Source organism: Apus apus, chromosome 17, assembly GCF_020740795.1.
Source record: "Apus apus isolate bApuApu2 chromosome 17, bApuApu2.pri.cur, whole genome shotgun sequence".
In the NCBI taxonomy this organism is placed as follows: Eukaryota; Metazoa; Chordata; class Aves; order Apodiformes; family Apodidae; genus Apus; species Apus apus.
Genome location: NC_067298.1, coordinates 5,569,022 through 5,691,159, shown reverse-complemented (window position 1 = coordinate 5,691,159; position 122,138 = coordinate 5,569,022). Strand labels below are relative to the sequence as shown.

Here is a 122,138-nt window from a genome sequence, read left to right as displayed (position 1 = left end):
GTACTCTTCCCTATCCCCTAGAGTAGGGCAAGGAGAGGCCTGTGGATAGAAGCAATTTTCAAAAAACCTTGGCCAGAACTCTTGGGTTTGCAGCACGTGTACAATAACCAGCAAGGGTTTACTTTTCATTATGGGGAAGAAAGCATATGTACCATATAGTATAGCTAATCCTCCCAGCTCAATCCCATCTCTCAAGAATTCTACACTGGCCTTTTTAGTGTCTATGCAGTCCCCACTGCTGTTGGGTATGGCTGTTAGAGCTTGTACACTGCAACCAGGGTCACCAAGATGCATGGTTCAGAACTGTGAGACAGGCAATTATATCCCATAATAGTCCAACATCTGACTGAAAGCTTCCAGATACTGTCTTTCAGCCTTTAGAAAGAGGTGAGAGGACAAAACATGTAATGGAATTTCCCTGTGTCCTGTGTGCTGCTTTGTTCCTCCCTGTCACTGGCTAATGTCATCTCTGAGGTAGTTACAAATGCTCCTAACAGGAAGCTTTTTAACTTTTTCTGTTGGGTTTTCTTGCTAGAAGTTTTTTGCCTTACTCCCATTCTCCTTTCCATTCACCTTTAAGTTTTCCTTGCTCTGGTCCATTGTTTCCTTTCATTTATGCCCTTACTGTTCTCTGGTTTGGACCTTTTACCTCAGAGTGTGGAGTGACTGGGGAATCAAACCCAGGCTCTGCCATTAGCATTTCACTCAGACAAATGGGTGGAAGTTGAGTGTTGAGCCCAAGTGCTATTTTGGTTTGTCTCAAGGAGCAAGAGTTGACTCATAAAACAAGGGATATTTATGACTGCAAAGGATAGAAGTTATATTTTCCAACAGGCTGAAAGGTCAGGACTAATCCTTTGGGCACTTGTACATCCTTTATTTCCTGCCTATGATTAGAGGAAAGATACACAGTGATGATTAACACTTAGAATATAGAATCTTTCCTAAACTGCTAGCTAATTGCAGTGCATTCAGGAGGAGTCATGTGGAGATGCTGTTACATCTGCAGCACTGCTTTTGCAGTACAGTTATATATCAACAAAAATCCTGATGTAGAATCAGTTATACTGATCTGGAAATCTTTTTGCTATGGACAGCTAACATACACTATCCTCAAAGAAAAATTAATAATAAATAAATCAATCTTCTGTCACTAATTTATGCCTTCAGAAGCAATTCTGAAGTATAGACTTATGTGACAAAATTAACCTACTTAGTTTCTGCTGCCTTTTCCTGCAGAGATTATCAGTTTACTTGATTGGATTGTTGTTGTCTAATATAGTTGTTACTCTACCACTTTGTTTATTTTCTCTTTTCCCCATTAATCATTAATTCTTTTATTAATTTAGCCTTCTCTCCAGTAAGATTTTAGGAGAGCTATTCGGGGTCAGACATTATTTGCTATGAGAGCTGGTTTCCTCAAATTTTGCTATTTGGGCTGAACTGCTTTCATGACACATCAATGCTTGAGTATAATCTGTTCATTAGTGTCTCTTCTCTTGCACTGCAGAAAATGTAAAAGGTTATCCTCTGGAAAATCAGATCCTATTGAACTGTAATTGTCATATATACTTAAATTTACCGAGGACTTTTTGCTTGTTAAAAGACAGTGCTGAAATAACAGGAAGAATAATAAATGAACACAAAAAACAGGGCTTATGTTTTTGCATCCTTTTTACTAATTATATATCAGCTCAGCTTGTACAGGTTGTAGTACTGCAGTATCAATTCAGCTTGTACAGTTTGCATTAATATTTTTTTTGTTAAAAATAATTTGTGATCTTTGAAAAGATCACAAATTCTACTCAGCAGTACAGCATCAACACAGTGTTGTGTATTTTCAACCTGCAAGCCAGTGTTGCTCATATAGGACCAGCTGTGATTCTGAACAGCTAGGAGCCCGAGTAATCTCTTTACTGTGCATTCATTTGATGTAGCTTTCTTCTTGTAGCACAAAGAAGGTTATTAGGGAAGCAAAAACTGGAATTAAAAAATCATTCTTTCTTGAACTGTAAGGTGGCCAAACTTTTTTTTAACTGTGGAAAATTGTGGACATTCATTCAGTTGCCTGTACATGACTGGCCTCTGTCCTAATAAAAGTCCTAATAAAAGAAAATAACAGTGATTCATAAGAAAATAATACAGAGATTAACCTGGAATGGGACAGTCAGTTTGGCACTCCTCAGCTGCACAGGTATGGTTCTGCAAACATTGGTTTGGCTCTACAGAAATTAGGTAATAATGAGGTGGATCTGGCCTCTCTTTGTAGCTTTGTTTAACAGCAAAGTGCACAATGTTTCCTTTCACAGGTGACTTGAGATAAACCCTCACATATTTCTGAACACTGGAGAAATGCTGCGTTCCCGATCCAAGACTCGGCACAAAAAGGTTGGAAAAGATAATGTGTTGAATTGTGAGAAAAAGGCAAGTTCCCCAGGAGATTCAAAGACCCACGGTAGGAGACAGTGTGAAGGTAAGAGCAAAGGCCAGCTAAAGGGTAAAGGGTCATTGCCTGAACAAGATAACACCCTGGAAGAGGATGCCTTAAAAAAACAGAGGCTTCAGGGAAGGAAAGAAAATGGCCACAAAAAATTATTCAGGGGGAAAAGAGCCAACAAGAGAAATGATAAAAGAGAATCTGGTTTGGGGAGAAAACATGGAGAACAATTAGTGTCCAGGTTGGAGGGGAAAAAAAGAAAGGCCTGCAAGCAACAGGAAATGACAGCAGGACAAGAAAGTGAGGACAACAGCGATAAGGAGGAAACCACAAGCAGCAAGAAACACAGTTTTAAAAAGAAGGGTGGAAAGTGTCCTGGAGTTAATGAAAGAGTCACTGAGCCAGAGCCTGTAACATCAGTCATGGTGCAAAGTGTTGAAGGTTCCTTTCAGAAACAGGGCTTGCCCCAGAAAGTGCACAGTGCCAGGCCCAGGGGAAAGCACAAAGAGAATCATGGCTTTAAGGAAGCTTCTGAGCAGAAGTCAGGATCTCAATCTCAAGGCACTATGGCACAAGGAAAAGGTGGGAGAACTGGGAAAAAGAAAGTTGTAAAACATACCAGGGTTGTTTTCACTGAAAGTGCAGAAGAAAATATCCTGGACACCTCAGATAACTCCTGCTCTGACTCCAGCAATGAAGGTCACTGGACGCATAAAAAAGATGCAAAAGAGGCTGTAGTGGAGAACACTACAACCAGTGAAGAGAAGAGTAGTTCTTCAGAGGATGATGACATCAGTGAGAAAGAAGGCATGCTTGAAGATCCTCCTGTGGTTGAAGGAAAAGGCTCCAAGGCACTGCTTGATAAAAGCAGTGATGCATCTAATGAAACTGAAAGGGAGCAGGTGACCACAGGTGGAGGGAGTGAATCTGAGGATGAAGACACCGACTTTGCAGGATTGAAGGCAGAAGAGAAAACGAAGAAGCAAGATGACATGCCAAGACAACCAAGATCTATTCTAGCTGAGAGCAGTGAAGAAGATGATGATGCAAGTATTTCAGAATTCTACCTTAAAAGTCTCAGGAACAGAGAATATGGCAATAATGAAGTAGGCAAGGAAAACATGCTAGAAAATTACGAAGTTCAAGATACAGTAAAAGATGCACATGATAATTCTGACAGCAGTGGGGAGAACAGCACTGAAGAGAACACTGACCAAGGAAAAGAAAATGCAACAAAACAAGCACTGCCTAGTGCTGTTAGAACAAAGCTCCATGTTCTCCTTAGCAAAGTATTTCAAGGAACTGAACAGGAAAAGAATGTGAATGATGAAGGCAGTGCACTGGAAGGTGGCTCTTTGCTCTCTAAGCAGCAGATGACATTGAAAGAAAAATCCAGGAGGTGTGAGTTTGCAGAACAAGGTGAAGTGGTAGGAGGCATACAGAGGGATAGCTCATCAGACTACAGCAAGCAGGAGCTTGCAGCAAGGATGCTTGCAAAGAAATGCTCTTCTCAGTCCCAAATCCTTCTCAGTCTGAAAACCAAATGTAAAAATGCTGAGACCAAACTACTAAGCTGTAAACCAAATGCTGTCCAGATGGCTTTAGAAGCCAGCTCTGACCTGAAAAATGTTGAAAGTATCTGTTCAGAACCCGCAACTCTAGAAACCCTCAGTACACAGAAAGAACCCAACATAGCTCAGAGTTTTGAAGAGAAAAGATTAAATCTTTCAAATATTTCAACCTGCTCCACTGTTACCAAAAAATCATCTGAAAAGCAGCTCCTTGGCAAGAAGAAGAAAGTTAGAAAAGTTACTGGAAAAGTTACACTCAGTTCAGGCCAGAATTCAGAGGCAAAAAAAAAGAGAGCAGAAGATGATGTTGCAGAGGCACCTGCTGAAGAAGAAAATGTGTGTGATAAGAAAAGATCCAAGTACTTGCAGAACCATTCTGCTTTTAGAAAAGTCACCAGCTGGCTTGGTCAAAAACCTGCCAAGAAAGCAAGCCTGAAAGCTCGTCTACTTAGCGTGGCACATGCAATTGGTATTTCAAGATGGCTCTTGAAGAAATTTGGGAAGAGGAAGAGGAGCAGCAAGCCTTTTGGATTCAGAAGTAGAGTGGCAATCCGGATTGTAAGCACTGCGGGGTGGGCTGGTCGGTCTGGCACAGCCTTCCCTGGTGCAGACAGACAGTTGGGGATGGAGGAGTTGAGTGACAAAGAATCTTCTTCTCCATCAGTGGTGGGGAAAGGTGGTCCTAAAATGGCAGAAGTGGGACACATTGATCTGCCTCCTGGTGATTCTCCTCTTCATGGAACTAGTTCCTTTCCATACTTACTTAGCTTCGATGAGGAGAACACCAATGCTACTGATGCCAAGTTTGCTATAGTTTTTCCCAGAGTCCACAGCATGATTAAAACCAAGAGCTCCTTATCTAGAGGCTCTGGGAATGGTTATTCCCTAGAGAAACTGAAGTCTCTATCAGACAGAAAATCTGTGATGCCTGTGCAAGAGGGCTGTAGATTCAAGTGTGACCTTCCCAGATCTTTGATGGATCAAAGCCCTCCGGAAGACCGGCTCACTGTTTCTCTGCCACCTCAGGAAGAGGATCCAACATGTACATCAGCTTATTCCACTGGGATAGATGTCAAGGAGGGTTCAAGTGTTCTCCAGACTGCTGGGTCTGTAGTCACACCTTGTGTTCACTGGTCTCAGCAGCAGGCTCAGGGATGTGACCCTGCAGCATGGCTGAACTCTGAATTGCTGCTGCCACGATTAACCATTGAGAACCTAAGCAAATGGGCCATCTACAAGGACCCACATCTGGCCAACAGTCATGTGATTAAGGTCTACAAGGATCAATGGGAGGCAGAAGATGTCACTGACAATATGCTAGAGATGGAATTCGTGCAGAAACAGGTACAAGTGTTGTCTCCAGTTGTCTCCATTCTTCCAGAATGAAGCTGAACTAATGATTTTCAGTAACATTCCTGTGCATTTCAGGTGTACTTCTGTGATGATCACCGTGTAGAAGCTGAGGAGGTGGAAGATCTAACCAGACTGGAGTATGTGTTGTCAGTGGAATTCTGCAGCTAATTCAAGGTCACAGGGCCTTGCTTGTTATCCTTCAAAGATACTGCTGGCTCAGCAAGAGCACATTATAGAACTTGACCACAACAGGGGAAAATAGAATTAATGTGGTACATATCACATATCACTGAAAAATTGCTGAATTGCATGATTAAGTTCTGAACATACAGTGAATCAGATGGGGGGAGCACAACTGCAGAGGGAACTCCTGACTTTTGTGTCCCCAAGCTCTGCTGAACAGACAGTGCACATGGAATCTCTGCAGTTGCACACCAGAGAGAGGGAGAGCAGTTCATCTGAGTTAGTAGACTATTATAGATGCATGTAGGGAACTCTGCCTCTCCTGTTAAATGGTACCCAGTCTTGAAATGGGTTGTAGAAAAACTCGAAATATGCTTCATGGATAGAAAGAAGGAGGTTTAGGAGCTTTGTGACTCTTGTGGTGTTGCAGGGGGACAGAACTGGGAATTTGACATACCATTGTTGCATGAAGTGGTTGGTGAGTCAGCAAGACTTGCAGGATGAGAAGCACCTTCCTGTGTTGTTTGTCTACTCACATCTATGGCTTTAGTGACTCCCATTGCCTTCAGCTATGGCAAACTGACATCCTACGTCTTTGACAGCTCTTAAATTGTGGGTTCACAGCTGTTGTTAAAACAGGAGCACCTAACACTGCTTATCACATGTGCTGCACCCTTTACCCTTGCTATCCTGTTGAAGGAAACAACTGTAAAGGCTGTGTGCATGGAGATGAACAGGCTGGATATTTTGAGCTTTGGCTGTTCTCTCTGATGTGTTTAATCCTGGACATGTTGGAACCATGTGAAGGCAGTGAATTGTTTCAGATCTGAGCCTCCTACAAAATCCCTGGGAGGGCAGAAAGGTTATTATTAACACATGCAAGTGAAGTTTATGGCTGACAAGTCCTTTCCTCTGTTTGTAGGGAAGTCTGTGAGAGCTCAGTTCTGCTGTGTCTGAAGAAGAGGTTCCATCGCAATCTAATTTATGTATGGGTAGTGTGGTTTGTGTCTGGGGTTTTTTTCTTCAGTGCTTATTCATTCTGAACAATGAGCTTGAAGAGAAAATATTTTCTATCATTCCATCAAGCTTTAATAATGCACCAAGTAGCTCAAGAGCTCACTCATTACTGGGCACAGCAATAAGTGCTCAGAAAATCGATAAAATCTGGAAGTTCAGAGTTTCTCTTGAATTTTGGTATTTGTTATCAGCCCATGAGTATAGCTGGATTCAGTTTTAGCCTCAGCTGCTCCTAGTGGAACTCTCTGGTCTTAGCAAAGCAGTTCTGAATAAAAATTGTGAATCTTAAGAAACTTCAGAGTTTCTGCAAACATTTCACAGTGTTGCAGCCCAGACCTAGTTCTGGACAGTTAACTGTTCTCTTTTTTGTTTATTGGCTCAGGTGTTCAGGCCTGTGCCTGTAATCCCCTGGAGAATAGACAGTGATCAGTGAAGATGTCCATGGACCAGTGAGTGCACACTTATCCCAAAATATTAATGAGAGGGCTTTGAAAATGACTACTGAAGAATTGTGCTATGCTCTGAATAAGCTGGCAGTATAGTCAGAATAGACAGTATTCCTTTAAAAGTCATTTTAGTCTTTGTATTAATACATGTGTTCAGTTGCATGCCTTATTCAGAAAATTCTAGGAAGCCACCAGATCCTTTTTTCCCTCATTTTTGTCCTAGACTTACATCGGGCAAATTTTGGTTTCTGTGAATCCTTTCAAAGACCTCAATATCTACTCTGAAGATGTGGCTACCCAGTACCAGCAAGGGACACTCTCAAAAAATGCCCCGTATGTATCTCTTTCTCAAATAACTCCTTAAACTCTGTTCTGCTTGTGCTCCAGAAAGTATTTTATTTTCCTGCAGCTGCTTGACAGAGCAAGATGAATACCACAGGAAATGAGCAATCCATTTGGTAAAGTTGTGGTTGCTTGGACCTGTAATGATACAGAGTTAAAACTCTGTAGGTCAGGTTTCTTGAGTATTGCTTGAAGGTCCTGAAGTCAGTGCTTGCTGGGACTGCACCTGAGGAGTTCTGGCACTATGTGCTCCCCACTGCTAACACAGCTGCAGCCCTACCAGAGCCAGCAACACAGGTTCCTCTAGTGCAGGTCATACATTAAACTGCTCTCCCTTATATTAAACACCACGACACAGAGCAGTACTCAGGTTAGGTTGAAGAGATCCAGGAGGAACCTGAACTTTGCATTAGCTTGTAAAATGGTATTAACCTGATGTCAGGAAAGAATAAAGCTTGGATTTCCTTGATTCCTCGTATTTCTCAGCTTAAGATACTGGCCCATCTCTAATGTGGATCACTGATGAGTAATACTTTGGTGCTGTATTTGTGAGGTAGAAATGTGAGGTCAGTTAACTGGGATTTTATTTTTGAACATCTAGACACATCTTTGCCATAGCAGAAATGGCCTACACGCTCTCCCAATCATCAGAGCAAGAGCAGTGTGTCATCATCAGGTAGGAAGCAACAGTACTTTTCTGCAAGCTTGTTAATTTCTTTTTGTAAGATGTTCTTTGTATTTCACTGTTCAAGAGTTTTTCATTCTGGCTCTTGAGTGAAGGCTGTCAGTAGGGAAAAGATACAAGATGGATTTTTATTTTACTCTGCAAATACAGTTTGAATTTAGCTTCAGATAATTTTGAAGGTGTGCGAGAGAAGGTGTTTGGCATTCCAAAGTGGAATCTTACTTGGGCTTATTCTGTCAAGTTATCTCAGTGTTTCAAACAGTATGTCATCTTCATTTGTTGTAAATCAGTACAACTTCACTGATCTACTGTAAACAGGTCCTCTAATATGTCTACATTAGGTAATTCTGTTTTGATGCCAGCTTCCTTACCTTTTATTCCTCTAGTGGGCACAGTGGATCAGGTAAAACAGAAGCTGCCAAAGCTATTGTGCAATACCTGACCATGCTGTACCAGAGACCAGACAGCCACAGGATCAGAAAGGTAAGACACAACTGAGAATGGCTGATGATTCCTGTCTTAGAGACCTTATAGTGGTGTTTGGGAACTGAATTTGAACAAATACAGAGTACAAGTGAAAGATGATAGCAGTGAAGGTAAAGAGCTCATACAGCAACTCACCTGTGGCTAAGAGGTAATGATACCAATATAAATTTTAAGAGACACTTTAGCCAGGCAATAATTATTTCAGTCAAGTCCCATTTTTTTCTTTGATTACTTAAATCCGTTCTGGATTTTAGAACCTGTGATTCCTACTGAAGTGTTCTCTTCCTCTTTTTTCTAAGCCCTGTAGTGTCCTACCCATCCTGGAAAGTTTTGGGAATGCCAGAACCATCCTCAATGACAATTCAAGCCGTTTTGGAAAGCTTCTGAATGTCTATCTGCAACAGTAAGCTAAAGGAACATCCTGGGATTCTTTCCTTCTCAGCTTATGCAATAGACCTCCCTCCCCTACTCTATTGTTATCAAGAGGATAGGAAGAGGGTGAGTTTATACCCTTATTTTGCTTCTAGGTTTCCTCCACAAAATAATAGATCTTGACCTCTCAAGACGGGTGATATATTAAGAATATAAAAATGGCTGAACTGGTTTACACCAAGAAGCCATCTAATAGAATCTTGTGTCTCCAACACTGGCCACAAACATTCACACAGGCAACAGTAAAAATGCCAAATACACATAATGCCTTTCTCTAACTCTCTATAAGCTCTTAACCATTTGCAGCAGCTCAGGAGGTTTTCTGAGACTCTTGTGGTTTTCCAGTTTCTGAAGGGAAGGGGCATGGCATATTCCCTGGACTATCTTCAGGACAAACCTTGTGAGGATCATTCAAGTCCAAACTCCTTTGTCCTCTGGAGGCTGTTCAGAACCCTAATCTTGAATCTATGTTTTATAGCTGTTTTTTCTGTAACAGACTGATCCAAAACACCAGTGCTGGAAAGCTTCAAAATTCAGACCAAGTTGGTCAGGTCATACCCTTGTTTCTCAGCAACAGCCCCCTCTGCTAAACCCTCAGAGAAATGTCACTACCTTCTGACAGGATCTGTTGTTGTCTTATGCTCAGTGGCATGGTGGTGGGAACATCCATCTCCCAGTACCTGCTGGAGAAGTCTCGTGTGGTATTTCAGGTGAGGACCAATGACACCCTTCCTCCTAGAGGAGTTCTTCTCTCCCTTATTCATATTTAATCTTAAATTTATTGTTAAATAACAGGAATGGGAATAAGTATAAGAAATACCTCCCTTTTTTTTTTTTCTGTTAGCAAGAAATATGTTCCCTCTATGTAGCACAAGGTGATCACTTTATTTCAGTAAAATAGGAGGTCACTCTGTCTCAAACAGGTTGAATTAAGCCATTTATTAGGGCTTACTAAAAGTTAAATCTTTCCTCAAGTATTTTCTCTTAATGTCTTGAGTGTGGAAAGGTCAGATATGGGAGCTGTGTGAAAGGGACTGCTCTCATATGCAATGCTTTTAAGGTGTCAGTGAGAAAAAACCCTGGAAACTTCTCAAATGAAATAGTTCTTGAGTGGCTTCTGGCCTCATCTGCTTAACTTCGGAATGTCAGACTTGTGTTCTGTGGGTGTTTAGTTTGTGGCAGCATGTATTCCCGAGGGTTTTAGAACTGGTTATGAACTCTGAACTGTGTCTCCTGTCAGGCCCTTGGGGAGAGGAACTACCATGTGTTTTATGAACTACTGGCTGGGATGTCTGTGGAGCAGAAAGAGGAGTTGTACTTGCAAGAGGCAGAGTCTTACTTTTACCTGAATCAGGTGAGTGAGAGGAGGATGCTCTGCAGCAGTCGATAGTGAGAAATGGCCAAGACATCAGTTAGTTTAGTGAGACACCTGGTAACTTTACTTCCTTCCTGATGTGCCCCTCACAGGACTGTGCTAAAATCTGCTTTGCTCCTTCTCACACCCCACCTAAGAAAGACTATCTCTGTTTCTTATGTGATCTTTATCTCACTTTTCACGCCCCTTCTGCTCACAAAGGACTTTTTGAAAAGGAGTCATCGTGTATGCCCATGGCTCCACCGTGTGGTGAAGAAAACCTTTTCTCGTTTCCTTGGTTTGCCGTTTATCGTGGGACTGAAAAGAGTAGAGGATCTTTCTTTCCTAACTTTGGCTAAAAACTTACTTAATTGGCTGAGAAAGTGGGTGGAAATTTTAAACCACTGAAGTGTACTGCTGAATACAATCTATTTAAATTGGAAAATTGTTCACTAGACTTAGGGCAAGCCATCATCTTGGAGCCTAGTTTATTTTGTTTAGGAATGTTTTCTGTACTTAGCAGTTCACAGCACTAGCAAGATATCTTTCCCATTTCAGCTGTGTGGGGCAGCTTTCCCAGGTGGGCAAACCCTTTACAGCAGCTGTGGTCATGAGAGGAATCCTTGATTGCTATCATCTTTCCTTCAGGCAAGGAACGGACAAGTACCATTAATGACTCAAGGATGGAGGGCAATTAAGGGCCCAACCCTTAATGGGGTAATATTCTTAGCTGGCAGAAGATCTGTATTGTAAACTAAACTCTTCAACGTGATAGTTAACAGTGTCTCAGCCTGGTGTGGAGAAGGGAAAAATATTAGATCATGTGTAAAGAAGTTAGCAAAGACTGACAAAAATCTCTCTTGGCTTTGTCCTGGCAAGAAGAAGCCCAAGGGCTGCCTGGGCCTTACTCTTGTCCTCAGCTGAATCTGGGAAACTTTTCTCAAAGAATGCCCTTGCACACAAACAGGTTCTATAGATCCCCTTGACCCAGGATTTCCATGAAGTGTAGGGTTACAGTCAGTTGTTAGGAGTGTCCACATGCACAAGAAAAGCACAAGAAGGATAAGAGTGATGTGTCCATGTTGTAGTGAAGCTCTGTGAGAGAGGTGAGTGAGACTATAACCTAGGATGGCTCTCTAGGTGCACAGGAACCAATTTGCTTTGATACATTTGGTTCTGGTGTTATTTCACATAGCAATTCTGACATGACTGACTTGGGAGTAGATTGTGTCATCCCTTCTCTCAAGCTGCACTCTAGCTGCAGGCAAGGGGTAGCTGGAGTGCCTATACTGGAACCATAATAAAAAAGCATGTGTGGGCAAGACAGATCTTACTCCCTAAAACTCCAGAGAAAAAATCAGACTTGGCTGTCATGAATGCTGAGCCCCCACTAGTGGTGTCTTTGATCTTTTAAGAACTGGAGGAATCTTAAATAAAAACATTGAACTCTTTCTCTGAAGATTGCTGCTGGTAGCTTAGCTCCAGCATGGGGCAAAAGGGGCTGACCACGGTGTTCTCTCTCTATTCTCTCAGGGCAGAGCATGTGACATCCTGGGGAAGGAGGACAGTCAGGACTTTCTGGTCTTGGTGCAAGCTCTGGAGGGAATCAGCCTCTCAGAGGATCAGCTGGCCTCCACCTGGGCTGTCCTGGCTGCCATTCTGCAACTGGGGAATATCTGCTTTACCTCCTATGAGGTACACTAACCCTGGGCAGCTGGGGAATGGGCTGTCTGTGCTGAACACTCTTGTTATCCCATGTGGTGGGACCAGGGATGTTATTCTGGATGGAAGATATAACTGTTGAAGCCTATTCTTTTATTCTGATATTAGGCTCTAGACTGACCTAGGCAGGGACAGAAGATGGGAGGCAACCAAAGATTATTAGAGCTTGGGTGGCTGAGGAGCCAAAATGAACCTAGATGCTGGTGTTTTATTTGCAGCTGAGGTGCTGTTGAGAATATTAATAGTAGTGGAGCTTAGGATCCCATCCATAGTTGAATCTGCTGTTCTCCATTATTTAGAAAGAATCCTATGAACATGCAGCCATCGCCAGTGACACTGAGATTCAGATTGTGGCCAATTTGTTATGTGTCTCAGCAGATTTCCTGCAAAGTGCTGTCACTCACCGGGTCACTGTGAGTACCTTTTTTTGGGATTTCTCGTTCATCCTGAAGCATGAAATTCCCTAGTCCAGTGCTCTACCAGAGGAAGGGCCACCACCTTAGAAGGTCCAAAATGTGGGAGGTAACAGCAGGAGTAAAATGATTGCTGTGCTGGATCTGCTCAAGTTCACTGCCCTCAAGGCAGCTCTGTAATGATGGCAGAACTCATATGTGGGAGGGCTCTTTTCTGACTTGAGGTGGCTTCAGGCTTTGGCCAGCTGACTCCTACCCTGAAATGTGGCAGCAAAATTCCATTTTTACTTTTGCCTTTGATACCTGGGTAAATTCTCAGGCCAAATAGACAAAAAATCCACATATGAAGTGGGCCAACTTCCTTATGGATTTCTAAAAAATGTCTCTGTGAGACAATAACAGTAAATTCCAGTTCTTTATGTATCCAGGTGACATCTTATGATCGGATCTTCACTCCTTTGTCTGTAGAAGGAGCCATTGATGCCAGGTGACTTCTACTGTTGTCTTGGGTTGATGAGGTGCACCCAAGGGTGCTGTCTTTGTAGTAACTGTTTTTTACTCCCCTGTCCTACTTAGGGATTCCATTGCCAAGACTCTGTATTACCTGCTTTTTGAGTGGCTGCTGCTGAGGATCAATGAGTGGTTGGCTCCCTGGGAATCAGACTGTGCCGTGGGCATTGTGGACATACATGGTTTTGAGGTTGCTTTTCCTACTCTCTTGGTATTGTCTGGACTGCAAGTATGTGTGCTGCTTCTCCTTAGTCACTGACAGAAATGGGAGGGTGTCTGATGGGTAGGTCTTCTTTTTGGTTTTCTTTTTTTCCGCAAAGCAGAAGATAACTACCATGTAATGTATATGTCTGTGTTTGCAGAGGTATTTGTTTGGGATTTTTTTCAGAGGTAGCAGAGAAGTGCTCCTTCAGGATGTGATTTAACACTTTTACTATAGACTCTTGTTATTAATTGCTATCTTGAGGAGCCCATAGTCTTCCATGACTGCATGACCTAGGTAGAATACTGAGGTACATAGGACTGCGTGGATTGCAAGTGGATTCCTAACCATGGTAAGCAGCTAACAGCCTAGTCTCAATACATGGGTTTCTGGTGCTCTCACCATGTCAGTCTTGCATGTTTGGTATTTTTGAATGAGCTGACCAGTATGGTGCTGCATAGGTAGTGCACACAGCTTTAGTTCTATCATTTTAAGGAAGAGGAAAATGATGTGGTTTTAAATCAGAACCAAAACAGCACTTTCAACAAACTTGGCCCATTGAATTAGCTCATATGCTGTGTTAAATACAGATCAAACCTGTCTTTTCTCAAGTGCACTGGAGTTTAGAAACCAAGTTGTGTTCTAAACTGGAGTTTAGAAACCAAGGACGCATGAGGATTTCAGCTCCATGGTTTGAGTGTCACCTAAAGGTTTGACAAAACCCCCTAAGTCTCTTAGAATGTTCACTTGTACACAAATTTCTGTCAAAGCAGCTCAGAGTCCTTTCTGCACCCGCAGAGGTGGTGTTGCTTTTTGAAATTGAGGTTAGGGTAGCCTCTAGAGTTCTGGGTCATTAATGGTTACCCCTGTGGCAGGCGAACAACCGCATCTCTATCCCAGTGAGCTCCTGGGGACCTGTGAGTTTTCTACTTAGGGTTCCTGTTACAATCTGTGTGTTCTGATGAATGCTGAAAATGGTGGAGTATATACAGGTGAGGGTGTGCATCCAAAAGTAGATCTCTCCTTCACAGCTTGTTGTGCCTCTTATTGTTCAGTCTGGTCAATAAACCAGGTTGAGAGCTTGGAAACCAGACATAAGATGATTTCTCAGATTCATTCACCCTTATTGAAGCTGCCTGAGCCAGCAGCTCATTTCAGCATCATCTGGTACTGTGCATGATTCACCGAAGATGTAGCCTCCTGCGAGGGCTGTGGGTTGGACATGATGATGCCTTTTTGTCTTTGCAGGATCTAGGTGTGAACAGCTTAGAGCAACTCTGCATCAACTTTGCCAATGAGCACCTCCAGCATTTTTTCAGCCAGACTGTCATTGCCCAGGAAGAGGTAAATGGGACTCAAGCCAAGAGGTGAAAGGCAGCAAATATGGAATGAGCAGAGGCAGCCTCAGCTGGAGAGCATCCTTTAGTGGGGAAGCAGGAAGCTCAATGGACCTGCCCCTCTCAAGCCATACCCATGGAATCCTAGTCCAAAGAGCTGGCTACGTAATATTATTGACTCATTCTGTAGTAGATTAAGGGAAGGTTTGTTTCTAAGTGCCTGACTCTCTTTTATGGATTTTATGAGTTGGTCAGGATCAAGAACCTTAGATCTCTCCGGGTAATTTTAAAGCCTATTTGGTAGATTCATGGTATGATTTTATGTACCACTGATGCCCACCTGGAGATGGAATTGTATTCATCAGACTTGTTGCCTTTTACGCTTCACTTGTCACGCTGCTTAACAACCTTCTTCTTTTAAATTAGAAAAATAATTAGTGGCTTCAGAAGAAGTTTCATAAGGCAAGACCAGGTAGTTCTAGGCAAGTTTGTAACTGCAGGGAAACACCAGCTTCCTGATGAATAGCTCAAATTCCTCAATTAACTCCCTCCATTTGTTTGCGTGGCTGGGTTTGACTGGTTGCTCTTTGACATACAGGAGGAATATAGCCAAGAGCAGTTAGCTTGGATTCCTATTTCCAAGATGTACAGAGAGTCATGCCTAGACTTCATTGCTGCAAAGCCCCATGGCATCTTGAGTATCCTTGATGACCAGACTTCACTGACTCAGGTGAGAATCTCTTACATCTTATGTGGTCCCTTTCACAGGATGGTTGTGGTGAGGCAGTTATGCATATTGAACAGGGGCTGTGTTCACACAAGTATTAGATGTTTTTACCTTTGGTTTAACAGCATCTTTTCAGGCTACTGAATATGTTGCAGCAACAGAAAACATGTTTGTCATCTCCTTTGCAGGCCACCGACCACACTTTCCTCCAGAAGTGTCATTACCATCATGGAAACAGCCCTTGGTACACCAAACCCAAGTTGCCTTTGCCAGTCTTCACTGTGAAGCACTATGCAGGCCCTGTCACCTATCAGGTGAGCTGGCAGGGGGCTCTGAGCAGTTGGAGCAATAGGACAGCTTGGAAGCACACTGTGGATGTCCTGATGGACCAGCTCTGAGTGCTGTGATCCAAACCCTCTCTTTGTAACTGCACATCTCCCTAGAGCATCAGTTTATCAGAAACAAGGAGGTTCCTTTTGGGAGAGGCAACTAAGCTGCCTCCAGGAAGAAGCAAAATAGGTAACGGCCTCAGCTATACAACAGCCTACATCACTTGTCTCAGAGCCCTGGAAATCCAGGAAGGGTGTTGCTGCTGAAATAAAGTGGGGGGTCAGAGCCTGCTGGGCAATGTGAAGGAGAAACAGAGCAATCTCTCCTGAAAGCAGAAGTCATTGTCCCCTCCGCTCCTGGTGGCAGCAAGCTCCATTCTCTAGGACTTTCCCCTTGCTCCACCTCTCCAGCTGTGCTCCAGGTCAAGGTGTGTGTGAGATGAGTGTTTGTCTAGTTGGTGGTCTGAATAGTGCATTAAATCAGATTTTGCCTCTGCAGGTCCACAAGTTTCTTAATAAAAACCGTGACCGGCTGCGGCCAGAGGTGCTGGATATCTTCTCCCAGAGCCGCCTCAAGGTACTGTTCAGGATGGAGATTTCTCTTGCAACACCTAACAAACCACTTATTGCTTTCATGTGAGAAGCAGAAAGATCCTGATTAGGTGTCAGGAGAACTGAGGAGTTTTGTTCTACTGAAGGACACTTGGGAATTGAGCAAGTTATCTTTGCCCAAAATTGGTGCATTTTATATATAACATGCACAGACTGCCTGAGGGTAGAGCTGGGTTCCTGGCACTGCTAGAGGCAAAGGAGAATAGTCCCCCAGTTTCAGGTAGAAGAGATTGTTCTTTCCCAGTATTTCAGGGACCTTTGGTAATTTCTTTGTTTTTGCAGGTGGTGTCTCACATTTTCCAGAAGGCTAAAGCTGCCTATAGTCAGCAGAGGGAGCTGGGGGCCAGAGGCAAAGGGCTCAAGCCTCAGGCCTCCACACTGGTGTCCAAATTCCAGCAGTCCTTGCAGGACCTCACAGCCAAGCTGAGAAGGTGAGATACTGTTATGGTGTCACCCCTGCTCTGAGCTGATTGCTGCACCCCCAAGTGTGTGAAGTCTTCCCTGGTCAGCACAGAGAGGAGGATGATGAAGGGTTCTTCCTTTTGTTTTGCAGGAGCCATGCTCTTTTCATTCGGTGCATCACCCCTAATCCCAAAAAGGTAGGTCATCACCCTGAGCTCCTTACAGAGTCCCTCAGTTCATTGAAGCCCAGTCGTCTCCAGTAGCTATCCTTGCACTGTTGGGGTTTGGACTACTTTATTTCATTTGATAGCTTGAAATTTCTTTTCCCCTTTCTCTGTCCCTCACCCTTCCTTGTGACCTGACCACATGCTGGAGGATAAGAACCCATTGTCAGTTGGACACCAAAGGATGTGTTGTTTTGTGTTCCATTACCCATAGGCCGTGGCAAGAACTCTCAAGGACAAGACAATAAAAGGAAACCCTTTCTAAGCTCTCTGCCTTCTGCCTCCTTTCTTTTTTCTTTATTTCTTATTTACTTTTTTATTCTGCCTTATATTCACAGCTGTCAAATATCTTTGATGTGGAGTATGTCACTTGTCAGCTGCGGCATTCTGGGATACTGGAGGCTATCCACGTTAGAAAGGAGGGATACCCAGTCCGTCTTTCATTCCACAACTTCCTAGCCAGGTACAGTGGTCTACTGGTTTGGGATGCCCCAGCCACTCAAAGCCTGGATGAACTGGTCAGCACATTGTGATTTGTTCTCCTCTGAAGGCTTGTTACAGCCTTGGCTTCCATCTTACCAACACCTCACCTTCCAGATATGGCCACCTGGTTGAACGAAGGCACAGCTGCTTGGAGGAGAGAGAAGGCTGCATGGCAGTGCTGGCTAATGTGGTGGGGAACCCCTCAGATCTCTATCAGATTGGAGTAACAAAGGTGATGCCTACAGAGAATCGCATCTCAACTGCACAGGCCCAGCCATCTGTTCACTGGCTGTCAATGGACAGTGGGCAGCTTGTCTCTTGTCTCAACTATGAAGGAGGGATTTACAGCATTTTAGCTAAAGGAGCGGGAGTCTTTGGCTCCAGGCTGCTGTAGTAGCATGGCCAACTCCTTTGTCTACCCAGCATTCCTTGGTGGAGATCTGGGCTTCTGCCTACTAAGCTTTATCACTCCCTGATTCTCTGTCCTCCACAAATGAATCCATCTCTCCCCTGCGCCTCCTGCCTTCCCCAATTAAGGGTGTGCAGTTTCCTTAGCAAGGAGCCTTAAAGGCTACAAAGAGATAAACCAGCAGCTTTTATTATTCAGCAATGCTTAAGAGAAGCTGGTTGTTTTCCTTGTGGGTCAAGAGCTGTTCCCTTTGCCCAGGTCTTTCTGAAGGAGAAGGCCAGGCAGCTTCTGGAGAGGCAATGGAACCAGAGGCAGAGCTGGGCTGTTGTTACTCTGCAAAGGAAAGTCCGACGTCTCCTTCGCCGCAGACGCTTCCGTCTCCTTCAGGAGAAAGTCACAATCATCCAGGCTCACTTCCGAGGTTACCAGGCAAGGTGAGGAGTCAAAGGCCAGGCCAGGTACAGCCCTTTAGCCTTGCTTAGGACAGCATGGTGGGGATGTGTGTCTGGCCAGGCCCCTCCTCATGTAGGCTCCTGGCCCACTCTGCAGAGAGGTATCCTGTTACTGGAATGGTTGAGTTGGAAATTCCCAGCCTGGTTCCTGACACAGAGCAGATGTTCTAGGGGAAAAACAACTGCTGTCAAAACTATTTTTTAGCTGTGCTAAGGCTGATACTGTGATGTAAATGATGTAGGGAAAACATCTAAGAGAGGACTAGGCTTAATGCAGTAAGACTGAATCTGGCCTGGCTGATTGGTATTCATGTTCTCTCTGGTCCATACCCTTGAACTGAGTCCATGGTCTGCCTAAATTTTGTTGATGTTTCCCCTTATTAGCAATTTTTCTCTTTTCTCATCCCTCCAGAAAGCGTTACAGGAGGCTGAAGAAGACTTTGGTGCAATTTAATACCATGATTTTAATCTCCAGAACTTTGATTCGAAGGAGGAAGCACTGTCAGGTAACAACACTCTTCTCAGGACCAGGTGTACTACAGGAACCGTTTCTGTCCTAGGTAAAGACAGTTGGTGATTGGGTGAGGCCAGGGCAGGGACAGCTTTGGGAAGTTTATTGGAAATGATTCAGTGAGGTGTCCTTCACTCTCTGGCTGCCATAAATCTAGTTAAATGAAGGAACCACAGAGACTGGAGTCTTCTCTCTCTAGACAAAGTTCAAAATTGGCAAAGGTAGTACAAATGCAGCTGATTCGTCTGACTGTGTATGTGAGGTTCTTGAGGTTGCCTGACACAAGACATGAGCTTATTCCATTGGTGGCCTTCAGAGCTGCTGTTCTGCTCAAATCCTTCATCTTTCTTTTTCAGTAGTCCATTTCAATTGTTTGTGTTTTCCCCAATGGTGGCTGAAATGCAAGATTTTTTCAGTCTGCAGCGATCTTCCCCAGACTCCTGACAACAGCCTCAGGCTTCTGAAATCCTTGGCTTTTGGGAAATCAGCTGGGCCTGTAGTTGGGGTGAGAACAGGATGGCACGGGTTTGAGAAGATGGAAAATTATGCGCAGAAGAGAGCCATGGTGCTGTTAAAGGGGTTGAATGTATTTTGTACAAGCTATTGAAAATTGAAAACAGGAAATCAGACCACTCATTCGTAGAGTAGCAACTAACATCCCTATAGCTGATAGCTTCATGAGGGAGGAACCCAGTACAGTTGCTGGCATGACCAGCAATGGATGGGGCAGAGGGTTAAGGGTCAGTTTTGTTGGAAGACAGCAGAGGTTCCTTGTGTCATGCCATACTCACAGCAGTGTGTGTTTCTGTTCCTTTTCTTGCCCCTTCCTACTTGAACACGATCCAGCTTTTCTTTCTCCAGGGTAACTACAACAGCACAACTCTCTTGAAACAGTTTCTGTTCTTCCAGTGTTTGCTTGCTGAGGTCTCCATACATGCAGTAGGAACAATAAAGGTCTCAAAGTTCACCTGCTGCACATTTCCTCCTTTCCCTCCGCCCCACAGCCCTGCCCTTTGGACTTGAGCATGCCTACTGTCTTTCTCAGCCCAGCCCTCATAACCTCCCATATAGTCACACCATTCCGCAACACAGACAAGCAGGAGACAGAGGGGGAAAGACAGAGATCCTCCTTTTCCATCTTGGAGTAAGAGTCAGGTGAGTAGTGAGGCTGAGGGATAATAGAATGGATGGGAAAGGGCAGACCTGCAAGGGAGTTTGGCTTTTGGTATCCCTCCCACACCTTCTAAAGGGGTCGCTCTCCATGGACAAGTTTGTCCATCCATATTCAGGCTGTGTTACGATACTCTTTGGAGCTGGAGGAGGCAGGTGAATGTTTCTCACAGCTTCTCTGTGCTTTTGTCCTGAGACACAGCAAATGCCAGGCAAGGGAGGAATGGTGTGGCAGGGATGCTGGGCACGTTATGAAGGCTCTTGCTCTTGTGTAGGGCAGGTAGTGTTGCAGCAAAGCTAAGGGCTTTGCCTGGGCATCTCCTTCTCAATATACTGTGCTGAGTCCCAGTAAATTTCTGGAGCTGTTCTGTCTTTTAATCTGGTGGAGCAGGACACCAACTCCAGCCCATCCATGGAGTCTGCCCCCAGAAGCAGCTGAGGATGAGCTCTTACACAACTTTTCCTACCACTACCCCCTTTTCATCTCCTAACAGCAGGAGTTAGAGGAAGGGAAACAAAGGAGGTCCCTGGCCAGTGGTGACACAGAGAACAGTCCCAACCAAGGAATGGTAAGTTGTCAAATAGTCTGGGGGATTCTGAGATAAAACAAGCCAGACTCTCAGGGTGTTGTTCCTCCCCTATGCCTCCTCTGCCCAGGCTGGCTGGGAAACAGCAAATCATCTGGAGGGTGTGCAGAGCCCACGTGTATACTTGGAATCTAGCAGCAATGATGCAGTTTAGCCTGGTATAATGAGCCTTCTAATACATAATTATCTCATGAGTTCAGTGTTTCCCAATCTCTGGGCATAGTCCTGCATCATAAAGTGGTCCTGCAGCAAAGTACCATGTTTGTTCCTAGCAGTGAACCAGTTCTTTGGAGCTCAGAGGAAGACTCTTTGATAATCATGTTCTGTTGTGAAGGGTGGGAATAAGACAGTTTTGCACAAATATATTTATGGAAGGTGTTGTAGAGGACAGACATTGATGCTGATAAACTGTGTTGCATTGGCCCATTTACTTCCTACTTTGCATAAATGCATGTATCATGCAAAGTGCAAAACAGTGAAAAAATCAAGGCTCCTTGATCAGATTTTCATCTGAATTACCCAGGTACAGATCTGAGCTTTCTTAGGAGCCTCCAAAATAGCGGCATGCATCAAAGATTAGAATCAGATCTCTTTTTATTTCTGCTGTAGTACTGTTGGATGCTGAAAAATAAAAATTAAGATGACAGAAAAAGGAGCAGGAGGAAATGGCACTTACCCTTCAACTGCAATCTCTTCTGTGCAATATGCCAAACTTGTTCATAATGAGAGATGAGTCAACGAAAATCAATTTTTCCTGTCACTTCCCCTTGTGGCAGTTGATTTTTTTAAGACATTACTCACCTTTCCCTCCTATGCTGACCCATGTCACATACCTGTGTTAATATGACACTTCCCTATGTGTAAAGTTACTGAATGTTGCATAGGCAGAAATTACTGATTTTGCGCAGGTGCTCAGTCCTTTTTCTGGCCAGCCTTTCACAGGCAGATTTATTCAACAGAGCAGCTCAGGGTTTGTGTGTTGTTTCACTGTTGGTGCCCCAGTGACTGACTTGCCCACTCTCCCCACAGGATGTGGGGCTGCTGGAGATCCCTGCAGAGCTTGCTGCCCTCCTGCAGTCAATTGAAGGTGAGAAATCCTCCATCCTTCTCTCCCTTTCCTTCACTGTTTTACTTTACTGTTATTTTCCTTGTTTTCTAGCAATTTAAAGACATGCTTGTTCAGTCTGCTGCTTGTCACCTGGGTTGTATTTGATTTATTATTATTGCAGTGTAAATATGATAAAGGCAAATGGTGTTGTCTGTTGTTTCTCGACACGACTGGCAGAAAAGTGACTTGGGCCAGTGGGCAGAAAACCAGATTAAACTTCAATATCTTTGTTATCTTTTCAACCCTACTGAACTGTGCTGATAGAACTGATGACAGGGATGGTGCAAACCTTTTTGGTCAAAGTTATGTGATAGCAAAGTGTTTAATGAACCCAGATCTCTTGCAGAGCTGGATTTCTGTGGCATGAGAACTTTAAACCCATGTTTTTTCTTCTCAAAAATCTTTAAGGAAATTGAAGGTAAAGAAGCAAAACTACAATTTTGGCTCTTTCAAAGAAATATTTTTGGGTTTTCATTAAAAATTACTTCTTCAAATGTAATTGTTTTTTAAAATAGAAGTAGGTAGAAACAATGTAACATCTTAATGATGTATCAATGTAATGATTTAAAGAAAATGTTTTGCTTGGGAGGGAAAGGTTTCTTTGTTTTCAAATAATCATAATACCACTAACTGAAATAATTTCCCAAGTTGTTGACCTGATCTTCAGCATTTTTAACTGCAAGTTATTTGCAGTTTTGTTTCCTCTGTAACTCTGTGCAATGCATAGAGGCAGGATTGGCCTCTTTAGGTTGGCCTCTGTCAAAATAAGAGCTGTATCTTTGGCCTTCTGTAAGATACAATCGGGCAGAAGAGCCTTGTGAACTGTGCAGACTGTTCTGGATTCCCAAATCTGTCATATTTCATGGCATACCCCTCTAGGGACTATCAGCTGGTCTAGTGAGCCTTGCTATATAAAGGAGCTCCAGGGACATGAAACTGCTGAAAATGAAAGGATGTAAACAGGGAGGAGGAGAGCATCAGTGGACAGGTTTTGGAGACAGAGGAATGCACAGAAGCTGTGCTGCCTTCAGAAATCTCTTCATTTAGAAAGATGTTTCCTCCTGTATCCATGATAAATCCCTCATCCAGTGCCTCATTGTGAAGACCTCTCATGTACTTGTAGACAGAACAGTTGTCAGCAGTATGTCTGCAGGGGCTTGGTGTTTCCTGCCTTGTAAACTCTCTTTGATAGAACTGAAGCTCCAGGTGCTAATTGTCCTCTGGGTGTTAACCAGGGAGAAGTCTGAAAGATCAGAGCTATAAAAGCTCTCTCCTGAAGCTGGGCCTTGTGGTCTCAAGAAAGTGAAGATGTGCCCGCTTAGGGGTCTGGGGCAGCAGGGGTGGACTGGTTGTCCCTGGAGCCAGTGGGTTGGTGCAGGTGGTTGGGCGAGGTCAGATGCACATTAGCCATGTGCCTGGGATGTGTTCTGGCTGCCTTTCCAACTGCTACAACAGAAGACCTCTTTCTCTTGCAGGTCAGTACAGAGCACAGAACAACCAGATAACTGAGACATTACCTCCAGAAGTCAGGGTCAAAGATGACCTTTCCTTACCACCCAACATCAACAGCTATCCTTTCTCCTCCTTCATTAAATCACACTTCCAGGTGGGAACTCTTTTTATGTCTTCATTGCTTCATATGCTTCATTGCTAGGAGACACCCTAGTCATAGCAATACCAGGAACAAACTCTATTTCTGTCCTGTTGTTTCTTTGCAGAGGACAGATTTCCCTGCCCCTGGGCAGCCTCTTCAGCACCCCTTAACCCGCCTGACCGCTGAACATCAGGAGAGCGCGCTGGAGGTCAACAAACTGGTAAGAGATGTCTTGCTTGACCAGGGCTTTGTTGAAAAACAGGTGGGCATAAGAAAATCTTTTGATGCTCGTATCTAACAAGGTGCTGGTGGTGGCTACTGTTCTTACAATACATGTGGTGTAAGGAGAGTGGAAATGATTGCTTCTTCTAGGCCCTGGAGCAGTGTGGCAGAGATCACATGCAGCCCCTTTGGGTTGCTGTGTTCTTAGTGAGGCATAAACCAGCCACAGCCCAAGGGGATCAGAGTGAACTGCCTGGTGATATAGCTTCAGAATTTGGCAGGACATACAGACTGCTAAATTCCAGACATTCCAGGTTCAGTAGCAAGGAGAGCGTAAGAGAGATCTGTCTTCTCAAGCACTTATCCTTATCTGTCAGTCATAAAAAGTTTAAGCCATATCTTTTCCATGGTGTGGTTTATAGTAAATATATTGTTGTGTCACTAGACAACAGAAGACAGTGAACTGTTGCATAAAGGCTGGAAAAAGGCAAGGACTTTGTCATCAAGAAAACTACACCTAGAACCACACCCTAATTCTGTAGTGTTTGCATGAGGGGGGTGGTGTTATTTAATCTCTGTGGATGTAAATCTTGTTTCTTCTTAAAAATGTTAATGTTAACTCTCTGAAAACAGAATGAAACTTCAGATAATTTCTAAGTAAATCTCATAATCCTTCTGAGAGTTACATGTAAATAATCTTCACACAAATGAATTTCTTTTACATATCTTTCCAGCTAGGCAGCCTGGGATCATACACAGTAACAAACAGCCTAGTGTAACTTGTTTGTGTATCTGAGCTCTCCCCAGAGAAGGGGAATTATTTTGCACAAGAAGTCCTGAGTCAGAGGCATAACTAAGAAGAGGCTGAAGCCATCCTGACCTTTGGTCAGGGTCCAGTCTTCATGAACGCTGCCTCCCAGATTCCCCAGAACTTAGATGGTGCACAAACCCTGAGAACAAATCTGGATCTCAGTGTTGGCTAGTCTTCTTAGGCTCATGAACACCCTGGAATCTACAACCCCACCTCACCAACAGTTTGGGATCAAGGGGTACAGCTCTCAAATTCTCTTTTTCTCTCTTTTTTTTTTTTCTCTTGGCTGTTTCTAGATTTTGCGGTTCATTGGTGACAAGAATCTCCATGGCTGGCAGGAGGTACTTCTGGGCAACTACATTGCTGGAAGAGGTTTGAATAATGTGGCTCTGCGTGATGAAATCTTCAGTCAGGTGGTTGCCCAGACATGGAAGAACCCAGACATGGAGCAGAGCCAGCGAGCATGGGTCCTGATGACAACTTTGCTGAGCTGCTTTGCCCCTTCACCAGCACTGGAGAAGCCGCTGCTGAAGTAAGGAGGAGAAAAGTCCTAGCTATGTTTTTGTTAATGTCAAGAGAGATGAGCAGTGTGCTGAAGGCAGTTGCCTTTTCCTAGGTTTGTGTCAGATCATGGTGCAGAGGGCTACAATGCTGTCTGCCAGCGGAAGATCTTGACAGCAGCACAACACACAGACTCTGCCTCGTCTCGGGCCTACCCTCCCACTCAGCTGGAGTGGACTGCAAACCATAGGAGAGGGAAGATGATTCTGGATGTTCATACCTTTAACGGTAACTCTTGTTTCATCCCTTCTGCTATCTTATAGTTTGTGAGGACTTTTCCAGGGCAGAAATCAGCGTTCAGAAAATACTTCCCTTAGCTTAGGAAAGAGGGATTTGAACACCAGTTGCTTCTGGCTGGTGTACAACCCTGGGGGATTCAAGCATCTAAGTCGATACCCAAAACTATCAAAGCCTGAGCAATGACCTCAGACCTGATACTTAGGCTGAGGGATGAGATTCTTCTGGGTTTGGGCCCCTCTCAACAGAGGGCTATTCTGGTTGTGCATCTCTACTGGTCTAGTTTTCCTGTTATCCATTACTGCATAGCCAAGGCAGCAGCACCTACTGCCTTTGTTACAGCGACTTTCTGCTTTTTTCATATCTCAAATATTGTCTTATGCTGCCTCTTGACTGCTCAGAAGCTCCATGATTGGATGCAGAGCATCCCTGCTCTGCCTCTCTGGTGAGCAAACTGGTGGCCCAAGTGAACAAAGGCATTGTGAGGGTTTTCACCTGTCAGGCTGTAAATGCCAATCTGTGCCATCAAATAGTAATTTTGGATGTAAATGTGTTCATGTGGAGCCTTCCATCTGTTTTCAGTCCTTTCCACATCCCCTGACCCCAGAGTGTCCAAGACTTTCCATCTTGGCTTGTCCCCTGCAGAACTTGGGTATTGTTGGGGGTCCTGCCAAGGGGTCTGTGTGTACTGACTTTCTTTTCTGTGCTAGAGGAGAAGTTCTCAGCTGAAGTGGAGTCCTGGATGACTGGGGAGCAGTATGCAGGCTGGCTCCTGACTGCAAGGTACTGCCAGAGGGTGGGAGGAGATTTGGGGATGTGAGGGATCCTGTCACTAGCTCTAGGGTTCGAACTGATCAGGGCTACAAGCTAGAAATTACACAGTCACCCACTCTGGCTTGTGCTCTCTTCTTCACCCACCTGATCTAGTGGAAGGTGTCCCTGCAGATGGCAGCCTGGGTGCAACTAGATGATCTTTAAGGTCCCTTCCAAACCATTCTGTGATTTTGCAGTTCTGTGTGCATAGACTATGGACATCTTCAGGAAGAGGGCAACTAGTATGGTCTGTCAGAGCAGCCTCAGAGAAATGATGCAAAAAAGAGAGCAAATCATGAGTGATTATATTTTTTTCCTGACCCTGGACACTTAATTGTTGATTCACACCCTAAATCTTAGGGATTAAACTAGGATATACAAGGCAGGAAAAAACTGAGTGCAATGTTTTCCTTTCTCTCCTTTTCCCCAGCTTACCCTAATCACCTTTTCTCTCCTTCCTTTCCCTGTTACCAGGGGCTGTGATAAGAAGTCTCGAGGGTGGTCTATCTCCATGTTTACTGGCAACACATGGCAGGACCTGCTGGGCTGTGACTTTGTGCTGGACCTCATTGGAGAGATGGAGGAGACCAGCAACTTCAGTGGCCCCTCTCAGTCCTCAGCTGAGTATCCCATCACTCCTGAAAGGGACAGAAGCTTCCTCCACGACTCTGACCTTGATTTGTGAGTAAAGTTATTCTCCTGCTCCACCACTTGTGGCCCTGTCACCTAGTGGCTTGTCTTTCTCCCAGCACTCTGTGTTGTCCTCATCTATTTTTCCTCTTCAACAGGATCCCTCCTGCTCCAGGTATCCAGGCTCCTACCTTCCCACCACCTAGCCTGCCTCCAGAACTGAACAGTCTCCATCCAGGTAAGCTCTTGCCCAGGACTGTGGGTGGCACTGGGAAGGGCCAGATGTGCCCCAGCCAGGGAGTCAGAGCAGAGGGGGAGACAGGTGATTCTTCTTGATTTAGAGCAAGGAGGGGATCCTCTCCAAAACATGACTGTCTAATAGGGGAATGTTCCTTACCTGCCATGTCATCAGACTTCTCTCTGCTCTTAGACCAGAGACTGAGGGATGACACGAGGACCCCTGCAGGCTTGGATCACTATGTGGATGATCTCTTCAGCACAGTGCTGAATCAAGGCTCCAGAGTATCAGTGAGTGCCTTGATATTCCCTCTTACTTCCTCTCTGCAGCTCTCCTGTCCCTCAAACATGCCTCTGTCTAGTGACTCTGCCTCTGCTCAGCTCAGGTGTGCCTTTGGATGATTCTCCCCCTGGGAAGCCTGTTTTTCTGAGCTCAGATAGCTCTGGTTTTTCTTGATGCAGGATATGGAGAACAGGGAGAGTCTGACTGGACGCATGAAAGGAGGTGGGAAGATTGGACCCACACAGAGAGGAATCTTTCCTTCTACAGGTCTGTAAGGGGGTGGGTACAGCTGGGAACACATGTGGAGCTACATAAGCTTCAGTAAGCACAAGTCAGGGAGTCCCTTAAATGTTAGTTATTGCATGGGCTCAACTGGTTCATGAGGAGCATTGGTCTTTAATGTAGGTCATCTGAAGTTGCACTCCTCAATCCCAGGTTCTGGGAGACAGATGCTTGGGGAAGGTGCTAGGTGTGGGTACCACCTTTGTTCTGCTTTTAATTTCTCTTCTGGGTTGGTCTTGGAGTCAAAGCAACAGGTACTTTGCTTCTGACCCAGGCTACCTCTTCCCTAGGCCAAAACTTGTAAGTCCCATATTCACCCTCTCTTCATCTTGTGCTTTCACAAAATAGTTGCTGTCTTTTTCGTGGAAAGGTTTTTACCTTTTTTATTGCTTCCTTACAGACTTTCCCATCATCTGTAGCTATTCCTTGGGTTAGTACGTCTGAACCCTATAGAGGTTCTCTTTGGTGTGTTTGATTTCTTTACTTTTCCTCATTTCTGTCAAGCTGAGACTTAAGTTTCAGTGGAGTGGAGTCAAACACCGATATATTAATGGTACTGAGAAATCTGCATGTGTAGAAACACATCCAGTTGTTTCAGAAAGGTGGGGAATGTCCTGTTCAGATCATTACTGGTAGAAGCTCTGGGGCATGACAAGCCCTCTTACAGATCACTGGTGTGAGGCCAGTTTGTCACTCATCTGGCTACTTACATCAGTCTACTGTAAGTAAGGCTACTTACATGTGAAGATCTCTCCATGGCATCCCTGGGTCACTCACTGGTGAGGACACCATGGTTCAGTAGATCTGTGCTGTGTGTTGACTCCCCCCTCTCTGAGACTGAAATCCATGCCCTTTGCTCTGCTGGCTTTGCCCTCAGTGGGATTTCTGTTTTGTGGCCTCTTGTGGGACTTGACTGCTGGGACCAGAGAAATTCCTTTCTTTCTACAGTTCCTGCACATGCTACACATGCCACCCAGGCCAGGGCTTGTTTATTCACCCTTGCTAGCTGCTGCAAAGAGACCACAATGGATCTGGTGGTCTCGGAGTACTTTTCCCAGGCCCCCAGGAGAAACCCTTTGTAATCACATGAAGGCAAGAGTTACATGCTTAGTCATGAAGGATGGTGGTGTCCTAAGCTACACTAGAAGCAGGATCTGGATCCTACTATTGTAGATTCTGGCAGGCCACACGTTTCTCTTAGATTTCCTTCTTCCACTTGAGTTTTGCTGTGTTCTGTGTGTGTGAAGAGCTAAACCCCTCCCATGTCCTTGTGCTTGGCACATGTGGAAAGAATCAGGAGTATCCAGCCTGTGTGTTGTGTTCTGTGGGACTGATCCCCCCCAAATTCCCCAAAAGCACTGTGTATGTGCCCTTTTGCTTCTAGGCCTCTCTGGAATGACTCAAGCACCAGTTTACCAGCCCATGCCTTCAATGATGGGGATACCAGCAGCCATGCCTGTGGTCCCAGCAGCTGGGGGCATTGCACCTATGCCAGGTAATAAAACAGTGTTCCAGAAGCTATACAGGGGAAGAGGATGGAAGAGTGGGTGTCCTAATGGAGCCTGTGTATTTGGATGTCAGGCTGGGTGCACAGTAAACACTCAGCTCTGGGCTGATGCTCAGGCACTGTGGGGAGCAATTGCCTGTGGATGTTTGCAGATGTGTGTGTCTTCCACAGCCATGGTTATGCCCCAGCCTGTGGTTCCAGCTGTAGATCCCAACCAGTTAGCAGCACAACAGCAAGCCTTTATCAACCAGCAAGCCATGCTCATGGTGAGTGGAAGGGACTGGCTGGGAGGGGCCGAGGAACTGGGGAAGAACAGTGGACTGGTGTATGTGCTGTGAAGAGGTTAGCCATGCTCCCCTTCTGCCTTAGGCCTGCTCTTATGTGCTGGGGATCTGCTACAGAAAGTTGGAATTATTTGAGAATGCAAAAGTGGGAGTTTCCTTTTTGCCCCTTTGAGTACATGGGGACACTGAGGGAGACTGAGTAGCAGGGGAAAGAGCAGGAAGCCTCAACTGTAATTCCTGTGTATTTTTAAGCTGGCATTTGCTACAGATGCACATCTGCAGTATCCTGTCTTCTGTACAAAGCCTCTTGAGTGCAAGGAGGTCCCAGGCTGGGACCTGAGTAGCTGAGTCTTTGGGGTCTTGTTAGGAGCTCTGCCTACTTGGCCAGGTGGGAGCAGATTCCCTGGGTAAGCCTTGTCCATAACACTGGGATATTTGCAGTGGACTGTGTGGATGTTCTGTGATTACCAGTGAAAAATTATACAACCTGCCTGATGGCTGGTGGTTTTGTGTAGCCTAGAGCTCATGGCCATTGCAATTCCTTCCTCCAGGCCCAGCAGATGACCCTTCAAGCCATGAGCATTTCCCAGCAACAGCAGCAGCAACAGCAGCAGTGGCAACAGTCTCTTGAGAACTCAAGGCCAAGAGTCTCAAGTCCACCACAAGCCCAAGCCTCTGCTCCAGTCCCAGCCACTTCCCCAAAACCCAAGAATCTTCCCAGCAGCCGGAATGCTGCACTACCACCAAAAGCTCCAGAACCACCAGCTAAGGCAGAAGAACTGGTATGAGAAACAAATGGTGGTGGTGAATTTGGTTTGAATTTCAGTATTTGCATTTGCTCTGCCTCCCTTCCAGTGTGGCAGTGGTTTGGCAGAGAGGAGAGCAGACAGCTGTGCTTAACCATGATACTGAGGCCTTTCACACTCTGCTTGCTGAATCTTTAAGACACAGAATCAATCCTTGGTGGCATTAGTTCTGGAGGCTTAGATGGAGTGTACACCAATTAATTCCCAGCTGATCTGAATTTTACCATAGGAAAATCCATCACTCTGAATTCTTTATCTTCTAGCAAGCTGTCTTGGGCTTCCTCCTTCTCTGGACTTGTTTGATGATTGCTTGGGTCAGAGACCCAAGGGACGTTCCCAGATGAAGAGAAGCTCTAGATCAGAACTTGGCAAGGAATGATCACCTCTGAATTTAAGGGCAGTGCTAACTAACCACATGATGAACTGCTTACAGGTTTATTACTATACAGATGACCAGTTGTCCAGCAGTGAAGAAAATGACCACCTTCCAGAAACTTTCCAGGAGAAGAAACAATATTTTCAGAAGATGGGTAAGCATCTACCACTTCAGGAATTTCAGTCACCATAACACCTTGTTCTGCAGCCTCCTAGCCATAACAAGATGTTCTGGGATTCTTGTTTCCCTGTCTGGAAACCAGCTAATTCCTGCAGGTGCTGTGTTGTAGCAGCAGTTTTGGGTGCCTGCTCAGCTGGCTACAATTCAGGTTGTGGGGTGCTTTGTTGTCACCTTTTTTAGAAATCTTTGGGCTTGTGACTGCCACACTCTCCTTAGCCTCTACAAAGCACAGGCTTCTGCTTACTGATGCAAGGGTGGGAACCATCCCATGAGGGCTAGGTTTTTGGCTATGGATTTAACTATTTCAGGTTCCTCTTTCTATGCAGGGGAGCAACACATCCGAGTGAAGAAAGTCAGGCCTTCTACCAAAACTTGGACACCTCCAGCAAAACCTCAGCCAAAGCAGGAGGAGGAGCAAGAAGAAGAGAGGCAGAAGCGGAAAGAAGAGGAGAGGGAGAAGAAGAAAGAAGAAAAGCCCAGCCCTAAAACAGATGCAGGTAAGATGATGTGCAGTGAAGAGCCAGGCAGGCTGGCAAGCAGGAACTCTCCAGGAGCATCAGGCCAGGATACAGCCAGAGGAGGAAAGGATCTGGCTCTTCTAGGAGTTTGCATCTTGGCAGTAGAAAGGAGAGAGAAAGGCCTGAGCTTTGGGAAGTGGGATCCCCAAAGCAAGACAGTGGATTAGCAGTCAGCCTAGTGCTGAAAGAGATATGATATGAGATAAAGGGATGTCTCCTGTGTCCTTGCTGGTCTGTTGATTAAAGCTGTCATCCCAAATAGCTCCTGCTCCCCCTTTGCCACCTCCTGAGCCAAAGCCAGAAAAACAGACCCCAAAAGCAAAGAAGGAGCCACCTGTGGTGAGGCCTTCGGGGCCTGAGTCGCGCCCTGCGCCCAGCCGGGAGATCCGCAACATCATCAAAATGTACCAGAGCCGGCCTGGCCCTGAGCCCCAGCCCATCGAGCCTGTCAGGTGAGACTGGGATCCTCCCAGGTGGGCAGGAAGGAGATGAGTGGGGACCGTATCCCAGCACTGCCACATGGCTCCATTGTGGCCACTGCTCCTGTGCAGCCCCTATAACTGTGTTCCCCATTCCTTGCAGGAGACCATCCAAGCCATTTATAAAGAAGAATGACCCCAAAAATGAGGCTTTGGCCAAGCTGGGCATGATGAACCTCCCATCTCCCAAATCAGTGAGTTCTTTGCTCTCCAGTCGTGTAAGAGCTCAGCAGAGAGGGCCTGTATATAGTCTCCAACAGGTTTGGAGCTACCTGGTAGTGCAGTGGCAGCCTGGTGATTCTTGTTGGGTTACTAGATAGCTGTGAGCTCAGGCAGTGGTGCTGCCCATCCTAGATTGGCTTCCAGAGAAAGCTCTGGAACAGCAAGTCCTATTATTTTATCTTTAAGGCTAATCTGGAAGAAAGCTACTTGTGTTCCCCATATTTGGCCCATTAATGGCTTTTTTCCCCTTCCCAACTGGAGGCTTCAATCTCAAATGCTTGGTTCTCTGCACCTGGGTTTGCTTCATCTGTTTGTAGATCATGTGTTGATTTAAAGGTCCTGGACAGCACAGATCTTGCTTCTAGGGTCAGACTGCTGCCCTAGGGATGATTCATAACAGCAGTGTCAGGACAGAGCACAGTAATGTAGAGTGACTGAGTCAAGTGGTTTTGTTGTCTTGCAGCCATTGCCCCCCCAGCCACAAGAGAAGAGAACTCCTCCTCCACCTCCCAAGCCCAAACCAGGCTCAGCTTCCAGCTCTATCAAGGAGAAGCAGTTGCCTCTCCTGGCCATCTTCAAACAGGAGAGTACTCCACCGACTTCCCCAGCTCCTCCTCCCCCTCCTCCCCCACCATTCCCTTCATCTCCCCTGCCTGAGAACCAAGGCTATCAGGAATCCACAGGGAAGGGTAAGTATTGAATTCACCCAAGTGGAATTTGGTAGCCTGGTGGTCTGGGAGAGCCACAGCACATATTCTGTCATCAGCCAGCTGGCCAAAGACTGAGTGGACTGGGTGAAATCAGAGACTGTCACCATAGTTTGTTTGGCCCAGAACTCAGCATGGCACTTCCCAGCTCTAACTCTTCCCTTTCTTCCCAGTACAGTGCAGGATGTCAGGCACAAATGAAGGAGGGGCTGGGTTTCTCTGAAAAATGCAGCTAAAAAGAGAAAGGACCTTTGGGCTGGACATTTATCAAGGTCCAATCCACAATATATTTTATTACCTACCTGAAGCATAATGACTTTATGAAAGCTGCAATTCCGTGGATGGACTTTAAACCAGGGAGGAATGGGATGCCACGTGTTTTACCTTCTAGAGCCTCTGAAGGGTCCTTAGAGAGTTTAAGGAATGAAGGAATGTTTCTCAGAGGGAGAGTGAGAGCTTGGGAGACTTGGGACCCTTGCCACATAAGGAGTGTTTGGATGCTGCCTCCCTGAAAAATGGCATAGCTAATGCTTCTCAGTAGCAGTTTGGAGTGTTACTCAGTCTCAGGTTTTGCCTCTGAATTGCAGAGGGAGCCTACAGACATTAGTTCATTTTATAGTTTGCTGCTATTTTGGATACATACACCAATGTCTTTCAAACTGTTTAAAACTCACCAGCATCACATTTTATAATATGTGAAGAACAGTCAGGCACATTTCTGCAGGACTCCATCCTGCATCAGGCTCCCTACTATAAAGAATGTCCACATTTTGCTTCCCCTCTTTTAAAAAATGGGTCTTTAGGAAGTCCTGTGAAAGTAAATCAAAGAAACTTGATTAGCCTGAAAAACCCCTATGTGCTTTTGAATAGGAATATAGAAACAGCTGAGCTATGGGATCTAGTACATTTCTTGACTGTCTTTGAACTCTGAAGTTTGGAAAGTTGAGAGTGCTTAAATTAAGATATTTCTGCTTTGCAAAGCAATGCCTTTTGATGGCTGTCTTCAGACTGAGCCTGCCTTTAATAGATCTTCTGCTGAGAGAAAATCTAGTACAAATACTGGATGCCTTGTACCAGAACCTTGAAGCCTGCAAGCTCAAGAGAGAACTTGTGTCCTTTTGAAACCTTTATCAGCCTTTTTACAATGACATAAAGTAAAAATGTGTCCTCAAGCTTTAGCACAGGAGTAGTAATTTCCCTGGCATGCTGTGTGCTGTCTGTCTCTGGAGTGTTTCTATTATGAACACTGAATTTTGTAGCTGATGCAGCAAGTATAAATGCTATCAGAAATGCTGGTACTCACACAATGACCTTTGTACCTGCATTTATATTAGCTGATCACTACTGCCCTTCAACAGGGCTCTTGACAGTAATCTTCAGGCAAGCACATGGCACTGTCCCCTTTCTCTTGGTAGGTCTTTGGCAGGTGGGAAGGTGACCCTGTAGTCAGCAAAGCTTCACTGCTCTTTCTCCTCTCACAGTCTCTGCTCTAACAGTAGCAGAAGATGATGGTATCAAGACCCAGCTCTACAAGCTCACTACCAGTGTCAGCTTTTCCTATGTCAACCCTTCCTGGAAAATCTTTCTGCGCAAAGAGGTACAGGTTGTTAGCTAGGAGGTGGATATGGGGGCAGGGAACCGGTCCCACATCTGGTGAAAATAATTTTTTGCACCCAGGGTGATCTAAGAGCACAAAGATAGTTCTGGGATGAGGTCACATGACCCAGGAGCTGGGGGCAGGGGATCATCTCATCAGGAAGGAATCTGGGTCCTACTCTGCCTTACTCAGTTTCCCTACCTGTCCTTTCCTTCCTCTGTAAAGCACTGAGAAATCTACAAATAAATCTCCAGTAAACTTGCTGTTACTCGGTGCTTTCCTGTTAAAATAGTACAAGTGTGTTTAAAATAAAGTATTGGAGAGTGCACTGAACTGACCAGGGTTCATCCTATGGTCTCATCACGTTACTTTTGGTCCTTTGCTCCTGGTCCTTCTGTTGCTGTTCAGTGTCTCTTCCCTGCCTGTTCTTGGAGATAGACTCACTCATCTCTGGCAGTAAAAAACACACCTGGAGAGCTATTTCTGCAATATATGTAAACATCTGTAACATTACTATTGTTTTTATCCTCCTCTTGCAGGTGTTTTACCCCAAAGAAAATTTCAGTCACCCTTATTGTCTGAACTTGCTGTGTGAACAGGTATGTATTGGTCTATGACTCCAGGCCTGTTGTATCTCTGTCTGGGGACAAAACACTCCATAATTATTTGTATAAGTTGCCTTCTCTTCTGCATCCCTAGTCTCTTCTCCAGGTCCATCCAGTCAAGCCCCTGCTCACTCCTCTCTGATACTGTCTAACAGCCTGAGATGCTCCAGCACACACAGATGTGGCATTTTCAATGGAAGTCTCTCTGTTTCCTCTGCAGATCATGTGTGACACCTTCTCTGATTCCTGCCTTCGGATCTCCAGAGAGGAGAAGCGCAAAATGAAAGACCTACTGAGTAATTAACATCCCCATCATCCCTTCCTCTCTGTGCCCATCCCAGATTTTGGTTTGAAATGAGAAACTCCAAGACCTTTCAGGCGGGACTTAGGGCAGGGGACAAATTTTTCTTATTGCAGCAAGAAAACACATTTGTATGTGCTGAGTAATGCAGTGTAGGAATGTTTGTTTATTCCAAATGGTCAGAAAATGGTCCTGAAATTTCTCTGAGCCAGAAGAACTCCAGTTCTCATATTTTTATTTTGGGGAGAGGAAACTGAGGCCCAATAATGGGATTTTTACCTGTCTCAAAATCCAACTGTCATCTTTGACAGGAGCTTCCTGGAAAGGGGCAGAGAAACAAGCAGTAGACTGGTGTGTGCAAGTGATGTGGTATCCTTTTCCCTCTGCCTGTCATTTGCTGGGTTGTAATCATGGAGGAGGTCTGGGGGCAATGAGTCCCTAGGCAGAGGGAGACTTGGCAATCTTTGTCTTACTGAGAAAGTATCTGCTTTGTAACCCTGCTAGTGCAGTTCCGGGTTGGCAACGATGTCCAGTCCATTCAGGAAGATGGGATAAAGAAGAGGATTGTACTGGCTGCTCGGGATAACTGGGCTAACTATTTCTCCCGTCTTTTCCCTGTTCGTGTAAGTCTTAATCTACCCCCCAGACCCTGTGCTTGCTTTAGCTGTGTGGCTTAAGTTCACCTGGGATCTCTTTCTGTCTCCCTGCCGGGCCACAGATGACTCAATCTTTTGTGCGTTCTGTAGCTTCCTGAGTTTGACTCCTCTTTCAGCTTAGGGCCTCTTCAATGGTACATATGGTAGCATCTTCTTCCCCTGCTGCATCTTGTCCAGGTGGGATGGAGCCTTTGATGATCCCTGCTGCACTTCCCTTACAGGGTGAAGATGGAAGCGATGTTCAGGTCCTGGGTGTTTCTCACCGGGGCATGAGGCTGCTGAAGGTGGTGAAAGCAACTGGCTATAATCCTGAGCACCTGAAGATTCTTCGCAGCTACAGGTAAAAGGACACTGGTTGCTGCAGGATGATAATTTGTCACTTGCAGGATGCTTTCAGAGTGTAAGAGGCAGACCAAATAGATCAGCTGAAAATTCCCTGGTTGTGCTGTGCTCCCTCAGTCTGTCCTAGGCCAGTTGTGACTCACTGACCCTCCTTCTATTGAGTTCGGCCTTTCTCTTTCTTTCCTACCTTGTGTTGTTCACAGTGAGTGCGTGCCAGGTGTGAGTTAGCTCAGAAGGGAGGTCCTCTGTGTGGTTCAGTGAAAGACATCAGCAGCCTATTGTGCTGTTGTAATAGGGTTGGTGAAAGGCCCCCTGGAGTGCGCTGAGGCCTGTCTCCATTTCCTTTGAATGAGCTCCTATCCCCGTGATCAGCATCCCTAGCTCTAGCAGGACTCTGAACATGCTGGCTGTGTTCTCAGCTTTGCAGATGTGCTCTCAGTGGAATTGAAGGGCAGCGATGCCCTGGAGTTCTCTCTGAAGACAGAGCAGCTCTTCCTGCACTCTCCAAAGGCATCAAGCATCAAGGCCATGGTGGAACTCTTCATCCAGGAGCTGAGGCAGGTGAGGGAGTGGCTGTAGTGCAGTAGGTGATGAGGGTGCTTTTCTATATGGACCTGAGAGAGTCCATGGGGTAACATGGGCTGAGTCACTCACATCCTGGAAATGAAATTTGACCTCCTCATCAATTTTTTCCTAGGATACCAGCTACGTTGTTGCTCTGCGCAGCTACATTGCAGATGACAAGAGTCTCCTTAGCTTCAACAAAGGTGACCTCATCGAGCTACTGCCCATGCAAGGCGTGGAGCCAGGTGAGGGAATTTGTTTAGACTGGCAGGAGAGGTGAGGACTGGGTTCAAGGGCCTGCTGGACCCATGGTGCCCTGAAGCTCTACGTGCTGCTGTTGAGTAAGCCAGAGGAAGGCAAGCTCTTAGAAGCTGGCATAGTCAGCCTTCAGCTCTGCCATTCTCTGACCATAATCTACCTTGTTCCAGCTGCCATAGTTATAGGCAATATTATCTTAGGATGCAGGAAAGCCTGGTCAGTCCAATGCTCTCCTTTGCCAGTAGGATGCCACACTGCTTATTTCTCATGGTAGCTGCTCTGATTCCTGACTTTCTCCCCTGTTGCTGCAGGCTGGCAGTTTGGCTCCACTGGTGGCCGCAGTGGTATTTTCCCCACCAACCTGGTGCAGTTGGCTGCAGCCCCTGATTACCTCAGCACCAGCATGAACAGACATGGAGGGCTGCGCAAGAGCACAAAAGCTTCTTCAGAGATCAGGAATACCAGCAGGGAGGTGAGCTCACAGATTCAGTTTTCATTGGGGAACTGCTAGGGGACATGACCAGGTTCTGTGGGAGCTGCCAGGGGTGGGTCCGTGGCCCTGGTAGCATCTGACCTCCAAGGCAAGAGGGAAGATGACTGCTTAATCCTTGCAGACAGAGACACTCAAATACTATCATAGTGGGAGGGAGAGGCACCACACACAGATGGGGCCTTCCAAGGTCTGGCAGGTGAGAATACACAAAGCAGTTCCTCAGCAGACTTTTCAGGGTGGGTTTGGTGCCTGTCCTTGCAGAGTTCTATTCCCAGCCTGACATCAGAACCCAACAGCACCTTGTTAGTCCCTGCTGGTGATCGTTACACCATGGTGGACTTTGCCACAGCTTATTTCCGAGAGGCTCAGTCTGTGTGAGTAGGCTGTGCCCCTTCCTAAACAGGCATACACAGGACCTGTGTAGCCTGACCTACACCAGGCCCTTGCTAGGGATGTTTCTTAGATTGCATGTTCTCTCTCCTCTGTCTAGGCAAGGAATGAAAGGGATACCTGCTGAAAAGAAGAGTGCAGCTCACCTGGTCCAGCACACCAAGGTGAGCCCAGTCTCTCCCCATGGCTACAGCCAGAATCCCAGCTCCAGCATTGCCTCCAGCTTTGTCCTCACATGGCAAAAGCACAGGGGGCAGATCCCTGCAGTCTCTGGAGAAGTGTAGGTGTCCCCTACTCTTCAGTGCTGCCTGCAAGATACTGGGAGTTTGTCTCTTGCTCTGTGTGATCTGACTCCCCAGCTTACCATTGTGTTCTGGCCCTGCAGGTCCCGATCCAGGGGTCTTTGCTCCAGTTCTCTGACAGGGAGCTGAGTGAGCTTGCTACAACGAACTTCAAGAGTAAGTACCTCCCTAGGACATAACACTGCAAAGGCTGAAGTGCAGAGTGAGTGGGACGGCCTAGATGTCCACTCATAGGCATCATGATGCTCAGAGTGGGGAAGGGAAACTCAGAGGAGGGTCCCTCCTAAGGCATTTCTGCAGTTAATAACCACCAGTGTCCAGGCTGAAAGCATCCAACAAAATCCACTTTGCCTTGAGTGCAAAGTGCCCAAGAACATGCCCTGTCTGGGCTGATGTCTCTCCAACTCTCATGGCCAATGCAAGCCTTGCAATAGCCTGTGGAGCAGAAAAGCTTTCAGGACATTTTCTAGTCTACTGCCTGACCCATGGCAGGAGCACCTCTGCTTAGACCTAAATGCTGGCCTTTGCTTTGCAGCTCTGATGCGGCTCATGGGAGATCAACCAAAACTCAAGCATCAGAATGAGGTTGAATGCATCTATGAAATCCTTCAGGTTTGTGACCTTCCCCTGGGCAAGATGCAATGGAGATGAAGGGACAAGATCTTGCTGGGAAGGGACAGAGCAGGGAAGAGCCATAATGCAACATCCTACACAAGAAAGGGAGCTGAAACAGAGAGGCTGATCAAAAACATGGGGGGAAAGGCGTTGCATGTAGATGGTTTCCCTGGAAATCACTGTCTGGATGGGAGCACCACCTGCCTCTCCTTCTTCAGGCCTAGCTAGCACTAGAGACCAAGGGCTGCAAAGCCAAATTGCCAGAGCTCTGGAGCTGGGAGAGGAAAGGCACAGAGATGAGCTGGGGCCTCTCTGATGCTCTTGTCCCCTCTCTGATGCTCTTGTACCCTCTCTGATCCTGTCTTCTCCTTTTGAATGCAGCTGTGCAAGGAGAAGGAGAGTTTGCATGATGAGGTCTACTGCCAGGTCATCAAACAGGTCACCTGCAATCCTAAGCAGTGAGTACCAACACCATCAGCTCCTGTGCAAGCAGAAAGGGAACCATCTGCCTCACTGCTTCATCCCCAGCTGCTCAGGTGCTGGGGCTGAGCACTGAGGAAATGTAGCCAGTTGCTGGGTTGGGCGTTTTCACTTCACTGCTTGTCCTTGTGTCTCTGGCTGCTGATAAATCTGGGCACTTGGTAAACATTCCTGGTAGTGGTGCTGCTCAGAGCCCTGATTTCCTCATCACAGCCCTGAGGAACTGATACAGGAGTTAGAGACTGGCTTGACCCCACCCTGTCCTGCAATATGGCAGCAGTGGCATCAGAGTGGCTTTGACTGTTCCTGTTCTTTGTTTGCTGTTAGAATAACAGAACTGATCCCTTCCTCAGTATTATAAGAAACCTCTGACCAAGGACATTCTCATTTTCTACCACCTGCTATATGTGTTCAGAAGGGCAGAGGCTCACTTTGAGCTGCTTGGAGCAGGAATTCTCTTGTTCCAAGGTGCTCACAGTTCTTTCTGTTCCACAGGGAGAGCGTGATGCGTGGTTGGTTGCTCCTAAGCCTGCTAAGTGGGTACTTCCTCCCTTCTAACACCCTGATGCCCTATGCCACCAAGTTTCTGCAGCTAGCCAGCAGTGACCCATCTAGCACCCATCACGGTATAAGAGTTTCTGTGTTCTATAAGATAAAAGTCTGCCCCCTTGTTACTCTGGCCCAGCAGTCAAGGAAAGAAGACAGGATCCTGGGAGGGGACACGGTCCAGTAGGAAAATCTCCCTTATCCTGTTAGGCAGGAGAAATATTTTGGGGTACTGAGCTGAGTCTGCAGGCAAGATTCTGCTTTGATGTTGAGTCTTTCTGTTTGCAGAGGTCATTTCCCATTGCATCTTCACCCAGGCAAGATCTAATTGTGTCTGGGGTTTAGCTTAGCCCTGTGGCTTAGGCCCAGTTTAACAGCAGGCTGTGATATTCCAGAGTCACCAACTGTGAGGTGCTGGGGCTGGAATCCTGCCAGAGAAGAGGATTCTAGTTCTCCCATCTCATGATTCTTGTGTACTTCTGCCCTGGATGCTGTCTGGGGCTGGACCCTCATGATTTGGATGTGTCCTGAAAGAGTGGGAGATGAGGTCAAGTCCTCCTAGCAGTGGCCCTGGGTTAAATTCAACACAGGCAGGTTGACCCAACATCACAGACGATGCTGCTTAGTCCTTTGTTTTGCTCAGCACATGAAGCTTTTTCTTTTTCCTTTTCCTGCAGAAATAGCCAAGATCTGCCAGAGCAACCTGCGGAAAAATGTCATGTATGGGGGCCGTCGCCACCTTCCTTTCCCTGTGGAGTTAGAGGCATTTCTGGTACTGAGGGGCAGAGAACTGGGGATGCTGGGAAGTGGGAGAGGGCAGAGTCTTGCCAGGAGGTGCCATGTACAGTGTTACAGGGGTGGTCAGTGTTTCAAGAGAGGAAACGAAGCCTGTGTCTATAAGAGGACTGGGAAGTGCAGTGCCATGGAGCAGGGAGGGGATGTGGGCAGGGAAGAAGCAGGTACTGTGGGCAAGCAGTGGAAGGCAGAGACCTGGAAGAAGAGGGAGAAACAGTTGTGGGGCTGATGGGATCCTGCATGTTTTGCTGCCTAAAGCCTGTTCTTGGCAGAAGGGGCAAAGTGCCCGCCGGCTGGTGATACTGATCCCTGGGGGCATGGAGTACGTCAGCAGAATCAAGACATTCACTGTGAGTTTTCTGCCTTGAATTTCTTCATTGATCTGGACTCTGAGCCACACCAGGGAGCTCCCTTAACTGTCAAAACCTTGGGCTTTGGCTGAGCTTCCCATAGTGCTGGGACAGTTTCTCACTCACTTCCCAGGAATGGCTGTAGCCATGTATCTCTGCAGGGCCTGCACAATTCTGGGATGTCTCACCCAGCTTGCACAGTGACCAGAGCCATACTGTTGCCCTCCAATAGGCCCAATATGTCTTAACAACTCTGAAGCTGCTCTGGGCTTGCCTTAGTATTTATTTGCTTCTTTTCTTGCCTCAGGTGGCCAAGGAACTCTTGCAGGAGATCTGTGAGCACATGGGGGCAAATGAACAGGAAGAGATAAAGGAATTTGTTCTTTTTGCCATCAGGAGTGACAGCAATAATCCTGGCAAGTAGAGACTAGCATCTCGATTCTTCTGTACAGCAGTTTCTCCAACAGGGAGTACCATGGCTACTGTTTTGAAGAATTCCCCCACCCTTGCTGGCTCTAGGGAGGTTCTCCTTCAGCAGTTTCCTTCTTTATTAGGGATTGTGCCTTCTCAGGGGCTGTGCTGCCTGTTCCCAAGAGGTGTGTCTGTGTGGGTCAGTGTCCCTTTGGAATGGCTGATGCTTGGAGTTGTTAAGGGCAGAGTGGAATAGATGTGTGCAGGAAGGCTCCTGTCCTAAGCCATGGAGCTCAGCCTACTGTCTCAGCAGCAAGAGTGGTGATCCTCTCTCTGCCTAAACATGTAGGTAGAACGGCGAGGCCAATAAGATCGGAGGAGTATCTTCATGATTATCTGCTGGAGGACAGGGTGGTCACTGTGACTTTACGCAGGCTGATCTGGAGGACACCTCTGCACTTCGAGAACAAAGTTTATCTCAATGTCCATTATGGACAGGTAAGCAACAAGGCCAGTGTGTCCACCAGGAACCTCCCTAGCAGGGGCTGAGTTAGTGCACAGGCCAATGGGAATGTCCCAAGGGGGCTAAAGAAGTGGGGGGGCTTTGGCTGATCAGCTTTATATCCTTTTTCTGGGAATGACTAGTAACTGAAGCTATGGATGCGGAGAAGGCAGTGTGCCTGTAGCCCTAGCCTATGAGCTGTACTGCTCCAGACATGGTTTGTGCAGTTCTATGTGCTCTTCCTGAGCCCAGAAAACCTTTATTTTTTTTGTTATCAGACTGAGCTGGATGTGTTCATCAGCGAGGCAGGATGTGGATCTTTGCAGCCTGGCACTGTCCAGACCTGCCTGTACCTTCTGGTGGGTTTAACAAAAGCCTTTTTGTTGTGCTGTGTCTCAGATGCTGTGGGATTACCTGAATGGCAGGATACTGTTAAGCCATAATAAAGAAATGGAGGCACAGGTGAGCTTTCTGGCAGTGCTCCAGCACTGGGCCAAAACAAACCAGAAGAGCTCTGCTCTCAGCAGGTATGTGCCTCTAATGGGTGTTGGCACCACAGGGGTTAGGGGTGGGTGCCTGAAAGTACTCTCTGGATAATTAAGAATGGACAGTTCTGGAGAACATAAGCTATTAATTACTGGCACTTAGTGACTAACTCCTGCCTGTAATCAAGAAAGTTTCTCTCATGTTCACATTCTTAATGCTGACCGTCTCTGATCCACATTTCCTTTTGTGATTCCTCCTGAGCTGAGGGTCATGGGCATTTATTTTGACTGCCATGTGTTTGTAATGCCAAGAAGGAAGTGCATGAACTTATAGTGAGGACAAATGCTCCCTTGCTCTTTCTCACAAGTGTCAGAGTTTTCAACCCTGGGCATCTGAAATCTATGGTAAAATGCCTAATGGGAATGAAAATGTCCCTGGATACTGAAAAGCTTCTGTCATGCAGTCCCGAGCTGTATTTTCACCCTCCTCCCTTCCTGTATCCTTATGCACTTTGACTCAGAGTGAAGGTATTGCCTCCATCAGATACCCTTACAGCAGCAGGGGTTATGCTCTGCCCCTGCTGGGCATGGGGCACTCCACTCCATGTAGTGCTCTGGACACACAGGAGCAAGACAGGATTAAAGTGAGGTGGCTTTCAGTTGCGGCTGCCTCTGAAAGAACAGCCTGTGGCTTTACTGTCATGGTACAGTCCTTGCTCAGAGAGCTCCAGTTTTCTCCAAAAAGGAGGTATTTCTCTCAGTGAACTAGTCAGTGGTGCACAGCTGCCTTCTCTGTGGAAAACGTCACTCATGTTTCCTTCCATGTTACCCCAATTCAGATCCAAGCTGTTGTGCTCATTGTCCCCCCTCCCTCCACCTTTTCCCCCAGCCATGCAATTGAAAATTGTTCCTGCATCTCCTCCTTCCTCTTAATCCCCCCTGGTTTTGATTTTAGCTGGGCAGGAGATGAATTAGTGTCTGCTTGTTGGCACAGGGAGGAGCTGAAGGAGTACACGCCAAAGACCCTGCAGTCCTCCATCAGTCCCCAGGCTCTGCAGAACCACGTTAGCATGCTGCTGAGAACCAGGCAGCCCCTCCAGCCAGTGGATGCAAAAATACAGTTTATGGGTGAGTAGACATCCAGGTCTGCTTGAGTTGTCTATCCTGAGCATGATGGAAGGTGCTCTGAATGCACTTTAGGGACAGTCCACAAGGTTGGCATGGATGCTTGAAGTGGGCCATGACATACAACTCCCTGACAGCCTCCCCCTGCAGATTAGAACTTGTTCCCAAGCATGGTGATTATGGTAGAAGTTCCACCTCTTTTGCAGAAGCCTGCAGTAGATTTTCAGAGTGCTGTAGAACTTGTGTTTCAATTAGTTTTCTGGCTGCATGTCTCTGTTTTCTGGTCAGAAAAGAATGAGGCATCCATTCAGGCTGCTGAGAATTGAGTATCAGCAGCCTGGGGCAGAGGAAGAAGTTGTCAGTCCTACTGTTAAATGTGTAAAAGTTTGGGAACACTTGCAGCTTTTGACTTCTTTGCACTTTAGGTTGGTATGGTAAATTGCTGTTGGGAGCTGCTGACTGAAAGGCACCTTTTGCTTCTTACAGAGCATGTGATGAAATTGCCTTTCTTTGGCTACAACACTTACTTGGTAGAGAGAGTCAGTGATGACACAATTCCTGTGCCCTGTTACTTTGGTGTGAATAAAGAGGAGATCATTGTGGTGCATGGCACTACCCAGGTATGCCAGACAATTCCTCCCTCAAGTCCAGAGACCTGATGTCTGTCAGATCTTAACTTTGACTTTTAGAAGAACTTGTGAAGGAAGAGACTGTGTTTACCTGTATCACAGCCACTCTAACAGCCCCGGCCCAAAGCAAGTGATGAGACTGGCAGAAGTTAGTACAGCCATGTGCTCTTCTGCAAGTCCAGTGCTCAGGCTGACAAGCATGGGCCACAGTAAAACCAAGCATAAGTCATGTTCCTGTTCGTCCCAATCCTGCAGGACTCTGAGGACATGCTGTCAGCAGGAGTGTGCCCTGTTTTCTGTACACACTGCCCTGTGCCTCAGTCCTTGTCTCACTTTTCAGTAGGCTCTTGAGATGAATCTTCAGATGGTTTTGTTTCTCAGGACTGCCCCAGGGTGTTTTGTGGCTTTTCTCCCCACACAGGCTGTCTCGCGCATCATTCCTCTGAAGGAGCTGCAGAAGATGCGGACACTGCGGCCCACCTCTGAGGGTGGGCTGCCTGGCATAGAACTGGACTATGGCTCAGCTGCCAGCCCCAAGGCTATGTGGCTTGAGCTGTCAGAGGTGAGATCAGTTTGGACCTACAGCTTCCTCCTGGCCATTCAGAAATTGCCCTCCACTGCCCACCTGAGCCTCTGCTAAGAGACCGTACTGGTGCTCTCTTCTGTCCCAGCAGTGGAGGGGGCCACTACATTTCCCAGGCCCTTCAGTGCAGCTTTGTCCCAGCATGTTCCTGATATTTAATTATGGAAGTGATCTGTGGGAACACTTAGGTATGAGAAGCAGACATTTCTGGGTCAGAGTATGACTGATACTGATTTGTGTTTTGACAGGCTAAAGAAATGTATCACACGATTGTTGTCATCATGGATAAAACAGAGTTGCACAACTAGAGCCTAAGAGGAGGAGAATGACCAAGCCAGACAGCACTGTTTTCCTTCCCTTGAGCTCGCTCAGTGCTCCTGGCCCTGTCTTCAGGAGAGGACTCTCCCAAAAGACATCCATGACCTCAGACAGCTGCTTTCTCACTGCCACCACAGTGTTTGTTGATGGACATAACCTCACCCCTCCGGACCCGTCATTCAGTACCCAAATACTCCTCCTCGAAGCAATTCATGCAGTGGCTAAACAAACCATGAGACAACCTTTCCACACTGCTGCTTTTTCATAGCCTGTTCCAACCCAGAGCAGCTGAACAGATGCAAGCAACTGCCTTCAAGCTATGCAGTGTTGGGACTGTTATTTTCTGTTTTGAATTAATTAACATGGGCAAAGACTGATGCTTGCTAGAGACTGGTGTATCTCAGTGCACAGCTGAGGCTATGAAATGACTGCACTGGCTGCTGGTGTTTCCCATAAGCCAGCTTTTTCTCTGTATTGATGTGCAAGAGGCCCTACAGCAGGGTTTGTGAAGCAGGAACTTGTAGAAAGCATCTTAATTGCAAAGCAGATCAGTGTTACAACACAACACATATGCTGAGGCACAGATTGAGCTGCAATGGTAAGGAAGTTTATTGTTAATTAATTTCTTACTGACATAATTATATGTGTATGTTTCCCTCTACTATAAAGAAGTCAGTCATGTCCATGCAGCTGTTGGCTTGAATGATGGCTCCGTGCCCGTGGAGAAAGTGTATTCAAATGGAACTTGTATTTCAGTAGAGGAGAGTGTCCTGGGCTGTACAAAAATGCTTAATTTATTTTTATTGCTATAGCTCTTCTACTGAACTGAAAAGTATCTGCTCTTTAGGAGATGGCAATAAAATAAGCACATAGAGATATTTTGAAGCTATGATATGACAGATACTGGTTTACACCTAAGATGGAAATACTGACCTGCAGGTAACTGGCAAAGCTTGAGGAAAAGGTTGTCACTGTTGGCTGGGAAGGGGATGGATCTGAAGGTGCTCAATGCAAGCCATGATGCACAGCTAGCTGCTTCCTGGTGATGAAATTGCCTTTTTTTGGCTACAACACCTACTTGGTAGAGAGAGTCAGTGATGACACAATCCCTGTGCCCTGTTTCTTTGGTGTGAATAAAGAGGACATCATTGTGGTGGATGGCACTACCCAGGTATGCATGTAGTTACTGATGCCAGCAGTAACTACAGCATCTTCCCTGTCAGGAACTTCTGTGAAGTGCTGCTCACTGCAGCCTGTGAGGTCCTAGCTTAAGGATGTTCCACCCTCCCGCTTCAGCAGTGCTACCGCAAGGTAAAGCACCACACGACATGAAAGAAAGGAGTACAGAAGATACCTAAAGATTAACTTATCCTTATTGCCCTTCTTTTTCTCTGAGCTTGTCCTCCCTTACATAAAAGCACAACTTATCAGGTTAGAAATGCCCTACATTGAGATAAAGCACTTTGTCACACAACCCCATGCCTTAACCAGCCCTCTATGGTGGCCCCCCCCAGATTTACAAGATAAACAAAGCATTTTTGAGAAGTCCACCCTGGCAGCAGCTGAACTCTTAAGCACTGAACTTTGGAGAGTTAGTTACCCCACTTAAGTGGCTGATGAAGCAGGATTTTTAATGGGAAGGTAAAATAGAAGCCAGCAGGCAAGAGCCGAAAAATACTTCTATTGTGTAAAAGACTTCTTGTAAAGCCCTTTGTCCTCCAGTGAGCAGAGCAAGCTGAAGATGAAAGTGACTTCTGAGTTAAACATTTCCAGGTTGTTCTTCTGGTTCTACCTGGAGAAGTCTTGTAGCTATGAAGAGCTGAGGTGCCTGCTAGCACATTCTCGCCATCCATCCCATCCCTGGCTTGCATTTATTAGCTGTCTGTTCAGATAGCAAATGTCCTATCTATGGTCACACTGTGTTCACAGTGTTGGAGTCTTACTGTATCTTAGACCAGACTTTATGATTAGGTGGCAAGAAAAAGCTTACAGGAAGAGTCTGGAGCAGCTATAACATTGTTTTATTGTCAGTTCCATACATACCCCTCAGAACATTCTAAAAAAATATATCTGCTGAGTACAGTGATCCAAAAGCCTGACTGATGGCCTCTCAGGCTGCAGATTCCTCTGGCAGCACTAGTGCCTGTGGCCACCAGCCTCTACAGGCATGGAACAAAAGCAGAACCCAACAAAAGGACTTGTGCTGGGGAATCAGGTTATTCTAAGCCCACTGATACCCTAAGATTCAGGTCCTTCTATAAATATAGCAGCAGAGGCACCACAGTGCCAATGTGAGGGCCCCAGCAGTACCTTAACCAGTTGTAAAAGCAGCATTGCCCTCGGTATTGCAGACTGTAGGTGAGGCACAGGGAGCAAATATGGCTTTAGGGGTTACAAGCAACTGCTGGACAAGCACTGGCAACCTTGGTGCCACTATTGGAGAGGTTAATACTGAAAGAGCATCACTGCTTAAGTTAAAGGACAGGCAGAACTAGAAAAGCTTTAAAAAAAACAAAGAACAAACAAACCTTCAGATTAAAACAAAAATAATCCAGGTTTCTCCACCTTCAGAAAGAAGGCATTGCCTGCATGGTAAAAAGAAAAAAATACTCCCCTCCTGTCCTTCAAGGGAAAACATTCCACTCAGGAACTCAACCATGAAATTTGCCATTGGAGGCCCTGAGCAAAGCCTGTGAACTTGTAGGTAAGGCTTCTATTGGTACCACTGAAACAAGAACTGAGAGAGAAGGGAAGTGAGGGGAAGAGCCATTTAGGATGCAAAATGCCATCCCAGAGTCCTGGCTGGAAACTCTTTGAGTCCTTCCTAGACTGCTGCAGGGAGTAGATGTTAGACACTGCACAACATCTGGGGCAGCTAACCTACACAGCAGATACAGACTTCAGACCTCTTGACAAGAGGTACTATAGGGCTTCAGTGCCCTGGTTATTGGAAAAACTCTCCAGAAGTTCACAAAAACTAGTTTCCTTGAAGTGCATGTCACTAAGGACAGTAGTGAGCAAAAATGCAGTGGGAAAAGAAATCTAGCTCACTTCTGCAGTTTCATGGCTGAGTTCTTGAAGATCCCCTGGTCCCACTGCTGGAGGAAGGAAGATGGGCAACATGATGCAAGAATCAGCTCTCTGAGCTCTGCAGCTCCTGCCAGTCTGTCTCACTCTCACACCTGACCCTTGTTTTAAAAAACTCTTTGATGAGTCTCTGTGCTTCCTCCTTCACTGCAAGAGAAGAAACACCACCTTTGAGACAATAGTTAGGACATCTGCCCCCTCCAAAGACATCAATCCATTTAACATCAGAAGAATCCAAGATTCTTGGTGCTCTTCCCAGATGCCAACTCACCAGTCTTGCGGGCAGGGTTCTGCTCTTCAGTCAGTAGGTGAGACAGGTGCCGAGCAAAGCCCTTAAACAGATCCTGCAGAATTGGGAAGATAAAGAGCAGAAAGCAGACATCAGTTACCTCAGACTGCTTCCTCATTTGTCCTGCCCTTGAGCACAGCCTGGCTGTAGCACAAACCATCCACAGATTTAGACTACAGGAGCACTGCAAACCTGTTAATACCCCTGACCCTGGAGAAGCACGTGCACACAGATGGTGTATTCCAGAACACACCAAGCAAACTACACCAGAACTAAACCTGATCTCACTCCACAGGTGGGAGTTCCTAAAAGTTTTCCAGAGTTTAGTGTGAAAACATGAAAAATAACAAATGTGGAACCAACACAATGCCAGTCTAAATCACACACAGACCCTTTCCTGGGAGAGGTAAGTTGCTGCACCTAGAGTCACTACACTAGCACATAGAAATATGTGACTTGGAAAAGACAAGTGGTATCCAGATCGTCTTCCCCTTCTTAGAGCCCCAGATCACTAGGGAGATGCAGCCTCCTTCTGCTAAAAAGGTCTTGGGCTGTGTCCTACCTTGGAAGCAAATTTGCCACCCTTGTAGAATGGAGTCAAACATTTGACAACAATGTCTGCTGTGTCCTTGAGGGATGTGCTTTTGGTCACTGGCTGTATGGACTTGCTTGTTCCTTCTTTATCACACTCTGATAAGTTTGGATCAAAAGTCACCTTCTTCTTTGTTTTGCTTTCTGACTGGGACTGACTTGAAGATTTTGCCACTGTCCGTAGCCGCTTTGCTGCAGGGCTTTCCAGATCCTGGAGATGGGACAGAAGAAAACCAAAACCACCAATTCCTGAGGTAGCATTACACTTCCAAGCATCCACCACCTTCTGAGAACATGAATCTTTGCAGTATCCTGCAGGCTCTCCCTCTAGTGACCACCATGCAGGAATCTATCTAACCCATCTTGCTGTGCAGACATAATACACAGTTTACCACACAAAGGGACTTTAAGAAAAACCTTTAAAGAATGACTTTATGTTCTTATTAGGGCAGTTAACTGGTAGACTGCCCTATACAGGAAAAACTAAGAGGAAAAGATTTCCCAGGATGTCTGCTCAGAATACAACCATTGGGAAGAAATCAACCACTTCAGGAGTGCCACACTGCTGCTCAATTTGAAAGAGCAAGGAGAAGGCTGCAGAACCAGTGACTGAACAGCAAGGAAGGCTGAGAGTTTGGCTCACTTCTGAGTGGTCCTGTGTGTCATTTGCCTGTGGTTGTTCCCTTGACTTGAGAAAGCAGTTTACTAATTATAGTTACAGATCTAGAGGGGGTGGAGACACTCATTCCAGGCAAGTCACCAGCACAGTCACATGGTGTTGCAGAGAAAAAGAAACAAAGCAGAGTGGAGAAGCTTTCCACTGCCCTGTGAGCTGCTGGCACTGGCCCAGGAGGCAGCAGAAGGACACCAGGAAGGCAACACAACTACAGTTCTTCTCTGAGCAACTGCAGCTGGGCTCTCCCCAGATAAATAATACTATCAGGTGAAGTTCACACCAGGAGCATCACTCTCAGGGAGAAACTTGGCACAAGATGAGAAGAAGAAATAGAGGAAATTAACATCCATTAAAGTCTTACCTCATCTGATCCTGGTCGCTTCCCACATTCACTTTCCCCAACAACATCAGTTTTTGCAACATTTTCAGCAACACTAGTAGGAAGAGTGGAGAGAAGGCCAATTTCAATCATTCCACAGTGAGGATATTACTGCAATCACTAGAGTCTCCCTGACCAGCCTAGAGATCCAATATAGATTCCCAGTTTCCATGACAAGGCTGGTGGGGCTTTGTAGCTCCTTAACAGGGCAACAGAGGGAGCAGAGAGGTAGAGATTTTACCTGGATTTTACATCAATTTCTTCCTGAAGGAGTTCAGATTCAGCAGTCTGCTGGGTCTGAAAATCCTCTCTTCTCTCAGTCAGGGTCACTTCTGTCTCTTCCAGTTCACCATTCGCTGCCTGGGACTGTCCAGTCACATCTTCTCTAGAGAAGATGTTGTTTTCCTGAGGTGCTCCTTTCTCTTGACATATGCTTTGAGAAGAAACCTGAGGTACTGTGCTTGCAGAACAGCCACCTCCCTTTGCTGAGATGCAACTTTTGGCTTTAGACCCACCTTTGGAGACAGAGAAAAATTTGGAAATATCCTGTGATTCTTTTTTAGCTGCTTCTGCAAGCATTTGCTGCTTCTTGCTAGGTTTGGACTTCTTAGTAGGACTCTCCCAAAGGGCAGCTTTTGTGTCTGGACTGGGTCTCTGTTCCTTCTTTTCAGGAAGGAATACTTCTACCCCAGCACTTTCACACATTGCTTTGGTTGCCACTTCTTTTTTCTGGAGAACAGAGTTTCTGGTGTCCAGTTCCAGACTAGAGGTGCTGTTGTCTTGCCCATTTAGACAATCTGCTTCTTTTTTGACAGGCTTTGTATCACTCTCCTCCTGGATCTTCAGCAGTTCTGAAGCTGTCTGGAACACACTGGATTTCTTTGGAAACCCTGCTCCCACACGCTTGGGTTTGAACTAGGGAGAAAGAAGAAGAGATTTTGGGTATGAGAACATTAAGGAAGCCCTTTGTGCAGAACACTGAAACAAACAAAGTTTCAGGATACACACCAGTGTGTACAGCTGTAAGCTGCAGAAGGCTCTAAAATTGACTCATCATCATAACTATCAACTGACACAGCAGGGAAATGGATGAGGTTAAAGTCACAGGCCCAGAGTAAGGAAACAGAGAGCATCCTTGGGTAGAGCCAGATGCAAAAAACTTGCTTGACTTATGGCCTGCACATGGATTATATTCACTAACAGGAACCAGCATGACTAGTTGATCTCACTCCAGAATCAAAGGACAGACAGAAAAAGCAATTCCAATAGAAATGAACAGCTGTGGCCACACAAAGGACCCAAAGTAAAACTATAAAAAAAGCAGACAAGCACACCATTCCCTCCTTGTCTGTCCCAAGTGGACTCACTCACTGAGTAAACCTGGGATGCAGGGAGAAAGTCCTCTTCTGCTGGAGACCCAGATTTTGTTTCCAAGCTGCTGCTGCCACCAGTTCCGGACCCAAAGACTGAGAACAGCTCTCCTTGTTTTGAGGCTTTGTTTATTTCTGCTAGCTGAAAAGAGAATAGAAATGTTCTCTAAAGGCCAGAAATCTTTATGCATTCCTGTCTCTGTACACACTAAAAGCCATAGTGGCAAAACATATGTCCCCCCTGGAGAGACATCTCAAGAACAGAAACATCTTCAAAGAGAGTTACTGCAACCAGCTAAGCTAAAACTAGGCTTCTCTATTGTCAGCAACAGTCTGAGGAACTCCCCACTCCCTTTATTGCCAGACTGTAGGATATTTGGATAAGCCTGCACTGGTATGTAGGTTTCCAAAGTCTGTAAAGCCAAAAGATGTGAAACCGAACTGATTATGGGCCCTCCTGGAAACAAAAGCAAGAAAGAAAATTTGGAAGACATACAAGGCAAAGCAGAGCTTCTCCTTCATCTTTCCCACATAAACTCTACCCCATTTCTCCTCAAGCAGAGGCCACAGCACACTCAAGGGAACAACAGTGGACATGTGGCCCTACCTTCTTTAGCACTGTTGCCTTGTATGAGTTTGCCATTTTACTGGTTCGGAAAGCTTCATACTCCAGCTCCACAGCACAGGCATGAGGGTCTGACCTGAAACACAGGCTGCAGTCATTTCTGGCAAGACACACTTCTATAACTGCAAAGGGAACACTAATGCTTCAGCATCTCCCAGAAAGTACAAAATCGCTCCCTCCAGTGCAAGAGTAAGTGATAACTTCCAATTAAGTCCTAAGGGATGCAGCAGTGAATTGCTGGAGAATGGAAAGGGTGGTGAAAACAGGTTTCCATCAGTCTGGTCCCGTTGCTCAGAAGTACTCTCTCTCCATCTTGTGGGACAGGGAAGAATTGCAGCTCCTAGGATCAAGCTGATGTAGCAGCATCAGACACAGGAATCTCTGTATCTGATCCTGAACACCACTACAAGAAGGATGCTGTTAAGTGAAACTACATCCTTGTCCCAAATAACATAAAAAAAAATTCCCTGAGAGTGGTAATGTTGCTCAGGAAAGAGTAGGCCCCGTGTGAAGGGACTCAATTTGCTACCCTTTCCCCATATCTAACCTCATCTCATCTCATACCCTTTTCCTCCTTCTGCTGGAACCTTTTGATTGGTGCTCAAGGCTTCTTCCAGCATCTTCAAGCAGTGTTCCCGTCCCTAGGAAACATGGGATACTCAGACATGTTCTACAGAAGTCACAGTGCCCTTTGAACTTCCATCCCTGAAGTAAGAACAGAGCAGGCAGAATATTGCTCTGTCCAAGTCAACAAGACTGAATGTTCACCAGCCCTTCTTACCTTCACTGTGAGCTTAGAGATTCTCCTGCTGGAGGCGTCCTTCAAGGGGCAGTCTGCACCTACCACAGAAGGGACATTTGGAGAAGGGATCATAGCAGGGCTGGGGCTGATGGAGAACATGCTCCTCCCTGCATAGTCACCCCAAGAACCACTGCACTACAGCCAGCCCTTTTACCTGGAGAAGCTACAAATACCAAAGGAGCAGGCAGAAGCCAAAGTGAGAATTTTTATCTATTTTGCTAGTTTACAACTGACAGCTTTCCAAAACCTCTCCCTCTAAGGAAACCTTTTATCAGGCAATCTCAGCTCTCAGGAAACTCAACTCTTTTCCACTCCCCACAATACCAACCAAAACTAGAGAGGCTGAACAGAGTAACATGAAATACCAGGTGTTCTTTTACAACAGAGTAAGAACTGTGTTGCTAGACAGGGCCCCAAGTAGCACAGTTACAAATGGTGAAGTGTTTCAGCAGTTTCCTTATAGCCCAATTGAATTGCATAACCACTGCAGAGAGAGCCTACAAAGTCAGGTTAGACAGAGTTTTCCTTCTCTTCTGCTTATTTGGAAATGTTGTTCAGAAAGATGCATTCCAAATCTTCACCAAAGCTAAGCTCTGATGCATTTCCTCCAGCCAAGCTTTCACAGCCAAAAGCCCAACCTCTGTGCCTAGGGATTGGTACCTCCAGTGTTGATGCTATATAAATTACACACAGCTGCAAAATACAAGACTTCCTTCTCCCAAAGAAAATCCACTATAAATTAGAGAAGGTATTTACTTGGAGGAACAAAATCTTCCTTTTCTGGTTCTTTGCCCTGGAAGAAAACAAAGATCAGTCAAACGTTTCCATTCCTGCAACTCACATGGAGGTCTAGAAGAACAAAAGAGACATTTTATACCCATGCTCCAGGGAAAATGAATGCTGAACTTACAAAGGTACTGAAAAGGTACCAAAATGGGGTAAAGGAGACAAAGGATGAGAATCAAAGCCAGAAGTTCAACTTTTGCTATAGGAATATGCAAGAAAAGCTGAATGGGGAAATCTGTTTTGACTGATATCAGAAGTGCCAAAGACAACAGGATCCCTTTGATTAGCACTGCAGAGAACTCTGTGCATGGGTAAGCTGGGTTCCTTCCTGTCGTGGGACTGACCCAGAATATGGAGAACACAGCAAAAGCAGAGGTACAAAAAGTAAAAAACAGGGCAAGCAACAGCAAGATGCAATGATTTCTTTTCATTAGTGCCAGGAAGCCTTTCTGCTTCTAAGACAAGCTGACAGAAAGCAACCTGGGAATCTCTCCCAAAGGGACAGCAACTCACCTTGCGCAGACTCATCTGCTTTTTGTAGAAGTTGTTCCACTCCCGTTTCCGACTCTCTTCATTATCTTCATCCCAATTCCCACTGCTTTCTTCATCATACCTGGATAAGGCAGGAAAACAAGAGGAATAAACATTTCTGTAGCTGCAGAATTAACGGGGGGACGGGCTTTGGAAAGCCTTGGTCATCCAAGTATTTACAACAGATGTACTTCATGTCATTTCTGAAAGAGTCTCAGCTTTTAGTTGTACTGCCACCCCTCAACCTGGATAGTGAATATACTCCAAAAACTCATGGAATTTGCTAATCCCATGAATCAGCGAGCAGCAGCATGAACTAGCAGCACATAACTCGTGTTCTAAGAATGGAGGGCTCCATTTCAGAAGCTCTGCCAGCTTCTCCTACAGGGTTGAGTAGCCAGTGCTTTTCGTCCCTCTATCAGTCATTACCCTTGGAGCAGAGATGGCAGAAAAGGCAAAGTCCCACTCCTGAGACTGTTGCTCACAGGCTGTTTTACTAAATTAAATCCCCATCACTACTACGCTGAAGTGCAGCAGCTGATTCTCACCAGATGTAGCCAAAGAGTTTACTGCCTTCCACAGCTGTCACAGCCCAAACTGCCAGGTGTGAGAGATTTAAGGCTGTTGACCAGTACAACTTCGAAGGCAAAGATACCACCAAGGTTCAGTAAATCAAGTGGCAAAGTGTGTTGTACTCCAGCATTGGCCCAGCCTCCTCAGGATCTGAGATCAAACACACACTTAGGTCACAAGTACAACAGTTTCCTCTGACTCAGTGGACTTGCCAGAAGAACAAAGCCCCCAGTCTCAAGCTGTTTGAGGAACAGCAGGGGGCTAGGCCAGCTGAGAGTGCTGTGCATCCTGGCAGAGCTTCATGGGCAGTGCAGGCAGCCAAACTTGCATCCTGGCTGAGTTGCAAAATGGCTGCAACTCAGCCAGAGAACAAGGAAGAGGAGCAGTCATCATCTCCACACTGCCAAGCATTTTACAGAATTGTTTCCCACTGCACATCTTCCTCTTGCTGTTAGCCTGAGAGGTAAACACCAACATTTAACAATCTGTAGAAGAAGCAGACACTGGCACTCCACTAGATCCTCTGTGATGACTAAGTCCTGTTAGTGGCCCCTCAGCCTGTTGGCCCACAAACAGCCATACTAAGCCAGGAATGAACTCTGGCTTGTGTCATGCTTTGCTGTCACATTGGTCTCAATTTAAACCTTTTTGATCCTTGTGACTGTGAACAGGCTAAGCCCACTTCTTTCAAAAAATCTGAAGCCAATTTCTTGAACCAATTACACTCTACAGGGCAATTCTTAGGTCAGTCAGAATAACTTCTGGGACACAAATGTGATTGAGGCTGTTTCCAAAGCGTGTGGAAAATGAAATTCCAGCTTCTGCTGCCAGGAAGTTACAGGAAAATACCATCACACAGAAACATGTGCTGAAGATAGGAGTGGCTGGGCCTGCAGCTGGGAGATGGGATCTTCTCTCTGAGAGCTTCTATGAGCTGAGTTGGAGTTACAGACCTGCTAAAACCTCTGCAGCCTCTCCTCCCTCCTTCATACAGCTCTGGGTCATAGCTATCCCAGGAGGAACCCGTGGGCCCGATGCAGGTTTTGCTCCAGCTGTTGCTGCAGTGCTCCAGTGACTCCAGCTGCCTCTTCACTGCCCCCGGGTTCCTGCAGTAATCACAGCACTTGTTGCAAGGGGGGGTGACATCACCAAAGTACTTGGCTATGGCAGCATGGCGGCATCTGGGGAGCAAAAGGAATATGATCTGGTCATTATTGATATGGACTCCATCCTCCAAATGCAAGGTGTCTTTTGAGTAAGACTTGAGTATTCTTTTTCTGGGCAGAGAATGCTTATTCCAGCAGGAGTCACAGGGATTAAGCCCTGGACCACAACCAGGGTTGTGTTCCAGGCATCCTACTTAAGGTCTCTCTGCCTCCACTTCTTCACATGTAAAACAAAGAGTGGTGTCAATATCTTCTGCTAAATGCTTTCAGAGCTTTGAGATCTGCAAGAGGCAAGGTGGATGAAACACACAGTTATTAATTATTAATTCTGGACTGATGGCCAAATATATTTCATGTCCAATCACAACTGCTCCAGGATAAAGAGGTAAAGAGGTCCTGTTGATCCCTACACCTCCAAGTTCAGAGTATGTCTGTATATTTCACACTGGAGGGCTTCTAATTTTGTTTGTGGTTTGAAGATGAAGAAATCTACATTTGAGGAAACAGGAATGTGAATGAAGTCACAAGGGAGCACCATTCAGATAACACAGCCTGGGTCTTGATCTGCTAACACATGCTTCAGATGACCAGTGGGTTGAGTCCTACATCCATGAAAACCAGTCCATTTGCTCATGCAGTATTGCACAACCAGTTCTGCCAGCCTTAGCAAACTAGCCATGTGAAGATGATTAGATCCTTCCAGGAATCTTTGTAAGATTTCTGGCAGACAGCTGTGCTTTTGGGTACATAAAAGTTTGGTGACAGAGATGTGCTCATTGGCAATACAGGTACTTAGTAATTTTTTTGCTAGAACACTCCTTAACTTAAACCAGTGAAGACACTGATCTTGCTAGATAAAGCAGAACCAGGTGGTTACTGGTTTTTGGTGTGGGTTTTGTTTTGTTTTGTTTTTTATGAAAGTGGGCAGAATTTAGAGGAGCTTTTTAAAACTTGGGTTTCACAGCAGAGGTGGCCAGTTGTCTCTTAATCAAAATGCTGATACTAGGTATACATAAACACTTGATCAAGCATCTAGTAATCAAATCCTGCAGCCAAGCAGCAACAAGAGTTATTTTAGAAGAGTGGAAGAACAAAGTGGAGATTTTTCTTATCTAACCAAGGAGCGCCCTAGTTGGCTTACCAATTTCATCTGCAAAAAGTGGGTCACAGAGAGGGAAAGTAAGAGAATGAAGACTTAATTTATTCTTATTACAAACCCTTTAAGGCATGTCTAAACTTGTGAGAGATCTGACAAACACAGTTTGCTTCTTAACCTGTGTACGTGCATGCATGTGTCTGGAGGGAACAAAATGCCTACCAAAGCATCACAAACAAACCCTTCAAGGGTCTGCAGCACCAGCTGCCTCACTCCTTCCCACGGCCAGGGAGGTTAATTTACCCAGCAAAAGAGTGAGTGAAGCAAAGCAGCAGGTTACAGACTTGCTGCCAGAGCAATGAAACTTGTGTTGGAGTGCAGAGAGCCTGGCACTGCTCAGGTAAGGAAAGCTGCAACAGGGTGACTTTGCATTGCACAGTCTAGGGCACTGAAAGCCTAGAGAGGGCTCTGACAAAGCTGGCTTTATATCCCCCTGCAGAGCTCCACTGACTCACTCTCGACTTGTTCTCAAAGAAAGAGCTCCTTTCACATGGTGAGGAAGGGTGGGGGGACCAGGATGGGGACAACACATTCGATCCCCTTGTCCTGCTTTTCCAAAAGAACTACTGGGGCTGCCTGTCCTGCCAATGCAGTGTGACTATAGAAATGTCAGCAAGCTGCAAGTCAGCTTTTTGTTTCCCCAAAAGAAAACAGGCAGGCATTCTCATTAGTCCATGTCTCTCACACGCACTGATCTGAATTAGGGTTAAGTGAGGCATACAGTCATGGTCAAGCCCTTTCCTCACTCCTACAGCCCACTCTCCAGGCTTATGCTGGGGAGGGACATCCATACACACCTCTGTCCCTTAATGCAAACAAGAGAGATAGCCCAAGGGAGGGCTCTGATAGAAGCAGAGATCAGCTCTGAAGTTACTGGAATTTAGAGAGTTTCTAGTTTCTAACCCATCAGGCTTAGCCAAGCCCTTTCTGTCCAGCCTCCTGTAACTGCCTGTGTTTTACTACAGAATTACCCAAACTGGGGCCACAGCCCCACTTTAGCCAATGATGCTAATGAGTTGGGTCATCATGGAAATTCATTTGCAGAACTAAGATTGCAGTCCTGTAATTAGTCAAAAGGCCAAAAGCAGAGTTACCAATAGGGATGCTGGGGGGAGCTACTGGATTAATGCTTAACTGACCACAAGAGGTCCAGAAACATAGTTGGTTATGCATTAACACGTGGTGGGAAATCTTCCCAAGTCCCATTAGCACCTGACTAATGCCCATGAGATGGACAAACCATTTACATAAATTCACGGTAGTTTGTACTATTACACATGTCCTAAATTTATTTCATCCTTTAAATATGCAACTGTATTATTTGCCTCCCCTACCCTTCAATAGGAGTATGTATGAGCTGACCCTTGGTCTTTAGAATGTCTAAACAAAATCATTATTTAATTTGAGACATCCTGCTCTGATTTAACATATAGGATAAGTTGAAGAGCAAATAACAATCAGGTTTATTAACATATTTTTGTCTGTGTCAATGCATTTCAGGAAAATGCTAAACTGGCCACTCAGCTGCCTGCACCATTCCACCCTTTGGTTCCTTGCTTTGGTACACCAGGTAAAACAGGAGCCCTAATCCTGCAATTGGTATAAACAAACTGTAAGAGAAGAAGCAAAATCATACATCCCATAAAGAACCTCTGCCTCTCCAAAAAATATAACAGAAAAAAAGCTTTCCCTCTTACGAGCCAAAGAAGGCTACACAGGCTTCTCAGAAAAGGTCCCCCCCCCAAAAAAAAAAAACAACAACCCAACACAAAACCCAGCAAGTTTTGGAATAAAGCCAGGAAATTAAAGCATTAAACAGACAGAAATCGTATGTGGACAAATTCTCTTTGTAGATGCCAGTTGCTGAACAAAAGCCATTTAATGAGCCTTGTCAAATAGAAGAGTAAATTATGAGGTTGGTGAGGAATTATAATTTTGCACCTGTCAGAAGGGCTGTGTGCTTTGTAGTATCAGCTGAACTTCAGCCACCCTTTGAGACAAGGCAGCGGGTGTCAGCTGTCCCCAGGGTACAAGCAGCGAATCCCAAGGCACCCAGAGAGTAAATGACTGGGCCAAGAGCAGGGAGCAAATTCAGCACCCCAGCATCAGCTCTGCTCCCTGCCACTGGCAGACCATGCTGCACTGTCCTTTCTTCCTCTGCCCCTTCAAAGGACACAAGAGAAAAGCTCCTTGAGGGGGAAGGAAGCTGGGCAGCAGAAAGAAAGTGAATCGCCCAAACACACACCCAAACCATCGCAAGGGGAGAACCAACTCAAGACCCACTCCAGAAAAAAAATAATTAAAAGGGAAAAAAAAAAAAAAGATCTTGCTAGGAGGAGATGCACAAAGGGAGCCAGCAACAAGTAAGTGCTGGCACTTCCAAGTGCTGGTGCTTCGGGAAGGCTGCACCAGCGGCTGGCTCAGCTTGCGGTGGCTCCTGCCGCCCTCCCTCCCTCCCTCCCTCTCTGGCACACATGTAACACGAAACTTCGTATCTCCAGGACAACCAATAACAAAAAAAAAAGGCAGAGACAACAGCTGGCTGTCAGCAGCAGAGCAGAGAGGAGCTGAGCGAGGAGCAGGAGCGAGACACAAACCAGGATGAGGGGAGAGATGACGTGAAAGTTTAAGAAGACAGAAAGAAAAGCAAGAGGAGAAGAGTTGGCGGCGCGGCTGGGGTAAGGCTGAGCTATTGCTGTTCGGTCAACCATAGCACCTTAACAGTCGGCTTGTTAGCAAGGAGCTGGGGCTTTTGTAGCTCTCTCTAGGGAGAACTGCAGAATCAGCCACTGAGAGGAGCTTGCTAGCTTGAATTTGAGAGCAAAGGACACTCAGGAGCAAAGGTGGGGAGAGAAAAGCTCTTCACAGGATTGCAGAAAGCTGCGCTGCAGCCGCAGCACTAACAAAGGGATCCAGCCTGCAATGCTCCCACAGTCAGAGCAGGAGTAAGCAACTTCTCTGCTGATTAGAAAGGCTGGCTGCTCATTTTTCTGTTCCTGTTATGGAATGTGACCTTAGCTGATAAGCAGGTCCAGCACAGGGCATTCCTCACAGCGGTGACTTGATATATTAGTACTTAGTGTGGACAAGAGAGCTGCTCTGCTGCTCTGTCCCAGCGGCGTATGTGCCTCTAGTGAGTCGCTGCCAGCACAGACAAGCACATGTGAAACCAAGTGGGTGCCAGGCACAGCACTTCAGAGCTCCTCCCAGCTGGAGCTAAGTTTTATCCCCTAAATCCTGAAGCAAACAGAGAGCTTAGAAAACAAACCCTGGTTGGGGAACTAGCATACTGTGCAAGTTAAGCATCTGTGTCCAATAGAAATAAATTGAAAGACTTTACACAGCTTCCAACAGCATTTAAAAAAAAAAAAATCAGCTAGTACATCAGGCACAGATGCTGGTTCACTATTTGTAACAGCATGAGAAACCACTGCTTTGAGAGAACACATACATACACATACATGGTCTGGGGTTTATAATAACAAGACCGTCAGGTCTGAAGGCAGTGAGAAGGGAAGGAAAAGGATCCCCCAAATACACAAAATTACCCACTGTAAGCCTTGGTTTCACATAGAAAGGTCTCCCACAACAGACTGTGCCCTCATCTCCTTCTCCTGGCTGTGGGAAGGGGGGCTGGCAAGGAGACTGACCATATCTGCCCCATTTTCTGCTATCTACTAGCTAGATAGAGCCAGCTACTCTATTTGGAAGCTCTTGCAGCTCCTAAGCATTGAGCTGGAACCTCTTGCCTCTTCCAGGAGGCACAGGAGCAGTCAGCTGTTTACAGACAGGTAGGGAGCAAGGCAGAAGGCCAATTCTCCCAGACAGATGTCTTCCCAATCCTACACATCCCTGTAGGGAAGAATGTCAAGGATCAGGTATTTCCACTTCTCTCCATTCCCATTAAGGTGGAAGGGAGGGCAGGTCTTTCTGTTTCTTATACAAACACCCAACTGGAACTGCCCGTCTGAGATGATAGTAGTTAAGGCCCACACGCCTCCAGCCTAACCCCAAGGTTCAAAGGGGATGGAGGGAAGTTTCCACCCTGCTAATGAAGGGTCTCTGTAGGTTGTTTGTTGCAGTTAAGGTGGTTTCTCAAATAAAGTACAGGAAAAACAAAGTTTAAGGAAAATAGAAAAAAAAAAAAGGAGGGAGGGAGGAGTGAGGGGAGAAGGGCAGGGGAGGGAGGGGGGTAGAGAAACATGCCAAGTTTTCCTCGCCAAGAGAAAATCTTAATGGGCTTGGCTGAGGGCTTGTCCAGCCACAGCCGTGTTGTACATATGTGGGGGGGTGGCTGGGGGGGTAATCAGCAATATGAAACACATGTCTGGATAAAAGAATAAGGACATGGCTTGTGTTACAGCTGTCACAGGGCACGGGCCTCAGCCTGCTGCAATGCAACAGCGGGAGTGGAGGTACAACATAAACCAAGTTTGATAGAGCAGATCCTTTCTGTAACACAAGCCCCTGACCCACACAGCCTGCAGAGCTGGACAGCAGGGCTGGGAGAGACTGCAGAAGAGCTGGGTGAGCAGAGCAGCACCCACTCCTTGCCTCTCAACTACCCTGCATAACCACAGCTGATACTGTTCAAACCAGCTTCTTCAAAGAAAGCAGCTGTTGTAACCTTCAGTTTTGAGTTCCTATACCCATGTGGCATCTTTACCAGGATTATACCAGTGTATTTAAAAAATGTTTGTAATGTCTGAGACCTGTAGGTCTGAGACCACTCAAGGATAGTGATATCTGTTGGAGGGACAACACAGCAGGGCACCAGCAATCCAGGAGGTTCCTGGAATGCAACGATGACAATTTCCTTCTCCGAGTGGTAGAGGAACCAACAAGAAAAGGTGCTATGCTGGACCTTGTTCTCACCAACACAGAGCAGCTGGTGGGTAGCATGAAGCTTAAGGGCAGTGTTGGCTGCAGTGATGACAAAATGGTGAAATTCAAGATCCTTATGGCAACAAGGAGGGTGCACAGCAAGTTCCCTACTCTGGACTTCAGGAGAGCCCACTTTGACCCCTTCAGGGATTTGCTGCGTAGGGTACCATGGGATAAGTATTGGAGGGGAGAAAAGCCCAAGAAAGCTGTGGCTGCCTCATCCCTGCAAGGCCAGGTTGGATGGGGCTTTGAGCAACCTGCTCTAGGTGGGAGGTGTCCCTGTCCATGCATGCCAGGGCTGTTGGAACTAGATGATCTTTAAGGTCCCTTCCAACCCAAACAATTCCATGATTCTATGACAGAACACAGAGATGTTTGAAAGAATATGGAGAAGGCATTCTCAGGGAGCTCCACCTTCCTGCCTTACCTTGAACACCACGGCATGGACAGATCCCAGTATGTTGGTGAAGTAACTATTTACAAGGCCCTCAGAGGCCTTACAGCTACCTCTGTCAGCTTCCTGGGAAATGGTTATTTTGCTAATATTAGGATAGACTTTCAGGCTAGATTCAACCCTAGAAAAAGTTCCCTTGTAGAAGAGCTACAGGTTTATTTTTAAAACTGACCTTTTCCTTTCACTGGATGGCTCTGTTGCTTTGGTTTCTCACCCTTAAAAATGGGACTAGTCATGAGGAATTATGGGGTTTTGTGGACTTGTTTGTGGGATAGAGTGGGGAAAACCAGCATGTTCTATAGAGGTGTAGAGACTCTCAGCTCTGTGCCCCAAAGGGTAGCTCAGCTACTGGAACTGCCATTGCAGGGAATTCAGTGCCTTTTTACATTAATCTAATATTAGGTTGTAGGGGAGGGAAGGAACATTTACAGTGCTGCCTCAAAACCAGTCTCCAAATAGTGGGTGGTGGAGATGACAGGGTATTCCAGCCAAATGGCTACCCAGTCAGGGCAGCTTTATAACACAAAAAGAATGTGTGGCCTTCTCTTCTAGACCAGCTGACAAAGTCAAAGCTTTTTCTCCCATGACTTTGAGCTGCAATTTACCAGTTTGGGTGTGTGCTGTTAAAAAAGCTGAATTCTCTTGATACTGGAAACTATTTTCATCTGTTTGGGAATGAATTATAGGTCTGTCTGGCTCCATTCACTCCTGTTTTAGAAAATAGGGCTTGTCTGTGAACTGTAGTTAACATTCACATGCTGGTTAACTTCAGTCATGGCAGCAAACATTGCATTAACAATGATGAGGGAAAACCATGCACTGATAATACAACTCAATTTCTATAGCCCTTTTCATCTCAAAAGTACATTACAAACTTAGAACAATAAACAATAACACAGGAATTATTGCATGTTCTGCCAAAATGCATCTAAACTGTAACACCACCTAGCAGCCCAGCACTGTTTTAGGACAGGAAGCATTACAGACCTTATCCATACGAAATCAGAAGCACGTTTCAGGAACCAAGAACAAAGCTGGTAAGCTTAGAAACTGGCCAAGCCTTCATGTTCTTTAGAAAGTAGCCAAATACAGGCAGAGTTTATTTTAAAGTTTTGGACCAGGATAAAAAGCATCCCCTCCTCTTCAGCTGCTCAGCACTCCCCTTCCATGAGGCTGAGATTGCTTTCTAAGATTTCCCACCAAATAAGCTACCACAATCCATACAGGCTTCCTATCCCTGTATTGGTCCAATTTCAACCAACTTTTTGACTTGCTTGAGTAAGAGCAACACAAAGTGTTTGCTTCTCCACAGCCACAATCTTGGGGAAAAAGACAACGTTACAATGAGAATGTTGCCCTGGCATTCTGCTTGCTTGGTCACATCATGGAGGTCCTACTTTTAAGGTCTCTGGAGCACTGCTGATAAGGGTAATGGGCACAGCAGAGGATATCAAACTCACCTTCACTGGGACTAGAGGCATGGCAGCTTCAGGACACCACCACCAGACTCCCCCCTCCAATGCTTCCTCTCCATTTTTGGATGACTGCAGCAACAAGCCCATCCAAGCAAAGATTCTCAGAGGGAGCACAGTAAAACCAGTGGATCAGGGTCATGCCAAGAGGAAAAAAACCAACCCTGTGGAACGTGGCTGGGTAAGGAGCAAACAAGACCAGAAGCCATTCTTTCATCTGCATTCATCCTAAAAGTGCTCAGTGCCTGAAGTGTAACAAGCAGCTGGCAACCAAAGGCTGTTGCATTTTCTATCTGCAACAAAGCCAGGGACTTGCTGTCTTTCTGTGTAAAGACTTCAGAGCATTTCAGAGGCTTGGCCACACAACAGTTAGCAAACAAACCTCTGGTGGTGGTTACATGTTCTGCCACTTTGCAGAGATGAAGTCACCCAACAGGGGGATGGGATGACTTCTCCAAAGTCACACAACCAGTAAGCATCACTGGTGGGCCAGGATGTCTGCCTGCATTTACTAACTGCCAGTCCTGGGCTGAAACCACAAATTCATGTTCTTTGCACTGAAATAGGCTGCTCAAATACCACCAGAGTTACGACTAAACAAGTGCCTCATTTCTCAGCAGTAAATTTAAGCTCACCCACTCCCTACAGTTCAACTTTTGATGCACCTGTGTAGACACACAGACAAAATACAGCTTTTCAAACCAAAGACAGACCAAAAAAATATAATGATCCATTTACATCAATTCCAAATTACTTATAGCAACTTGACTAGCTAAAGGCAAACAGGGGGATGTAAGAGCCCACCTTACATGGTCATCCAAAAGCTCTTTTTCCTGCTTGAAGCCTGGATGCTACAACACACAGCCAGTTCACAGTGCAAAGAAACACTGACCAAGGCTTTTCTCTTGAATGTCTAGATTGAGGCCTTTTAATGCCTTTATTCTCAAAAGGTCTGAGCAGCCAACTTCATTGAGTGCTTCAGTATGGCATAAATCCATTAAACCAGTTCAGAAAGATAATTTCAGTGCTATTATGGCAATTTTCAGAGCTTTATTCAGCGGGCACAGCAAGATGAATCTGCATTAAAAAGAAGTATTAGCACTTTCTGGGAATTGAACTCCACAGACATCCTAAACACAGGACATGCTGCTTTGGTTTTAAAGGCTCATCTAATCCTTGCAGCTGAGCAGCACACCTGCAGATGACAGGCATCCCCCTGCACTATTACTGTGCTCTCTTTTCAACCAAGGCTAACAACTCACAGCAGATTTGGCCTTTTTTTCTCCCCTGCCAAGCCTTGTAACAAAGAAGAGGGCAAGAAGATTTGATTACCTAGTCCTGCTGGCAACACTGAATAAATGAATTATTTTTTTAAGAACAGACAGAAGAAGAAGCAGCTGAAACCACGAATTTCAGGCTGCCACCCCAGCAGGAACTTCCAAACTGCCTGTCACAAGACATCAGCATTGTATGCACTTGCTTTTCTATGTGAGTTTCTCATCTTGCCTCTCTTCACCCTGTTTTCACTTCATGTGATCTCTAGCTACAGCTGTGGAACAAAAGTTCATGACATGAGTCTGACAATACCTTATGAAGACTATGTGGGCATTGTGGTCATTCAGCATGTCTTCCATAGCAAGTTCCATCAGCTTTGCTGCCCTAACAGCCATATCTCCTCTACTCTGGAGGGTTCCCATCCTCAGTGGATGCAGTTTTGAGGAAGGACAATAAGCAAGAAGAAATTCCTAACTGAGGAAAACACTATCAGGTAGTTACATCTGCTCCAAAACCCACAGAATCTGTGGGTACCTACTTGTGTGGGTCCAGGCTGTAGAACAGCACTCCAGTCTCAGAAGGTAAATTTGCAGTAAAGACCTACAACCTTAAGTTTCAAATCTCTCAAGACTTGTCTGTTTTAGTAATAATAATAACAATAACAACAACAAGTTACTGCTTCAATCAAATATCCTGCACCACCTGGTCTTCACTACTGTTGGTGACTGGGAACTTGAACACTATATAATAAATAAGATTCTTACAGTTCCACTCTGAAATTTGCAAGTCATCTCATCACTGTTGTGTTGTGCATGAGGAAAATAAGGTAGTTGCATAAGACAACTTGTTTGAGTCACACAGCATTAACCTTTTCCTTATGCTAATCTCTAGGGCAAGATCTTGATTCTGCTGAAATTAATTGGAAAAAGATCCCAATCAAAACTAGTTCTGACCGAAGACTTTACATCACAAGTAGAGAAGTGTTAAGAAGTGATTTATTCTTCACCCTTTTGCTACGCTCCAGAAGCAGCAACCCCAAAGCAGTGAGAGCCCTTGGAACCAGTGTGAAGTCAGAGGTGCAGTAGAGCAGAAAAACATTTGCTTCCTCACAGCTAGTTTGGAAACTGCACCACCAACATCAAACTTTGTCCCTGAAGAAGTCCAAACCAAGGTAAACAAGCCACATTCCTTGCAAGTTTTAAAATAAAAACTCCTTCACTTAGCTCCAGATCAGGTACCACGGGGCAGAGGAATGTCCATTACTGAGACAACAAGTTCTTATCATTTTAGGCTAGGCACTTTGCTGATCCACATGGAGTTCTGCAGTCCTAATCAGTAATTTTACACTGTATACCCAAACTTCAGCAGCTGAGCTCTTGTCTTTGCGGCTTGTGATGCAGCCCAAAGCATGATACAAAAGGTTACAGCAGATTCCTTACCAGGAGAGCTTCTGGGCAGGCAGAAACACCCCCAAAGAGGACAAACATTTACAGAATGTTAGACCCAGAAATACTTAATTCTTAACAAGTATTTCTTCTAGAGCCAAGAGGAGAAAATACAAATCTCTTCACCTCTGCCTGCACCACCAGCTCTTGGAATGGAAGCGAAACTGGAAACTTGCTGACACAGAATCCCACTGTACTCTGCATTGGATAAAGCAGCCATTTCTGGAGCAGCTCACTTGGGGTACAGCAATCATCTGGAAAGAACTGTTTAGCCCTAAACTCTCAAGTGACCTTTTCAGGTCAAAAGCCACAGCTATGCCTCCCTGCTAAGTTGCACAGAGATCCTTCTGTAGATGAAGATTTTCCATCCACCCCCATCCCTAGGAAGCCAGCTGGTTCCGATTTTTATTCCTTAGCTTGGATTTAAAAGAACAAAGAAAACCCTTTTTGAATTGCATAAACATACAAAATGTAATTTAACTTGGCACTGCAGCATTTAAGCCCAGCATGCAAAGAAACAGCTAAGGTCTCTGTCCTCACTGTTTAGAAAAACTGAACTCCAAGTATCCATTTGTTTGAGTAACCAAACCAGATGTGCAGTCATGAACTAGCTGGCTTATTCTGGAAGTAGTCTTGGTCACTTGGATTTGTGTTATCACCAGGATTAGGATATTAAATTGCAATGATCAAGTCCCATAAAAGTGTTGACTATTACAACACACACAAGCCAGAACATTCTTATATAGTGACATGTAAGAATGATAATCCATCCAAGTGCTGAACTGTCCGAACACCTGTTTTAGGTAAAACTATGGATATTTCTCAGCAATATCCTATTATTGGTACTGACTTAAGCACAATCTGAACTTCCATAGCTCTCATGCACACTTTTTTGTTGCAATGCCTTCCAAAAATTTTCTTACAGGGAAAAAGAACAGCAAATATTAGTGGCAAAACTAAGGCACCTAACTTTGACTAGACCAAGAATATTTTCAGTAACAATAGTTCCTGGTGATCATTCTTTCTGAGAACACAGAAGGTGTAACATTACTAAGCAGGCCAGGAGGGATTAGCTCCACCAGGGAGGTATCACCCTGACAGATCCAAGGGCTGTTGCTTTGCTTATCACCAACAGTGATGGTGAAATTCACTGTTCAATTCATATGTTGCTACATTAGAACAGACTGTGGCTTAAAAGAAAACAGCTACATTTAGCTTACCATGTAAAACATGGAGCCATCTGTAAGGACTTGAAAAGCATCCAGCTGTCCCCAGTGAACACTGACTTTAGCTCTTAATATCAAAATTCAGTAAACTGGTGGAGAAGACATTACTAATGGTATTGTAGTGAGGTGTTGAAGTAAGAGCCTATAGCTTTTGAAAAGGTTTTCTCTATCTGGAAAGGCAGGAAGTCTTCAAAGGGATCTACTTTGTGTAAAAAACTTAAAACTATGTTCCATTGGAGTTAATGATTTGGAATTTAACTCCTTGTTAGAACTGCATTTCTTTCTTGAAGGACAAGATAGCACAACTAGTAAAACAGTCCTTACTTTTCTTTGATGAAAGCCAAGGGCAGGTACTGCCCAGTTCTACCTCTATGCCTGCTGAAATGTGTCCTTTAGAAGAAACATTGTTTTGCCTTTGCTCAGTAGCACAGCTGACAAAAACACCCTCAAAGCTAGATTTTGAAATTAAACCAGTGCCAGAACACGTAGACAATTAACAGTCCTCCACCTTAGCTACTGGGAACAAGGACTGAGACCAGATAAACTTGTTTTCCTTGTGATCACCAGCTCTATAAGAAGGCTGGCAGCTTCCTAGTGTTAGTCAGTGAAAAGGTTCATTCTCTGTTTGGTTCTTCTACAGCATAGAGCCTGGAGAGGTTGAGCCAGAATGACTTCTGAAGGCTTTCTCAAGGAAATGCAAACCATCGGTGAGAAGTTGCTCCTTAAGCTCCAGAAACTGCCCAAGGCTGACCCAGTGGAGATTGTGTGCTTTTGTGTGGTTCTGCTGTTTATTGGTGAGTTTATCAGGGGGACAAAGGGGTGTCAGAATGTCTCTGCTCTTCTGCAGGGGTATCTTGCTCCAGTCTTTGTTGGTGGGTTGGTGGTGCTGCCCGTTGTTTTCCAGGCTGTGCTCTAAGGCCCAGTTTAATTTCTAGGCAATTTTAAAATCCTGAGTCTGTATCTCTTACGTGCATGCAGAGCATGATGGGCAACAGTACAGCTTTCCCCAAAGTTCTCTTATTTAAGCAGGTTTCAGTTTAAACAGCAGTAGTTTAACCAACCCAGAGCTGCTGCAGTGGTTTGATGCATAGGAGATAGTTTACAAAAAATGGTACCAAGGGCATCTCACTGCCACAGAACACAGAGTATGGAACTCTGTCATTCTGTGCTTAGTTCAGTGGAATCCAGTGAGCTGCAGATGAGCCTATTTATGCTCCTCTGGAAATGGCAAGATCCCTCCTGCTGCTCTGTGTGGGGAGTAACAAAAAGCTGCTTGATCAAGGGGGCTGGAGTTTGTTTAGACAGCGGGAAAATAAGCAGAAAGGAAGGCAGGACCCCCCCTCAAAGAGGTGCACTTTGCTCCCAGCCAAAAGGAAGGGTGTGTATCCAGCCTGGACACTCCTCCCTGGGCTGGAATTCAGAAAGGCACACCTGCTGCTTTTTTTTTTTTCTTCATACCTACAGCTGGTTCCCCACAGGTCCAGAGCAGCCCAGCTCCAGACTTTTAAGGAACACATGCACACACACATGCACATTCACATACTCTTACGTGTTTTGCAGGATTAAACTTGTCATCCTTTTCTATTCCAGATAAACAAACATATACCTCCCAACACCAACCATTATGTCTAGAGTAACAATGTTAGCCTACTGCTTTATGAAACTAAACCCTGTGTTTGAAGTATCTGTTTTCTCAAGCTAAATAAAGAAGGAGGAATAAAGACAACCCAGTCACAAATCTGTCCTCATTAAAGTGTACATTGTGTGCACTCCTCTGAAATGCAACTGCCACTTCGACTAAGCAAGTTCTCTTGAGTTGCTTCTGACACAACTATGGGAAGACTTTGGATCTCTGTCCTTTCCAGGCACACAGCTCTGCTTCGTTGCTGCATGTCATCTCTCAAACAACAGCCCATTAGGCAGCTAAAGATAGGCCCCCACATGGTTTGGCACACAGCTCTTAAGATCAAGAAATACCTGGCAATGATTGTCCAGAATAACTGGATAACTAATACAAAGGAGCAGGAATTTAGAAGGAGGAAGGTGGGGATATAGGAGGAAAAAAAAAATGGGCAAGAAACTAGGCTTTATTAATTCTGCTGCTCACCAAACTACTTGGAGGAGATATGGGGTTACTCTCCAGTGATTGCTTCTACATTGTGAAGCAATATTCTTTGCTTTTCTTTCCAGTCACTGTTCTGCTGCTCATGATCATTGCCTGCAGTTGCTGCTGCTATAGCTGCTGTAGCTGTGATGGACCCCCTGACCACAGACGTAGGAAGATCCAAGTCCGCCCAGTTGCCCATTAATGAAATACAACAAGAGGTGACACAGCCAACTATCCAGGACACACATGGACATCATGAATCAGTCCTACAGGAATGCCTTTCTACACTAGCTCACTGAAAATGGCAATAACAATATTCATTAATATGACTCAGAGGACCAGAAATCACAGCGTGGAGTTCCTTCTTTTTGTGACAGCCATACCTGGGCTCCATGGCGTGACCAGAAAGGTAACACTACTTTCCCATCACTGTCTCCTTTTTCTGGGGTGGGGGTACATGGACACATGCTGCTGAGGAAACAGACATGCTTTCCTAGTGACAGCCCTGCAGCTGGACCAGCCAAGGATTCCCTTTGGGAGCAGGGAGCCACAGACCAAAGCAAAGAAGACGTGCACTGACCCATGCTAGGCAGCACCCACTCTCTTCACAAGTGCTTCATCCAGAAGGATGATGCTGGGCACTACCAAAACCCACTGACATCACTGGGAGGTCCACGTGCCCAGTACATCTTGGATCAAGCCCCAGCCTGCTCTCTTAAAAGCCACTGGCAACAGACACATTCAGCTGAGATGTCTCCTGAAAACAAACTGTGGATCTTCTGATCCAGACATGCCAGCTGAGGCTCTGAGTACAGCTGGTAACAAACGTTCCCTACTTTTATTTCATCAGTGTTGCAATGATGGGAAATTGCCAAAGAGAAAACTCAGATCATGTGCAATATCCTTTGTAAACAGAAAGATTAAGGCAAAAGGAAAAAAAACCCACAACACCCCACCAATGCCACAGTGTAACTGGATCATCCTGCTGCTAAACGTGCTCCCTCCCTACCCTGTCTGGTTCTGCTCTTCTGCTTATTGCAGGTGAATGGTCCTTCCCAAGCATGAGAGTTACAGGGGATGAACAAATCCCTGTCCTTACCTGAGGGACCTGTCTGCCTGACTCCCTGCACTGTGTGCAGTTTATTTTAGCGGACATAAACATGATGCCCAAGGTATGATTATTAACATACACAAAGGCATTTCAGAGGGCTGACATGGTAACCCTCACTGCAGGGTACACGTGCAGCAGCTGACAGTGGGCATTGTGACAAAGCAGAGCCAAGAATGGGCTGTACAGCTGAAGACAAGTGCAAATAAATGCCTTTTCCATGCTGCAGCCACTGTGTATGTTTGGTTTGCACTTTGGTGAACTTCAGGAAGGGATTCCTGGCAGTACAAGGCTGTGGTGCAGGCCACAACTTTCATACCAGGGACAGCCAAACAGCAAACCATCATACTGCCCCCTAGTACTGTGAGGCACTGGGCTGCCTTTCAGCCCCAAACATGAAACCAGCCACCTTCATGAGAAGGCATAAAAAGTTACACTTGGAAAGATAAGTCATCTTTTACCCTTGTATTCCAGCTGCTAAGTATAGGGGAGTCAAAGGGATTACACATCTATATACCAGGGCCAGCATCTAGCTAGAGAGAAAAGAATCAAGTTAGTAACAGTGGGTTTTTAAATATTCTTCACACTTCAGAAAGGACAAAAAAAATGAAAACTTTGTAAAGAAACCTCTTTTCTCTGAAGCCTGCACCCAAATTAGTAAAAAGTACATGACATCAGTAGCTTCCCATGCATTTCATGCACTTTAATTTTTGCAAATAAACTAGATTTAGGTATTTTGCCTTTTTGTACTGCTGCACATTGGACTATATCTGCATTCAGCAACACACAGGCTAGTCTAAAAATTAAGTAACAAAATTCCTCAAGCTACTGATTTTACTTTTAAATTAATAAAAAGGAAAACTTTCCAGCAGAACATGAGTATGTTTCTCAAAAAGTAAATATTTGAGCCCAAACTTGACAACTGCCAACAGAAGTCTGCACTGGTATGAGCTACTGCACAGTTCCACTGAGAGTGACAAATTGCTGCCTTTATGATGCTGTCCCAAAGCTCCCAACCAGCACGTTAGGGTAGGATAAGCTCAAGCATGGCATCAGTTTACTCTGATCAACACTCAGAGATGTGTCACACTAACTCCTCTGTCAGCTAGATCTTTGCTGATTTCAACAAACAAGTGACAATCAAGGTGACATAGGAAGTCTCAGAACCTCAGTTGCAGGAGACAGACTCAACAGATGTTTCTGTATCTAAGTTAAGTCACAAGACGTGTGAAAGGACAGAGCTTACTTTCTGTCCCAGCCTGTGCTAGAGGGTGCCAGCTACAGGAATTAACAGAATGCCATTGAGAAGTGTTCCAGCAGCATGGAAGCAGCCTGTGCTGACAATCAGGAGGAAACACAGCAGGCTGGAAACATACCAGTGACTGACAGGTTACTGTCACTAGGATCAAGCTGCCAGGCCTTATCTCAACAGGAAAAGCTACAAATACATGTTTCCCAGTGGTGTTACAAGTTAAACCACTGACAAATACCAGGCAGAGGGACAAGAGAAATGGTTGCTGTCTTATCTCTGTCACTTTAAGTTCCTGACCTAGAAGCAGAGAGTGAACACAGCACTGTTAAAAAAAAAAAAAAGAAAAAGAGAGAGAGAGAAAGAAAATTAAGCAATTCCCTGAAGAATTCAGGTGGCTTTCTGGAGCAGAGGAGCAGTCAACACACAGAGGAGGGGTCCCTGGACTGATTTCTACATACTTGCCTGGACCTCACAGGCCTAGTGTTCTGCAATTTGTGTACATGTTGTGAAAGCCTGAGTGAGCCTAGAAGGAACTGCAAGGGAACACATTTCCTTCAGTTCAGATGATCCATTTGCTGAAATAGTTTATTTCCCTGAGGAACCTAACAGAGACAGTGAGACCAGCCCCTCCAGCAGAAGTGGTTGAAGTTCTACTGACAACTTAATGGAATAGCTTCTATTCTGTAACATCTTCCCTCTGGTTTCAAAGTGATTTGCTTGGCTTGTGAAAAACAAGCTTCCTTTTGCACACACACAGCCTCACACACCACATTCTCTTTGTTTTCCCCTCCCACCTCTCTCCAGCACCATCCCTCTGGTCTTCACTTAGGAAAGCAACAGGCAGGCAGTTGTATTGCAGCTAACAGCAGTGCAAGTATCCACCTAGACTGTCACAGTGAAGTTGAGACTGGAGGGCAGTCTTGTTCAGAGTGATTTCAGGCATGGCAGTCTCCTAACAGAGCTTACAATGCAGATCCAGGAAACAAAGCCCTCTCCTTCCCACCACAACCTGCAGCCTTCCCCAGTCAGGGGACATAGTGGGCACTGGAACAGGTGCACAAAGATAAAAAGCCATGCAGATTAAGGAATGTCTGAGCAACAACTGAACTAGGTCTTTTTAACTAGTCTTTGATTAGATTAGCCACACCTTTGCAGGAAAGTCAGTTGTTAATAATTCACTGCAGTGCAAACAGGCAGCTTCCATGCTACCTCTGCAAGTCTCCAGGTGCAATAAGGGGGTCCCTCACCACAGGCAGAGTGGGTGCAGAGAAGGTACCAGAAGAAAAACCTACTGCAAACACAACAGGTATTTATAAATTCACATACAGCTCTCCTGTTTCAGGAGATTAACTGTGGTTAGCAAGAGGGATGGGAACTCTGTAGGATGTACAGTCACACAGAGTTCCTGCCTTTGAGTCTACAGAACTAGTATCTAGGCTGCCTTCTTTTTAAAGGCAAAGGAAGCTATCCAGAACAGCTTCCATGTCCTGTATGCCTCTTGGTTAGAGACTAGGCATGGTGATCTGCCACCATTCTAGAAAACAAAGCATGAACTGTATGTATTTGGCTGCTGAGAAAGAAACAAAACTTCAGCAAACTGTAGTGTGAGCTTGTGCTCCTAGTCAGATGTGACTTGCTGTGGATGAAACATGCTTTATATGACTAATCCTTTTCCTTATGATATTAAGGATACAGATATAAGACGCAGCAAGTCAAAGAAATATTAAAAAATAACAGAGATCTCTTCCTGCATTATGCCTGTGCAGTCATATTTGAAAGAAACTGTGAGAAATAATCCATCCTTTCCCTTGAGAAGCAAGGAAGCTTTAGTAAAACCACAAGATGCTTGCAAAGAGATGCTGGATGTTCTTTAGAAAGCTGATAGCCAAGTCATTATGCAAAGTACCAGTAAAAGAGCAAGTGTGTAGAACCCACTGAGATCCCAGTTTAAATTACTGCTGGGCCCAAGTACTTCATGGGAGGAAAACAGCTTCCATTGCAGAGTAACAGAAAGTGTTACTAAAGCAAACTGTCTGCAGGAGATCTTTTTTACATGGCTAGACTATTCTAAGCCCTATAAGAGCAACAATTGTACATTTAGACCTTTGTTTATTGTTGATGGGGGTTTTTGTTTGTGTTCATTTAATCTCCAGTGAGTTTTCAGAATTTAACTCCTTTTTAGAGATCTTTCCAATGGTATCAAGCAAGTTCTCCCACTGAACACTTGTATTTCCTGTACACATTGTACAGTTGAACATGATGGGAGAAGCACAATATTATATTTTTAATAATATTGATAAACTATGATTAAAATAAGTCTCAACTGCCAAAATCTTGTAAAGCCAGAAGCTTTCCTCTTTACTTCTTTGTAGATGTGATTGTGCAACAGGCCTCAGCTACCTTTCTTCTGGTTTAGGCTCCCATTTCAGTGAAGGGTGACTCTCCCTTTTGGAAGAGGGATGCCTGCAGGCACAGCCAGCATGAATGCCTAGAATGGTTTGGGGACTTGGGCTCAGAGCACAGAGAGGTAACACCAACATCTGAAATTGTTCTTGTCTACCTCCAGCAGGGTGGAAGCCAACATGTCATCAGTACAAGAGGCATCCTCAGTTCTGGAAGACCTAAAGAGACTGATTGTATCAAGTGACTGGGCTCTTGGAGGGCTGGTGGTGATCAGCTCCTTCTGTCTTGTTTTTGTAGCTCTGCTCTTATTTGCTGCCATCTTTGGGTGCTGCTCATCACCAAGGCACAAAGGGAGTGGGGTATAAACAGTGAAGCTGAGACACAGGATTGAGGCCCTGCAGTTAAGCAAGAATCAGGCCAGACTGTGTTGTTCATCAAAAGTCTTGTCACCTTCACTCCTTGGGTGGTTATTTCTCCCCATGCAACTTTCCTACATCAACAGCAAGGCACCAATGCCAGCAAGTTGTTCTGCCAGCCCACAGCAAACTCCAGGCTGCCTGCATTCAGGACCTACATGACTAGCCAAATACCAAAGTCAACTCACCTATGCCTGATTTTCATCTTTCAAGCAAAACCACCACTTAGAGGTGGCAAAGGGTCAACCACCACCTGGAACTGATAAAGATGTCTTCCACTGCTGCAGTTACATGGGCTTTTTTCCATTTTGCAAATGGGCAACAGGAAACTCTGACCAGCAGAAACTTTGTCTAAGCCCACTCTCTAAAAGCAGCTTATACCACTATTCTCCTGTCATACTCAGACAATGGCCTAAATATACTATGCAAAAACTTGCTTGCCAGTATGTAAGTCTGTCTTTATTTGCTCTTATTTACAATCTTGCAAGGTCAGAGTTTGCTTTCACTGTTTGGATAGTGAATAGAACTGTATTAAGAAACACAACATGGCATCTCGGTCTCCTGTACAGTTCTGAGCAGGGAAGTCAGGCAGTGGTGCTGCAAGATCTGACTCTGGGATGTTATACAGCAGGAAGAACATACCACACTGGGTATTCCCTTACAGAAATCTCTCTTACGTACCCAGTGAAATCCTATTTCCATTGCTATTCATGAGAGCAAGAGAGAATCTTTTCTCTCTGTCCTTGCTCAGTCCTCACTGCTGCAGAACAACTCTAGAGAAGGGCCTCACTCCAGAGAGCACTTAGGCTCTTCACAGCATGTGTGAAGTGGGAGACGCTGTGAGATGGTTACATGGAGTCTAACTCATGTCCTCACTGGGGCACTACCCTGGAACATCCTGTGACTGCTTCTGGTTTGTGCAAGGTTAGTTCAGTGATCCCAGTCCAGTTCTTACAGCACTAGTGTCCATTCCTAGAAATGACTGTCACAATGAACTCTACAGATAACCAGCTCAGACATCAAGAAGAAATAGATATCAAGGCAAGGTTTCCTGGGGTTAACATCTAACCAGATAGATAGAGCTGCCTCTCAGATTATACAAAACCCAGACACAAACAGCTAGCTGGCCACTCACTGTGAGCTGGTAACACACACCAGAAGGATCAGAGCTTCTTAGCCAAGGGTGTGGATCCAGCTCTTATAGCAAGAAGCCTCCTTGCTACTTCCCAGAATCACCTTGACTTTGGGCAAATAAGTGCTCCTTCAAGTGCCCTGGAAGTACTAAGTGTTGTGCCATACTTTCGTACAAGCAAGACTCTCCCAGAGCAACCTCATAAAACTAGGATTTGTTTACTAAACATGACCACAGGGAGAGAGCATGTTCACCCAGGTATCAGGAAAGAAGCACAAGTTACAGTCACACTGAAAAAGTTGCCCTAGACACAATTGCAAAAAATGAAACAAAATGCAGACTTGAAAGCCAGAAGCATGTTGACCATTTTCAGTTAGTGAACACATACTGCTCCTTTACTGACAAAATTCTAGCTTTGATGTCTTATCCAGCATAGAATAGCAATTAGTACAATTACAGCTCACAAGTCATGAACTAAACCTGAACAATGCATGTTGTGGTTCCTAGTCTGCATTTAGATTGGGCATGTCCATAATTTGAGCCAGTTTCTGAAACATTCTGAGCACCATCAGCTCCTTCTAAGGTCAATGAAATCACAGATACCTTGTACTTTAGAGAGTGCAGCCCCTGAGATTGAAAGAAACATGAAATCTAAATGCTTCCAGCCTGTGCCCATTAGGCTGTTTCTCTCCTTAGAAGAGAAGTGAGGTAGAAAAGAAGGGAAACGTCCAAACAAAAGCAAATGCAACTAAGTCAACCCATCATCAAAGGTAGAACATTCACAGCCAACATCTCCATTAACTCCGAGGTGGGAGTGAGTGAGACATGTCTCAGGGACACCAGCTTCAGCTCAGACAACAAAGTACCAGGTGATTAATTCAGTATATTTTTTTCTCCTTGACATGCAAGATCTCAGCCGTTACAGGGCCTGGGAAGGGACAGGACATGGTTTCCCCAACATTAAACACAGTTTGAAAGCAGCACACTCACCCCAGCTCCTCACAGAAGTTCACAATGGCATCAAAAGCAGTCATCACAGCCTTGTCAGACTCTTTTAAGGTGCCTTTTTTTTCCTGAAAGTAGACAGGGACAATAACTAATATAGGGACTTCAATATAAACAGCTAAAGAAACTCCAGTGATGACCAAATCCAACCCTTCTGATCAATATGGCAAAGAGGTACAGACAGCACCCTGTGCCTGCTCCACACTTCTGCTCTCCCATGCCTCTGTGGTAGGACTGGGACTGGGTCTGGCAGCCCTTTCCCTTCCTGCTGTCCCTTGCAACGGGGCTACACGCAGCTCTAGACCCAGAAAAACTCCTTTCATCTTTACATATTCAGAGTTCAGTGCAGGCAAAGGCAGGTGGATACTATTGTGCAGCTCTTACTTGGATGTTGGAGAGTTCCTTCTTGATCAGGAAGCTGACTTGATCCCGGTCATTCCTTGAGTAATAGAGGCGGCAGCAGGATGGCTTCCCATCCCTCCCAGCTCTCCCAGATTCTTGGTAATATCCAGCCATTGACTTAGCAATGTTCCAGTGAGCAACAAATCTGCATGGGGGAGGTAAAACAACATCAAACACAAGGTTGCAGGTTTCTCAGATCACTGCACACATGATTGTGTTGTTTGTGGACATCAACAGCAGTAAAAAACAGGACAACGAAAGCACAGAAGACAGGATTTAGCAGAGCAAGGCACAGTGATTAAGCACACAGAACTGTAAGTCCTCTTCCCACACAATACAAAGAAAGCAGCAGAGCTGTGAGAAAACAAATGCACCTGAACAACATGTGAGCAGGATGTCACTCCAAATGGATGAAAAAGAATTAGCACATGAATATCCCAAGAGTGAGAATAAGGACACTGATTTAAGGAGTTTGGGAGATTTTACCATCAAATAAAGAATAGGAAGGTCCTATTTATTTTGTGGAACACAAGTTGAATGTGACAGAACAGAATGTGAAATACTCAATTTTAAAGACACTTCTTTGCCAAGAAAGTCAGCATGGGAAATTTTGCCTCACCAAGCTCACTTGCAGATGAAGGCATTCTTCCTGGCCAGCAAACATGACTATGAATCACTACTAAATGGTATGTAATCTCTGAAGGAAGGTTTTCAACACACCACTGCAAGACTGCTTTAAACCTGCTCGTACCTGAATATTCAGCAATACAGCTTATACCTGTGTTGAGAGGATTTTACAATACAGTAACACTGCCAACATTTCAACCAGTCTGCCTCAAAACCTGCATGTCCCAGAGGCAGGTATGATACATATGGGTGTGGCAAGAGAGTAAATGACAAAAACCAAGCAAACATGTTTCTCCAAACACAAACAGGAACAGGCCAGGCAGGAAGCATCAGAACCTGACACGTTTAATCCCCATCAGGAAGTTTACTGAAGAAATTGATAAATAATCACAAACAAAACTGAATGAGCAGTGAAGAGAGGAGCAGGTTCCATCAGAAAAAGACACACCAGCTCCGTTTTCCCTTTTGTCCAGAAAAGTCACCTCCAGAACTTGTTAGACCTGATCTTAGTTGATAAAATATGCATTAATATCCAGAACTCTGCCAACATAGTGAAAGCTAAGCAGCAGTTCACTACTGCCTGGGCTCAGGTATAATAGCCTTTAAACTATTAACAAAGATCCTGTAAAGAGTCACTCTAACTCCATTCCTTGGAAAGTAACCATATTACAAGCATATTTCAGGTATATTTCACTCTCAATCAGCCCTATGCATTTCAGTGACTCTTGCTTTTCTTAATGACCACTGTACTGAACAGAGTGGTTTCAGCAGGTCATTAGTTCATGCTGCTATCCAAGGAGACTTCTCAGTTCTCTGTTGGGTAACACACATCAAGCAGTAAATCAGTCAGTCATTGCTATGGGATCCTGTTACCTGTCAGCACCATGGCACAGCCAGAAGGATGGCACTGTTGTGGATTGATGGGATTGCCCCAGTGATGTCCTGCCCCTCTCCCACAGTGTTGAGAGCAATAGCTTTATGTGGATTTTAGCAGGGAGGTTGGAACCTGGTGATCTTTAAGGTCCCTTCCAACCTTAACCATTCTATGATTTTTGGAGTAAATATCAGGTCTGTGCTGGGTGTTGTCTGATCTGCACCTGAGTTACCCCTCTACCAAGTGAACACAGCTCACAGTTCTACCTCAGCACAGCTACACAGCAGTGCAGGAATTCTAACAACACGGTGCAATTATGGTGACTGCTAGAAGTCCCAGAGGAACAGCAGTTGAAAACATGTGCAAAAATTCTTTTTCCTTGGACTGAAGCTGTATTTTTTTTACATGATTATTGCCATTTGTGAGCTGCTATTTTTCCCCACTGCACTGAAAAAGGGGATCTCTAAAAAAAAAAAAAATAATAAAAAAGCTGGCTCTGACTATTTTTAGTAGAGGGTATATGAATTATTTTAGGTGCAGTTTTTCTTCCCACTGCTTTTTAACAGCAATTATTGCACTAAGGGAAATGAAAGGGACAGCTGTGATTGCATCAAGATGGCTCTTTGTGAAACCCTGGAGGGTGTGGCAAAAAAACAAACATTCCTCCAGTTTTTTTGGTTTTGAAGATGACTGACAAAAGAGGAGCTCTGGTGCCTTGTTTTTAATTTCTTTACAAAACCCTTCCAGGTTTGTTTTTGCTGCTTCTAAGATTAAAACAACCCTCCAGCTCTGGTTTTGTGGGTTTTAGGAAGTGTTCATCTGGCATTTGATCAGACTTATCAGGTAACAGAAAGACTGAGGCTTTCCCTTCCCACTGCTCAGATTTCAGGCTCTGGTTGTGCACAACACTCAGCCTCACACACCTGACGTTTGCTTTGTCTACTCCCATTCCAAAACTGATGGTTGCAACAATAACAGGGATCTTCTCCTCCATCCATTCATTCTGGACTGAAGTCCTCTCAGCTGCCTTGAGTCCTGGGAAAGGAAAAAGAAGAAAAGAAACCATAAGAAAAAAAAAGAAAAAAAGAAGAAAAAAAAAAAAAAAAGAAAAAGAACAAAAAAGAAATTAGGATTCTCTTCCTCCTCCATTCCCCCCCAAGAAAACTGACTGGGTACACACTCTTCTCTGCCCATGTTTAAACTGGCCTGTGACCAAGCAGAAGTCAGCAGCAGCTGTTTCTATTCCAAAGAGAAAAATTCAGATCCCTCCTGGGATAAAAGCAGTGGTTATATTTAGGCCATGCAAGATCCAGCAACACCAACAGTTCTGGAGTGAAGGGAATGCTGAAGGCCCCACGCTTACCTCCCAGACCTGAGGCATGAGCATCAGACATATCACAGACCATGCCTAGAAAGCTGGTAGCCCCAGCCCAGGCCCTAAAGGTGGGACAGTTCAGTTCTACCAGCTCCTGAGAGGTGCAGCCTCCAATACCTGCATGATAGGCCTTGGCTTTCACTCCTCGGTAGCTCAGCTCAATGGCCAGCTGGTCACACACGTCCCTCGTCCTGCAGTACACGATGCCACAACCAGAGTACACCTGGGCAGATAGGAGAGAAGTCCATGACACTGTGTGAAGACAATCAACAAAGCTGCAGTCATCAGGACAGTGGAGACAGGAGGGGTGCCTAAAGCTCGTCTCTTCTATGAGCTGATTTCTCCAGCTAATGAAAGATAACGCTGCAGCACAGGAGGAAATCAGACATAAAGAGAGTTTCCTTACAAGTCCTACAAGGCCCAACATCGACCAAAAATGGTTCCCCAACCCTCCACCAGTGGACACAAGGCAAAAAGCAGTCTCCCTCAAATAAACCCAAATGCAGAGGCTACAACTGAGTTGCCAGAAGTTATCTGGGAATTAGTGTTAGAGCAGGAAATTCAATACAGCACTTCAAATGCTCCTGTTCACCCTTGCCACAGTAGAAGGGCAGAACACCAATCACATAATGATCACCTGGGACATGACAAACCAAGGTAAATGCTGGTTGCATCTTCCTAATCCATTTTGTTTCAGACTAACACCTCCCTGAGGACAACTCTGGAAGTCTTGCAGCCTTCACTATTTTAGAGGAACTGCAAAACATAGAAGATCACTTGCCTTCCAGGGACCTCCTCCTTCCCTCACAGACCTGAGAGGGCCATACCAAGCACTGGAAGGTCAGTGACCATTAAGGTAGCTTCTGTTCAGCTGATTCTCCTTCCCCAAAGGTAAAACCTACCCCGCTGGTGTCCTTGACTTGAAGCGCCTTCAGACAGAAGTCCTTCAAGTTGGCATACGGGTCAGTCAGGAGCTCCTTGAACTGCACATCATAGAACAAGTTCGATCTGAAGCACGGAGTCTTAAATGTGGAGAGGGGCTGCTTTAGCTTCAGTGCTGCCACAATGTCCTCCTGGACCTGCTTGGTGGCAGTGGCAGTCAGGGCAACACAGGGCGTGCCGGGGACGCGGGCGCGCAGGCTGCCCAGCCGCAGGTAGTCGGGGCGGAAATCGTGTCCCCACTGGGAGACACAATGAGCCTCATCGATGACCAGGTAGGACAGGAGGTTTCGGGACACCAGGGAGTTGAGCGTGGGTTGGAAGGAAGAGGCAGCTGCCATCTCTGGGGTGATGTACAGGAGTTTTACTTTAGGCTTCTCACTTGCTAAGTCAGCCAGGATGGTCTTCTTTTCCTGGGCAGAAAGCTTGGAGTTCAGAGAGCAGGCTTTGATCTTCAGAGCCAGCAAGTGATCCACTTGATCCTAGAGTAAAGACAAGATTAAAACTAAATGAAAAGCAAATGGAAATAAAGAAAGTCACCATCACCTAGAAAGACTACTAGGCAAAGCCAGGTGATGCCCCAACTTCCACCTCCAGGGCTGAGTCTCAGGACAACATACACCTACAGGCCAGGTATTTGGAACTTCAACTCTAGATGTCTTTCTCTTCAACTGTGAAAATATCTATCCAGCTCTTACATCCAACAGCATTTTTGTGCATCCATTCAATTTAAGACCATCCCATTTAAGACAGCCCTTTTGCTGCTGGGGAACAATCTGTGCAAAATAACCCACCATAGCCACAGTGATCTGAAACCAGCCACCAACACCTCTGAGGAATTAAGACTATCAAGTCATCACAGATGGAAGATGAACACCACCACCCTGCAATCACAGAGTGCACTTCATTCCAAAATAACTAAGGGATGTTATAAACACAGCTGACACAGGATGAAATACAAGGATCATGCAAATCACCAGTGAACAGAACCAACTCTGGATGAAAATCATGCCATGAAAACCATGAAGAAAACATGGCATCATATCCAGATCCATCCAGATGAACCCTGGGCATACAAATCCAACCCCTAGCCCTGCACTGAGCTACTCACTTGCATTGACTAGCACATCCCATTTCAGAAGGTATGAATAGTCCTGAAAAACTGGTGCCTCCTAACTTCTCTCAAAACCTGGTTTCAGTGATTGATTTAATATCCACTGCTCTCTGTTCACAAAGTCAGCTCCCAGCCTTCCCTGTAATAAACTACACAGACTAAGCTCTTGAAGTTCAGCTACACTGAAATATATCATGGTCATTTCAGGCACGGCCACCCCATCTGAGGCCCTGATGAGATGTCTGAAGGTTCACACCTTCACAACAGCTCTGTTCCCTAAGGCTCAGTGAGCCACCCTCAACCTGCTTGTCACACTGACACATTCTGCTTCACTTGGAAATCTTATCAATGGTCATCTTTTTAACCTCCATTAAAGTATTGTCTGTCAGAACTCCTCACACTTGGAACAAATCCACTGTTTATAACACCTTCCTGAGATTTATCACCAAGCTTGCTCTTCATTCTTAATGCATGTTACACTGAGACTGTCAAGGAGATAAAAAAATTCCACAAAACCCAAACCAGCAGCCTACAACACCAGATGTCATGCAGTGCTAAACAGATGCTTTACAGAAGTCTAAGCAAGGCTACAGCTGCCCTCCCAGGGAAGTGCTTCTCCCAACAGGTGATGAAACAGTGAAAAAGGCAAATACAGAAAAAAAAAAGAAGTCTCACAGAGACTCAAGGAGCAGCTCAGCTAAACCAGCTTCTCCCCATAACAGAAAGACTGACTGCAACAGAAAGACATTTTGATGCAGATCAAATTAGGCCTTTAAAGGCAACTTCATCACTCCTGAAGTTGTTTCTTTACAGGTAAAATGGCTGTTTTCTTCTGGGGAAAGATCCAGTTTGGTCTACTTGAGGTGCTCTGCTTTGCTGCTTCTGTTCAGCATACTGGAGGTAAAGGACAACTAGGGAAAATGGAGCAAGGCTCAGTTATAAAACCTCCAGGTTATTAAAGAAGAAAAACCTCCTTTTAGAGAACTGCCTAGTATCATACTAGAGTTACTCTGCTCTGCAGCCAAGTTGCAGTCTCTTCACCTACCACCAAGGTAAGGAAAACACAACAGACATCAAGGGAATGCAGGGGCAGGCCAAGAGCAAAGACTCGTGGGCAGAAAGACAAGAGGCAGCTGCTCCTCCAGCCTCTCCCAACCCCCTCACTGGCTGCTTTTCCACATCTAACAGGAAACAGTTACCTGAATCAGGGCAATCAGAGGTGAAATGACAATGGTGATGCCCACTGCCAGCACTGCAGGAAGCTGGTAGCACAAGGACTTCCCTGCCCCTGTGGGCATGCACACAAAGACATCCTTCTCGCCTGCAAAGACAACAGAAGAAAGCTCAAGGCTACTGAGAGGTGGTCAGTGGCCAGGGCTCTGGCTGGAAGGGCAGGCAGAAAGGCTGGTAGTCTGTGAGACACAAAGTGTGTGTTTGGGTGGCATACCAACAAATGTCACCTCATGTCAGGTTCTAAGAGCATAGCAATACTTTGTGTGCCTGCAGTGGTTTCCTTCAAAGAAGCTCTGATTGCTTTGTAAACATTTAGAAACAGCCTTACAAAAGTACCAGAAGATACACAGAAACCAAAATAAAGAGAAGTCAAACAAGTTATTCATGCTAATTCTCTTCCAGGTGAGCAGCTTTCACTTGTCTTACAGAATTCCAGTCACAAAATCCCCAGCCCCATGACAGATCTTTACCACATCCTCTTCATTATCCCAGAAGTGCAAGTTATAAGAAACAAGGGCTGGAAATCTCAACCACAGACAGAAACTGTCACTACTGAGCAGTGACCACATCAGTCAGGGAGATGCCACTGCACAGTGTTAACAGGCAGACACCCTGCTGATAGAACACAGCTCCTGGCTGCTCTGCTGGCAACAGCCCATCTGCAGAGCTGCTGGAGAGAGAGGAAAGCTGTGACTGCATCCTGAGTGCTGGGTTTGACCCTGTTCTGATTCCCACTGTGAGATCTGCCAGGGGAGCTGGGTGGGCAGCCACACACGTGAGCTGCCTGTCCTGCCAACAGTGGGATGCTGGTGGGCACGTGGACACCAGGAGAATCATATTTCTAATAATGGCCACATGATTCAGAGGACAGATCTAAACTATGCCAGGAAATCACATCTTCTGCTGGCATCATCTCTGACACTGCCTACCACAAGATGTTTACCCTGAAAACGTATACATGGAAACAGTTTTGACCTCATCTGACCATAAACACGGTGGCAGGTGCCCCCAGTGGAGACACCAGCAAGACTGCACGTTCAAGTTTCCTGTTTTCTGGTTGATGCCATGATGGGGTGACAAAATAAACGTGAAGGGGAACAGGCAGGGCAGAGCTGTGCTCAGAGCTGCTGTGCAGCTCCTGCTCCTTGGCTGCTGGAATGACCTCAGCCCAGAGGAGGCTCAGGAGGGCTTGGAGAGCCAGGTGATCCCGCACAGTCCAGGTGACGTCTCCTCAAAACAGGCGTGCCAGCAGCTCCTGCGGCGCCCCCTTCACAGGCAGGCAGAAAACCAGGCGTGTCTCACACCTGCCCACCGCTGGGCCTCACCTCTCACCACAGTCATGGTCGCACTCTCCTGCAGGGAAGTCTTGAAGGACTCGAAGCCAAAAACCTTCCGCAGCGTTTTCCGGACCCTGCCCTGCAGGCCGGGGGGCGCCGCGCTGCTCATCTTGGAGAGGCTGGAACAGGGACAGGAACTCAGCCCAGCACGGCCCAGCCCAGCGCCACCGGCATCAGCGCCCCACGGCTGCCCGGCCAAGCTCCCCCCTTTTTTTTCTCCCCACCCCCCGCCCCGGGATGCTGTCCAGGTGCCTCCATGGAGCCCAGACCGGGCAGAAATGGGGGCCGAGGCGGGACCGCAGGGGCGGGGGGTCCCCTCGCTGCCCCCCCGAGCCCCCCCAGGGATGGCGGGGGAAGCGGGGGCGGGAACCCGGGGCCTGATCCCACCCCCAGCCCCAGGAGCTGCCGCCTCCCGCCCAGGCCCGCCCGTGCCCTCCCGCTCCCGCTCCCGGTCCCGGTCCCCTCCCCTCCCTCTCGCACCCGCTCCGGACGGGACCGGCGCTGTGGCGGCGCCACGTGATGACGTCAGAGGAGCTCTTAAAGGGCCAGTCGCCCCGCAACACCCGGGCCGTGAGTCTCTTAACCCTCCGCTCCCTCCCTCCTCCCGCCGGGGGGCTCTCCTCCCGCCGGGGGGCTCTCCTCCCGCCCCGCACGGCCGCCGGCGCCTCCCGGTGACGCCGCTGGGGGCTGGGAAGGGCCGCGCAGTGTTGGCGGCTGCGCCGTTCTCGTCATCCGGGCGCGCCGGAAGCCGGGCGCGGCGGGGCGGAAGATGGCGGCGGCGAAGCGGAGCGTCCTGTCCTCGCTGGCGGTTTACGCGGAGGATTCGGACCCGGAGTCGGACAGCGAGGCCGGGACGGCGGAAAGTGATGGGGGAGCGGCTACGGGTGAGGGCCGGGAGGGAGCCGGGGGAGGCCGCGGGCCGGGAAAGGCGCCCCAGCGCGGCCGGCCTGGCCGCCGCCCTCCTCTGGGTGAGGGGCGCCCTGCGCCTTGTCGCCTCCTTTTCCCCCATGCTTTTCTTTCCCCCTTTCTCATTAGGAGAGAAGGGAGGTCTGGTCTCTGTTGGGTACGGAGATGACGACTTCACACGCCTGGATGGGGACGAGGACGGGTATGAAGAGGAGGACGACGAGAACAGCAGGCAGTCAGTGAGTGTCTCAGCTCTGAGCTTTCCCTTTCACATGTTGCCTTTCACTGTCTCTCCAAAAATAGCCCCTGAGTTCCAAGCTCTGATGGAACAGGGAGTATCTGGCTCCTGGTGTGGGTTTCAGCACTTCCCAAATACTTCTGTTCACTTTGTTGTCAAGTAGAAAGCATTTGCCTTGAAGCCCATCAGCAGCTTGGGGCAGCTTGTGTTGCTTGTAACTGTCTTGATGCTGTTTGAGTTTTTTGTGGGGAAAAAGGCTGGTCCAAGTCAACAGCCACACTGACTGAAATTTATTCTACAAGTGTAGGTGACAATCCTCAGAACCTTGTAAGAGGCATGGCCAGCTGGAGGAGTAAAATAAAAGTTCTGTGATGTCTTAAGTTGTTATATTGTGTATAGCACAACCTGCTCCCTGACCAGGTTACCTTGGTGTGACAGTGTCCTGTCCATGTGAGGGGCTTTTGTTTGTCACAGGTGCCTGGCACGTGTGTAATGTCACCTCAGTGCTGAGACGGTCACACAGAGTGTGCAGCTGTGAGTGCAGCCACAACACACAAAAGGATATATGGTTCATATAGTTCTGTCATGGGCCTGTACAAGCAAAACAATAAGTTGTGGTGCAGGGGGGAGGTCCTTGTCTCCTTTCTTTCTCACCAGCCTTTTGCTCACCACCACGTTAACAATGTGTTACCTTGTCCTTGTTCTTTTTACCCTGTAGTCAAAAGAGCAGGTCTGTGTTACTCTTTCCTCACTGAGATCTGCTCTGTGTGCAGTGGATCAGTCTCCTGAGAGACACTCACTGTTCCTGCCACCTGTTTTCCCACGTAGCAGACAAGAAATCTGTCAGTCTCTTGTTCTTGCTTGTGGTTTTGTCCTGTTGCCAACTGGAGGGGGTGCAAGGAAGAGTCCTCAGGGTCTGCCCCAGCCTCTGGCTTAGCAGAGTCCTGAAGCTTCTTAGTGGCTTTAGTCATTCTTTTCTTTTCATCAAAAGCTTTTAGATCCTCCTTCAATGAGACCTCTTGAGTTTAGAGAAAGCAGTAGGTGTGATCAGGTGCTTGTCAAGATCAGCTGTGTTCAGCTGGCATGGGCAAGTGGGCAGGGGAGTCGAGTAGCCTTTGTTGTACACCCAGTTGTCAGTGCAGGTCACAGCTGTCCCTCATTAGGCAGGCACCAGTTGCTGTCCAGGGAACAGCAGCTGATCTGCTGCCCACCAGTAGATCCTGCAGAGATCTGTGGATCCTTCACAGAGGGGTGCAGGTCACACAGGGGCCTTGGCTCCAGCCTTGCTGCACGAGAGCAGGGCTTGGGTTTTTGCAGCAAGTGTTCTTTGGTCAGAATTGAGAGCTTCTTTGATACTGCTCGTTCATATTTATTGTGAGGTGTTTTTAGAAAGCAGGGAGAGTTGGACTCTGGTTGTCCTAGGTTCAAAGCTGAAGACTTGCTTGTATAATCAGCCTTAACAGTGACTGAAAAGCCTCTCGTTTTCATTTTGTTTTTGCCAAAGACAGTTCTCAGTAATGCTCCTTTGTTGTTTCAGTGATGTCCCCTGCTAGGTTAGGAGGTTTTGAAAACTGTTGCAGTTACCTGCCTAGAACATGAATGATTCAACCCATCATTGCTTTGTTGAAAATGACTTTTATCTTTATAATATAGGTGGGACTGTGGAGGGGAGAGGAATCTCATTTAGGATAAACACCAGGTTACTTGGTACTGGGGTTCTTTTCTAGCCACAAACTTACTATTGTTAAACTGTGACAGTTAAGACTGAATTATTTGCACATGTGCATCTTTCAGGGAGGTGAGCTGGAAAGTAGCTGAAGTGAAGGAGTTTGATGTCTCCCTTCTTTGGAACAGGCATGCTAATTCAGGGAATTAAAACTTACTGACATCAGTGTGTGGTCAGTCTCTGGCTTGCCTTGCCAGAACTTGCTCATGTGCTAATACTCTGAGTTGGGCATTTCATTCTGAGCTTTTCCTTTCCAGTGATCATCTCACTTCTTTGCTTTTCTTTTTGAAGCTGAAACTCTTTTCAGTTCTGGTTTTGATGCAAAAGTTGAAATCTGTTGCAAAGTTTGGAGGAAAAACCATTTTGCTGAGTTGTGTGAGCATGAAAAACACTTTCTGCTCCTCAAACTTATTTTGAACCCAGAGTATGTACTTCAGCCTAGGAACACAGGTAGCTCTGGGATCCCAGGGCAGTAGCTGGCAGTGGAGCAGTGGGGTCACCTACTGACTGAGACCAAAGCTGGAGCTTCCCTCTCACACAGTGCACAATTTTACACAAGGCTGAGTTCAGTGTTTTAAACTCTCACAGGGCAGAAATTTGCCCACTTTCTTGGTTTTCTGGGTAGAAATAAAAGCTGAATGGAGTCTGTTACCTGACACAGTGACATTTGTGGTTCCCTTCTCTGCAGTTCAGCCCATCCACAAACAAGGCTGCTCCAGCCCTGCCCAGACAGGGAAGATGTGTCTGCTGGTGTCACCAGATCTATGGAACTTGGTGCTAGGCCAGACCTTCACCAAGCCTGCATGTTTGGTTGAATGGCAGACCAGCTGTGTGTCCTCTGTCTGTTGCTGGTGTGTGCTTGGGGCTATAATAGGTCTTGCAAATGCTGCTTTTTCTATGAGTCCTCCTGAACAGGAGCCAATTTAAGAAGCTCCTCTGCCAACTGGAAGAGACAGAATTATCAAGTGACAAATGCTTTTTTCCCGATTCTGTTGCTTCTTACTGTCTAGTTCTGAGCATTTATGAGCTGCATGAGATTTGTGGGGGACATCTGCTGTGAGTGATGCTTTTGCCTATAAAAAAACCAACCCCAAAACCCAAACTAACGCTTCTTTCCCTGTCTGTAGGACTTGATTTTTGGTCATGAGTGGGTGGGGCAAAATTACCTTCCATGGAAAGGGTCTTGGACTGCTGGGCTGCTGGATGCCAGCCCTTTGCTGTAAGTGCAGTGACTTGCCAAGCCTGCCCTTTAAGCTTAATCCTGTGAATTCTTGTCTTGTAGGAAGATGACGATTCAGAGACTGAAAAACCTGAGGCTGGTGACCTAAAGGTATTTGAAAGTCTGGTGGTGTGGTGGGGGGGGGAAGTTCAGTACCAGAGGAATGAGTCTAAACAGCATGGCTTGATGTTCATTGCTGATCTGCTGTAGCCAGTTTCATACTTCCCTTTTTGTAGCTGTCATGTGGCTTTTTGACTTTAGTTGTGGCTTCTGCCAAAGGCAGTTAAGCAGTGGGGCTGTGGGCTGAGCCACAAGGAAGATTTGCATTCATGACCTTAAGAGTCCTCTTGTGCATTAGATCTGAGGTAGGTTTTCTGACAGCATCTCACCTGTTTTGCAGTGAGCTGAGAGATGCAGCATTCAGAGTTCTCCTGTGGCCAGTGTTAGTCAGGATACTTTTTTTGTTTGGAACCTGCTAGTGAATGAATCATCTCATGCTCCCAGAGGTCACAAAACACATCAAAATCAATTCAGTTGTCCCCAGCTCTCTTTCTGTCCTTCTGAATGAAGCAGTTTTATATTTAAGATTTAAAAAGTGAAATAAGATCCCCAGGTGATAGCTGCAAACTGAAGTTCTTCAGAGCATTTGAATTAGCCTGGGACAAGATGAAGGCAAGTGAATGTGTTTAGCTATTCTGCTTAAATTAGTTTTATTGCAGCAGCTTCTTCCAGTATCCACAATATTTTGATGGGTTTGTAGTGATACATGGTTGAAAATCTTGGCAGCTCTACATAGGTGTGTGAAGAGTTGTTGATGCCTTTGGCCTACAGGGAGGAGGCACTTAATGGAATGTATTGTCTCCTTTTCTTGTTGCAAGAAAAATAAACTCCTTTTTTGGGAAAAAATTGGTGTTCATCACCCCAAACCTTGTAGTGTAGGGCCTTGTGGCAATGGAATGCATTTCTGTCTCCTCTCAAGAGGCTCCAGGACTTCAGGGAAAAGATCTGGCAAAGAGAGAGAGAGAATGAAATCAGACAAGAGTAGCTCTTGTCTGAGTAATGATGCATTGCAGAAATCTTCCCACTGAATTGTGTGGCTGCTGCTTGAATGTGTTGCTGATGTTTCCTGTTTCCTGTTGCCTTGTTTCAAGAGTCTCTTGATCTCAGGGGGCCCTACCTGCTACTGTCCAGGTGCACTTTGCCCTTCTGAGGAGCTACATGTGCCATGGAGCAAGGGTTTCACCTTCAGTGGGGAAGCAAAGAAACACAGAGTGTATTAAAAGCATTTGGTATCTTGGGTACACTCTGCAGTAGAAACTCTGCAAGAACTGAAAATGTAAATTAAACTTGGAAAGAAAAAATTAAAGGTAATTCCTGCCATCCTAGCATGGCATAAAGGGTGAGGAGTTGAGAAGAGTAGCAGAGGAGCAAATCTGAACTTCAGCAGCTTCAGGCTTCCGTGTCATCTTTAATAGATGTCTTCAGACATAAAAGAATAAGGGAGCAGCCTCCTCTGGCCTTTTGGGTTGGTTGTTGTTTTGTTTTTTTTTTTAATTCTGAAGCTGGGGAGAGGTCCAGCACAGCTCTGCTGCTCAGCAGCTGCAGGGGGCAGGCAGGTTCTGCAGGGCGTTCAGTGGGTGGGGCCGCACTAGCCCTGCTGTTAAGAAATTCACTCGGGATGGGGGGAGATGGAACAGGATTGTAAAAGTAGTTTTCCCTGGAGCACTTGCAACTGTTTCCTAACCCCCTTTTCCACCAAGTGGCAGTGTCCTCCTCCTTCTTCATTGCTTTGAGCTGGCATAGCAACTAGAGAGTAAGAATCATAGAACCATTCAGGTTGGAAAAGCCCCTTGGGATCCCTGAGTCCAACCATCATCCCTACTCTACAAAGTTCTCCCCTAAACCAGATCCACCAACACCACGTCCAAACGGCCCTTAAACAACAAGAGCTGTAGTTACTGTAAATCCAAAGTGTGACAAGAAGTGAGGCACTTGATTATTACTTGCTAACACTTTTGGATAACTTTTTGTTTTGTCCCAGCTGAGTGCTGTAGCTACTCTTATCAGTTTCACTCTAAGGCAACACAAACCCGGAAACACCTTTAAATATGTGTCACAGGCTCTTTATATATGGCATGGGCTTTTCCAGGGTCTGAATCTAACTATGCAGAAACTACTAAATCCTTTAAAATGCATGAGTGAGGTCAAACCATTCCAATTCATCAGGTAATCAGAGTCTTTTTAAGCCCTGAACAATATACCTTGTGGGAATGGGTGTGAAATGTGGTGTTCTGCAGGCATTGGTTTGGAATGCTGAGGGTTAACAGGCTGTGCAGGGAGTGCAAGTGGCTTGGGCTCCTGCCAGCAGCTGGCTGTGCTACAGCCCTGCTGCAGCTACCAGATAGAAACCTCCAGAGCCCCCTCAATGGACCAGCCCTGCAGGAGGAAGGAAAATGAAGCTGAAATGAAATATTGCCCTTGTGCTCCAGGTCTCACCTGAGGGGTCCTGTGCTTCATATTGTAGGGCTGGATGAACAACAGGTTGCAAGCAGTGCTCAAGGCCAGAGCCCAGCCCTGCAGCTTGGCTCCCTGGGGTTTTCATAGGGGAAATCATTAACTCTTGAGCCTTGATTGTGCTATCAGGACCAGTCAGAGCAGTAAAGATGATAAATACTGCCACTCCCTCCCAAGTGCATGCCTGGCACATGGTAACAGTTTTTCCAAGCAGGTGGCTGCTTTGATGTTTTCCTGGTTAAGGGTCCCCTCTGTATCCATGTGGTATTGGATGGAGAGGCAGCCAACTGGGAACTAGCAGAAGGGTGTCAAAATTTCAGAGGGATACTAAGCATGTCTAGGAACCACCTCTTGATAATCATCAACTCGTTCTTATATTTAGCTTCTATTGATCCAGTAAACCTATAGAGTAATTTTACTGTGTTAAGATGTGTAGGTGTGTACTAATACTTAGAGGCTTTTGATTGCAATGTTTTTTTTTATCTTGCCTGCCAATTAACCTGTTTGTTTAAATACTAAAATGATATTGACTTGGAAGTAAGAGCAGTCAGTGATAAGAACCATTAACTGGGTGTGTGTGCAGTAATGTCATCCCTGTAATTAACTCTTATTTTGATAAGGCATATTAATTTCAAGATACATTCAACATGCCAGATTCCCAAAAGATGCCTGAGCCTACTTTCACCTCAAGTGGAACTGGTTTGCTCCAAAGAAAGGGAAAAGGTGTGTTTGGGAAAGCTGTATCATTAAAGCACTGCTGGTTCACTTAGGTATTCCCCAGCAAGCTGTATAAAAGGAGCTGGCATTAGTAAGCTTCAGAAAAGCATGTTAATCTTTTACTTTGGTGGTGGCAAATTATGAAGGTTGCTTAGGAAATTTCAGCCCTTGATATTTTCAGCTGTTGAGAGGTAGTCTTAAAAATTCCATTTAGAATGTGGTAAAGGTCACATCACTGAAGAACACTTCATTAAAACTGCTGTTCTGCCCCAAATCAGTGCACTCTGCCATGGCTGAAGTGGCTGGGTGTTAGTCTTCTTGCAGAGTGGCTGGATCTGGTAGGATATAACTGGTTTGTAAGTGTATTTTAGAGGAAAGTGTGGATGTCTCATTAGAAACAAAAAGTTTAATCACATTCTTTATTCTTCTGCCCCCTGCTTGTTGCTATCTGCTTTGGTATTGGCCTCAGAGGGGAAGAACTGGCAAAAGAGCAGCTGTATTTTTTTAAATGGCCTCGTGTACTGCCTGCCTGTCCTGGGCACCCCTTTCAAAACACTTTTAGAGGTTGAACTGTGCAGTTTCCAGGGCTGGGTTAAGGTTGGATCCCCAGTGGTTTGTTTCCTGCCCATCCCTGTGCCTGGGAGCAGAGTCTGCAGGTACCAGGGATAAGCCCTGCAGTCTCCAATACATGCATGTCTGTATCCCAGCCTCCTTTGATTATAATGCTGTAAGATGCTGTCTGCACTTCCAACCCTGCATATTTTCCCCTCGTTCTAGGCTGGCACGGCTGTTTCCCTGTGCCCTGTTCAGGCAAGCAGAGAGTTTGGCAGTTCAGCAGTCGGCACTACACGTGGAGAGCCTTTAGGGGGAGCAGAGTTAATTCAGTTTCCGATGCTGTCCCCTGCACTGCTGCGGGGAGTGCTTGGATATCAAAACAGCTGATACCTGGTTCCCGTTTTTTTAATTAGGTGGTTGACCTTACTTATTGCCAGGGAATATCAGTGGTCGTTGGACAGATTTGCATGGAAGAAACAAAATCGCATTTGTCATCTTTGATTATTTTGCCCCTTGCCCCACATACTTCTCTTTCTCCAGCTCTGTCTGCCTGAGAGGGAGATGCATCACAGCAGTGTTGGTTTCTGAAGCTGGCTTACCTGCTTTAGAGCTGCTGGCTTCAGTCCAGCTCTTGAGCTGTTTGGAAGATGAAACATGTCCATAGACATGCTTGTTCCTTCCTCCCCGCCAGGCATACATGCTGGTGCAGACTCTTCACTCCCTGCAGTACTAAATACCACAGATTATTGTCACAGGTGTGGCTTGCCTTTCTCCAAAGGAAAGCCAGGCTTATTTTGTTTGTCTTTAAACTTGAAGAAAAGTCCTTTCTGGAGCTGCTTCCCCTTGCATATTTCACCTGATAAAGGTCTGAGTTGTTCAAGTCCAGTTCTGTTGTTGCAATTATTTCTGTCTGCTGGATTGAAATAGGCTGTTCTGAATTTGCATGTTGGTGCATGTCAGAGTCTGAGCAGTCAGCACAGATGGAGGATTGCCTCAAATACCAACAAATATCTGAAAATAGCTTCTTCCAGATTCCCTGTCCTCAGTACAGAAGAACCAAAATCTCTGTGGGATCCATTCATGGAGGAGTGCTTATCCCAGTGAGGATACTTGCCTTTGTACCTTGGCTCTACAAACCATGAAGGTTTGGTCCTATGTATTGAGGAAGAAGGCTTGTGCAATAAGTTAATTTTCTCAGGTCTTCTGAGCCTTTCCTATGCTTCTGTGAGGCTTACTATTTCTCACAGCCCAGCTTGACTTTCTACTCGATTCTGCACTGCAACAATCTTTCAGAAAAAATAAAATCATCAAAGTGCCTTGACAGCTGGAGCCCTGTCATGTGCTGATATTTCACCTCTGAATTCCTGTTTGACTGTAGGAAGCAAAAGTGCCTTGAAAGCAGAATTTATGGGCTCAGCAGAGCAAGGTGCATCTCTGCAGGCCATACTGGTTGCAGGGGAAAGGGTGCACAGGGTGATCTGCAAATGTTAATGTTGGAGGGCCCATCAGAGGTGGAGAAAAAGAAAGAGGAGGCAACCACCAGAAGCAGGTAGCAGGACCAGGGTGCCCTGTAAGGCAGATATTGTTCACTCTACCTCCACTTGGAAAGCAGGAGTTCTGGCATGGAGTTGCTTGACTGGAAATTACTTCTAACAAATAATCTTTGTCAAATATTGAGCTAGCCAATGTCAGGTGAACAGAATCAAGTTTCAAAGAAGCTATTTAAATGCTTTTCTTCTATGAATGGTTCCTTTCTAAAGCATTTTCTTACTGAAATGTCTTGCCAGATTTTGGTTGGGGTTTTCTGATGTTTTTTTCAATAATACTGAAACGAAGGTGCATTTTTAGGCTTTATTTTGCTAAAAAAAGTAAAAGGCAATGTCAGGTACATGGGTTCTTGGTTTTGATAAGATGCTAAAGGAATGTCTCAGGAGTTGACTCTTTCCTGACTTATTTTTCCTTCCCTTTTGTCTGCTAAAGTGGCACCTCAAAATGGGTAGGTTTGTACAGACTGTACATAAATGTCACTGAAGGTTGGATGTATCATTTGTTTTCTTAGAGGTGACTTACTTGTGAGTTGCTGTTCTTCTCTTAATATCTAGATCATAGTCTCTCCAGTTTTTTCTTAGTTAAATTTCTTATCCTGTCCTGGGCACTCTGCCTGGAGCTGTGCATCAGAGCTGGCAAACAGGATGTGGCTGTAGGAAATGGGCTTGTTTCAAGCTTTCTCTCGGGATTCTTCTCTCTCACAATACAAGAAAAAACAGGGGGAGGTAAAATAAAAGCATGAGACTTGTGTTCCCTTGCCTTCCCTTCCCCAGATTCTGAATACATGTGACATGCACTCTGCTTGCTGCCCTCAGCCTGGTACCCCACCAACAGCAGGCAGATCTGGTGAGCAAGAAATGAAATGGTTCTTGTCGTGCACTTTTAATATTAGATGAGAAGGTTCTGGTGTTCTCTTCTCAGAGCGCATCCCATGTTTGTAGAAAAGCAAGAACATAATTGCTAGTATGTTCCTTTCAAGAGTACAAGGAAAAAAAAAAAAAAGAGGAAAGGAAAGAAAAAAGGCCAAAAAAACCCTGCACATGATCCAGGGTTTGGAGAGATCTTTCTCTTGCTTCTTGCACATGAACATTTAGTCTTCTTTCTCTGGCAAGGTCATCTTCACTATGAGTTTTAGATAACTCTTCTAACAGTTTATGGTAAGTTACAGAGTTTCTTTCCATTGAACTCAACCAAATGAGGCTGTTGATAAGTTAGGACTACAGGAGATACTCTGAATTGTAGAGAGGAGGAAATATCACTTATTGCTGGTGTTTGCTCAGATGAGAGGAAACCACTGTAACAACTATTGCAGCAGCAGGTCCACTGGTGACTAGTGGAAGGACTGCACTGAAATTCTCTGCCTTAATGTCTTCAAACTAATCCACTGGCACGACAGCAGTGGGACTGGTTGTACATTTTCTGGCTGTCAGCTTAAATTGCTGTTAAATTTCTTCATGTGCAAGCAATCAGGTGCAATAGCTGGGGGAGAGAAGCAATTCTACAACGTAAGAGCATTCTCTCTGAAAGAAAATGTTGCTGTGGAAGCTCCCTGGCCTCTTCTTTTTGATACTAACTGGAAAAAATGAAGCTGTCAGGCCCAGTTGGCTGCAAGTCTGGGAATGTCATTGAGCGGTGGCAAATCTAGCATTGACTTCTCAACTTGTTACAATGTGCATCCTATTTAGAGCAATCAACACAAGTTTCTGGGTCTCTATCTTTTCTGTTTCCCTGCTGAACCATTTCTTCTTGGAGTTGGCACCACCCCTGCACTAACACCTGCAGCTGCCTCTCTGAGAAGCTGGTGGTTGAGTTTGTTCCTTTTGGCACAGTTAATGCCAACAGTTATGTCCAAAGTGATGCTTTGTACTGGATTTATGGATCTGGTTTCAGGAAGGATTTAGTGAGCATTGTTGTAAGTCAGTCCATTCTTTCCATTAAATAAAGCTGTTCTGGGCAAGCCTTTCCAAACTGGAATTCAACAGTCTTGGATTCATATTGTTTTTGCTTCCTTCCTTTAATCTCTGTTCCACGCTGTGAGGATTGTGTTTGGTTGTTTTTATTTTCCATGGAACCTGAGCAGAGACTGGTTTTATGTAACTGAATGCAAACACTCTAGGAGTGAAAAAATGGTCTGTATTTCACCTCAGCAAGGTGAAATCTTAAGCCAAAATGCAGCTTTTTTCCTTATACATGTAAACCTACCCCCCTTCACCTTCCTCCTCTTCTTTAGCCAATTATGATACATGAAAATTGAACCATCAAAAGGGGTTCATATCAGTCAGGCTCCTGCAGGCACCCTTGTCTGGCCCAGGGCTCGAGGAAAGCATTTGTCTTGGGGAAGTAGAAAAATGGAAAACCTTTTCCTGAACACACACAGGAATAGTAATAGAATAATGGTTTTCTGCTGCTGCTGAGCTGATGTGCAGAATTGCCCTTAGAAGCACAGAAATGGTGACTTAGGGTAGTGGTCAAGTTAGACGTTAAAAAGTGGGGGTTTCTCTTGGGTTTTTTTTGTTTTGTTTTTAACATTTTGTAGCAGTTTGCAGTCTTGAGAGGCTCCTTGTTAGTCTCTGGATCAGGAGAAAGAAGTCTGCCTACTGCTTGTCTTATTTTCTTCCAGGCCTCTTCCAGCTTGGCTCTCCACCACCCTGGCATCCCTTGACTCCTTTCAGTGGGTCTGTTGGAGCAAGGCCCTCTGGCTTTAGGCCCTCACACCACTGATCTTGAGAGATCCAGGCTGCAGAGCAAATAGCAGCCAGAACAACAACTTGTTGAGTGCACGAGAGAAAGAAAGTGCAGTATTGCTTTTTTTAAAAACTCAATCTAGCCATTCTTTGAAGCCACCATGTAATACTAGATGGGATAAAATTACTGGAGAAGAACATGAGACACTTATTTTTATTTTCTTTTTCCTTTTTTGTTTTGTATTTCCATGATGGTAGGAGGGAATTTTCAGCATAACTCATGTGTCCAGGCTGGCTTTGCTCAACTAGTGAGAGACTGACTGCAAAAGTAACTTCAGAGGTGTTCCTGCACAGCCTTTTAGAGGTCAGGCTTGTGAATCCTGTGCAGTGGTGGAAGGTGCCACTAGTGAAGTCTTGTTATTTTTCAGTGGTCAGGGTCCAAACAGAAAAGAACCCACTAAATGATGCTTGTAGCTCTGGGATATCTGAAGGCTCTTTGAGCTTTCATATATTTACTCTTGACACAGAAATTTGACATAAGATCCCCTCTGCTTGGAATCACTCATCTGCTTGGTTTTGTGCTTTTCATGCTTTTCATGTGCTTTTCAGTGGTGGGTATTGATGTTGTAGTAATCTACAAAAAGACCACCTTGCCCTGTGTGGATTTAGGTAAATTTTCTACTTCAAATTCAGTTATCTTCCACATTTTCCATTGATAAATATGTTTGGATTCCTTTAGAAATCTCATCTGTCTGTAAATATTTCTTCCCTTTCACCATGAAGATAGCAACCCTGCAGCACCTATTGCACCTCATTACTTAGTAATTCTCTGTCTCATTCAATTTTATATTAGGTTAGATCTACAGAAAATATGGTGGGGTTTTGTGGTGGTTCTGGTTTGGTTTTTTGGGGGTTTTTTTGCTTTTTTTTTAATTAAAGGCTGTCTTTTCTAATCAGTTGATTGTATTCAAAGTGTGTCCCAGACTTAAATTAGCCTAAGGAAGTGTAGGACAGTTCTTGTTGGGTGATTACTCCACTGGATGTTTTCAGACTGTCCTTAAGTTCTGGATCTTCAGTAGAGACTCAGAGGTTTGAGCAAGACTTCTTCAATCTTGCATCTGCCAAACTCTGTGCCTTTGGTCAGGTTGTTGATACTTGCCTTGCCATAGTTTTAGACAGTAAACTGAGCAAATATGAACAAGCAGTGTAGGAGGAGTCGGTCATCCCTTTGTTTTCTGAAGGCATTTAAGAGGCTTGAAAGTAGTCTGACTTAATGAAAAGCTGTGTTGATGTCTTCAGCTTGCTAATGATGGAGCAGTGGGTGTAGGTACACAGTAATCATCAGTAAGCACAATTCATATCCTCTGGGCAGTGAGGTGTGGCTGTAATAAATTAGTGAAATTGTTTTCTTGTGCTTGGTGCAGCTCTGGGTTTTCTGATGTCTTGGCTGTGGCCTGAGGATGTGGAGACTAGACTTGCTGGAGCTTCTGTGGTGAAAGGGGTGTGGGCCATCAGGCCAGGAATACATGGTGGCAACCTGAGAGGACTGGCTGTATTTATCCTCCTTCAAATCAGGCAGATTTGTGCTGTACTTCAGGATTAAAGGATATGAATTCAAGAACAAACTCACTTCTGGTGAAGCAAACCTACTGATGATTCTAGAAACAAACTATTAAACACATCTGATATTGCAGAGATATTTGTGTCATATACACAAAGGAGAGAGGTTTTGGACATCAAGTTATTGCACAGAATATTAGTTCATGTTGCCTGAGAACTGTGTGCTTATGCTTGGTTCTGGTTCCACATAGCTACAGGAGACTTGAAAATGGGCTTCTGAAAACCTCAGAAATGCAGCAAATACCCTTGCAAGCCTGTTAACTGGCCAAACAACAGGGCAGCCTTCTGGAGGGCATTTAGCACGTCTAAAGCACCTAATTTGACTGTGCCACTGCTTGGTTATAGTAGTCATTTGGGGGATTTTTTTCTCTTGCCTTTATGTTCTTGGATGGTAAGAGGACAAATGGGCAGAAGATGGGAGGGATAATGGAATAATAAATGCAATGCTGGGTAAGAGGAAGGATCAAGAGGTGTTTGGAGACATAGCCCATCTCTTCTTCTTGGCCCACTTAAAACAAAACTTTCAAAAGATAAGGCTGCAGGATGTAATTCAGTCAAGGTTGGAACAAAAGCAGTTCCCTCCTTTTACCTCAATAAACATTCGCCTGTTATCTCAAACCAAAGCAAGTAATACTTTTATTACATACCTAACATGTTCTCTCCCTAATGGGAACACAGCAACCTTCTGATCACATGTTTGCTGCCCAGTGAGTCACTCAGTGCTGCCTGGACAGATGTTTCTGTAGCTCTTTGAACCTCTCCAGCCTGCATACAACATGTGCACACTGATCTGAATGTGTCCTCACAACCTGTTAGTTACTGCAGCATTGCCCACACTGCTGTGGTGGCCAAGCTGGTGCTCACCACCTTCACACTGTGTCCATCTGGTTGAGGCTCACCACCTTAGCACCACATCTGCATGGGTTTGTGGAAAACACAGCCTGTATTCCCTGGATTCCTGTCCAGTGCTCTCTCCAAGGAGAGCTCATTCCCTGGGCATAAGTTATCTGCTTTGAAATGTCACGTTTCTCCCTTAATTTTTTTCTGCTTGTGCTTTTCTTTCTGAAGACCCTGAGAGAAGAGGTGTTAATGTGCTTCCCCAAGTGCATCAGCTTAGAGGGGTTGGAGCTGTTACACTATGGTCCATCTCACAAAGGGCCTGGGGCCAGTGAGAAGGTGTATGTTCCTTCATGTACTACTTTCTCTTTTTTTAAAAAAAATAACTTTAGCATTATATTTTTTGTGGTCCTAGTGTGCTTGAGGAGAAACAGTCCTGTTTGGTTTGGTTTGTTTTCATGAATGGCTATTAAAAGTGCCCTGTAGCAATTAATGCCACACAAAGAATTTGCTTTTCTGCTTCCAGAGGGCTTTGGCTTCTCTGGGAATTGGGTTTTCACAGTGAATTTGACACAGCCTGTTCCCAGATCTGACTTGGTGACCTTGCTGCTTTCTCCTCACCTTAAGCATCTCTCACCTGACTGGAAATGGATTAAAGGAGGGGCTTTAGAGAGTGGTTTCTAAGCAGCAAGGAGGCAGCATTATGTCTGTGTCAGGTTGAATGAATAGCTTCAGTGTTTGGAAGCACTGAGGAATTTTGGATGCACAGTCCAGTGAGTCACAAAAGGTCTTTGGGAGGGAGGCAGTGGGGGAAGAGGGCAATGTTGGGATACAGCTGATACTCTTTCAGAGACTTTATTTGTGCCGAATTTGATATCTCTTGGGTCTCTCCTGGGGTCTGTCAGAAGCACCAAAATATTTGAATGCTGGTCTCATTATGGTGAGAGCATATTTATCCTATCAGGTAACATCTCCTGCTCAGCAGGCTCTGCTGTGGTCCTTCAACTGAAGCTGCCTTATTTTATATGAATACAACCAAGGAGAGGTTAGCTGTGCTCAGCAGCTTTCCAAAGAGAGCATTACAAGTCAGTGGAAGTTGCCCTGGAGTTTCTCATAGAGCAGACTGCCTGTATCACTCCTGGAAAGTAGCAGCCAAGAGAGAACTGACAGTGGGAACTTTCTTCCAAAACAGAAATACAGGACCTGCATCACCTCCAGACTCCCTGGCACTTTGGTTTGTAGAGGATTTATTAGCTAAGACCCTGAATGGTACAATCAGAGCAGGGAATTCTGGCACCACACACAGCTGGCAAACCTGGGCAGCCCAGGACCCTGCTGAGCCCTGGGTGTCTGCAGGGAGGGTGAGCAGATCCTGCTCTGGTCACTGTGCTCTGCCTCTGGCTCTAGGGAAATTTCAGCTGTTTTCATGTTACCCTGGGAAATACAACCTGCTGACCCTGCTCAGAGACTGCATTGCACAGGCATTCCCAGGGCTTAAGTAGTTTTCTGTGGGCTGGATCCAGCTTGTGTTTAGCTGTGCTCCAAAACACTGACTCTTGGCTGGTGCCAAGGGCAAGTCACAAAAAACATGAAGAATCTGTAGTTTGATCTGTTTTGAGGAAAGGCTTTGAGTACAGCAGTTCTTGTGGAATTCAAAAGGAGCTGAGTGTCCAGCAGTCATTGAAACAAAGCCTTAATTCTTTCATTAAATTTAGTCTCTAGCTTTGAAAGGGAACAGAGCACCCTGTTAGGTTTTGACTTTCCGTGGTACAAACACTGTCCCATTATCTAATAACTTGTATTTTATTCTTCGTTTTTATTCTTTTGTCTCATAAGTAATGTGTAAATTTCTAAATAAATTGACAGTATAGCTTTTAAGATTGGAAGCACACCTTGACTAAAATCTGTTTTTTTCCCCCTTCCTCCCAGGAATTCTCAGAACTGGAGAAAAGAGATCCTCAGGAGCTAGTTGGTAAGTTCACTTAGAAGTATTACATTCACATGGGTTTTCAAACTAGACCTTCTATTCTCCCCCTTTGTAAAAAGCATCTTCACTCTGTCCTGACAATCCTTTAGTTTGAGTTACTGCCTGCAATGATTTATCTCAGTGGAAAAGTCTTCTTTTGGGAGAAAGGTACCCTGCCTAAAAAATAAGATATTTCGTATATTACATGTCTAAGATGGGTATGTAAAGGGCTGTGTATGGTTTTTTCTATATGAGCTTAAAAACAATAAAGCAGTAGCTTTGTCCAGACACCTCTGTGAGAGGCAGCATAACCACAAGTGATGACAATACTTTGTTCTGTGCCTTCAAAAACTTACATAAAACATCCCCCCTTAAATGTGATCTGTGCAGGGATTTATAACAGCTGTGTTGACATAGTGTACTGTATGGTTTTTGGTGGTTACTGGAACTTACCTGATCTTTGTGACATCTCACTTCTCCATTGCACCATTACTAGATTTGGAAAAAATGCTTGGAAAGTCCAGGGTCTTCAGCTTGAAATAGGATCCTTTGCTTGGTCTCTGTGGGGCTGTACAGAAAGTGTATTTTCTGTTGAAGCTCTCACTATCTTGAACTAACCCTTTGTTCCTGAGGTTACTAATGCAGTTGTGTGGTAGCATGTAATAAAAAAATCATTACAAGTTGCTTCATTCTACATCAAGTCAGCTTGTCAAGGCTCAAGCATGAAATTTCAGCCATAAAATATGATAAGTGTAAAATAAGACAGTAAATAATAGGCTGCTAAGCTGTGACTCCTACAACAGCCATTGCTCTGAAGTTTTGAACTTAAGTCCTTTTCAGTTGGCCTGCCCAGACTTTGCACCAACCCAACTGGTATACTGAATTTGCAGCCTTTACTGGGCAGAACTGCAGTAACCACTCTCACCTTTGTTTGCAAGAGATCTGTCTCCAAACTACTGATCTGCCCCAAAATGCACACTAGGAACACAGATGAGACAACGGGACCGAAGTTAAAGAATAGTATCTGAAAACCAACTGCCCTTCTACTCTCTATGTATGGGTGAAGCTCCACACTTGTAAAGCAATGTAGTGGGGAGTCCTTTCTTAGTGAAGGTGAAACAGTTTTGTGGAGTCTCCTTTTCCCCCAGTGACTGCCCCAGCCACAGGAGAGCAGAAGATTGAATTTCAGTTGTCTCATGATACCCCAGACTTGTATGCAGACTTGAAAGCTGCACAGAGGGCACTTAGTACAGTGTCACACACTCGTGTTGGTCAGGCTGAGACCTGGATTAAGGTTGTCAGTGTATATTTAATATCCTTTCCCAATAGTAGCACATACAGAGCACCATATAGAACAGTAGCTTTGTGCAGAACTAGGTTATTAGTGGTCAGCTTACTTGCTGGATTCAGTAAGTCTTCTGCATTAGGCCGTATCTTATCTAGTTGAAACAGAACTATTGCAAGAGCCTTAAGGTCAGTGAAGTGCAAGAACCACTCCCTTACTGGGACCTAGAGCTTTTAGAGTTAGAATTCTTGAATGGAAAAAGGTGCAGGATTTTCTTACATAAAGCAAGTCATTTCTCCAATCTGAACATCTCAAGTTTTGTCTAATATCAGGATGTGGAAGTCCAAGTCTTCCTTAGCTTTACTTAGCCAGCTTTCTACAGCAGCTTTTTGCTTTAAAAGCTTGTGGCCATGCCCTTCTCAGAAGATAACCTTGCATTGTTCAGCATCACCTTTAGTGAAGTCCATGGTTATCCAGTTGCTTAAATGCAGCATAAATGTGGGCTCCTGCCAAAAGTATTGTTTCTGTTTTACCACCCCCAGACACATGCTAATGTTTGTGTGCCTTGAGCTGGTCTGGCAGTTGGAGTCAGCTGAAATCCACCTTCACTGCTCTTCTTTTCCTGTGAGGCTTCCAACTCAATCCATTCCCTGATCTGCTCAGCACAGGTGAGGTGAGCTGTAGAGTTGGCACAAAGAAAACAGGGATGAGCAGCTGGGAAGGGCATGGTCCTGACTGCTGCTAAAGGACTGATCACAAAATCAAAGCCTGAAAGAATGAGAGGGGAAGTTTCCAGCAGTAACTGCCCTGAGGTTGAGAAGGAAGAATATGTGAAGCTTGTTTTGATAGATTTGTGTATCAACGTTGTCCTTCTGCATTTTCTGTACCACTCTGAAGAATACATGGTGGTGGCAGACGTTGCATTTGCTGTTTCCTGCAGCACTGCAAAATAGTATTTATAGGATACACTTGTTTCCCCTGAAGTTCTTTGCAGCATGGTTGTTTACTTTTTGGACTGTAAGAAATGTTCTCTCTGGCCTTTAGGATATTTGAGCACAAAGTCAGTGTTCATGAGAGCAGAAAATATGGCTGAGTTGCAGGTCTCTTTCTGCATTTCTCAGCCCACAGAGCAGAAAGTGAACTAGTGTCCTTCCATGGATGGGTGACTCACTGGCATGTTGTTGCCTCCAGTTCTTCCCTTTGATTTGGCTGTTTTGGTGCCAGGAAATTGGAAACCTACACACCCTGGTTTATGCCAAGGGGACTTGATTAGTGCCAAAGAATGCAGTTTAGAGACCAGGCACCACTGGTTTGCATGTCTCCAGGGGAAACCCATGCCCCTCTGATTACCCTTTCCAGGTCTTGGCTTGGCTTTTTGCATAGTGTGACCTTTATATACAAACAGGTACCTGAGCCTGTGTGTAATTCCTGGTGGCAGCACACAAGTGGACCTTGAAATGGCCTGGAGTTCTTAATCCTGCTTTATTCACCCCCCAGTCTGCCTGGCTACAGTCAGCTCCCTGTTCCTGTGCTCTCTATTCTTTTGCTTATCTCTGCACTGGAAAAATATGCCTACCCAAGCTTGTCCATGTCCCCAGCACCACCTTTGGACTGTAGGGAGTCCTTTCCTTCTAGAAGGAGCTGAGTGCGCTCAGTTCAGGCTGTGGCACTTTTTCTCCTGCTGTGCAGTATGTCTTTGTACTGTTGGATGTCCTGGTCAAATAACCCATCTATCTGAAACTGAAGCAAATTAAATCTAGTGTTTCCACTTCATTATCTGCCTCTCCAAGATTTGACGAGCAAAGATGCTCCGTTGACTACTGAGATGCTGAATCTTTGCTGGGTACACTCTAATAGTTGGCTGTGCTTTGGCCTGCAAAGAGCCAGAGGAGCAGCTGAGCATCTCTGCCTTGCCACAGTGCATCTGCTGGCTGCACAAAAACCTACAAGCCCCTATTGCTTGAGCTGATGAAATTTTCAGCCTTCAGGTTAGAAAGGAAGAATGCACAGACTAAGCACCTGTAGCTGTGTCCTTCAGCAGCAGGATGAGTTGCAGACCTGGCAGTTTAGTGGCTCCTACTTTCTTTAATCCCCATATAAGTTAAGAGATCTTCTTTACGTCCTTAGTTCTTTACCTGGTCTGTGAGTCTGATTAGGGGAAGATATTTACTTACTGTGAGCCAGGCTCTGGGTGTGCCCATAGTGATTAATTGTGCCCACAGCCAAGTTCCTGAGGTCAGCACATGGAAATCCTCCAGGCTGTGAGCCAGCAAATCACAGCCCAATTAGAAGCAGCAGCCAATGTCACTACCTGTGACTCATATAAAAATAAAACTTTGATCTTGGCAGCAGTATCAGGATGCTCAAAGCAGGAGGATCTCTCTGTGGGGACACACCTTGTTGTCAGCCCTGCACACTGTGCTTCCTGCCCTGCAGGCTGTGGAAAGCTGTGCTTGGGACTTGGAAAACACACCATCTTTTCTGCAGGAGCTTCTGGCCATGTATGCAAGCTGCAGGATTATTTTGAGTGATAATTCCAGTTGCCCCTTTCTCCAGGGAAAGAGCTTCCCTCCATGGGAAGAGGCCATGGGACAGGCCATTCTGCTGTCTGTCAGGGGAAGAAGTTAGAGGAGCAACCTGGTCTAGTGGGAGGTGTTTGCCCATGCAGGGAGGTTGGAACTAGAGGATCTTTAAAGTCCTTTCCAACCCAACCCATTCTATGGCTGCTCAAGGGCATGGATTATTTGCATTTCCTTACTGTAAATAAGCCTGAAGGGGCTAAACTCATCCTTTTCTCCCTAATGATGTGGCATCTGAGTCTGGCTGCAGTATGATGAAATAAGTGAGTAATGATGAGTCTTCATGCTCAGTCTGAGCTGCACCTAGCCTTGCTGCTGACTTGGTCTTCAGCTGCATGCAGCTATGATGGGACTGCAGTAGAAAAAGATGTCTTAGTGCCAGTTCTTTGTAAGCCTTAAGAGATGCCTTCCATCCCCCATCAGTATAATGTTGACAAATTATTGTTTTCACAGCCATTTTGTTTTGCTCAAACAAAAGAGCAAACAAGCTCAAAAACCTGAAGAGTGATGGGTCAAAATGTATTGTCTCTTTGGAAGCTCTTGTTCTGCCCCCAGTGTTACTTCTGTTTCAGGGGAGCTTAGGATTGATTGCTGAACATACTCTCATGATGTTGTGACCTCTTTGATGGCTAGACAGGAGTTCTTGCTCATAATTCCTGAGTTTATATGAGCCCACAATGAGCCCTTTCCCATAAATGTTTTGTTTCTCTGTGGCTCTTCTGTTAATCTGCAAAGATAAGGAGCCTATGGGATGTCTGGCTTGGAGCCAGGCTTGATTTATTTATTTGTCTTTGGAAGTCTTAAGATTTGGTGGCCTTTTTTCCTTTTAAATGTTTCTGTTGATGCTGTGAATCTCTCAAGCCATTAATCGGCTTTCACCTTCTCCAGAAAGTCCAGTGTCCCATCTATTATGCACACATTGATTTGCTACTGTCTCCTCAGGGTTCCTGAAACTCTAATTAAACTAGAGGCTTCCCCATCCCACCAGCAGCTCTAACCTGTAACAATTGTCAGTCTTGTTGTCCTGGAGCTCCAGTTTGCCTTCCTTTCTGTAGGGGCTCTGGCAAGCTTTCCTTCCTCCACAGAGGCACCCTCTGAGTAAATGCCAAAGGACACTTTGTTAGTTACTAGCAACTGCTGAGGAATTTAACCCTTGGCAACATTTTGTTCAAATCCAAGGAGTGGTCGCCTGCCAGCTTTGCTTCTCCAAAGGATATTGTCCTCAGTGCTTTACAGTTGTACAAAAGGACTAGAAACTGTAGTAGCAGAACATGTGCAGTGTTGATTGTAAGCTCAGCTGTCCAGTGCTCTGTGCTGGAAGGTAGGGCTGTGTTCAAACACTTGTGTCTGTCCATCAGGCCCTTCTGGGGTTCAGAGGAGCTTGTGTGCTGGAACTGCTGTTCAGGCAGCTTTTCCTGAGGAGGATGTAATTGAGGAGCCACAAATGTGGATGGCTTTCTTGATGTGAGTTCTGTGCTGCTGTCAGGATTCTTTGATCCACTACAGACTATGACTCTGGGATGTGTTCCTTGTACAAATTACAGTTGAAAACCATCCCAAGCTGTTTAAATGTGGCATAAATCTCTGCTCCAGGACTCGTCTAGAAAACTGCCTGGGTTTCCCACACCTGAGTGGGGAAGCAGAAAGCAAACATAGAGTTGTTTTCACTGTTAACTCAGTAAACTAATCTCTACAAGGCAGTAGGGTTCTCTAATAATGTGTCCCAACACAAACAGCTATAGAAATTTTGCAACCTGAACTGTCTGTTCTCAGTCCTGCCGAACGAGTTGTTCTTTCTAGCAATATTCATACTCCCTAAGCAGAGATCAAAGTTCCTGTTAAGGAAATGTTAACTTAAGGGTGAAATGTAATTTCTTGTGGTTAACTCCTGACAGCCTTGGGGAGGGTTGTTCTCTTCTTGAACCGTTTTGGTTCATGTAGGTAGGTCTTTTGAATAAGTAGGATGCAAAGTGATTACCTGCCAAAAACTGGCAGCGAGCCAGGCTGCTTCAGATTGATCCCGTGATCCTCCATGTGCACAGTCTGCTTGTCTCAATGAGAATATCCTGGCATGAGTTTTGTCAGTGGCTCCAGGTTATCTGAGCTATTCAGAGCAGGACTTAAAAGCTCATCTGAAATACCTGGAGTAGTGGAGAGGTCAGTAGGTGGTGCCCAGTACAGCGTTTGAGAGAGATATTCCACAAACCAAACTTTGTTCCCCTACGTATCCTTGACAACATCCTTTGGGGATCTTGTCAACAATTGCAGCTGGAGCCAGGAGTAGCTTTGCTTTTTGCTTTCGTACTCTGGGGTAAAGAGACCCATGAAAATAAAGCTTTTAAGCATGGGTATGACACAGAACCACAGAAGAAGGTCAACATAGTTAAAACAGGCATCACCTCCCTCTGCCATTTAACCTTTGGCTTCTTGCTCGGCACTCTGAAAACACCACGAGTACCAGTTGACAGCTTTCCCCTCTTACCTTTACCCATTGTTTCTTAGTGCTGGAGTAGCACTAGCAAGGACATAAAACAATTTTAATGACTTGCACGCCTTGAATTCCCTTCAGTATTGCCAGAACTCACACCCAGTTTGCTCTCTACAGCTTCTTTTTCAGAGCGAGTGCGCAACATGTCTCCAGATGAGATCAAAATCCCTCCTGAGCCTCCTGGCAGATGTTCTAACCACTTGCAGGTTGGTATCAGTCCACTTCCACCTTATTTTTCTAAAAGGCTTGCATTTCAGTAGGGAAGGGGATATTTGAGAGCTCTGCTTGGTATTTTTGCACAGGTCAATAATCCAGCATAAAAACTGGGGTTTTACCACCCTGAGTTTATGGATGCACTGTGTAAGTGCTTTAGACTTGTCAGCAATTCTAGTTGAGGAGTCTCAAAGTAGCTTGAAGCTGTTTTCCAGTCTCTGTGGGTCCCTTATGCTTTAAATGGCTCTTGATCCCACCAGTGACACAGAAGCAATGTTTATTGTGAAAGCTGCTCTCCTCTTACCTCAGCAAATTCAGCTCTGTAGGAAAAAACAAATCATTGTTTTTCTGTACAGGGCTGAGAATCCCCTAACTGGAATAGTTGAGGGAGTATTGACTGGATTCCTGTTCCACCTACATATCTCTAAATGATAAACATTTAGAGGGAAGTCCAGTCACTTCGAGGCAGCAAAAGAAAACAAATGCATGTTTTCTCTGCTGCACACCCAAGTAATTGCAGTAACCAACTTTGCAATAACCTCCTGCTCTGTTCCCCTCCTGATGGAGGGCAAATGAAAGAGCAGGGGTTGCTGTTTCCTACCACCCATTTGAGCTGTAACTGCAGCTACCTGTCCAGTAGAAACTGAAGTAAAGAATTGGTTCTGGAATGCTCTGTAAAGTGAGGTACTGACGTGCAGTGGTGTCACAGGCTGATGCCAGGGGGGTGTCAGCTCCCACAAATGGTGATTCAGAATGACTCACTATCCAGCTCATGCTTTCTTCTCCACACAAGGTACCTGGGCACACCCATCCCTCCTCTTGCACTGCAGGAGGATCTTACTGTTCTGACATCAAGGAATCCGAGTGTGTTAGATCTGAGGAATGCACAGAGCTTGGGAAAGCAGACAGAATAAAGCAGATTTTCTTCTGCTTTGAGAGCAGCTTACTAGGCTAAATCAAAGGAGAACTTGTCCTCTGTTAGCAGGTCAAACCACATCTTAGAGCACTTTGAGCAAGGAGATGGGGTTGTTCTTTAGAGATGCAAAATATTCTAGGCTTTTCACTGTTGATTTGCTCTTTCCTTTTGTCAGATTCTTCCTCTAATAAACTGTATCTTGAGCTCTGCCAAAGGGGTATTTCTTATTATAAAGTTGATCAAGTAGTTGCCCATCTGTGGACTTTGTGAACCATAGTGCTACCTCCATGGGGAGGGGACAAAAGAGAACATGTATTCAATCACTTTTACTCCCCAGATTCACCTTTTTGCAGTTACTCCTTCAAACCTCACTATGTGTGTGCTGGATGTGGAGATTGTGTAATTTCTTCTTGCCGGTTTTGTGGGGACCTGATGAAAATACATCTTATCAAGCTTTTTTAAAAGTTGATGAGATAGGAGCTCTTAACAGTCCTCTTTTATCCCAGGCATCAGCAAACCCTTAGACAATAGTCAGTTCCATGTTGGAGCTGACTGTCCTCATGGAGGGAGACATGAAGTGACTTATCCAGAAGCAACAAAGGAAAATTGACTCAACTCTCCCATTCTGAAAGACTGAAAGTCTAACCTCTGGTTTTACTTCACATGCCTCTTGTATATGATAAATTTGTCCCAAAAAGAAAAGATGAAGGAAATTACCGAGAATATTCTCCCAGGAGTATCACTTGAGTATATATTCCACCTGAAAGTTTCTGCTTTTGCTAACCCTTCAGCATCACCAGAGTAAAAATACTTTTAAGGTCTTTCACTACCTTGCTAAGGAAGGAAAAAAATCGTGTTTATATCAAAATCTGTCAGTCCTTTTGGAAAGCAGTGATCAGCCTGCCTGGCCTTAGGGGAGAGGTGGAATCCTTGCTCCCTGCAAGGAGGTCACTTGTTCAGTTGGCTTGTTTCCACATGTACACTTTTGATAGTCAGCTGGAGTGCTCCTCCTTTTTGAACTGGCTCACCATATCATCTTTCTCCCTTAGGATAAAATTCAAAAGCTCTATGAGAGGAAAATAAAAGAGGGCATGGATATGAACTACATCATTCAGAGGAAAAAGGAGTTCCGCAACCCCAGGTGAGCCACCATCTTTTCCTGTGGAAAATTCCAAGAATTTTCCTCTTTGCTGGAATTGTAGCAGAAACAGGGTTCTAAGCAAGAGGTACTGCTGCTTACAACAGTGGAAGAGCCATAATTTGATTGTAACTGGAACAGTAAAACTCTTCTCTATGTTCTGTGAGGCAACAACTAGTGTTGGTGTGTTGGTTAGATGTTAAATGTACAGGCTTTGGATGAAGTATTTTAGGAGATGTGTCTGTTCTGTAGCTGGGAGTTTTATTTGGTGGAAGTAGAAAGTAATGTGTTTGTTTCATGGCACGCCACATCCATCATAGGAAGTGTAGCTCCCCAGGTTCTGATTTTGCTCTTGCAGTGTGGAGAGTTGATAACCTCTTTCTACTTACAAATCTGAAACACTTCTGTTTATTTCTGGCTCAGTGGCTCTGTTATGAACTCTTGCCTTTCTTTTGCAGCATCTATGAAAAGCTGATCCAGTTTTGTTCAATTGATGAACTTGGGACAAATTACCCAAAGGTGAGGTGCAATACTTCTGACTGGCAAGGCAGTGGGTAAAAGTTAATAAAGGGGTGTAAGGTCTTACCTCAGGCATTCTTGAGCTGCCTTGTTTAGAGGCCTTTTAAGGGAACTTTAGTCTGATCCTTTGCATTGAAGTGACCATTTTTATGTGGTACTGAGTGAGCCTCAGTGCCTCCAACTTTGCTATAATGATTTTGAACAAAAGCTGCTGAAGTGTTTAGATACACATGAAGCTCCATGGGGGGAATAACAGCTGAGCAGCAGAAAAATGCATGATTATCCCAGTATCCTTTTGGCTTCAGAGCTGCTGCTTCATTCACAACACAACATAGCCCTACAAAAGAAGGTCTGATGTGATCTTCATGTCACTGGGATACAAAAAGAAATCAGAAATTAATTTCATTAGTGAACAGAAATACAGAAAACATTTTTTAACTGTCTTTTGTGTATATGTGGAACTAGCCCTAATCCCAGGTTTGTTTTTCTTCAGGACATGTTTGATCCTCATGGCTGGTCAGAGGATTCCTATTATGAAGCACTAGGTAATTCCAGGAAGTCTTGGGTTTTTGGGGTTTTTTTTGTCCTAACTTAGCACTTTGTGTTTTGTAATTAATTAGCTGCACTAGAGTCTTCACTTCCTTTCTAAGTGAGAAATCATCACATGCTGCTCTTTAACCACTTCATTCTGGTTGGATGTGCCTGAATGTTATTGATGCTTCATCAGTCTGGAAAGCCCTTTCATTGAAATTGGTTCTTCAGGGTTTTCATCTCTCAAGTCATTAATTTAGTCCTGTGATGCCTTGATTAAAAAGCAGTAGCTGTTTTCATGGCAGCTTACAGATTTTCCTATACAAAAATTTGAAGTTTTTTGTTGTTTGTGATGGGAAATGTGTGAGTGAAAGAGAATGATGGATTTTTACTGCTCCTGGTGTTTCTTGTAACTTCTAATCTCTGTCAGCTAAAGCCCAGAAGATTGAAATGGACAAATTGGAGAAGGCCAAGAAGGAACGCACCAAGGTAGCTACTCAACACCAAGATACAGAGATGCAGGGTTTTTGTTTGCTTCCCTGCTGAGTTTAATTTTGTTGCTTTGCTGTTTCTCAGGAACTGTGCTCTGTGCTAATCCTTTCTGGTTTTGCCTTGTTTTTGACCTTTCTTCTTGCATGGCTTTTTCCAAGCTGCACAGATCAAGTTCTTTCTCCTTCCTTATAGGTCCCTTGCTCTAAGATGTTCATTCCACTGGACTTCCTTCTGGTGTGTCAGTATTTTTAAACCAGAGCTCCTAAAATAGTATTCAATAAGCCAGATACAGGCAATAGAATGCACAAAGAGCTTTTTTCTTAATCTGTGACATTTTGCTTGGTGGCATAGCCTACTTATAGCTTAATTGCCCCACCATATCTCCTTTTGACACAATATCTGCTTTCTGGTCATGATATTGCCTTCTTGCATGAATACCCAGAAATGTTGGGCCTAGTTTAACTTCAGCTGGGCTTGTTGCAAAATGTACAGTATTATGTACCCCCCAAAGAGAGCACAGGCTTTGGAAGATTTCATTCCTGTGCTTCAGTGGTGTTACCTTTAAGCTTGTGGCTGGCATTAGAAGACTGGCTAATGTTGGAGATTGCCATCTAACCTTGCAGAAGGCTCCTTCCAGAGTCAGTGTGCAGGGGTATTTTTTCCTTGCAGTGCATGTTGTGTCTTGCTTCTTATTTTGTTTTGTGCACAGTAACCCAGGTGTCTGGTTACATCCTTGCCCATATCTGCAGTTTTGAAAATCTGAGGCTGCATGCTGGTGTAGCCCTTGTTGCTAGGTTTCCTCCTCTGATGCAGTGAATCATGCAGGCAGGGACTTGTCTTGCATGTTTCTTAAAGGAAAAAGAGCAGGAACTTTATAAATACATTCTTTAATGACCAGGATCTATCCTTTCTGAGTTATATTCAAATTCCTTATACAAATGAACACATTTTTTACTGTATCTGACTTAGGAGCTGGGTTGCAGGAGTCCTTAGTGTTCATGACCCCAGTACACTTTGGTCTGAGGTCTACATCTAATCCTGCTGCATGACAGTCAGCTTGGAGGCCAGTCTTACATGACACTAAAGCTGTTCTTAGAGCAGCAGTGTGGGTTAAAAAAGACTGTATAATAACTCATTTTTGTCTTCTCTCCTTTCTCCTCTGTCTCTCCCTTCCCAGATTGAGTTTGTGACTGGCACTAAAAAGGGTACAACAACAAGTGCCACTTCTACAACAACCACAACAGCCAGCACCACTGTGGGAGGTAAAGAACAGTTGGGATTGTACCTATTAAGCTGTAGCAGAGCTGGGATTAGTCCTTCCTGGAAACTCTGAAGGCTCCTTATTGACTGTGTATATAATGTGAATTCAGTGTCCCTGCCAGGAGTTGATGGACAAGCTTTTCTCTAGTCCCTACATCCCGTGGCTGTCCTTCTGCAATGAAAGCTTAGGAGACAGGTTGGATAGTGAAGAGGTTTATTAGTGGATCAAGAAACCTACTGATGATCATGGCTGTAGGGTGTTTGTGGCACTGATCCATCCCAAGAGATTTGGAAAGACTGAAAGTCATTCTCCTGCCTTTGAAATGGGGAGGAAAGGGGAGAAAAACCCTGGATGCTGATGAGTGTGTCCTGTGCCTGTGCCTGAGCAACTGTGTGCTCTGTTAAAATGAAGTATGCTTTGGGGCAGGGAGTGGACCTGTCTCCCATTTGACTGAAGTTCAGGTGTGGAGTTTTGCTTTGACTCTTGAGGTATAAAGCTGTCTTTGCTCCTCAAGATTTGCTGCCTGCGTATGTGGAAATTAAGGTGAGGGCAGATTGTCTAGTCAAGCAGTGGGATATTGAGGGTTGGCAAGACAAGGGGCTACAAAGGGACTGGTGACTTTAACAGAATCCTAATCCTCCTTTGTTTGATCTGGTCAAATTCACAGATGCCCAGAAGAGGAAGAGCAAGTGGGACTCGGCCATCCCTGTAACAACGATAGCTCAGCCCACCATCCTCACCACTACTGCAACGCTGCCAGGTGTTGTCACAGTGACAACCAGCGCGAGCGGATCCAAAACGACAGTCATATCAGCTGTTGGCACCATTGTGAAGAAGGCAAAGCAGTGACTGGTGTGCTGGGCCTGGAATTTTTTTTATTTAATTGTTCTTGAAGCCATTGTTCTTGGAAGGGAGGGGTAGCTTTTGCGTTCGGTAAAAGATGACAAGACTCAGCAACAGACAGACCACAGTTCCCTTTGGAAGGAATGGGGGCAGGAGCAGGCACGCCAGCCGTGTGCCCACAGGAATGGACCTCTGCTGAAAATGCCTCTGTCTCTTCTTGCTGTGGGAAGAACCAGTCTGTTCTTCTGTGTTGTGCTGGAGGAAGGTGGTATCTGGAGTCAGCCTGTAAAAGTGAGCTTATTAATGACTGGGTTAGGGTCTTCTTTCCTACTTGCACGTCTGGTTTAGCTGGGGGGAGGCAGTAGGAATATCAGTATTACCTGTGCGTGTTCCAGCCCATGCTCAAAGGCTGCTAGCAGCTTGTGGCATGTGCCTCCCTCACGTGTGCTAACTCGGTTCCAAAGGAATTAAAGCAGAGACAATTGGTCAGTGTCCATCTTCAGATGCGTAGCAGAGACTTGAGGTGATCTGCACCTTTGAATGTGGGCTCACTCTGTTCCAGTGCTGGCATCTGTACCTGGGTGCATACCTGTGTAGATCTTAGTGGCCACCTGTTAAATAGTTGAACTATTAAGGAAACTTTGCTGAAATAAGTCTTGTAACCATCTGGCAGGGATGGAGATTTCTGTGCAGACCCCATCAGCTGTAGAGGTTTGACTTGGGAACTTATTTGCAAAAATAACTCTTCTGTTGCCATGGAATGAGATGGGACAGCAGAGGAGAGTGTCTGATCTTGTTATTGTCCATCTTTGTACTAGATTGTGATGCACTGTGAGATGCACACATGGCAGTTACTGCTTGCTCCACTGTTGTGAAAAAGTATTTTCAGTTGAAAATTTTATTGTATAAATCTTCTTCACTGTGTAGCAAAAAATTATTATAAAAGTTGAAAAGTCTTTAAAAAAAAAAACACCAGAACTGGTGTTGTTGATTTGTCTGCATTTCTCATCTTGGTGAGGGAGAATCAGTATCCATTTGTTGTGCTCTGGGTTTACAGACACCATTAGGTGACTATGTAGTAATTCCATGAATGGGGGGGGTGACATGAACATTTTTTCACATGGTTATTTTTTTAAATCTCAAACTCTGGGGTGAAAAAAACAAATGGAGGCGTTAAACTGATTTTGATTGGAGATACTTTTGTTGCAGAGGATGTTCTGAAATGGTAATTCAGCTGTTCTTCGTGCTGGTTTTTTTCAAACCTGTTCCTGAATCTTAAACTTCTGAAGAAGTTCCTTTCTAATACTAGCACCTGGGTCTTTCCTAAAACCCTCACCTATAGAGGCCAGTCTCCTAAAAAGAAGCTCAACAGCAATGAAGTGTTTTCTTCATTTTTTTTTTTTTTGAGGTAGGTGGGATAAATAACCTGAGTGGTTCCATTTGTGTAGAGAAACAGCTGCTAACCTGGACTTCTTTGCAGTGGTCACTCCAGCTTATTTAAATGGTCTTTCATTCTTAGATCATGGTTTTTCAGATTCAGTAATTTTTCTGTTTCCCGTTGTTTAAGGTGACATTTTTACCCAGTGGCTTTTTTCTAGTGCTTAAGCAGTGATGGGAAAGAAGGTAGCTAGATCAACAAAAGTAGAAATTTCTTAGAATTCAGTGTTGTTTTATTCAGGGGTTTTTTATGTACCTGATCCAGGCTTTGCATTTATGGAGACTTGGTGAAGAAGTAAGAGGTTGGTTTCCTGGTAACAGCTCCCGTGGCTGAGAGGTATCTTCTGCTGTGGGACTGTAACATGCTCTGCAGAGGATGACACATTTCACCTCACCTACTCAAGGTGTTTATTTCCTTGCCTTGAGGAACAGAGTTTTCAGAGGTTTTCTTTAAAAGGCCAAGGATGTACTTGTGGTAGGAAATACAAGCTGTTGGGTAGCTTTGCAGCTCCTCAAGGTGATTTTCCTGTCTAGAATGTCTTGTACAATTCCAGCCTCTTTAAAAATTGTGTGGTATAAATACCTGTTTTTAAATTCCTGCTGAACAACATGTGGATGAAGGTTTGACAGTGAAACTGCAGCGAAGTGGCACCAGCTGCTGCAGTTTCTCTCAGACTGTAGCTTGAAGGCAAACTTTGGGCAGCAGAAGGATCACTGCAATTGTCTGCTGCTGTGAACAGGGGCAGGAGGTGTGTTTGGGCTTCTGGAACAACTGACATTCCTCTAATGAGATTCCTTACTATGTGTGCTGACAGCAAGTCTGAGCTGAGTGAGATTAAATATCTGAATGGGATGAGTGCCAGGACACAGAAATGGAGCCCAGTGCCAGAGGCATCAGCCAGTCTTGTGCATCCCCTTCCTCTCTCCTGCCTGGGACTGCTGATAAACTCAAGGTGGGAGAGTCTGATGAGACCATGTCAATTTAACCAAACTTACAGATTAAAGAAATCACAATGGAAAAGATTTTGTGCCTTTGTAAGAACTTGACAGTCTTTTGCCTAATGTCTTACGAGTCCTTGTAAAGCTGAATCAGAAGTGGTCACTCTCTCTCCTGACAGACAAAAACCCCTGGCAGGTGCTGTTTTTTTCAGACTGTTTCCACTACCATGATGTGAAACTCCTCCCTGACTCTTACTTCTGCTGGGTTTCTCAGTTTCTCTTGTAATTTTGAAAGACTGCCATGGAAGTGTGTAACTGCATCTGACTGATAATGCATGAAAAGTCATTCTTGAGCCTAACCAGGAACAACTGTGCTAGATGAATTAGCTTGATTACGAGGAAATATTATTTATACAACTAGTTAAGCATGTCAGCACTTGTTCTTTGTGTGCCCTACCATGCTGGGGGAGAGGAGTAGCACAGGAAAATGTGTGTGAATTTCTTTTTTTCAGAGCTACTCTCAGAATGCAGCTGAACAGATCCAGAGGAATAGGTTTGTGGGAAGAGAAAAAAAGGCTTGATTAAAAAAAAAATGAAATAAGAAGGTGTCATCTGCAGCTGTGAGTCTGAAGCTGGGCTCCAGCCTGCTGCTTGGCACCTGAGGCAGGACAGCTCCTGAAGGTCTTGGGGGTGAATCATTTAGCCACAGAAGCTACTGAACATTGTTTAAGGGCAAGTATCTTATTTGTACCCCACATCCTGGCACCCCACCCCTTCCTCTTGCATGCACCCTCTTCCTTCTTGCTTTGCAGTGTCCATAGTCATTCCAAAACTCTGGATTTCTTTGCAGGCTTTGCAGCCAGAGCTAAGAAGTGCTGCTTGTTTAGCTCCTGCCTTGCTGCAGCAGGCAGGGAGGGACAACACCCTGCAATGCTGAAGCAACAGGCATGATCCTCATGGATCAGCAGGGCTTTCATTGTGCTATGTAGGGGGATAAAGAGGAAACTTCCCAAACCCAGCTGTGCTGAGCAGGGGTGGCCCTGAGGCACCTGCAGCAGCAGTTTCCAGACTCCTGCAGGAGACCTGGCTGAGCTGGGCTGTGCTCTGGCAGCCAACTCCTGTGCTCTCATGGCTGGAGTGTTTGCTGTCTGCAGTGGAGAAAGCACCTGGAAACATGCAGGATTTGGTTGGTGGGTTCTTTCTCTCCCTTTTCCAAAAAGCTGGAGCAGAGATGGCAACCATTGTGTAACTGACTTGCAGGCAGGACAATAGCTCACTGCTCTTGTTTCTCTTTCTTGTTGCTATCGGAAGTAATAGAGGGATCCACAGGTTGAAAAGTGCAGTTCTAGAAAAAAGCCTTTCCTACCTCAGAGAACATGACCAAGCAGGTGCTGGCTTGAACTCAGCTGTGGTCAGCCAGTGCACCAGAGGAAAGTGGAGGGAGCTTCAGGTGTTCAAGAGCCATGACCTGAGGGAAAAGGATCCTTTCCTGGCCCATGAAGCCATAGCCTGAAGCCCCAAAATGAGAGGTTTTGACTCATTTACTCATCAGAAATCTGTGTGGCTGTGGTGGTACCAGGGCTGTGTGGTGGCTGCTGAGCACAGGGGGGCTGCAGAGACTGGGTGTTCAGTGCCTGGGTCTGAAACAGCCCCTGAGAACTGCCAGCTGCCTCTGAGCTGCACTCATGCAAACTCACACAGCTAGAAGGTTCTTTGTGCTGCTGCTGCAATAGTGGTTGCTCAGGCTGCACTTTGACTCCTAAAAAAATTCATTCTTGCCTCTCCTCCCAGTGGGGACTAACCATGCCCAGGAGAGGGACACCCGTCCCCTTTTCATTATTCCTTGGGCTGAGAATTACAGGCTCATGCTCCTTGAAAACCACAAGGCTTCTCTCTGCTTATCACCTTTTCAAGCATGGGTGTCTCCCAGCTTGAGGAGGTTTGTCTTAGCTGAAACTCCACATTCAAGTGTGTGTCTCTGCTGTTCTGGGCTGCTCAGCGCAGGGAGCAGAGCTGCTGAAATGAAGTCATCCTTGGCAGAGTTGGTTCTGCTCTCACCCTCCCTTCTGAAGTCTCTTCTCCCACCTCCATGCCCCGAGGCGTTGATTTTCTTTCCTATTTGCTTGTTGTGATTTAGAGATCTGCCCTCCTTTGATGCTGTTGTGGGAAGGGATTTTGTGTGTTCAGGATTTGCTTTTCATTTTATGTCTCGCTGGGTCCTTCTTAACCCAAAGAGCAGGTGGGGAGGGGCAGCCCTTGCCAGCCCCACCTCAAACCGTAAAATGTGAGCACCTGAAGCTATGTTTTACTTGGATTGCTCCTGCACTGTCTGTTTTATGAGAGCTATTTACTGAGACTTTAAAAAAAAAACCAAACCTAAAAGCAGAAGTCACTCTTGCCAAGGCTCTGGGCCATGCCAAGGCTCTGCCAGTGACAGATGCAGCTCTCGCAGGGTGGAGGCGATTGCTGCAGCCAACACCTGCACGAGCTCCTTTCCAGCTCTTTATCATTGCAGGGGAGAAGAAGTTGGAACTTTCTGTGGAGCTCCTCAAACAGATGGTCTTTGCATCGTGCCCAGAAGGTTACCAAAGGGTATGTGCTGCTCGCTTCTGCTAAATGGTGTGAACTCAGGAAGGCCCAGAGTTGTTACCTCCAGAGGAAGAGAGATGATTTTCAGCTGGGCTCTCCAGGACTGTCTAACATTAAAAGAAATAAGTTGCTGTTGAGGTGCAAGACCCAGAAGGGGCAGTGAGGTTCCACTCAAGTCTCCTCTTCTTTTGGGGGAGTGTTGGCACCAGCCTGTTCGTGCCTCACTCCTACAGAGCAGTTTTCCACCCTTGAGCTTTGCCGTGTGCTGCTGTTCCTCTGTTTATATTCAGCTTCCTTCCTTTTGTTCTAAGCCAGAGCCATGGACACCAAGGACTTCCAATATTTAGGCTTTGTTTATTTGAGACTTGTCTTTGGCTGGGGCTGGGCTCAGGCTTTCGCTTGCCAATAAACAGCAAAGCACCAGGATTTCACAAGGAAAGGTTTTGCCTCTTCACGTAGAAGGCGTCTGTCTGTCTGTCTGTTTGTCCTCTGCTGCGTTTGTGTGATTCCAGCATTTGGAGGAAAACAAGCTTTGACTTTTGGTGCAGCAAGAAAAGGTGAAGTGGCTGGTACTTTTAACCTCTCTCCTCTTTGCACGGCCTCTTGTGGTGCCTGGAGACCGTGACAAGAGGTGACAATCCACCTTCTCTCCCTGTTTGTGTTGGCTGGCTCCTCACAAGACTCTCACCCACGCTGCTGAATGTCTTGCGTGGGGCCAGCCAACACAAACGGGAGGAAAGGTGGGCCACCATCTTGCTCAATCTTTCAAACATCACATCAGTGTGTTTTCAGCCCTATGGCAGCAGGGTAGGATGAGAATGTAACCCTGGATGGTCCGTTTTCCTCTGGATGGATGTTTGGGTTATGGTAGGTTGGTTTTATCCTGAATCCTTCACGAACATTTTCCTCTTGTGTTGTTTTGGTGGCCAGCTGTCCTCTTGCTGCTGGTCTGTCCTGGGGCAAAAGGGCATCAGTGCCATTCAGCAAAGAGGTTTTCTTTTAGCTGAGTGTTCCTGACACTGAACATCCATTGCAGAGCGAACAGGCACACGTCGTTAATGCTGTCTTAGGGGAAAGGATGAAGAAGATAACATGGGAGGATTTCATCCTGCACTTTTAATTACCTGGGTAATTATATCAAACATAATTTAGTGCAATAAATTATGTGCACGTGAATGTACGTTAATAACACATCATGAAGCATTCCTTAAACTTATGCCAGGTAGGAGGGTATTGCTAATGCTGTGTCCAGAGCAGCTATGGGATCAAGTCTTTAATCATTTTTCTTTAAGCAGTGTGTGTTGTTGCAGAGTTCAGCAAGGGAATGAATGTGCTCCAGGAGCAGCAGGATCTGGGCTGTAACCACCAACAGAGACCTAAAAGAAGCCCCAGAGCCATCTCCATGTGGCAATTCAGAAAGAAGAAAGGTTCTGTATGAGCTGGTGTGGCATAAAGCAAGAAGAAAAGAATTAACCCTAAAACCACTTGTAATTGCCAGTAATTGGCCTCGGACTGGTAGTCTCAGCAGACAGAGCAGTAATTTAGTGTGAGCTACAAAAAAAGACTTGTTTTCACTCCTAGGGCAATTTTTATTAGGCCCATGTTGCCACAGCAGAACATCCCCTGATGTGTAACCGTGAACTCCACCATGGGATGGGGTTGTGAGCTTTGGTGGAGCTATCAGCAGCAAAATCTGCTGATCCCTCCTCTCCAAAGTCCTTCTTCTTGGTTATTTAAACCAGCAGATGTTGCAGCAAAAGCCTGATCCAGCAGGCAGCAAGCGTGAGAGACTGAACAATGGCAAAAGCTTGAGTTCACCAGGTGTTCTCCTTCTCAGGTTGAGTATTTCATAGAAATTGCCTGAAAGACAACCCATAAAATATTTTTTTTTTTTAACAGAAAATGTTAAGTGAAAACCTGTTAAGTTCTTATGACTTTGCTGAGAATTTATAATTCCTCTTTGCTTTGGCACATTGAAGTTTAGTGGTGGGATTAGCTCGATATCAGGAAATGTCTTGCCTGTTGTCAGCCCTGCAAAATTCTCCTTAACTGCAGCCCAGTTACAAACCTCTGGGAAAATTCATGCTCCATTTGCTTGGAGATCTGTTAGGGACTGGGGGACACTTTTCAAAGAAAGGTGGAAAATTAACATCTTGGGCTCTTCTGGCAGCACCACAGTGAGTAAATGAGCTCCTTCTCACACCTGGATGTGCTGAGCAGAGCTGGTCCTGTTCCTCACTCCTCAGGCTGCTGGGATGAAGGGGAGGGAGATGGTGTCAGGCAGCCCTGGAGGGTGTGTAGATGAGACCAGAGACACTTGACAGGAGGCAGCACAAGCATCCTCCATCTCAGGTGGAAAAAGGACCTCCAGAAACCAAGGACACTGAAGACCATGCCGGAAGCCATCTGCTCCCAAGCTTTTCTGGTTGCCTCCAGGGCTCCTGGTGTGGAACCGTTACTAAAATACTTTTAAGTAATATATTTTTTGCTTGTAACTCAAATTGTTTTTTAAACTCCAGCACCTGGCAGCAGGGCTTGTCCCAGTGCCCAGGGAGAACTGTGCAGGTGGGAGGTGGGATGGGTGCTACTGTGGACAGGACCAGGGGAGGTGAGCAGACACCTCTGCAAGCACCTGGGGGAACTGAAGCCCAGTTTTTCTCTCTCTCTCTCTCTCTCTCCTCCCTCTGTGGCTCCCCAGGGCAGAGTGGGACCCTCTGCCTTCAGCCCCTCAGCAGTAACCACCTGCCCTTTGCCAGCAGCCGCTGCTGTAGCTCAAGCATCAGAGCCTCGTGTCCCAGCCCTCATGTTGCAGTAAATGCCTGCTGTGGTTAAAAAAAAGCAATCCCAAAACAAAATCCAAACAACAAAGCCCCTTAATTTTCAGGATTTTTTGTTTAAATACAGGAAATGGCATGTCCAAAAGGGCCAGGGTAAGGTTGAGGTTGCCAAGTCATGTATTTGGAAACCAGGAAATGCCAGAGTTCAACTGCCCAGGCCATCTTCAGCTGCACCCCTGCCTGTTTCCTATTTGCTGCAGTTTTTAATGCCAGGAGCATGTCCTCCTTTTTCCTGGGGCTTGATCAGTTCACACATATTTTTCTCAAGCTTCCTATTTCTTGTAGTGAAAGGAATCCTGCCCCTTGCTTTCGTTTGAATCAATTCAGGTCTCCATCGGTAGGGAGTAAATTAGCAGTCACTGTGATGCTGCCTTGATAACAAAGAGGCCCATTTTTACTCTTAAAGGCAGGAAATATGCAAATTTTTTTGTCTTGATGTTGCTGTTGTTTGTGTTGAAGCTGGGGGGGATGCAGTTTTCCTTGGGAGGATTTATTTGGGAGCTAAAATGCAGCCTTTGCCATTGCATCTGCTCTGGTATGTGTTCTCTGCACCATGGGAGGTGTGACTGGGTCTGAGCGGTGATAAACTCCAGGCTCTAAAGCAAAAGGATGCTGTGGGACAAAAGAAAACAGCCTCACCTGAACTCCAAAGCCCTCTCTTCTGCTCCTTTGACTGGGGAAGGGGTTTTGGATCCAGCCCAGCAGAAGGGCTCGACACAGTGGTGGGATTGCAGAGTCTTGTACCACGGTTGGATGCCCCAGGAGTAGGGTGTGGGTGGGTCTCGGAGCTACAAGGGGCTGCATTGCCCCAGAGCCAGACCTATTGCAGG

General features: G+C 45.5%; 4 protein-coding genes across 13 annotated transcripts; 3 read left to right on the top strand and 1 right to left on the bottom strand.

Annotated features, from left to right (window-relative positions):
- The first annotated feature begins 3,003 nt into the window (after positions 1-3,003).
- Positions 3,004-44,943, top strand: MYO15B (myosin XVB). The gene is made up of 64 exons (XM_051635228.1): positions 3,004-5,352; positions 5,437-5,498; positions 6,467-6,530; positions 7,231-7,340; positions 7,951-8,025; positions 8,421-8,517; positions 8,820-8,923; positions 9,599-9,662; positions 10,193-10,306; positions 11,840-12,001; positions 12,328-12,441; positions 12,870-12,928; positions 13,018-13,180; positions 14,402-14,497; positions 15,406-15,531; positions 16,046-16,123; positions 16,441-16,589; positions 16,712-16,757; positions 17,123-17,247; positions 17,382-17,499; positions 17,935-18,110; positions 18,541-18,634; positions 20,304-20,378; positions 21,426-21,483; positions 22,980-23,110; positions 23,223-23,318; positions 24,428-24,663; positions 24,748-24,920; positions 25,640-25,712; positions 26,217-26,422; positions 26,527-26,610; positions 26,803-26,900; positions 27,072-27,159; positions 28,559-28,669; positions 28,853-28,947; positions 29,517-29,747; positions 30,205-30,301; positions 30,654-30,824; positions 31,108-31,297; positions 31,428-31,518; positions 32,010-32,235; positions 33,735-33,850; positions 34,390-34,449; positions 34,676-34,751; positions 35,261-35,379; positions 35,634-35,752; positions 36,174-36,315; positions 36,452-36,563; positions 36,888-37,048; positions 37,331-37,443; positions 37,560-37,623; positions 37,845-37,917; positions 38,297-38,373; positions 38,758-38,834; positions 39,352-39,482; positions 40,080-40,174; positions 40,470-40,547; positions 40,855-40,967; positions 41,312-41,456; positions 41,860-41,987; positions 42,940-43,073; positions 43,557-43,690; positions 44,121-44,261; positions 44,531-44,943. The coding sequence occupies exons 1-64, from the start codon at positions 3,004-3,006 to the stop codon at positions 44,588-44,590; spliced, it is 9,543 nt and encodes a 3,180-aa protein (XP_051491188.1). The 3' UTR covers positions 44,591-44,943.
- Positions 44,944-46,598: 1,655 nt separating this feature from the next.
- On the bottom strand, positions 46,599-85,222 carry RECQL5 (RecQ like helicase 5). Of its 4 annotated transcripts, XM_051634818.1 has the most exons (20): positions 85,192-85,222; positions 84,700-84,830; positions 83,341-83,462; positions 80,991-81,509; positions 80,206-80,311; positions 79,637-79,748; positions 77,195-77,357; positions 76,796-76,878; positions 55,263-55,490; positions 53,719-53,818; positions 53,176-53,212; positions 52,399-52,457; positions 52,182-52,258; positions 51,600-51,693; positions 50,994-51,134; positions 49,864-50,537; positions 49,605-49,677; positions 48,539-48,778; positions 47,959-48,031; positions 46,599-47,834 (listed from the first exon to the last, which is right to left on the bottom strand). In XM_051634818.1, the coding sequence occupies exons 2-20, from the start codon at positions 84,818-84,820 to the stop codon at positions 47,734-47,736; spliced, it is 3,123 nt and encodes a 1,040-aa protein (XP_051490778.1). In that variant the 5' UTR covers positions 84,821-84,830; positions 85,192-85,222; the 3' UTR covers positions 46,599-47,733. The 4 variants fall into 4 exon arrangements, with proteins under 4 accessions (XP_051490778.1, XP_051490779.1, XP_051490780.1 ...); XM_051634819.1 differs by lacking the exons at positions 83,341-83,462; positions 85,192-85,222 and having other exon boundaries at positions 84,700-84,777; XM_051634821.1 differs by lacking the exons at positions 46,599-47,834; positions 47,959-48,031; positions 48,539-48,778; positions 49,605-49,677; positions 85,192-85,222 and having other exon boundaries at positions 50,347-50,537; positions 50,990-51,134; positions 84,700-84,912.
- SMIM5 (small integral membrane protein 5) lies at positions 59,151-80,853 on the top strand. Of its 6 annotated transcripts, none has more exons than XM_051634825.1 (5): positions 59,151-59,309; positions 68,028-68,181; positions 69,578-69,903; positions 70,536-70,666; positions 74,421-75,107. In XM_051634825.1, the coding sequence occupies exons 2-3, from the start codon at positions 68,055-68,057 to the stop codon at positions 69,694-69,696; spliced, it is 246 nt and encodes an 81-aa protein (XP_051490785.1). In that variant the 5' UTR covers positions 59,151-59,309; positions 68,028-68,054; the 3' UTR covers positions 69,697-69,903; positions 70,536-70,666; positions 74,421-75,107. The 6 variants fall into 6 exon arrangements, with proteins under 6 accessions (XP_051490785.1, XP_051490783.1, XP_051490787.1 ...); XM_051634823.1 differs by lacking the exon at positions 70,536-70,666 and adding an exon at positions 65,608-65,887; XM_051634827.1 differs by lacking the exons at positions 70,536-70,666; positions 74,421-75,107 and adding an exon at positions 80,786-80,853.
- Positions 85,223-85,470: 248 nt separating the features above from the next.
- SAP30BP (SAP30 binding protein) lies at positions 85,471-114,484 on the top strand. Of its 2 annotated transcripts, XM_051635060.1 has the most exons (11): positions 85,471-85,595; positions 85,747-85,856; positions 88,864-88,911; positions 101,205-101,247; positions 107,711-107,799; positions 109,772-109,863; positions 110,319-110,379; positions 110,873-110,924; positions 111,341-111,399; positions 112,580-112,664; positions 113,331-114,484. In XM_051635060.1, the coding sequence occupies exons 1-11, from the start codon at positions 85,481-85,483 to the stop codon at positions 113,510-113,512; spliced, it is 936 nt and encodes a 311-aa protein (XP_051491020.1). In that variant the 5' UTR covers positions 85,471-85,480; the 3' UTR covers positions 113,513-114,484. The 2 variants fall into 2 exon arrangements, with proteins under 2 accessions (XP_051491020.1, XP_051491021.1); XM_051635061.1 differs by lacking the exon at positions 88,864-88,911.
- The last annotated feature ends 7,654 nt before the right edge of the window (positions 114,485-122,138 follow it).

Coding starts and splice junctions, on each gene's coding strand:
- SAP30BP (XM_051635060.1), top strand. CDS start 85,481: ATGGCGGCGGCGAAGCGGAGCGTCCTGTCCTCGCTGGCGGTTTACGCG. Junction 107,800..109,771: donor GATGTTCTAACCACTTGCAG/GTTGGTATCAGT, acceptor TTTCTCCCTTAG/GATAAAATTCAAAAGCTCTA. Junction 111,400..112,579: donor CCAAGAAGGAACGCACCAAG/GTAGCTACTCAA, acceptor CTCCCTTCCCAG/ATTGAGTTTGTGACTGGCAC.
- RECQL5 (XM_051634818.1), bottom strand. CDS start 84,820: ATGAGCAGCGCGGCGCCCCCCGGCCTGCAGGGCAGGGTCCGGAAAACG. Junction 55,491..76,795: donor AACTTCTGTGAGGAGCTGGG/GTGAGTGTGCTG, acceptor TTTGCTCCCCAG/ATGCCGCCATGCTGCCATAG. Junction 53,213..53,718: donor AGCAGATGAGTCTGCGCAAG/GTGAGTTGCTGT, acceptor GTTTTCTTCCAG/GGCAAAGAACCAGAAAAGGA.
- SMIM5 (XM_051634827.1), top strand. CDS start 68,055: ATGACTTCTGAAGGCTTTCTCAAGGAAATGCAAACCATCGGTGAGAAG. Junction 68,182..69,577: donor TGTGGTTCTGCTGTTTATTG/GTGAGTTTATCA, acceptor TTTTCTTTCCAG/TCACTGTTCTGCTGCTCATG.
- MYO15B (XM_051635228.1), top strand. CDS start 3,004: ATGGCACAAGGAAAAGGTGGGAGAACTGGGAAAAAGAAAGTTGTAAAA. Junction 36,316..36,451: donor TCATCCAGGAGCTGAGGCAG/GTGAGGGAGTGG, acceptor ATTTTTTCCTAG/GATACCAGCTACGTTGTTGC. Junction 43,691..44,120: donor TGGTGCATGGCACTACCCAG/GTATGCCAGACA, acceptor CTCCCCACACAG/GCTGTCTCGCGCATCATTCC.